Source organism: Callorhinus ursinus, unplaced genomic scaffold, assembly GCF_003265705.2.
Source record: "Callorhinus ursinus isolate GAN/ISIS: 27379988/994484 unplaced genomic scaffold, GSC_fseal_2.0 scaffold19, whole genome shotgun sequence".
NCBI classification, from domain to species: domain Eukaryota; kingdom Metazoa; phylum Chordata; class Mammalia; order Carnivora; family Otariidae; genus Callorhinus; species Callorhinus ursinus.
The window spans coordinates 26340677-26473278 of record NW_027397081.1 but is presented as its reverse complement, the minus strand read 5'-3'; the positions used below and the strand labels follow the sequence as shown (position 1 = coordinate 26473278).

The 132602-nt window shown below is 42.7% G+C and overlaps 1 protein-coding gene and 1 long non-coding RNA gene across 6 annotated transcripts; both read left to right on the top strand.

Annotated features, from left to right (window-relative positions):
- Nucleotides 1-11933: 11933 nt before the first annotated feature.
- Nucleotides 11934-72165, top strand: SNX19 (sorting nexin 19). 5 transcript variants are annotated; one of them, XR_012381558.1, is made up of 12 exons: nucleotides 11934-14104; nucleotides 16532-16670; nucleotides 17698-17798; nucleotides 17907-18026; nucleotides 19890-20020; nucleotides 21283-21376; nucleotides 21874-22054; nucleotides 24984-25113; nucleotides 49462-49646; nucleotides 50855-50942; nucleotides 52044-52335; nucleotides 70802-72165. XR_012381558.1 is itself a non-coding variant. In XM_025893475.2 (11 exons), exons 1-11 carry the CDS (start codon nucleotides 12401-12403, stop codon nucleotides 52174-52176), a joined length of 3006 nt encoding a protein of 1001 aa, XP_025749260.1. In that variant the 5' UTR covers nucleotides 11934-12400; the 3' UTR covers nucleotides 52177-58990. The 5 variants fall into 5 exon arrangements, 4 of the variants coding, with proteins under 4 accessions (XP_025749260.1, XP_025749264.1, XP_073760090.1 ...); XM_025893475.2 differs by lacking the exon at nucleotides 70802-72165 and having other exon boundaries at nucleotides 52044-58990; XM_025893479.2 differs by lacking the exons at nucleotides 49462-49646; nucleotides 70802-72165 and having other exon boundaries at nucleotides 52044-58990.
- Nucleotides 72166-122930: 50765 nt separating this feature from the next.
- LOC141374555 (uncharacterized) lies at nucleotides 122931-128568 on the top strand. The gene is made up of 3 exons (XR_012381560.1): nucleotides 122931-123154; nucleotides 125154-125332; nucleotides 127906-128568. It is a non-coding gene; the product is annotated as an uncharacterized lncRNA (long non-coding RNA).
- The last annotated feature ends 4034 nt before the right edge of the window (nucleotides 128569-132602 follow it).

The following is a 132602-nucleotide window of genomic DNA, read 5'->3' as shown; positions in this document are numbered from 1 at the left end:
TGCGCTCCTGCACCTCTCCTCCCAGGGGAGGAGGGGAGTCTCCCCGGATCTGCCGCTTGTTGTGTCCCTGCTGGAGGATCAGTGGCCCAACTGGGCCGCGGATCACAGTTTATGGCAACCCTGAGCTGAGAGCCTGTGCCTCGGCTCTGTCTCTGCAGCCGGCTTCCCTGCTCTGCTACCCAGGAGCTCTGCCGCACTCAGGCACCCCCGGTCTTTCTGTGACCCCGAGGGTCCTGAGACCACACTGTTCTGTGAGGTTTCCACCCCCCGCTTAGCCACTGGAGCGACATCCCTCAGCGGAGCCGACTTCTAAAAGTTCCGATTTTGTGCTCCGCGGCTCCATCACTTGCCAGAAGTGGCCGATGGGGACCCCCTGCCCCGCCATCTATCCTCCCTAATATCGCCTCAGATTCACTTCTCCACACGTCCTACCTTCCAGAAAGTGGTTGCTTTTCTGTTCAGAGAGTTGTTGCTATTCTTTTCTCCCATCTCCTGTTGAGTTCGTAGGGGTTCAGAATGGTTTGGTCCCTATTCAGCTGAATTCCTGAGACCAGACGAAATCCAGGTCTCCTACTCCTCCACCATCTTGCTCCGCCCCCTCCATCTGTCCCCATTCTAATTTTCAGGATCCTATTCCTTCCTAGACAATGTCGTTAGTTTAACAGACTATACCCTATGAGGTTGAGAATTCAATTTGCTTTGTAATTTAGCTACTTTGAGGTTGAGACTCTGAGTTTGGTTTTAAGAAAGTTTCCAAAAGCTTAGGAAGATTAGAATGTTACAGTGATTTTTTAGCAGGTAAGATCTGCTTGGTCTCTCTGGGAGGGTCCAAGTGACATCCCTTTCACCACAACTATGGGAAATAAATTTTGAGGTGAGCTCTAGCATTCTTATCTGTGGTCATTCTTCTCTGTAGGCCAGGAATTACAATGGGATTTGAACTGCCTCTGAACTAGGAAACTTAAATGAATGGATATAATTGGATCCCAAGGTAGCAGGGTATTCAGCAGTAGCACTTAATCATCACAGACAAGGTGGGTGAGGTTACAAATGGACAGCATGGTCAAGGCAGTAATCAGAATAATCTGACGCAGAGACCTGTGCCATTTGTTATTTGATCATTGTCCCTAGAAAAAAAATATGTGGGCAATCTACTAAATCAAGCAGAAGAATTTTAGGTCAAGTGAACAGAAGTCTAACTTGAATCACCAAAACAGAAAGTATTGCACCTTCAATCAATTTTCAGACTTGATCAAGTTTTACCAGGATGACTGTGCATTGGAGAAAACAAAAATAGACTTTTGAGGGTTATTGAAACATTGGCTCTGAACTGTCTCTGATTTTAGGAAACCCAAAATGTCACTGTGGCCCACTGGTCATAGCAGGGCCTATGCAGGTCAGATTATCAATAAGGTTCTAGTTCAAGTCTATCCAACAGTGGGTACAGAGGGTCACCAAACACAACCCATGGTTATTTTCACAGTTCCAGAATGCATAATTGGAACAGACATATTGAGCAACTGGCAGAATCCCCACCCTGCTTCCCTAAACTGTAGCGGAAGGGCTGCTATGATGGGAAAAACCAACTGAAAGCCAGTATAATGACTTCTACCTGGGAAAAGAGTAAACCAAAAGCAATGCCACATTCCTAGATGGATTTGGGAGATTGGTTCCATCACCAAAGACTTGAAGGATACAGGGGCAGTGGTAATTCCACATTTTCCCAAGCAACTCCCTAGCTGGTCTGTGCAGAAAACAGATGGCTCTTGGAGACTGACAGTGGATTATCATAAATTTAATCAGGTAATGATTCCAATTACACCTGCTGTTCCAGATGTGATTTCATTGCTTGAACAAATTAACACATCCCTGATACCTAGTATGTAGCTATTGATCTGGAAAAATGCATTTTTTTCTTGATACCTGTTAATAAAGACCACCAGAAGCAATTTACCTTCAGCTGGAAATATACCTTCACCATCCTAATTTAGAAGTATATCAATGCTCCAGCCTTATGTGATTATTCAGTCCACAGAAACTTGATTGCCTTTCCCTTCCACAAAGTATCACACTGCCCCATTACACTGATGATGCTGATGTGCTAGTAAGCCAAAACCAGCAACTATTCTAGACTTATTGGTAAGAAATTTGCATATCAGAGGTTGGGAAATAAATATAAAAAAATTCAGATGCCTTCCACCTCAATGAAATTTCTAGAAGTCCAGTGTTGTCATCCATGTCAAGATATTCCTATATCTCTTAGGTCCAATGCCTAGTGACCCTCTAGATTTTAGAGGAAACATATTCCTCATTTGAGCATGTTACTCTGGCTCATATACCAAGTGACCCAAAAAGCTGTTTTGAGTAGAGCCCAGAACAAGAACAAGCTCTGTAACATGTCCAGGCTGACATGCAAGCTACTCTGCTACCTGAGCCATATGATCCATCAGATCAATGGTACCTGAAGTATCAGTGACAGATAGGGTCGCTGTTTAGAGCCTTTGGCAGACCCTTATAGATATTTCCCCAAGAGAAATAAAAGGACATCTCCATACAAAGAATTGTACACAAAAAGTCACACCAGTTTTATTTGATATAGTCATAAACATTAAAAAATCCAATGTCCATCAACAGATGAATGAATAAACATATTATGACATATCCGTTCAATGGAACATTACTCAGCTATAAGAAGAATGGATCAATTAACAATTGATCTGTGCAACAATATGAATGAAACTCAAAACAATTATCCTGAGTAACAGAAGCCAGACACAAAAAAAGTTTATGGTGTCTGATTTCATTTAAATACAATTATGGAAAATGCAAACTAAGCTAAAGTGAAAGAAAACAAATCAGTGGTTGCCTGGGGGGGAGGGGGCAGAGCAATGCTGAGTGGGCAAGATGAAAGTTTTGAAGATGACAGATATATTAGTTATTACTGTGGTAGTGGTTTCATGCATGTATATATATGTCAAAACTTAATCAACTTGCACACTTTCAATATGTGAAATTCATTTAATGTCAACTATATATCAATCAAATTAAAAATATTTAAATATAAGAAAATAATTGCATGGGGAAAATGCCTCTCTGTTTCCCATTCAAAATAATACTGTAAATTAAATGTCCTCTTATTATAATTTGTTATGAGATATTTTGTTTTCATTTTATTTTTATCCTCTTATTAAGTGTATACAGTATTATATAAATTTGAAATGACCATATTACATTTGGATTTGATCTGGGAGAATTGGCTGGTAAAACTCTCCAGTGTTTTATTTGTGGCAAACTTTAAAAATATTATTTAATTTATTAATAGATTAGATTTATCCAGACATTCTATTTCTTCCTGAAATTATTTTTTTAATTTACATTTTTCCAAAATTTTTTCCATTTTATCTCAGAGTTTAAGTTTGCCATCACAATATTTTTATCTTTAATCTCTCCTATATCTGTAATTATGTCTCCTTTTTCTGACACAATATTGTTATTGTGTTTCTTTCTTTTTTATTCTCACTTTATTTTTTCTTCTTTCTTATTACAATCAACTTTTGACTTTCTTACAATCAACTTTTGGCTTTGTTGATTGACCTTTTATTACTAATGCTTCCTGAATCTGTGTATATGTCTTCATTCCAGTTCCAGAAAATTCCCTGCCAGTAGCTCTTTAAATGATTCCTCTTCTCCATTCTGTCTCTATATTATTATGTATCTTATCTCCTTGCTCTCTGAGAGGCAGTCTAAGTAATTTATTTAGACATATGTTCCAGGTCATTAATTTTCTCTTCAGCTATGTATAACAAACTATTAAAGACATCTATTAAGATTTTTATTTCAGTAGTGTGATGGAGGAAAATCTTTTCCTCTACCCTCCTAGGTTCTGTGGCTGATTTAAGAATTACAGTGACATTGGGGTACCTCGGTGGCTCAGTTGGTTGAGGGGTAGACTCCTGACTTTGGCTCAGGTCATGATCTCAGGGTCCAGGGATGGAGCCCCACTTCGGGGTCTGCACTCATTGGGGAGTCTGTTCAAGGATTCTCTCTCTCTCCCTCTCCCTATACCCTCCCCCTGCTTGCATGCTCTCACTCTCTCTCTCTAAAAAATAAACAAACCTTCAAAAAAATTACATTGACATAAAAGAGATTAACAGGGAAAAAACATTTTAGTTATATATGTGTGCATGGGAGTTTCATAAAAACATGAGACTCAAGAAGGCAGCCAGATGATTGAGACTTATATACCATCCTGAGCTAAGGAAGTGGGAGAGGGGTTTCAGGCTTCTGCAGACGGGGAAGCAAAGTATGGGAAGGAGAGAGGAAGAAATAGATGGTAAATCAAGGTTGCCATGTTATGCAGTTAACTGCATAACTACTCTGGGAGTAGCTCTCTTCCTGGTACAGGTACATTTACTAATGGAAATTTCATTTTTAAGTGTAAATTTTCTCTACAAAAGGGGGAAATTAAACTTTATTTTAGGCTTTTTTTTTTTCATTTAGCTCAAATAGTCCATATGCCAAAGTGACATATTTTGGGGTAGCATGTTCTGAACTCCTCCAGCTTTTTTCATTTATGGAAATTTCTCTTTGGCTATTTTTTAAAATTTATATGGCCCTATTTGATCATCTGTCATTGTTAGGTCATATTTACGCTTCATTTCATACACAGATAAGTATCAGTTAATTTGCATTTCTACAGTCCTGGTGGTCTAAATCTGATCTATTTGTTATTTCTTCTGATTCTCACTCAGGGTGTCTTGCTTTTCCTTATACTTGATGACTTTGGGATTCATATTCAGTCTATATTAAATATGAGGTAATTTGGGGGAACTTAAAATGATAATATTTTCTTCCAAAAGGATTTGCATTTATGTCTTCCAGAAGCTAGGAAAATCCACTGGCCTGGAACCTCCTCAAGCTCCCCTCAAGGACTGTGGCTAAGACAGGACTCAGGGGTTGCATTCTACCACCTTCTGGTGGAACAAGTCTCAGAACCTGGATTACAGTCCTGCTGAGGACATCTATCTTTAGGGCCACCCTGCCCACACTCCCATTCTGCTTTCATCTCAGTTTGTTTTCTGTTCTCTCTAATTTGAGGAGAGGGACATGATGGTGTACTTTGAACTCATCACCTACTTCTCCTCTGATGACCCGATCAGTTCACCAAAAAGAGTTTCCATTCAGGATCCAGTTGTTCTGCAGTGGGAGGGCCTATTAGAGCACTTAGTATCATGTATGGTCAGGTGTGAAACTTAAATCTATGTGTCTTTGACTTGTAGTTCAATGTTATTTTTATTTTTGCATGCCATGAAAGCAAATGTTGGCAACTATTAAAACTATCATCCTCCTTCTCAGTATCCTGATCATCAAAATATGACCATCCACATAACCCACAGACAGAAAGGAGCTGTTATAGACTGATTTGTGTCTCCTCAGAATTCATACAGTGAAGTCTTAACCCCAGTACACCTCATAATATGACTGTGTTTAGAAATAAAGTCTTGTTCTAAAATTCACCAGTCAGGAAACGACAGATGTTGGCGGGGATGCGGAGAAAGGGGAACCCTCCTACACTGTTGGTGGGAATGCAAGCTGGTGCAACCACTCTGGAAAACAGTATGGAGGTTCCTCAAACAGTTGAGAATAGACCTACCTTATGATCCAGCAATTGCACTACTGGGTATTTACTCCAAAGAGACAAATATGTAGGGATCCAAAGGGGTACCTGCACCCCGATGTTTATAGCAGCAATGTCCACAATAGCCAAATTATGGAAAGAGCCAAGATGTCCATGGACAGATGAATGGATAAAGAAGATGTGGCATATATATACAATGGAATATTATGCAGCCATCGAAAGGAATGAGATCTTTCCATTTACAACGACGTGGATGGAACTGGAGGGTGTTATGCTGAGCGAAATAAGCCAATCAGAGAAAGACATATATCATATGACCTCACTGATGTGAGGAATTCTTAATCTCAGGAAACAAACTGAGGGTTGCTGGAGTGGTGGGGGGTGGGAGGGATGGGGTGGCTGGGTGATAGACCTTGGGGAGGGTATATGCTATGGTGAGCGCTGTGAATTGTGCAAGACTGTTGAATCACAGATCTGTACTTCTGAAACAAATAATGCAATATATGTTAAGAAAAAAAAAAGAAGACAGCAGGAGGGGAAGAATGAAGGGGGGAAATCGGAGGGGGAGATGAATCATGAGAGACGATGGACGCTGAAAAACAAACTGAGGGTTCTAGAGGGGAGAGAGGTGGGAGGATGGGTTAACATGGGGATGGGTATTAAAGAGGGCACGTTCTGCATGGAGCACTGGGTGTTATACACAAACAATGAATCATGGAACACTACATCAAAAACTAATGATGTAATGTATGGTGATTAACATAACAATAAAAAATTAAAAAAAAATAAAGCCTTGTAGTGGCTAATTTTGCATATCAAGTTGGCAAGCCCATGTTAAACATTATGTCTGGGTGTGTCTGTGAGGGTGTTTCTGGAAGAGATTAGTATTTGAATCACTGGACTCAGTAGATTGCCTTTCCAAATGGAGGTGGTCATCCTCCAATCCACTGAGGGTCTGAATAGTACAAGACGTGAAAGAGGAAGGAATTCACCTTTTTTTTTTCCTGCCTAAAAAATTGAGCTGGGAAATGTCCACAGTAGCCAAACTGTGGAAAGAGCCAAGATGTCCATCGACAGATGAATGGATAAAGAAGATTTGGTATATATACACAATGGAATGTTATGCAGCCATCAAAAGGAATGAGATCTTGCCATTTGCAATGACGTGGATGGAACTGGAGGGTGTTATGCTGAGTGAAATAAGTCAATCAGAGAAAGACATGTATCATATGACCTCACTGATATGAGGAATTCTTAATCTCAGGAAACAAACTGAGGGTTGCTGGAGTGGTGGGGGGTGGGAGGGATTGGGTGGCTGGGTGATAGACATTGGGGAGGGTATGTGCTATGGTGAGCACTGTGAATTGTACAAGACTGATGAATCACGGATCTGTACTTCTGAAACAAATAATGCCATATATGTTAAGAAAAAAAGAAGAAGATAGCAGGAGGGGAAGAATGAAGAAGTAAGTCGGAGGGGGAGATGAACCATGAGAGACGATGGACTCTGAAAAACAAACTGAGGGTTCTAGAGGGGAGGGGGTGGGGGATGGGTTGGCCTGGTAATGGGTATTAAAGAGGGCACATTCTGCGTGGAGCACTGGGTGTTATGCACAAACAATGAATCATGGAACACTACCTCAAAAACTAATGATGTAATGTATGGTGATTAATATAACAATAAAAAATTATTAAAAAAAAATAAAGAGTAGAAAAAATTGAGCTGGGACATCTCATCTTCTCCAGCCTTTAGACTGGGATTTACATAATAAACCCCCGTTTCTCAGGCCATTAGACTTGGACTGAATGATACCACTGGCTTTCCTGGGTATCTAGCTTGCCAATGGCAGACCGTGGAACTTCTCAGCCTCACTGGCATGAGCCAGTTCCTCATAATGAATCTACATCTGCGTGTGTGTGTGTGTGTGTGTGTGTGTGTGTGTGTGTGTGTGTGTACGCACATATATACTGGTTCTGTTTCTCTGGAGAACCCTGACTAGAGAAATTTAAAGTGGTGATTAAAGTTAAGTGAGGTTATATAAGTGGGCCCTAATCCTATAGGAGCGGTGTCTTTAAAAGAGAGAGACACACCAGGGAGGCCCACACACAAGGAAAGACCATGTGAAGACACAGCAAGAAGGCAGCCATCTGCAAGCCAATGAGAGAGGCTTCAGGAGAAACCAACCCTACCAATATCTTAATCTTGGACTTTCAACCTCTAGAACTGTGAGAAAATAAATTTCTTTTGTTTAAACTACCCAGTCTGCAGTTTTATTATAAGAGTTCTAGCAAACTGATACAGAAGCTTTCTCAGTGTTCCTCATGTTTTCCTTATTCCTAGAATGACGTGTTCCTCTTGTCTTCATGAGAAATTTAACCCATCCTTTAAGGCTAACTCGATTGTCACCTCTTCTGTGAAATTTTTCCAAATTCTGTGTTCCTGTATTTGACATTTTTCTTTTATAGCACTTTTAATATTGTGTCAGTGCCTGTCTCTTGTACAAGACTGTGAATCCTTTAAGAAGATCAGCCATACAAAGTTCATATTTGAATTCCCAATACCTAGTTTAAATGCTTGTTGGATGAATGGATGAATGGGTATATGAATGGATGAATGAATGAGTACAAGAGTTGCAATTTCCCCTTAAGGCGCCCCACTCCCTGTTGCCCTCTGGTGGCTATTTATTCTACAACACTGTATCTTAGGCAGTTCATGGATTCTTCCAGGTAACTTGTTTTCCAATTTATGAAAACTTCCCCCCTCATATTTTGGTATTACCACAATCTACTCTTCTTGTTACATCATCCATCAACTTCTGATCATCCTCCTCATTTTTTGAGAACTTTTGTACCAAGACCCTAGTCTTCACTACACTAACATCAGTGACTTCCAATGACATATAGATCATCCTTCTCAAAAACAGATTCAAAATTTCTTCCTCAGCCCTAACATGTTATCTACATCTTACTTCAGGAACTCATTACTTGGCCACACCCAGACTTCATCGTCACAAAAAAGATTTTCACATCTGGATATTTTGGCTCTGTAGTAAGTTGAATAACAACCCCCAAAGATGTCCACATTCTAATCCCCAGAACCTGCGACCATGTTACCTTTTATGGCAAAAGAACCTTTGCAGATGTGATTAACTTAAGCAACTTGAGATCAGAAGACAACCTTGGGTTATCTGGGAGGGCTCAATATAATCAGAAGGGTCTTTATAAGAAACAGGCAGAAGGGTCAGAATGAGAGAAATGACAACAGAAGCAGAAGTCAATGTAATGTGAGGCCATGAGAATTAGAAGGCAGGCAGTCTCTCAAAGCTGGAAAGGGCAAGAAAGCAGGCTTTCCCTTAGAGCCTCCAGAAAGAACACATCCCCGCCAACTGGGTTTATATTTATGACTTTTAGAACTGTGAGAGAAAAAAAAAACCTATGTTGCTGTACCCACTAAGTTTATGGTAATTTGATAGAGCAGCAATAGGAAACCACCAAAGGACCAATCTCTAGCCACAGGCTTTTGTTCTTCTGGCTCACTCAGTCTCTTTCAGTACAACTAACCCTATCCTCACAATTGATGTTCTCTCTCTGGCTACATTTCCTTTCCTAGACACATAGACACAATGATTTTAAATGCTAACATCTCTCTTCTCAAGACATCAAGGTCCTAACCTGAGCTAGGTCCTCAGTCTCTCTTTATTCTTTCTATGACCTTCAGGAGCTCCTTCTTTTTCTCAAAGCAATAGTTCTAAACCAAGTCACCTGCCCCATCACTACTTCTCTCTTTAGTAAGTTACCTTGACTTCTATTTTTGAGATAAAACTGAGGTGTGCCATGAGCTGCCTCCAGCATGCCCCCTTGCTGCAGTCCCCCCAGCTCTCACTGTCCCTGCTTATTTCTCTCTGCTGCCTCTGCCTTACAGACCTTCCCTCTCTCTTCCCTTTGGTCTCTTCTATCCTCCATTCACCTAAAGTAACTTACTTACTTCTTTATCTTTTCCCAACATTTTCCAACTTTCTATGAAGACTTTGTTGACACCACCCAATTCCCTGGTTGACCACCCTTCCTTCGTGTTCCCATTTTATTATACATACTTCTACTGCAACTGTCATACCACACATGATAATGTTTTGTGTCTTTCTCCGTAACTAGACTGAGAGTCCCTGGAGGTGAATTACTGTGTATTATTTGTCTTGTTATCTCCAAGTACTTTGAGCACTTTGCCTGTAATGTTCTAAGAAATGGTAAGAAGGAAAGTAGAAAGGACCTAGTGAGATGGTGAGTGATGTGGCCAGACAGCAAGCCTCCTCCCACCACAGGTACACGCCGTCACCACCATCAAACATCAGTCGTGCCTTTCACCTCCTCCCTGTGATAAATCTGTCTCGAGACTAAGGCTGGTCCCACATCTCTAGGCAGAAACTCATTCCAGTCAAAATGACAAGTGCACTGCCATGTTCATCTGAGAGTCCTATTTCATCAAATCCGCTTCAGAATCAGGAAGGCACTCTTGGCTACCTCCGTACTCCAGACCATCTGGTCAGGTGGCACAGCGCCCACTTACAAGGTCAGTTTCTTACTGCCCTGAACACTCCAGTTTATGCTGCAGAGTAAACTTTCTCTCTGAACTATCACAGGAAAATCTTCAGAATCACATTAGTCTCTCTCTCATCCACTTCTTTTAGTTCTTGGCTGAGTGGCAGGGATATTTCTCCAGAGCATCATTGTGATCTAACTGTCCCTCTAACTGAGGACAATGAAATGGTCTGGGAGGACAAAGGGGGCAGCAACCACTTCTTATATTCCTTTTTTGTGGAATGGAGAGCAGCAGTGAAGTAGCCTCTGCCATGGAAACACTGGACCACATTCTGGGTTCTCAAGGATGTGTCCAGTCAGCTTCATGGACATTCTGATCCTAAGTCAAACTGTTTGTATTAGAATTGACAGGCATTAACTATGCTTCACATCTAAATGATGGTTCCTTTTGTGTTCGAAAGAGATCGTTGCCCCAACAGTAGAAATGAGAGAAGCCACAATATGTTTGCTTCTTGTTGGCACATTTTTGGTTGGAGTTTGCCTGCAGATTCCCCTAACATCTGGGAACTAATGCTATAATGATGCAGCCTGCTAACATCATAGAGAAAGCTGAAGATGAGCAATCGTAAATAACTATACAAATGATATACATCCTGTGCCAAAACAAAAAGGATAGCCACATTGGAGGCAGAGCTCCTAGGGACCAAGATGGGGAGGAAACCTGGCTTCACATGACACCGACACACTCTTACACATGGTCCGCTCTACTGTCAGGCATTCAATTTTCCTGTAGGTAAATCTGTCTGGGTAGATTTCAAAGCAAATATATTTGAGGATTGTCTGAAAATGCATCTATACCTCTGCCTTCTTTTCCTATATATTTGGGAAAAAGGGGGAAGACGACATGGAGCGGGTTAGGAACCAACTCTCACCCTTGAAGATCCAACATAAAGGCTACCTTCTCTGTGAGGTTCCCTCTAAACCACTGCAACCCCCAGTGATCTGTCCTTCCCCTGAATACCTATAAGATTTTGCATTTTACTCTGTACCATACTGACTTGCATTATTAGTTATCCATTCATGATTCAAGAACTTGTCTCCCCAATAGGCTGCCAGGTCCTTGAGGACAAGGACTGCTCTATTCGTCCACAGTACCTATTCACAGTGTTTGAATACAGCAGATGCTCAAAATATTTGATTGCTTGGGTAATGCCACCAGCAAATAACCCCCAAATCACAAACATGATTTTGTTGCACAGTATATGAAATTTAAGGAATAAATCTATCTCTGTATTAAGATTGTACGCCTCGTGTTCTGCAATTCCTGAGAACAAGGTACGTGAGCTATGTATTGGGGATTGCACGGGGGCGCCAGAGGAAGCGGGGTAAATTGTTAAAGTGTATCGGGCCAATGAAAAAAATGCCTACATGGGATTAAAACAAACTGGATTACTGAGAGTTTGCCTAAGCAGTAAGAAATGTTGGACGACTCCATTTAATAATTAAAGCTAGAAGTCTCAGTCTTCGAGTGTTACTGCCTACACGGCCGCTCTCTGCTCCACACCCCTGTGGGAACTTTGCCCCACCCTTCAGCACGGGTTCTGCAAACCCAGTTTCTGAGACCACTTTCCGCTGGTGCTGTCACGGCTGTTCCTCGCCACCAGGGGGAGCAGCGCGCAGCGCAGCGCCGCGCCTCTGGGCGCGCGGCCGCTCTCCCAACATGCCCCGTTCCGCCGCCGTCGACCCGGAAGTCGTCGCCGGCGGCTGCCGGCCGGCAGCCGTGACAAAAGCTGGGCTGCTGGTGGCAGTCGCCCGGGGACTCCGAGGGCGGCGGCGAAGACACCGTTGTGACCCCCGCACATCGGGACTCGGTTTGGGCGCGCCCCGCAGCGGTGTATGACCCGGTGTTCGGCGTCTGTAAGTGTTGGGTGACAGGCGCCGTAGGCCCTGCCCCGCCCTCCCCAGGCAGCGCGGAGGCTCTCCGACCTCCGTTATGAAGGCTGCGGAGTCTCGGCTGGAACGGGCTGGAGCGAGGGGGAGAAGCAGTACCGCCCCTGTCGCTTTGCAGTGCCTGTAGGACGCCGAGGGCCCAGAGCTCCGCCCGGGGCCCTGAATAGCACGCCAGATAGCCTTGTCTCCGTACACAGTTAACGTCTCATTCCCGACCTCAAGTGAAGTAGAAAGAGGGTGATCGATCGTCGGAGTAGCCATCTGCCCCTTTTAGCCATGAAGGCAGAGACAGTGTCCTCGTTACAAGAGGCTCCAGCTGAGTCCAGCTGGAGCCTCAGTAACCTGCTGAGCAGCCGGAAGCTGATGGCTGTGGGGATCGTGCTCGGCTGGCTCCTGGTCATCCACTTTCTGGTCAACGTGTGGCTCCTATGCCTTCTGTCTGCATTGCTAGCGGTGCTGGGAGGATGGCTGGGCTCAAACGCCATTGTGGGGGCTTCAGGTCGACTGCACCTGGAACGTTTCATCCCAGTGGCCACCTGCCCTCCAAACCCTGAGGCAGAGAGGCAACTGGAACTGGAGATCGACCGCACCATCCAGATGATTATTCGGGACTTTGTGTCGTCCTGGTATCGCTCAGTGAGCCAGGAGCCAGCCTTTGAGGAAGAAATGGAGGCCGCCATGAGAGGGTTGGTCCAGGAGCTCCGGAGGAGGATGGGCATGGTGGACAGTCATGCGCTGGTCCAGAGAGTTCTGACTCTCTGCGGTTGTCACCTGCAGAGCTATATTCAGGCGAAGGAAGCCCTGGCTGGGAAGCAGAGTGGTACAGTTGAGCCCTCCCAGCTCTGGGAGGCTTACTGCCGAGCTGCTGCCCCACATCCTGCTGTGCAAAGCGCCAGCACTGAGGTCGCTTATACACGTGGCATTGTAAATTTATTGCTTCAAGGACTAGTGCCAAAGCCCCACTTGGAGACCCGGACCGGTCGCCATGTAGTGGTGGAACTCATTACTTGCAATGTAATCTTACCACTGATTAGCAAGCTGTCAGATCCTGACTGGATCCACCTTGTACTTGTGGGCATCTTTTCCAAGGCTAGAAATAATCCGACAGCAGTGGTTAAACCAACTTCCCCAGCCAGTGCCCTGGAAAAGCCCTCATTGCCCACATCTCTGCCACTGATTGTTGAGGTACAGAGCCTGCCAGAAGTGAGAGCCCCTTCTCCAGCAGCAGCGCCAGTGCTACTGAACTGTAATGAGCCAGAAGGGCCTTCCCATCACTCCCCAGAAGTTGAAGAAGGCCATGAAGCAATAGAGGGAGAATTGGGTGGAGTCCCGGAAGAAAGAAAAGTAGGAAACAACTCATCTCATTTCCTACAGCCAGATATTCGAGGCCCTTTGTTCTTATGTGAAGACACAGAGCTGGAGTCTCCATTGTCTGAACTGAGCAAGGAAACCATCATGCTCATGACTCCAGGCAACTTCCTCTCTGACAGGATCCAGGATGCCCTGTGTACCCTGGAGGGTCCCCAGTCTCTGGAGTCTAAGGATGTTGAGGGATCCGAAGGAATTGAAGGAGCAGAGGCCGAGCTGGGTCCAGGAACAGAAACAGAGACAGGGCTGCTGGTCTCCATGCTGACTTCCTGCCCAGAGATCCACATTGACACAGCAGACAAGGAAGTAGAGCAACGAGATGTCACCTCTCTTACAGCTTTGCTGACAGATCCAGGAAGGACCTGCCCCCCACGACCCTCATGCTTAGAGAAGGCTCTCCCCAATGGTGTGAGCTCCGTAGATCCTAATCTGCCACAGGTTCTGCTTTCCTCCTCTCCAAGTGGTCCTCTCAGCTCAGCCACCTTCAGCTTTGGGCCCCTGACCAGTCCAGATGGCCCAGTTGTCATCCAGAACCTTCGTATCACTGGTACCATTACTGCTCGAGAGCACAGTGGCACTGGATTCCACCCATACACACTCTACACGGTGAAGGTAATAGGATTAGAATACGGTCACCCACTCTGGGCTGGGAATGGGTTTGGAAAGCAGAGTCAATGAAGCTAGTATTCTAAGGGAGAGAGGCTACTCTTCATTTACTGTATTTAATTTGACAAGAATCCATATGTGAATGGTCTGAAGATCATTTGTAAAGCAGAGTTGGCTTCTGTTTAGAATCTATGCAAACAATCCTAGAATCTCAGGGTTCTTAGGATACTGAGGGTCATATTTTTCAGTGGTTCCCAATATAGAGTCTTGTCCAGAAATTCTCTTACCAAACTTCCCTGTTAATTTCTTTCCTTTCTTAATTACTAGTGTCTTCTGTACTTTGTTTAGGAAGGAAGTTTATTTACATGTATATGTAAATATACATATTTACATATATATATATACCCCCACACACACATATATATTATATCTCAGAAGGTACCAGGTTTCTAATTCCTAGAGTTGTTTAAGCACAGAAGTTGGAACTACTTGGCAGAGACGATAAGGAGGTATCATATGTATCATCATGTATCAGATGGTGAGTTCAGTTACAGCAGCAGCTCCCTAAAACTGGCTTTAGGATAGACTGCCTCCCAAGAGGGAGGGATTTTTGTAAATTCTCACTCAGATCTATCAGAGCCTATCAGAATGTATAGAATCTATAGATTATAGAAATCTTTCTTTCCTTGATGAAATCACTGCTAAGGTGAAACTTTTTTTTTTTTTTTTTTTTTATTATGTTAAGTTGATAAACTTAAGCTTGTAATTCAGAAGAACATCTGGTTATCCTAAGGTGTATATAAAGCATGAAAATTTGAGGCATATTTGAAAATAAAATAAAAAGGTTAAATAAGCAGTGAGAATGTTCCCTTAACAGCCCAAGTGATTTTTGAGGTGCAGCCAGGTTTGGGAATGTATGAGTATTGATTAGTGTCTCTTAGGGAGCAGAATATTCCACAGAAACTCCCAGGTGCCCCAAGTTTGAGAGCCCCACCCTGAATTCTATCTGTGTCTCTTACCTAGGCCTTTCCTTCTCAGTGCTGGTCTGAGGGACTACTACTTTCCTCATGTCAGTTCATAATGAATACTTCTCTCTGGCTCTAGAAAATTTTAAGACAGCCTTAAGGCTCACCAACAAAGAGATCATTTTTTCCATCACTTGCCCCACAGTATAATACCTCCTCCAGACAATAATGGTAACCTACCCCTAATGAGAACAAGTACATACATAGTTCTTGCACATCATTTCATTATATCTTAACTACTCTGTCAAAAAGTATACCCTGTACTGAGTTGCAGCTTTCATGCTGTTCAGGGTGTTTGCTCTGCGGGAACATTCAGTACAAGTTATCTTTTCCCACATACTGGCCCTCCACGCATATGAAGACAGCAAACTTTGACCCCTTACAACATCTCCAGTCTTCATGTGACTTCCAATCATACAGATGATATGTGCTTAGAAAAAAAAATTTCAGCTTAGCTCCAAGAATAATAATTAACCTGCCCAAAGCTAAATAAAAACACATGTTCCTTTAATGCATTCCAGGCAAACATGATTTTATTCATCAGCTGTTTGGGATTATTTGATCTTCCCCCCCCAACTAACATAAATAATCACTGGTCAAGTATAATGGCAAATGGTTATCCTCTTATAACATCCAACCCATAATTTAGGAGTGAAAGAGGTGCTCTTGTGCCTTCTGTTTTATACTCTTTGGGATGTGAAAAATAGTAATATAGCCATTTTAAGATTTATTTCAGAGCGAGAGAGGGAGACAAGCGGGTGGGGCGGGGGGGAGAGAATCCCAAGCAGACCACTCCAAGTGTGGAGCCTGACACAGGGCTCAATCCCATGACCATGAGGTCACAACCTGAGCCAAAGCCAACAGTCAGACACTTAACCGACTGTGCCACCCAGGAGCCCTATAGCCATTTTTATAAGTAAAGAAAGTGTTTGCAGGAGGGAGTTTTGAGGTAGAAGGAGAGAATGGAGAACAGCAAAACTCATTGCTCTTTCTGGGCCACATATGTTGGGAAACACATCTCATTCCTTAATTCAGCAGCCCTGGGAATTTGAGTTATTCATTAACACTCAGAGCAGCAATCAGATCTACTAGGTTCGGAAATAGGGGTACCTGGGTGGCTCGGTCAGTTAAGTGTCTGCCTTTGGCTCAGGTCATGATCCCAGGGTCCTGGGATCAAGCCCCACATCGGGCTCCCTACTCAGCGGGAGCCTGCTTCTCTCTCTCTCCCTCTGCCTGCCACTCTGCCTACTTGTGCGCGCGCGCGCTCTCTCTCTCTCTCTCTCTCTGTTAAATAAGTTTAAAAAGAGAAAAGAAACAGAATAGGAACGTCTCCCTCCCTTTACCTCTACTCTGCTCCTACTGTGTGGCCATTGAGCTGATGCCCTAAACAAATGTGTTCATTCAACAGTATGAGACGGCCCTGGATGGTGAGAACAGCAGTGGCCTGCAGCAGGTGGCCTACCACACTGTGAATCGCCGCTACCGCGAGTTCCTCAATCTGCAGACGCGTCTGGAAGAGAAATCAGATCTCCGAAAGTTCATAAAAAGTCAGGAGTTTCCCCAGCCCACTTTACACGTGTATCTCCCTGATATGAGAGGCTGGAGGCCTACTATTTGTGGGGAAGGATGGAGGAGGAGAACACAGCATCAAGGGGCCCGTGTTCCCCCACTTTGCTTTCAGATGTTTTGGGTTTTAGTGCTGGCTAGCACTGATCACATTCTTTCTGAGGCACTTCTTTGCCACTTAATGCTTTGTTCTGGGGCCCATCTAGTTTAAGCTTAAGAAACTTTAAGAAACTTCACATTTCTACCTGTGTCTGTGAGGTAGCATGAGGAGTTAAATCAACTTTTCCACATACATACAGAGATGAATTGTTCTTAAAATAGTAGCCAGAAATGCTTGCTATCCTTCCTTTAACAACCAGGCTTTTTGGGTGTTTGCTATTTGATACCCATAGGGCACAGGAACAGTAAGAAAATGGAATAAAATTTAGCTCTAAAAATAAGCTAGTAAGCAGCTGCTTTGTTTAAAAAAACCAAAAAACAACAACTGATGATCACCCAAATAAACCTTTTAATGAGTTTAGGCCTAAGTTGTGGATTTCAGTTATGCATTTTCTTTCTTAATAACAATAGTTACTACTGAACCAAGCTTGAAAAGTATGCCAGGTACTCTTCTAAGTACTTTACACATATTAGCTCATTTAATTCTCCTAAGAGCTTATGAGATAGAGAACTATCATTATCCCCACTTTACAGAGAAAAAAGTCAAAGAAGAATTAGGCATTCTTATAGTAGGGATTGGAGCAAAAATTTAAATTCAGGCACCTAGACTTCAGAGCCCTCATTTGTAACTACTGTAGCATATGGCCTCCTATACCTTAGCGTGAACACTGATAATGAGAGTAGACTGCATGTACTATATCCTTGGGGTATATTTGGAACTCCTGAAATAAAAAATCTCAGGAATATATGCAACAGTTCTGTTTTCTTTACATATATGATGTATTTTATATGGAATATCTCTCAGTGAATGTTAAGTGAATGAGTTTGTGTTTTTTTTGTTTTTTTAAGATGTGAAGGGTCCTAAAAAGCTCTTTCCGGACCTTCCATTTGGAAACATGGATAGTGACAGAGTAGAAGCCCGGAAGAGCCTCCTGGAATCCTTCCTAAAGGTCAGCGTCCTTCTGTTTCGGCTGTGCTCTCATTCTAATTATCAGATACCCAAGCCAAGTTGAAGAGACTTGAATTTCTCTTTGAAATCCTTCTTGTGTCTTTTGCAGCAACTCTGTGCCATTCCGGAGATCGCCAACAGTGAGGAGATGCAGGAGTTCCTTGCTTTGAACACAGATGCTCGTATTGCCTTTGTCAAGAAACCATTCATGGTGTCCAGAATAGACAAGGTACCAGCAGGGCCACTGTGTGCACTCAGCTTTAGTTTCTCACCAGAGTGTAGGTAGTGACTGAAAAATAAAGGAGGTAGCGGGTACAGAGAGAAAGCAGAGAGGAGTCCATAGAACGTGGACTAGAATTTTTAAGACCTGTTGCAAATATTGGTTGGACCATCACCTTGCTGAATTACAGTGAGCAACTATGACGCTATATGTGTACACATATCTCCTAGGGGATATTATGACATTGTTATTCTAGCAGCGGAAGGTAAGGATAGATCTGTACCTCCATAGATCCATGGGGGCAGGAAAGTTTCTCCTGGAGATAAAGATCATTCCTGGTGCTGGTCACTTAGGAAAAAGAGCCCCAAGATAGGACATTAAGCTTGATTTAGACTGGTGTAGTGTTCTCTGCTGGAGAACAGAGCATGGAAAGAATTACACTTTTTTTGAGAGGGTATCTCAGAACCTTTGGAGATGGTAGGCGAAGGACATTTGTGCAACACATATCCTGTAAGCAGTGATTACCAGCTGATTTTAGAGTCTCCAGGGCACAAGTCTGCAGTTTATGTTTATCCAAAGATGGCATATGTTTTAAAAGGTTAGAAAACACTGACTCATTGGCAGAAGGCTGGCCTCTCTCTAGACTTCAGAGGATACAGTGAAAAAGTGGCATTTCATGTGGTAGGAATTAGGAGACATGCACTGCTGTGAGGAAAAAGCTGCAAACTGGAAAGGGATGAATGAGGTAGAATCCCCAGAATTCCATGCAGATGTGTCCATCCACACAGATGTGTTCACTTGCTGACTCACCAGCCGCTTACTGCTTGCCTGGTCAAGTATGAGCTTGACCATGAACAAGACTAGCTGCTGGTGATACAGCAGTGAACAGAGCAGATAAGGACCCTCCCCACAGACGACAATTTTGTGAGCCTTGAGGGCAAGTTATATTTTCTAAGTTGCGTTGTCTATCCGTGCGGTCCTCTGTGTTCTCTCCCTGGTTTGCTGTCCCCTCCTGTCATCTTTCTCTGACACTTCAGCCCTGTCTCAGCTGTGCCATAGCTGTACCCCTGGTGGAGGATGAATACAGGCATGAAGTAAGGAAGGCGTGATGCTACTCTGAGCCGGCACTGTTAAGTAGCAAGGAGCACCAAAAGACAAGATTTCTTTTCATTTCTTTGGTATTTTAGGGTTTCATTTGTACATTTTATATGTACATTTTATTTTATGTCTATATGCCATTTTTCCATTCTGAGAAATACAACTCTTCAGGGAGGATTGTTTTATTTGGTCTTTATGAGTAGTTTATATCAAATTCAGATTCCTAAATTTTGACATGAGTGATTTTTGTTACTCTTTCTGTAAAGAAGAGAAATTGTTTGGATTAACTGGAAAAACCAGTTCTTTACTCTGTGAATTTTCTCTGAACATGTTAATATTATATATGCTTCTAGAAGGTATTTCTGATTTGATAATCTTTACTCTTTCTCTTTGCCATATCACTTCCATTTATTCAGATCTTGGTGAAAGTATTATTGATTTGGAAATTAAAAATCCTTCTTTCATATATAAGGAAAGAAATTGAAAAATGAAAAGTATTTCACCAGCCTGCAGAACTCCCAGCTTTTTATTTATCTCACTGTTTTGGTTTCTTTTCCCATGGCATTGTTTGTCTTAACTGTGAGGAAGCAGATTTTTATGGCCATTGAGGAAAGGGGGGATAGTTGCCAGTAAATCTGCCTGGTATCTGACTATGCTGATGAAAAGGCTCCACTAGCTAGCCTAGCTATCTGCTCATCTTCATTGCATAAAGCACCGTGAGACAACTGCTCATTTGGTGGTTTCTGTCTGACCCTGCACCTCTGACCCCTGCAGATGGTGGTAAGTGCTATCGTGGACACCTTGAAGACAGCATTTCCTCGCTCCGAACCCCAGAGCCCCACAGAAGAGCTGAGTGAGGCCGAGACAGAAAGCAAGCCCCAGGCAGAAGGCAAGAAGCCTAGCAAGTGAGAAGCCCTTCAGTCACCTGGGGACCCTTTCCAGTTCTCAGGGTGATTGCCAGTCCTGAGCCAAAGCCTATCCCCACTCTCCAGCCCTAGGAGAGAGGAGATGGGTCATACATACCAGTTTTTATACAAAGCCAGACCTACACTCCTCAACCCTCAACCCAAAGGAGCCTGAGATCCAGCATAGGCCTCCCTGCTGAATGTTTGTCTTGCCATGGGAACCCAGAACTTAAACTGACCAGGGAGTTTTGACTAGAAGGAAAACTGTAGAATATGGATATTCTCCTTTTCTATTTTCCTGGAAAATTGAGGTGTTTCTTTCCTATTAAGAATTAAGGCTTATAACTGATCTCTGTTTGTCATCATTTCTGGAAATCTTAGCTCAGAAGATGCACGTACTAGCAATAAACAGGAAAAAGCCAGAATAAACATGTGTAGGGCCTATTTTAGGCTATTCTGTCCTGCACTAGAGTCCCACATACACCCTTTCAAAGCCAACATGTGGAAGGGAAGGGCACCACACTTAACCCTTACTGTAAACTTCATATCTGTATCTGGACCATTATGAAGAGAAAGAGTGAGTGAGAGAGAGTGTGTGCGTGTGCATGTGTGTGTGTGTGTGTGTATGTGTGTGGGGAGGGTGGAGAGTTTGTATGTTTGTGTCTGTATGTCTGACTGTCTTTGTCTCTGTGTTCATGTCTCATGGACCAGCAATAAAACAATTTTTAGCCTTTTTTCACTGAGCCCATATTTTGAAGGGTGACCATGATATCTGTGCTTATAAGAGCCTTGAACATGAGGTTAGCACTTGTGGTCCCTTCCCTACTTTTATTTGGAACACTAGGAGAATAAGTGGATGTATGAAAAGGGTACTAACAACAACAAAAACCTTGGTTTATGTCACTTGTCAATTTAATCTCCAACATATTTTTAATGAGTATGTAGTATATGCTCACCATTCTTCTAACTTATGGGAATACGACCATGATAGACTGGTCCCTGTTTTACATTAACAAAAGCCCTTTCTCAAATGCATCGTGGACAGAGCTTAGCGCAATGGTTGTACTATGTTTTAAGAATTGCCAGAATGTATATCGTTTTGGGAATTTCAGGGCCAGGTCTTTCCTGGCAACTCTGACCACAGTAAACTCCCAAGAATAAGTATGGGTGTTCTTGTTTTAAAGCATTAATACTTGTCAGCCCTTGTTTGGAGATCAAAACCATGAATCACGTTCTGTTTCTGCTCTTTGTGTCAATGCCAGGTCCAGATTGAGGTTCTCCAGTAAGATTGCTCCAGCACTGACTATAACTGAGGCTCCTGAGAAGATTCTCTATTGTCTCCAGGAAGGCAATGTGGTAAGAATTTCCTAGGTAACTCCTGGAATTAATAGCTGGGATGTTGATACTGCAGTTACGGACAATTGAGACATTCTCCAAAGTCAGGAGAGATGTAGGTACCTTGCTAAAGGACTTAACCAGCATCTGGATCTCTAATTTTTATTCTAAAAGTATTTTCTCTTAGTGGTTTCTAATTCCTACCCACTCTGGGCCAGCAGGTTGGCTTCTCAAGGGTCATGGCCTTGGAATAAAGGATGGCAGAATGAGAAGGAAAGCCAGTTCTTGGGAGAGAACAGATGACCCAAATGCATTTGCAGCGAGTGAGAATAAAAAAGACACTGTTTTACTTGCAATTTAGGTAGAAAGTGAAAATTTTCTGAAGGTGGTCACAGAGTCCGTTGGGTTCTATACTCATGATACTGATGCAGGGAAGGAACAGGGAAAAGCTGAAGGGCCTTGGTTAATCTCCTATTTTCTTCATTCTTTATGTGATGTGCCGCTGGCTCTTTCTTCAGGAGTCAGAGATCCTATCCACGTCTGGGATGGAATCCTTTATTGAAAAACAGACAAAGTTATTAGAAATGCAGCCAGCAGAAGCCCCAGAAAAAGATTCTGAACAAATCCCCAAAGATTGTACGGATGGTTACTTGTCAGATGAAGGTGTGCCGGCCCGAGACCTCAGCAACGGTGATCCAGGTACGTGACAAGATCTCAGCTTCCACAGAGAAGGGAGGTAGGATGTGACCGTTGGGAGTTGTTGATGTAATTTCTCTTGTGTTCAGCTAAGCAAGCCATGTGTTAAACACCAGTGTTTGAGTTGCTGTGCCAAGTCCTGGGATACAAAGAAGAATGTGACACAGTCCCCAGAGCTGAGTCAAACAGAGGAGCAGGGCACAAAAATTGGAAGTTCTGGTCCAGCAAAATAAGATCCATGCTTATCGTATCATTATCTCTTTTATGTTATTTTTGCCATGCTTTGGCATTTTTGGACTACTCCCTTTACATACTTTCGTGTCTGTGGTACCCCTTCCCTAGTTTTCTCTCCACCTTTCTTATGGTCCCTTCTCAGTCCCCTTTGTTGGTTCCCTTACTAGCCTTCCAGAACTTTATTTTTGGCTCTCTGTTCTTACTCTGCATACTACCCCTGAGTGATCTCATTTGTACTCTTGATTTTATTTTATTTTTTTTTAAGATTTTATTTATTTATTTGACAGAGACACAGTGAGAGAGGGAACACAAGCAGAGGGAGTGGGAGAGGGAGAAGCAGGCTTCCTGTGGAGCAGGGAGCCTGATGGGGGACTCGATCCCAGGACCCTGGGACTATGACCTGAGCCGAAGGCAGTTGCTTAACGACTGAGCCATCCAGGCGCCCCTGTACTCTTGATTTTAAATCTAACGTGTGCTGACGATGCCTAAATATTGGCTGTCGTATTTCCAGTTGCTTACCGGAAATCTCCACTTAGATATACCGTAGGGCAACTGAAGTACAACATGGAATTCTTCCTTTTCCCTGGATCTTTTCCTTCTGTTTTATTTACTGCCATAGCAAATGACGCCACCCAGTTACCCAACATAGAGCAGGAAGGGAGAAGAGGTGAGGACAGGGAGGTTTGCTTCCCAGAAGAAGTGCAGATGTTTTTTTTTTACAGAGGAAAAAGTGGGAGCCCTGGATATTAGTGTGCTTGTTGAGCTAGAACGTATAAAAAAGTTTTTCAGTTCCACCAAGACTGAGGCTCCCACTGAAAAGAAAAGATCACAAAACCCTGGGTTCAGAAGGGGGGAGAAAAAAAGGCTGATTTCAGCATTGTTTCTCAGGTGCCCTTGAACGACGTCACCTAACCTCTACTGTATGGACCTCAGCTTAACTGTGTGAAAAATGAAGTTCACAACCCCACCTCTTCCCACATATCTCACTGGTTAAGTAAATGAAGTATTAGGACCAAAAAGCGTCAGAGAACTGTAGGAAGTTACAAATAAGAGGAAATGGGTAAAACAGTATAATTCTAGCCAAAGTCAAGCCTGTAAATTTTGAACATCATGTCTCTAAGAGTATAGTTTATGCCTGAGCTTTTCTTCTAGCCCTGAGAAACTCAAAATGCTCACATGGCAGGAAATTTACCATTTTCTTCAGAGGACTCGGTGCCTCTTTTTGCCTTATTTTTTACTGCTATGACTAGCTGTCACCACATGGTGGCAGCTCTAGGTAAACGCTAAACCTGAGAAAATCATAAAATCCACAAGGGTGGCTGATGCTCAGGATGGTGCTGTTTCCCAAGGAATTGAATATCTTGTCTTTGAGCAAATGACTGAAAAGAAAGCATATCAGTTCCCATACCCCCTTGAAAAGCAGCACAGAAAAGATACATATATATTAGATGGGATTAAGAAAAAAGTAGGATTCGGTTCTGGAAGATTCATCTAAATCTGAAGTTACTAAATGTCCTAAAGAACTCTTTAGGGAGGAGAACTTGGGCAAGCTGACCAAGACAATACCCATTTGTCCTAGACTAACAAAATTACTGTTGATGATTAATTATATTAATCACAGCAGTAGCACCAGATTGCTGAGATTCATTCTGGAACATTATGTATTCCTGGGGACATCTCCTGGGAAGCAAATCACAGATGACAAGGGACCCCCTGAATGGGGTTAAAAGAACAGATGCTTCCATCCATAAAGTACATCTGTTCAGGAGCCTTCAGCTTAGCATGGGTGTGAAGTCACTTGTGGTCTTTCCAGTCTTTGAAAGAGGAAAGAAATCAGTCATTGTCATGGCATATTTTACCAAAGGTAGAGTGCTCTTCCTCGAACCGCATGTTCTCTCAAAACCAGACTGAAGCCTTCTGGATCCCAACCCAACAGCTCTGTGTAATGGAGATGCTTTCAAAGCAACTTGTTTACAGGAGAATGAATCCCAAAACTCTCCCCAAATCTGCTGCCCACAACATTTCCATGATGCTTTGTGGAGGCCAGTGGAATATAAAGATGGAAGAGACTGGGCCTTGCCATTTCCAGTTAGTCACTAGTTGGGAGCAGTTACTTGGAACAGAATGTATTTAGTTCCCAGGGGGAAATACAAAAGAAACAGAAACTAGATAGGTAAAATAATTATATGTAAAATCATTTAGAAAGATAAGTATTACTAAGTGACTAAGGAATATAAACAAAGAATTATAAAGAAATACAGAACCTATCACTGAACTTTTTAGATATAAATATCTCTTGATTTAAGTACAGAAGAATTACAGAAATACAAGATGATTGATATAAGGGTGAAGATCCAGTGCACTGAAATACATTCCTCCAGGGAAGAATGAAGGGGAGTAAGTCGGAGGGGGAGACGAACCATGAGAGAAGATGGACTCTGAAAAACAAACTGAGGGTTCTAGAGGGGAAGGGGGTGGGGGGATGGGTTAGCGTGGTGATGGGTATTAAAGAGGGCACATTCTGCGTGGAGCACTGGGTGTCATGTACAAACAATGAATCATGGAACACTACATCAAAAACTAATGATGTAATGTATGGTGATTAACATAACAATAAAAAAATTTAAAAAAAAAAAGAAATACATTCCTCCAGAATGGGTCTCTTCTGAGTTACTTTTGATGCCTTTTCATACCCCAGGAGCAGAGACAGAGCTCGCTGACACAGCCCTAGATCTACTCCTCTTGCTGCTGATGGAGCAGTGGAGATGGCTATGTACAGAAAACATGCAGAAAGTTCTTCATCTTGTGTTTGGGACCCTAGTTCAGAGGTAAGATGGCAGAGTTCTCCATTGTATTAGAGTCTCAAGTTGGATAGGGGTTGAATGTGATGCTGAATTCTGCACTGGAGAGGGAAAGTGTAGAATCCAGGAAACCTGCAGCCATAAGGAAAGACAGAGACTCTGTAATAGGTGCCCAGGGATGAAGACTGCCTGAAGAGTACCAAAAGGCTTGTGTTAATCACCTCATCATCTAAATGGGTCTGCTTCTGTAAGACTTCTGGCGTAATCCACTGAGTTATAGACACTGCCTGTGATCTTAAAACACTTCACCTCAACTCTTCCTGCTCGGGGATCAGTTCTCCACCCAGTTATGCTCCCAAGCCCTATACCTTTCACCTCGGTAAAACGGACATTTCTCTTCACTGACAGTATATATTTACTGTGATGATAAGCAGTGAGACAAGGAGAAAACAGGTCAGTGCTCTGAAAATAAAGATTGTTTTCTCCAAAAGGTATGTAAACATTCACGACTAAAAAAGTACTTACACAGGATGGTAAGGAATAAAAGTATTACTTACACAGGATGGTAAGGAATAAAAGTATACTTCGATATAAAATGTGGACTGTGATCCCAACACCACTTGCGTCTCCTAAAAGGTCTGCATATGGATGGAGTTTTTAGGTGCTAACTTCCTAACCATGAAACTGACACAAACTTTGCTAAATTCAGGATGGCCAGAGACATGGTCTCAGAACCAGATATAGATAGTGCTTGCTTATGTTTTGACCATTCTTGTTTTGATTTCTCTCTTTTGAGACATCCTGGCAGATCCTAAAGTAACAAGCCCAATTCTGACCTCTTCTGTTAGCGTATGTCTCATGATAATAGATCACACCAAGAAGAAAAACTATTTTTAAAAACAGAATTATGTGTCAGTTCTACAAGTAGAAAATCCATTAACAAGGAGCAAGTAAATCTTCCCTCCTACTCTCAGAGTTACTTAAGATTAGGGAAGCTTAAGGAGCTTTAATAATAAAAAGACCTAGTGAAAGAAAAGGATGCACTTTCATATTTGCTGAGCACTCATCATATGCCAGCACTGACCTCTGTGTACATACATTTTCTTGTAGCAGCCAAGTGAGGTAGGTAGCCCCATTTTATAGAAGAAAATAGAGGTTGGCAAGGTCAGCTAGCATACTCAAGGTCATAGTAAATGACACCTGCACTTTGAAGCTAGATGTATATAACTCCAAAGCCAGTGTGCTTTTTCCTACATGTTGTAGCTGACAACTGGTCTCCAACCGAAACCCACATATAAAATGCTGACTAGTCTCCATGCCATTTGACTTTCTCCTTTGTCCCTCCTCCATACTCAACTCTGCCACTAGAGTGCTTTTTCGGAAAAGCAAATATGAACATATAGTCCACACTTAATATCCTTCAGTGGTGCCCTATTGCCTACAAAAGTGATTTTTCCACTGTTTCCCAGAGTTCTAGGGTTCCACAGAGGTGCTTTAGAAGCTAAGGGGAAAACTGAGTGGACAGTGATCTAATCAAAGAAATTTCATTTTGGTCAGTGTAATAGGCTAGGGATCTGGGTAATTTTTTGTTTGAAAAAGGGCTCCACTGTGTTTAAAATACATATTTATTATATTAAAATTTCAGCTCTTTTCTTATGTGACATGGTTTGGTCCCAGCCTTATTTCTGATTCTCCCCCATGCAAACCATTCATCATGATCTGAACACTCAGTGATCTCTCTTCCTTCAGGCCTTTGTTCATTCTCTTATCTCTACCAGAATGGTCTTTCTCTGTTCATTCTTCTACTCATTCTATCTCATGTCTCTCTCGTTCTGTCTCCTTCCCTATGTCCAAAACTCTCCCTCTTCTTGTCTGCTTGGCCTACTGCTAAATATTTTTCAAAAATTAAGCATTAAATGTCATTTATTCTGAAACTTTTTTGTGGTATCCTCTCCCACCTTCCCCCAGAACTAAGGAGCCCTCTTTTCTACTCTCAAAGTTGTGATGATTATACTTATCACAGTGTATTAGAGAAATGATTTTCTTTCCCTAATCCAGTAGTCCTCAAATGGGGGGCAGTTTTCACCCAGGGATATTTGGCAATATCTGGAGATATTTTTGGTTGTCACAACTGCGAAGGGAGGCAGGAAGTTATTTCATCTAGTGGGTAGAGGCCAGGGATGCTGCTGAACATCCTACACTACACAGGACAGCATTCTCCCCACCCCCCCAAACAACAATGAATCATCCTACCCAAAATATCAGTAGTGCAGAGGTTGAGAAACTCTGCCCTAGACTATCAGTTCTTTAAGGAGTAGACCTGGCTATATATCCCCAGCAACTTACACAGGACCCAGGACATAGAAGATGCCATTAAATGTTAGATAAAAGAATAAACATTTCCTTTCTCATTACCTTCATATTTGAAGTAGAGTCTCTCTGTTTTTATTCAGTCACCTGTGAATGTTGCTAACTGAGCCTTCATTTCTTTCTTCCTCTATTAAGTTTCCCCTTGCTGATCTTCCAAATGCTTTCCCAAAACTGGAAGATTCTAAAACTAGCTAGTATGTGATAATTGATTACCCCCTGTCCTTGAAGTCATTTACATGATGAATTGGTTTCAAAACACAAGAAATTATTCAGTAGGAACAGAAAAGTATAGGTGAGTGAGGAGGAATTTTTAAAAGATTAAGATTCAGGTAGGAAGAAGTTTACCTAAAGTTTGAATAACTCAGAATATTAAAGGGCTTGAGCCAGTAGCAGGTAAGGAAAGAGAAACGTATTTGGGAATTACAGGCAGATCATTGAAGAAGTAGTATTTTACATAGTTAGGGTTCTATGGGAAATTAAATACAAGGGAATTTCTGATTGAGAATTCTAAGCCAGATTGCATTTACCTCAGTGGGCGATGATTATAAATTCTCTAGGGATAGGGAAGAGACAAAGATAAAATGGAGTGGGTGGGATGTGCAGAAGTAAATATATTGTGCCCTCTGGTGTGAGCATACTGGTAGACAGTTGTCCAGGCTGTTTGTAGCATTCATCCACTATACCTTGAAATACTCTTACCTATCTGTCCAGCTGGGAAATTGTTTTGGTCTGACTCCTTTATTCACCGGACTGGTCAGTAGGAAGGAAATAGACTCAGTCCCTACTTTTCACATTTTGTACAGTTTCATGGTGTTAAAGCTGAGGGCCTTATCCATGATCATCAAGCTAATGCGTGTTGGAGCCAGAAATCAAACCCAGGTATTCCAAAGCCCAGGTTCTTATCTACACTATATACTACTTGTCTGCTATGATTAATCTCTCTGAGCTTTGGTTTCCTCATCTGGAAAATAAGAATAATAATAGTATGGATCTGTTTAGGTTCATAAAAGGTGCCCAAGTAGATATTACGTCTTAATATTTGCACTTCAGAAAAAGGAAAGAAGGATAAAAAGTATTTTCTTTTTCTAATTGCTCCAGCTAGTGGCCCCAAATTTGCTCTACTTTTATGTCTTCAGGATGACTTTTGTGTCTTCAGGATGCCCCACTCTATATCAGTCTCCTCCCATAGCTACCACTGTCCCTACTATGCCTGTCTGAGTTACACAGAATAGAGCTCCTAAACAATAGAGACTTTGTAAGGCCTTTCAAGGTGACTTTGTGCCAATGGGCTCATTTGTTAAAGCAACAACCAGAGTGTTCCTGTGTCTTACATCGGGAAGCAGACTACCTGCGGTCTCTTTCCAGCACAGACAAGCATAGGTTAAGTACAGAGTTCAGTATTTTTCAGGATTACTGGTGCTCCTGGTTACATGGGTGGGGAGAGTGGCTGGAATCAAGTAGTGCCTTTCCTCATGAAAAGAACTTTGAATCAAGATAAGTTTTAGCCTTCATGTCCCCATCTGTTGACGCTTCCACTAGAACCACGCTTCTAGTTAGCTGGGTACATAGCTGTCAGGTGAATGAAAATGAACAAAACCCACGGGTAGCTCACACCATAAGCAAAATCAGGGAGAGGGCTTACAGCTAAATTTCCCTTGACTTTGCTTTTACTTCTTTTTTTTAATAATGAGGTGGCATCTCTTTGTTAAAGGAGGGAAATTCTGGATGTATTCAGTGAATTTGAATGAAGCTAGTATGACTCTTGTGCAAGAACAGAATACTGTGGCTCTTACTTTTGGAAAACTCTTTGTAACTGTGGTCTGTTATCATAATTTTTTCCAGGCGATGATATTTTATACTTACTCAGTTGTCTAATATCCCTTCCTGTCACAAAGTTCTTACTTATTTCTAACCAAATTTTATCCTTAAGTCCATTTTGTTTTGTGTTAGCTGCAATAGAAATAGGAACACAGCTGGCTGACACCCTTCTCACCCTGAGTCTCCACAGACTAGAACTAAGAGTCTTATCCTTCCCTGGTCAAGGCCTTTCATCTTTCCCTAGAAGTCATTCCATCTTTTTAATGATATATAAACATGACCCTCTTCTCAAATATCTTGTGCTGGGTTCACAGTGCTCTTGAAGCTTTTTTACAATAAGAGTCAAGAAGAAACCGTGGCTATCTGGAAAAAGAATCCCAGTTCCCCTTCCAGAGGCATGAAGGATCTGTGGTCTGTGGTCTTGTATCAGCAAGTTCCCCCTGTGTGTGGTAGACATGGAAAAGACAGGGCTTATTTCAGGACTCAAATTGTAGACATTGATCACCTTGTCACCTTCAGGATATTTAGTATCCAGCAAACCTTTGTTGAGAGTTTATTTTGTGCAGACACTGTGCTGAACACACAAGCGTATTGTATCACTTAATCCCCTCAAAAGCCTTGTGAAAGAGGTATCATGATCCCCATTTCAAAGATGAGGAAGCTGAGGCTTACAAAGAATTGTTATTTAGTCCAGATCACAGAGCTAATAAGTATACCACAGGCAGAATTCGAACCCATGTTTGTCTGATTTTCAGCTATAATGACTTTATCTTTCAGGGATTGCCCTGGGATTTGAAGGGATTAAAAACCAACAAATATCTTTGCCTCAGAGTAGTCTACATTCCTCAAGAAGAGATTATCAGTCACTTTGTAAACTCCAAACCACGGTTCTGGGTATGCACATTCACATGTAACACAAAGGGCCCTGCAGCATCCTGAGGTCAGCCCATGTTACTTCTCCCTGGACAGCTTACATTTCTTTTTATTTTTAAAAAGAGGTTCATACAGTGTTACATTCTTGGGCTTTACTTGCTTTGGTAAGCAAATAAGCTGAAATTTGATATCCCCCCAAAGCTACAGCACCTTCCCTGCCACTCCACTTACCATTGCTACTCTGACAAAGAGGTATGGTGTGGTCCCTGCCTGCTTCCTGCTCCGGTGTTGGCCTCTCTCAGACTGTCCCCATGAGGGCTGCCCAGGGAGCACCATGTTTGCTGTGTCTCTGAAACCACAGGGATCGGAGCTGTATCCTTTTGCAGATGACGTGGACTCTCCTTTGAGCTCTGCACTTTAAAGAGAAGGATAGTTGGTATTGGGGCCACTGATAGTTACTGCCGCTTCTCTAGTATCATGAACACACTGCAGCTGGGGCATCAGGGACTGTACAGCCATCTAGATTTGCATTCATCTCCTTAAAATGTCCTAATTTTCCAACCTCCTGCATTATCATCCCCAAAAAGATAAATTCTCCCTTCAGCTTTGTTTACTCTCCTTGCTCCCTTAAAAGACCTATATATGCGTAACTGCCTTGGATGCCAAGAACTCTTGCCAAATCATGAGTGTGCGCTCCCTCACTCTCAAGCTCACTCTCTAGCCTGCAAAAAAAAAGGAGAGTAAATTCAACCTCATGACCCCTCCTTCTAAGCCAAGGTTGGAAGAGCTCTGAGCTAAGCCAGGCTTCATAAATCTCCCTTGATTGTTGGTGTGGAGAGAGTGGGGGAAGGGAGCTCAAGAGAAGTTAGATGTCCAAAAAAGGCATTGTTAAGTCAAAGGGAAGTCTTGGACGCATGCGCGCCTGACCTTGTGTGTCAGCTTCTGTGCTGGGAACATCCAATTATGTAAGAAGGAGCCCTCCTTGTTTGGAACTAGAGACAAAGGGAGGGGCAGAGGAGTGAGGGTAGCAGGCTAAGCCACGGAGTGAATCCAGCTTGTGCAGAATGCTCATGTCTGAAAACAGAAGAAACTTAGCAGTATTCCTGCATGCATCAGAATCAGGGTTAGGAAATTGGACAAGTACTCAGACATGACTAGGTTGGAGGGAAAGAGGAGGAATGTACTGTGCTCCATTGATAGTAGAAGGTTCGGGGCAGGAAGATCCAGCCAAGGTAAGGGGTGAGATTATTATGGAGTCCTGATGGAGAGCAAAGGAATGAGAAGAAGCTGGACTGGTTCCCTGCCTGGATGCCCAGAGCAATGCCATGATAAAAATATGAAGCAGGCTAGCAGTAGAGTACACGAATGCCACGTCCCATGGCTCTGCCCTCCCCATGGCCCCGAAGATGGCATCAGGCTCTGTGTCAAAAGGGCAGCAGACACATTCCTGGCATCTACATCAGGATTTCTTAAAGAGTGAGTGAGTGAGTGTGTGTGTGTGTGTGTGTGCATATGCGTGTGTGTGGGTTGGGGGGCACGTGAGAATGGAATAGCATGGTAAAAAGAGGAAGGAAGAAAAGGTGAAGGTTCTGTAATCTGTGGACAAAGGAGAATAGAAAAGTATGTGAAGTCAGGAATTCTATAGAGATGAAGGAAAAAAGAAAGAATGTGTCAGGTTTAAGGAGTCCAATAAGCAGTGGACCCAGGAGAAAATTAAATGGCAAGCTCTGGACTTTATGCCAGGCCATGAACTCGTTTTCTTAGAAATGCAGTCCCTATAAACCATCTCCCAGGAAAGGTCAGGAGAAGAAGTGTGGCGAGAGGAGGGGACCCTTGCAGAGGGCTGTGTTGCCAGGCACGCGTGTTCGTCTTCCTGAAAGACGGTTAAAAATGGCTGACTACGTCCTCTGCACTAATTCTCCCAGGTCACGCCAGAATCAGAGGAGTTCCTTACCACTTTCTCAATGGGCATGTCTAGAAGCAGATGGATAAAGGGTCTCTCTGACCTTGGTTAGATCTTAAGGGAAACTCCAGGCCTGCCACCAAAGGATACAAGCAAGCGCCCCAGGAAAGGAGCTGACATTTAATACTAACTGTACCAGCTAAGCAGCTTTGTGCTTCATGGACCGATGTGCAGTGCAGTTCTGTGAGATAGACCTATATTTACACATCTTACAAGTGAAGAAGAGGATATTCAGATTAAGCTTCCCAGAATCATAGAGCTAGGAAGTATGAGCCCTAAGATTTCTACTTCAGTCATCCTGGCCTCAAAGCCCATGCAATTTCCTCTACTCTGTATTGCCTCCCCACTCTGCTGGCACAATGCTGGGTTTCTCACCAAGCTGTGCCCACTAGAACTGGCCTCACTTGCAAGTCCCTCTGCCTTATTTGCGTCTAGTCTTTCTTGCTTTCCATCTGACTGGACTCAAGGACACATGCACATTTAGGTAGTATATAAATTGATTTTCATCTACATATTTCTGATTTTTTTCTTAAAACACTCCTGGATCAGAGATTGCATAGTCTCCTTTAGGTATCCCTATTCTGCATCCTGTTCTCAGTGAGAAAAAGATTTTCAGAGTTAAGATTCAGAGTTTCTCAAGGAACATAGATTACAGCTTTTCTCCTTTGCTCCATAAACTTCTCTTTCTTGTAATTCAGTTCTGGCGTCTTGTGGTTTCTTATACCTGATCTCTTTCTATGCAGTTTCTGTAGGAAAATAGCATACTTTTGCAAGAGCCCCAGATACAAACTAAATCTCAAAATTCTTTCAAACCAAGTCTCCAGATTTTCCTGTCAGATTATTTTCTGGCCCTTTATTGACTTGAGTCATTATTGACTCAAGTAGTTTTTAGAGGTCCTGAAAATAATTTTTTGCACTGATGCTTTGCTCACGTTGTATTGTGCTTCCTTGGGAGAAAAGGGACACTGCTTGTCTCATGCCTCTCCCACTAGACCTTGACAAAGGGAAGTTCTCAATTTCTGTAGATTGGGCCAAGAAGGGCCCCAGGAGTGTCTCCTATTATGAGCAGTCTCCCTGTCATATTTCTTAGGTGTCACTTACTCTACACCCACCTTCGGATGAAGATACCATGTCTTTTCTATCCTATACTGACACTTACTACTTGAATACATCTTTAAGGTTGTAATAGATAGGTGGTACCTGATTGCCTGTGCCTGTGTGTTTTTGCACTTCTGCGTGTAAATTCTCATACACTCAGAGAGGCAGAATTGGTTATTGCATCAGTTAAGAATAAAACAGGATCTCATGAGGTATTTAGACCTCAGTACCTTTCTTCAGGTCAAGTTACTGGTACCTCTTGCCCATCTGTAGCTACAAATAGGAACCCAGGACAGTTCTGATTTCAGTATCCTGAGAGCGGGGACTCTGTCTTATTCATCATTCTGTCATAAGCACCTAATCATATACATGGAAGGCACTTAACAAATTTGGTCGAATGAACATCACATGCCATTCCAATCAAATCAAGTCCCTCTGTTTATCACTAGTGAAGATCTCAGAGATTCCTCAGTCATGCTGGGGGACAAGAAACACCAGTGTAAACTGAAGTCTCTGTTATATCCCTCCCGCACAGCTCTTTAAGTGAGCACCTCAAATTCCCAGAGCCATGGTTGAGCCTGAGAAGAGGTTTTTCCTTTGGGCCCTTCAGGCCCTCTCCTATCCTAGCGGCACTCTCCTTTCCAGAAGAACATAGTGTCCTCTCTGCCATGGGCCCCCACTGTGAGGCCCATCTAAGCTGGCCCTCTCTGGAAGCATGTCCCGCTGTTGTGCTTCTCAGCTTCTTTCCTTCCACGCAGGGAAATAAGAATATGGGCTTTGAAGTCAGACAGATCTGAATTCAAATCCTCCTTTGCGTCTTACTATCTGTGTGACTTAGAACAAGTCACTTAACCTCCCTCTGCCTCCATTACTCTCCAAATGGGAATAACAGTGCCCAGCTCATAAAGTTAGTTGGAAGATAAGAGATGATAATGAAAGCCTCTTGAGGCATGCCTGGCACATAGAAGCTCTCAGTAACTGTGAGTTCTCGTTCATCTTTACAAGCTCCATGTTCCACTTCCTTGGGAACTCTAAATTGCTAGGGCAGTAGCATATCTGATGTAAAGAATATGTTTACATTTTAATGTGTTTTTTTGGAAAAGTCTTTATAGTGTGCTTGCTTTGGGATCTGTTAGCAAAAGACCCTGGGAGACAGAAATTCTTTCCTGCACCCTTTAAATCCAGGTCCCTTTCTTCATATGATCTTTTATCTATGCACTCTTCCATCCTGTCTTATATACTTAAACTCTTCCCTGGTCATATCCAGAGCAGAACCTCAGAGTTTCTTCAGAACCAGGGAACTGCCTAATCCAGGTGCTCCTAACTCTCTTCATTTGCTTCCTAGGAAACTAACTTTATGTAGTTTTTGTTATGGTGACCTCTTTACAAATAATTTTTGAGAAGTCTGTGTAAGATTTGGTGCCTGTGTGTACTTACTAAGTAGCAGCTGCCGGCTAGCTCTTCAGATCTAATATATGACTGTTTGTACTTCAAGGTCCTTTCAGCCTAAGAAAAGAGAGAACCCATATGAATCAATTAGAAATACTGAACAATGTGAAGCTAAATGACGTGGTATAGACTGTAAACAGTAAAAAAAAAAATTCAGATTCTTGGGCGTAAACATTAGGGAGGCTTTATAGAGGAAAGTAAGTGTTTAGAACTAGATGTAAGATAGGTATCATTTAGACAGGTTTAATGTAAAGAATATTCCAGACACAAAGCATTTTAAAGAGAGGAGAGGGCATTATTTCTGCTTCTAAATAAAAAAGTAACCTTTAAACATATTTTTAATGTCTTCATCCAGTTACTCTCTGAGAGAGACAGAGACAGTGTGTGTATGTGAGAGAGAGTGTTCATGCGTACAGAAGACAGAGAGAAAAATCATTTTGTTAAATATGTCTTGGAAAGCACAGCAAGCTGTTGCGACTTTGGGACTTAGAACAGGAATTCTCCCTCTGGGCACCAGGTGGCACTGCAGGTTAAACTATACCCATTGGCCTTCTTTGAGGGAGTATTCATTTTGCAATCACAGGTCCTTGTCTTGGTGGTGATAGTAATGGAAACCATTCCCTGTCTTGTTCCATGATTCAGAAGCTACTTACCTGCCCTCTCCTCCGGGCCATTGACTTTTAGATGAGCCCAGTTTCTTTTATCTCTTACCCTTCTCCCCTCTCTTCTGATCAGTCTTCAGTGGACACTTGCTTCTTTGAGCAGTATGTACTGCCAGAAGTTGCCCCTTTGAGTTCATTCCACCCCTCAAGGAGTCAGTGCTAGAGCTGATTCATTTGAGATCATTTTGACTCAGAAACCCAGAGTAAACCAGAGAGTCTACGGTGATTAAACCAGCTGGACATCCGAAAAAAATCTGCTGATATTCTCTATAAGCTATTTTAAAAAAATCTGTTGGTATTTCCTGTAAGGTAGTTGGTCCTATACTCAGTGCCTTTTTGGATACCAGAATCCTAGATCTCCATCACACTGAGGTAGACATTGTCAGTGCTAGATTGCACTGATGTTGGGAATCTTATCCACCTCTTAAATGAGTAGGGTGTTTCCTGTTGCTTTCAGCCATGGATGGAGATCATTTGGCTCTTTCCTGTTAACTTGGTGTTGGAGACACAGCCATATGTTAATTCTTGAGGTTCGATCTTTACCTCTGTCTTTATTTTTTTATTATTTTTTAAAGATTTTATTTATTTGAGAGAGAGCGAACAAGCAGGGGCAGGGACAGAGGGAGAGAGAGAAGCAGACTCCCCGCTGAGCAGGGAGCCCAATGCAGGACTGGATCCCAGGACCCTGAGATCATGACCTGAGGCTAAGGCAGCCACTTAACCAACTGAGCCACCCAGGCACCCCTACCTCTTTCTTTAGATATAGATTCACCAAGTGCCCTGTGGAGGAGTAGACCTTATGGTACTAGCGCAGGGAGGGAGTAAGGGTGAACTAGTAGGAAATACACCTTAATCTAGTGCTGATGTAAGTATGGTGCCAGAGATTTTCTTGGGGGGAATTTAGCCCTTCCCCAATAAATATATAATCGGTGTAAACATGGTATGCTTGTTATATAAATGCAGCTTCAAAATAAGTCCCCTGGGGTGCCTGGGTGGCTCAGTTGGTTAAGCGACTGCCTTCAGCTCAGGTCATGATCCTGGGGTCCCGGGATCGAGTCCCATGTCGGGCTCCTTGCTCAGCAAGGAGTCTGCTTCTCTCTTTGACCCTCTTCCCTCTCGTGCTCTTTATCTCTCATTCTCTCTCTCTCTCAAACAAATAAATAAAATCTTTAAAAAAAAAAAATAAGTCCCCTGTCCACCTCCTACCCTGTCCCCCTTGTTTTCTAACCATAGGTGGTGCCCCAAAATCCCTACTAGTATGTGGAGATTGTGGAGTCATCACCACAGCTCTGTTACATACCCTTAGTATCAGGATGGATAACCATCTCTTTGGAAAGGTTTTAAAATTCAGGCTATAGACAAGAAACTGGAAACAGATACCTTTGGGTACCTCTTCTTCCCCAAGGTGCTTCTGTTCATTATAGTTCCTTTTCCCTGTGCTCCTTCCAGTATTTTCCCTATTTCCTTAACTTTGACATCTGCTTCTGTCTATCTCTTGTTCTCTTTGAGACTGGTCTTTTCCAGCTTCCTCTAACCATTTTCACAGCATGATTTGGAACCCTATCATGTCTGCTTATTTAAACCCAGCCCCTAATTCTCTTCCAGATCATGGCTGATCATAACCTGTAATCTAGTAGACGTCGGGAGCCAGTCCCATCATGCTGGAGCACACAGTTACCATCTTTCCATCCATTTTCCTCCTCCCTCCTCTCCTGCAGTGGTGGGGTTTGCCCAGAGCAGAGCCTGGATAGCTCGTTGTTAGGTAAACTCATCAGGAACAGCAGGGGTTTGGTTGTCAAGACAACAATGAAATCCCTGCCTTCTGCCCTCCTTTGTGTCTTGCCTTTCTTTCCAGTGCTCCAGTTCTAAGCATTTCTCTCCCTCTCTGCCCTTTGCCCCTCCGTGGGTTCAATATTCTTCTGAATAGGTGGCCATTTTAATCAGCCTTCCCTTCCTTCCCCCCGTCTTCCAGCCCTAGGTGCTGAGAAAGAAAGGCTCATGATAGCTGCCTGGTGACTGAGAATGACCCAAGCTTGCTGTTCACATGGGAGTGAGGAAAGAAGGGAAAAGAGAGATTTTGGATCCTGCAGTCCAGTCCTTGGCAGTGAAAGTTTCACTCTTAGAGAATATAGGGGTCTTGTTTTAGGAAGAATTCCAAAATACAATCTTCACATTACCCATAATCCCCTGGGGTTTCTCCTTAATCTTCCTAAATATACAGGACAGAAATGATTCACTGTTCTAATATGTATACTCCTGAGCCTGCCAGGAGGGGAGTCTGTTTTGCAAAAGGGACAATTGAGGCATGAAATGCAAAGCTCACTCGGGATCTTTCCATCATTTCTAGGACTGGTAGAGTTTTTTAAGAGAATCCAAAGGAGGCCCCTGGGTGGCTCAGATGGTTAAGAGGATCCAAAGGAGTCTTCAACTCATGCACAGAAACACACAGGCACTTTCAAAAATGCTTTCATTTTTCTCATTTGATCTTGATATAACTTTGTGAAGAAGGCAAGGCAAGAATTAGCCCATTTTATTAAGAAGGAAGCCAGACTTCAGTTCATTTGAGTGGTCAAGCCAGGCTCAAAACTGCGGCTTCTCGGTGTTATTTCCGCTCATTACTGCACACTGCCTGTGTGAGGCTCTCTGACCACTCAGTGTGTCTTTTCCCTAGAAGAGTATGAACTAGTTTTATACTCAGTATTGCCTCGAAAAGTGTGGTGACAGAGGAATCTCTTGGGCTTAGAGCAGAAGCGTGGACTGTTCCAGAGACTCTAAGGGGGTTTCTGGTTGTGAGGCAGATGTCCTGCTGCTTTTACATGGATCAAATGAAGAGCACAGACAGCCATCCGAGAAGCATGACTTTGTGCCTAGCTTTCAAGTCCATCAGCTGTGATGTGTCAGAGCTGGATTATGGTGCATTAGCAACATAGTAAGGGGCCGAGAAAAGTTAATCTGAAGGTCTTCAGAGATACACTAGATTTGTGTAAGAAGCTTTCAAATTGGAATCCTAAGGCTATCACAATACTTAAATCTAGAACAAATTTCTAGAGCTCTCCCTTTGCAATTAGTCTCATTTATCCCATGAACACAGAACTTCTCAAATGTGTTCCTCTCCCTCTGTATTTGTTAGAAAGGTAACTTGACCCTTGCTTTTGGTCACTTTTTACCCAAACATTCTGCTACGTTCTTTTCTTACTAGCTTCAAGTAATGGGCTGGAATCAGTTTGATGTTGTTCCATCCATCAGGGGGCACTTCCCAAAATACAAGTGTGACTCACAGTCCTCATAACCCCTTTGCTTTTGCTTGATTTTCAGTTTCTTCTATCCTTGGGGCCTATTTGCCAGGAAAAGTGACAAAAACGTAGACTGCTGGTATCTCTCTTCTCTAAGATTTATAGAAAGTGCCAGATACGAAGCATGGCTGACCCACTCCTTTCCTTCTATCTCTCTTACCTTCCAGGGGAATACATAACCAGGTGTGAATTGCATGGATTATTCATGATGAATTCTTAATTCTAGCTCAGCTGACTTACTGCCCAGGATACTTACCGCATTTACCCTACAGCTGGTTTGTTGGCACACAGTTTAATTTTAATGTTATCTGAAACAAAAGGTTATTAGGAAAGCAAATCTGTCAAATGTTTATATGAAGACATACAAAATGCCAAATAGAAAGGATTTCTAGATTGTACACTATTTTTTAATCTCTTACTGCCTTCCTCCATAAGTATGAATAATGAAGAGCTTACTATTCTTTTGCTGCTTTAAGTATTGGGATGTTTGCTTTTTTCAAAGCTTATTTTGAGCTGTGCGCCGTCCTTTAAGACCATTGTTTGTCCCATAGAGAGCATTAATTCCCTTGTAACTAATATTTGTTGATTATCCATTCTGTGCCAGACACGATGTCAAGTGATCAAAATACAGAACAAGACCCCAAATCCCTACGCTAGGAAGTTTAATATCCAGTTGGAGGGGCAATCTTATAAATAAGGAGTTAGAATATAAAGTTGGGATTTTAAAGAGGACTCTATAGGTGATGAATAGAAGGGATGAAGTAATGGACGATGAGAGGCCCAGAGAAAGCTCACAGGAGAGATGACTTCTGAGACAGGATTGAAATGGTGAAGGGAAGTTGAGAGCAGACATTGGATAACAGAGTATTGATGGCAGAGCAGTAAACAGCCTGGCAAATTTGTGATACTCAAGTCAGGTATGATTAGGAATAGAAAATGTGCAACAAGAGGAGCCATATTACCCTGAAGAGGGTGCGGACTCAGAGCGAGTCAGTGAGCCATTCAGAGATCAAGTTTGCCCCCATTTGCAGGGAAACCTTTTACACAGTGCAAACAGGTGATGACATGACCAACTTTGTAACTAAGAAAATCACTTAAATAGTTCCCTGGAGGATTAACAGAAGGAGGCAAAGTTAGAACCAAGGAGACAAATTAGGAAAGGGTTGCACCAGTAGAAATGAAAGGTGATGAGGAATTGCTATAAAAATGGGAAAGGGTAAGGAGTGCCAGAGATGGAGGAGGTAGCATCACCTAGATTTAGCGATTGTTTCAGTAATTCTGTGGTGTTGGCAGGGGGATATGTGGATTCGGAACAGGGAAAAGGAGGAACTAAGAATGATTCTGTTTTCTACCGGGTAGATTGAGACGCATAATTAAGAGGATGATATAGTATCTTTCTGCCCAGCATATTGGACATGTGATTATAAGTCCATGGCTGCTCATCAAATCAGTACATTATTATCTCTTTTTGTGTAAAAATAAATGACGACACATGAGGAAGCAGGGACTGTATTTCTAGTAATTTAGGACTTAAGGACCGGGAGCCCAGATTGTATTTTTCATCTTTTCTTCTGTCTGCAAGTTCTTTTGTCTTTGGAAGAAAAAGGAAAATGTAGAATGTGTAAGCTAGTACAAAGGGAAGGTTTCCACAGTTTCTGTTCTTTGGCACATGATACTCACAAGGCAGATTCCCAACTCAAATAGAGCATAACTCAAGGCTAGTAGAGAGAATATACATGGCAAGAAGACCTGTCAATTCAGTGAAGAGCAAGAAGCCTAAAAAAAGTTTTTTTGTTTGTTTTTGTTTTGTTTTGTTTTGTTTTGTTTGAGTTAAAGCTAACACTGGATATTATGGAAAACAGCTGACAGGAAAAGTGGAGGTGGATGAAAGGTTAATAGAATTCACAGGAGAACAGAACAGAGAATGAGATAAAAAATAATACCATTTTATAGGCCATAATAATGAGTTAACTTAAAATTCTAACACTCAAAGTTATCACTGAGAATTATGGAATAAGATTGATTCATTCAGTACTTGATGGCTTATTGTATGACTGGCACTATTATAGTAAATGCTGAGGAAGATATCAAAATGATAAGATCCCCTCCCACAAAACCTTAGATTCTTACTCTTTTGGCATTTACACGAAGCTCCACCAACATATGTGGAGTAAATGGAATAAACAAACACAGAATTCCAGTGAGGAAAGGAAAGAATCAAGATCAGATGAAACGAGGGTAGTTAACTGATTCTAGAATGCATATATTTTAAAAAGGGGCAGAGGGGAGGACACATACTGGCTAATGCAAAATAGCTATAGAACTAATAAGAATGGTGTCCAGTAAGCTTAAACTCTGAGTTGAAGTAGTGAATAAATGTTAGAAGAAAAGACTTAAAAAAAAAAAAATCAAAGAAAATACAGGTAAATCTTTTGAAACAGATGCTATAGTATTCACTAGCTATAGTGAGAAAGCATTTATTCATTTATTCAACAGTGAATTGGTCTGTTTGCTAAGCTGTTTAATTTCTGGGTTTTTTCTGTCAAGGAAAATGGTTTGACAAGAATTGGAAAGACACAATTAAACTAGAAGACTAAAATAGGAATGCAAATAAGAGAGCACTTAACCTATTTTAAGGCTCCTGTACCTGACCCAGATGAATTATATTCTATGGAACTAAAAATTTGTATTTATCATTGAAGGCCTAAGATCATTAAAAAAAAAAAATGGCATATAGGATGTGTTAAGTTGGAGATGGACAAATATCTTGCCTTTTAAAAAATGGATACAGGTCGTTAACCCTTGACAGTTATTTCTAGAAATTTCTGAAGCAGATTATTAAATAGATGTTTTGTGAACATTCTCAGAGAGGGAAATGGCAAGCCCCAGAAATTAGTATGTGTTCAGTGGGAATGCGCCCTGCCTGATTAGCATGGTTTCTTTCCTTCTTTAGCAGAATTATTAAACCATTAAATTAAAGGAATGCATTGGTTATTAAATTGTAGGTGGATTTCAACCAGCTTTTGCCATATTCTCATAACATCCATGTAGACAAAATGGACATACGTAGCCTGGACGACAGTACTTTAAAAAAAAAAAAGATTTTATTATTTAGAGAGAGAGCATTTGTGTGAGTGGAAGGAGGGGCTGAGGGAGATAGAGAAGTCCAAGCAGACTCCACACTCACGGGGCTAGCTCTCACAACACTGAGATCATTACCCTGAGATCATGACCTGCTCAGAAATCAAGAGTCCAACGTTTAAACCGAGTGAGCCACCCAGGTGCCCCAGTGGACTATATATCGTACTTTTAAGTGATCCATGGTTAGTTGAGTTTCTTTAACCCAAGAGTATTCAACAAATTTATGTCATCCTGGAGGGAAATTTCTAGTGATAGAGCATTTTTCTTGTTCTTACCCTGGTTAATTTTTTCATCATTAAATTTGCAAGTAACTCTAACATTAGAGGTATGATTAATACTCTGGATGACAAAAATCAAGATTCAAAAAGTTAGACTAATAGATCAAAACCAATAAGATGGAGTTAATAGAAATATTGTAATTAAAATTTAGGTTTTTTTTTTAAATTGCACAAGTACCGAAGGGCAAGGCCAGGCCTAACAGAATAGCATGTGATTTTTTGTTAAAGTACATATGTGGAACTAGGGTCCTAGTTGACTGCAAAAATCAGTATGAGTCAGTGCTTTGAAGTGTGTGCCCAAAAAGCCAACACAGTCTTTGACTATATTAATAGAAGTATAGTGTATGGATGAAGGAAGGCACTAATCCTCTGCATTCTTTCATTTGCTGGTCAGGGCACATCTGGAGGTTGTGTTTAGTTCTGGGTACTCCACTTTAAGAGAGAATAAAAGGCAGCACACACCCAGGGGATGGAGCCAGGATGCGGAATGGTTCATTTCTCTCCTTCATTCGTCAGGACTTTGAGTGTATTTTGTGTGCTCAACTTTGAGGTTGCCAGAATTGAGGATGTGTAGCTTATAAAAGAGATTTAGGGGAAAAATAACAGTTGAATTTAAAAATACAAAATGTTTATTCAGGAACTCTGCCCATTTTTAATTGGATTATTTAGGGTTTTTTGGTGTTGGGTTGTGTGAATTCTTTATGTATTTTGGATATTAACCCCTTATTGGATATATTATTTGCAAATACCTTCTCTTGTTCAGTAGGTAGCCTTGTCATTTTATTGATGGTTTCCATCTCTGTGCAAAAGCTTTTATTTTGGTGTGTTACTAATAGTTTAATTTGCTTTCATTTCCCTTGCTTGAGGAGACATATTTAGAAAAATATTTCTATGGCCAATGTCAAAGAAATGACTGCCTATGTTTTCTTCTAGGGTTTTATAGTTTCAGGTCTCACATTTAGGTCTTTGGTCCATTTTGAAAGAGATTTGACCTAGTAACTTTAGTACTTCCTGTTAACTCCAGAGGGTAGAAGTAAGAACAATGACTAAACATTACAACAAGGCTGATTTTGGTTGCCAGTATTTAAAGAGCATCTCTACTAAATTGCAGTTATCCTTTTCAGGAATTAAGCAACTTCCCCAGAGTCACATTCCTAATTGGTGGCAGAGCTAAGATAAAAGCCCAACTTTCTGGATTCATGGACCAGAACCCTTGGCTCTGCCATGATGTTACTCAGGAGATTTCGACTCTGGGAGGAAGTGAGGCAGGGATCACCTGTTTCCTTCCAGCTATGAAGTTGTATGTTCCCATAAGCCTTTTGCTATGCAGTGCTCCTTTTTGGCTCTCTGTTTTCATGTGTCAGTTGGTGAGATTATTGGAATATATAACCTCTAAGGTCGAACAGATGATTTCTTTAACTTCCTTCCTCGATTCAGAATGCTTCAATTCTTAATGCATATTAGTTTTGTAGCTGTAATGTGTATGTTACTAATTAAAAACAAAAACGGTGGCTAGATATAGAAGTATGGAACTCAGATTCTTAAAGCATGGTGTTTAGGCAGTATGTAGTCTTCCCTTGAGGCACATGTTTTAAAGATGTGGATCCATGATTTAAAACATGAAAGCAAAAATCAAAGAAGAAATTGTGTAGACTCTATGAGCCGTTTTAGATTTCACAGTAGTTATTGGGAAAAAGAAACAGGGGCTTCTTGCCCTTGAAGTTCATTTCCTCCCCATTCTTCTCCCCACACAGGGCAGGAAAGGATGGTGACCTAGATACATAGTCAGAGGGCAACAATGCTGAACTTTCTCAGACACAGCTGAGTAACCTGGGCCTGGCCAGTTCTAGGACTGAGAAGGCTAGAGCCGAGAGCTGACAAGGAGGAACTGTCTGTAAACATGAGAAGGGGCCATGGCAGGAAGGCAGAGGCCTGGGAAAGGAATCAGAGGGACAAGAAGTGTTACTTTTATCAGGTGTGAAATTGGCAAAAACAGCTTGTTTAATGGGAAATGCCCTGGATCCACATCATCACCCTCAAGATCTCCTTTCTCTCCACCCTATGCATTGGGGCTACCGATTTAATGAGCAAATACTTGTAGGACTGTGCTAGGACTATGGGTACAGAACACAATGTTCATGGTTTATGCCATTGTAAACATTTTACAGGGTACTTGGGGGTGGGTGGAGGTGGGGAGTGTTCCCAGGAGGCTAAAAATGTAGCTTGGGCTTTTTCCCCCTTTCTTGGAACTCCTAATTCCTTATACTATCTCACTGTTTTTCTAGCTATTTTTAAACTTCAGCCCACAGTAAGAAATACATTTACATCATGACCCACTGTGACCACACAGTACATGCACACACACACAAATACACATCCGATAGTTCCATATAGACATCCATGTATGAAACAAAAGGGTCCCAAAACATGAGATACACGTTCATGTTTTCTCATCTAATGCTGCTCAGCCCACAATTTGAGAAATAGTGTGCTACAGCCACGAGTATTGAAATGACTGGAAGTGGCCCGCCACATGGCATCCAATACCCTAGGTCTAAGGCAGTGATTCCCAACTGGGGATGATTTTGCCTCTCTGAGGACACACAGCAACGTCTGGAAACGTTTTTGATTGTCACAAAAGAGGTACCTGGGAGGGCTGGAATGCTGCTAAACACTTTACAGTGCGAAGGACAGCCCCCCACAACAAGGAATTAGCAGTCCGAAATGTCAGTAGTGCCAAGGTTGGAAAACCCTACTCTAAGGGTAATAAAATGAGTTGACACTTCTAATCTACTGTAAACCCGTTCAGAATGGTAGGAGCTGTAACCTGATCTTCTTTTACTCTCTCTTTTTCTTTGAACTGTATTTGGTACATTAAAGTGAGGTGGAAGTGTAATAGCCCTTGGGTTGCCTACAGATGTAGCCGGGTGGATAAAAAGGGTATGAGGAATAAGTCTGTTGTTTTCTTTCATCTGGACTGCACCAGGCATTTTTGTTAGAAGATTGTTACTGCTGTTAGGAATATTTTCATTTTATTTTTTTTATTTTATTTATTTATTTGAGAGACAGTGAGAGAGAGAGAAAGCACATGAAAGGGGGGAGGGTCAGAGGGAGAAGCAGACTCTCTGCTGAGCAGGGAGCCCGATGCGGGACTCGATCCCGGGACTCCAGGATCATGACCTGAGCCGAAGGCAGTCGCTTAACCAACTGAGCCACCCAGGCGCCCAGGAATATTTTCTGTGTTAGGACTTTGCTGTCCTCCCCGCGTCCTCCCCATTAGACCAACTAATTCAGGGCCCCTCCTCACTTAGCCATAGCAGCTCTTAGCAAAGACGTGAAGGGACAGTGGCTAATTAGATTAGACATGGTCCCTATAAAGCTTTCTCCCCCTACTCGTGAGATTTGGTTCTGTTGTTTTGATGGGGAATGACCTTCTGCTAACCTTGAGGTGCCATCTTAAGCCCTAGCATTAAACTGTCTCCTTTTTAGCCACTGCTTCATTCCTCTATCTTAGCTATTTCAGACCAGGCTCTTGTGAACACGGACTAGACATGCACTCCCAGTGTAGTGGAAAGCCCTCATCTCCACGTCCTCCCTCCTTCCATGCCTGGCATCAAGAGAAGCTCTTGGATATCTCAGTGTCAATCTGTTGTTGCTTTTTTCTCATTTGATTGGCTATTTCTGGGCCCACTGGTAAGGCTTCCATGTGCCCTGAATCTTCAGAGACAGCCTAACAGAACAGACCTGGTTTGGCTTTTTTCCTTCTTCTTCTAATGGGGAAAAAAGGTAGGATGGTAGAAGGAGATAGCTCTGAATCAAATATCAGAACTGGAATAGTAGTAGAAAATAAAACCAATGCTATTTGTGGCTATTCTCTACCATATTTATTTTAGCGTATTTACCTCATGAGTCTTGAGTTACATAAACAATAACATTTGTATTTGGTAAATGAATTCTTATAAATAAACCAAGGGATATGTGTGTGTTTGTGTCCACCTTGAAACTTTAGATTTCTGTGAGCATATAATAGTAAGCAGTACCAACAGATTCCAGAAACTGATAGTGGCAAAGCGCCTGTGGTACGTTGGACTTCAGACACATGCATTCCATTCCTTTTGCTTCAAGAGAGCTATAGGGACACAGATTTCTTTTTAACTTTTCCACTTGTAGGTTAAGAATAGAAAGACAACATGTGGAATAGAGAGATGAAGGGAACTAATAAGAAGCTAAGGCATCAGTCTCTTTTTTAATTTTCCAGTGTTAATCTCTTCGCCTTCTCTACTCTAACCCAATTTCAGTGAACTGAGCAGGATGAAGGGAGTTAGTAAAGCTAGATGAAGCACTGTGGTGGGATGTGTGGAGCTCCACTCTGGAGAAGGAAGATAGAAGAAGAGGAAGGGAAAATGGGGATGGAAGGGGGAGAAGAGCTCATTGGATGAAGAAATCCCTGCCCTCTTCCTTGTCATCAGTTGTTGGTTCTATGCTAGGTGTTAGGCAAGGCAAATAATATGGGAGCCCCGAATCTGGCCATTTACAACTTTAAAAAGGCATTTTGTGGAATAACAAAACATGTCTTGGAAATTGTTCTAAAGCTCACAGATTCTTTCTACTTTGTCTGAGGGGCAGGGCAGTTTGGGTGGTGGAAGTAGTTGGCCCTGGTCATTTTCTTGGTTTGGGCTGTATCATTTTTTCCTTCTGCTTTGGGATGCTCATCATTTGTGACGAGATAGCATACCTCAGAAGTTCTGTGAGCAAGAACTGCTGCCCTGCCTCTTTTCCACAGGCTGCCTGGGGATAGGAAATGAAACCTGCCTCACCCCAGATGTCCAGGGAAAGCCTCTGTGTTCGTGGAGGAGGAAGGGTGGGAGGAACCTGGGCAAGAGGAGAATCCTGTAAAGGGTGAATGTTTAAATCTGCATGGTACCAGCGTGTGTGATTGGCGTCTTTCACCTTTGGGGTATAGAGAAGAGTAAGGGTAACAGAAACCACAGCACCTCGTGGGTAGAAGCCACTTTCTACATTATGTGCCTCTTTTTAGACATGCAGTTTGTTTCATTTCCGCCAGTTTACACAAGTCTTATATTTTCTTATGTTTCTTATGTTCCTTACATTTCTGGGACATACTCTTCTAGGGCCTTCTGTTGATCAGTTCTGTGCCTCAGGATTTATAGTGCTTGACAGTTTCTTGATCAGCAGCTGACATTTACTTGGAGACATGAGTTCTCTCTGTCAGTTCTGCTTAACGCCCACAACTTGACTTGACTCAGAGTCACCCTCATCATCAAAGGGCTTATTTTTACTTTCTCTACTTTGGTTCTTCTTCCCAACATTCCCATTTTAGAGTTTAATAAGCTGTTGTCCTGGATTTGTATACATTTATACATTCATATTTTGCCACATGCTAAAATTTGTTTTGCACCCAGCTGGTGTGCTTGAGTCACCGAGTCATGATGGAAGGCAACAAAGAGGACATCCTTGGCGCGATGCAGCACGGGGGCCTATTCCTGTCCCGTGAATTAACAGTAGTTCACAGTGGTCAGTCTCCTCCTAAGACATGCCCAGAAGATGACTGAGGTACCCAGATTTTCTGGTGACTGTTCTGCTCTGAGAAGGATTGAGTGGATGCTGAGGTGCCTCTGAAGAGTGGGGTCACAGGCGTCAGTGGTCCCAGAGGACAAGAATCAGGGCACACTGGCTTATGTAGAAATGCGAATGAGAAACTGAGCTAGAACTAATTCCAGCTGAAGGTCTCTGGTGTAAGATTCTCCTGACTTTTCAGAGGAGTTCAAGATTTTGGCTTTCAGGTGTTCACCCCCTCCCTCCAGTCACTCAGATGAGACCCTGGTACACATCATTCACCTTAGCAGAAGTCACACAAGCATTTGTGGCTCGAGATGAAGAACGAGAGTTGGGTCACTTGATCCCCTGCAGAGAATCTGATGAGGGCATCACATCCACCTCCCTTTGCTGACCCTCTTCTATAAACAGGAACAGAAATTCTTGCTACTGGATCCCTTTCATCAGGCGTCTTAGGCTCGCTGAATGAAAAGCCCTATAAAAAGAAGATGCAGCCCTAATAATAACAAATACGATCGTGATGGCTATTTTGGGCAAGAGCAGCTTTGTGCCGCTCTTGATCTCCATCGGTGTCTGCCATTCCTGCCCTGCCATTACCTTTCAGACTTCCTATTCTTAGAATCATTTGTGAGCCCTCAGCTTGGGGGATTGCAGCCCCCAAGCTGGAATGCCTAGCTTGAGAGGAATGCAGACTGTCTGGCAGAGTGGAGGTTAAATAAAGTTTGCCTTGGCAGCCCCCTCTGCTCTTGGATGGGCGACAAGTAACTCGGGTATAGGAGCAATGGCATGGGCTGCCATGTGGTGCAGTACCAAACAGAGTAGATGTGGTTGATGGTCCGTTCGTTATAGGCAGAGCCCTGCCAGTCTCAGCCCTGCTATGTACTAAGGAGGCCTGGGCAGCCTTGAACCTCAGCTAGTAACTGTATCGCTCTGAAAACATGCAGGAACAAATAAAGAATGAGAGTGAAAATGCCTTGCATGAACTGCAGATTTGGTATGTTTGCCCCCTCAGAGTTACTGCCTCATTTTTTGAATGTGAGATAAAGGAGGAAATTTTCATTATAATAAGAACAATTGCTAGTCAGTCAACAAACATTTCTTGAGCACCAAGGCACTGTGGAAAACTTTAAAAGTGTAAGACCTAGAATTCTTGTGATGCTTATAATTTAGTTGGAAAAGTAGAGCGGTAAATATATGAGGAAATAATTTATATTCCAAAGTCAAATATGAGTTCCAAACCTGTGCAATAGAACTAAGTGCCAGAGGAGGTCTGAGGGGAGAAAGAGGAGTGCTTCTGGCTGGAATGATCAAGAAGCATTTTGTGGAGGAGGTGCGGCTCAACAGGTCTTGCGAGAATGGCAGACTTCTACTGGAAAGAAGAGGGCCTTGTCAGTGAGAGGACTTTTATGAGCAAAGGACAGATGAAGGGCACTCTCAGAACAGCTCATGGGGACGTGAAGAGCAGCTGGATATGGACAGGGTGGCAAAGCAGAAGGATTTGTGTAAAATCACCAAACCCTTAACTGTGAAGGCTGTGGGTGCACATTGCTGAGAGGACAGTGCTTCCCACCAGCGGATAGTTGGCAAGCTCCAGTCCCACCCAGAGATGGGGGCCCTTCTAGTGCTCTGTTCTGTGAAACCCCTGATACAACATGGAGCTCCTAGTAGACAGTAAATAACAAATTATTATTATTACTCATCTTCAAATTCTCTGGTCCCAAGTTGTTGAATTGGCTTGATGTCACTCGTGAGAGTTGGCACTCCCTTTGCTTTGCCCTATTTTGATTGCTCACCTGCCTTGCCACAGTCTTGCCTTCAGATTTATCTGACCTTTCTCCTCTCTTCCACCACAGGTGGCTAGAGGTGCAGGTGGCTAATCTAACATGTCCACAGCGCTGGGTGCAGTACCTCCGACTTCTTCAGGAGTCCATCTGGCCTGGTGGTATTTTACCGAAGTGTCCACGGCCTGTGAGGACCCAGGAGCAGAAAGTGGCCGCTGAAAAACAGGCCTTGCAGAGCCTGATGGGAATCTTGCCAGGTAATTGGACAGTGAGATTGGTTATACTGATAATTATTCCTTTCCCATCCTGCTTTGCCACCATTACCCCACACCCCTCAAAAACCTGGGCTCAAAATCCTGTCCACCCGCCATTTCTCAGGCTAATAGGTAAATGATCAGAGCTGTGATTCTTTACCCCTTATTCAAGTGATGCTGAGGGAATGGAAAGGATCACTAGGACCACACCATAAATAGTAGGTGAGAATCCTGCAGATACTTGGGGTAGTAACAGCTCTGCCTACACCACAGAGGCGGGTCTCAGAACTCTTCCCACCAGATGAAGATTTCAGGTTCTCTGCCAACTCATGGTATTTGGACCAGGGAAGAAAATGATATGTCCCACAGAAGTTCAGCCTTGATAAATTGGGGTCATTGAATAAGGTATATCATCCTTAGCAGTAGATAAAAACAAACTCTGAAGAGGATTTTTTTTTTCTTTACTTTCTATACATTTTTAGAAGGTAGGGAAGGCAGTTTGTTACCTGTGGCTGTGCTGTAGTAATGAGGGTACAGTAGTGAACTGTTAGCTCTTAGGACAATGTTATATACTCTTTGTTTTCTATTGTATTTATTTTTTTATTTAAATTCAATTAATTAACATATAGTGTATTATTAGTTTCAAAGGTGGAATTCAGTGAGTCATCAGTTGCATAGAACACCCAGTGCTCATTATATCCCGTGCCCTCCTTAATGCCCATCAGCCAGTTGCCCCATCCCCCCCACCCCCCCACCCCCAGCAACTCTCAGTTTGTTTCCTGTGATTAAGAGTCTCTAATTTCGTCTTTTGTTTTTCCCTCCCCTTCCCTATGCTCCTCCGTTTAGTTTCTTAAATTCTACATATGAGTGAGATCATATGATAATTGTTTTTTTCTGATTGACTTATTTCACCTAGCATAATACCCTCTAGTCCCTTATATACTCTTATCAACCCCTGTTCTCCACCCTAAACTGTTACAACAGATGTACCTGCAGTGACAGGTTACAGAATTATTTCTTTAGGTCCATTCTTACTAAACACTTAAGAAACATTTTTCGTAGCTGTTCCCTGTTTTAGTTTGGCTATGTGGTTCAGAAGTTTGCCAGAAATACCCAATTTGGATAAAGATAGCAGATATCACAAGATAATCTCCTTAGAATTTAAGGCTTCAGTGGTAACACTGAAACCACATCCGTTTTCTCCTCTTCAGATATTGTGGTAGAAATCCTTGGGGTGAACAGATGCCGGCTGAGCTGGAGTCTAGTCTTGGAGTCACTACAGCAACCCCTCATCAACAGGTAGGCTGAAAGGCATGTACGCAGCATCTCCACAGCTGAGCCATCTCTGGTCTCAGAGGTGTCCACGGTTTCTAAGTGAGCAGCCCACACTGAGACGAATGGAACTGCAGTCTTTCTCTGCCCTGGGCCCTCACTGCAGAGTGTGATGTCCAAGTGCGCACACACTAAGAAAAACCCACACTGCCTGGTTCTGAGCAGGTTGTCATGCAGCAGTGAGCCAGTGTTGGGCCAGCCACCGTTTGCATGTGGAAGAACTCGATGCAGGCCCCCATGTGAGCTACTGAAAACGTCCTGTCACCCTCCAGGCTTATTCAGTGCGCTTAACAGTTCTTTCAACATCTGCCAGCCCCTGTGAACACCGTATACCACCATGTATACCTGGCCTGTATACCACAGGCTGGATAATGATTTTCAGCTCAACGTTCAAGGCCTGACAGCAAAGCTGATTTAGTGTTAGAATCAGGAACTGTCTTTGCTTAATAGGAAGGAGACAAGATAATGAGGTTGAGCTCTGATAAAAGGACTGAAAATACTGAGTGAACACCGCTAGAATAATCCAGAAGAGGTAGGTATTTCCCTGGCTGGTACCTTAGGATACAATGCTTCTGAAAAGTATTCAGGACTTCCAGTCCTTTCTCAAACCCTGTCCCAAAGCAGACTGTATCTATTAACTATCACTACCCAAGAGTGCTGGCTTTTACTTCATTGCCTGTAAGGTCACCTGTGGATCTGTGATAATTAATTATGAGAAACAGCCATAGTCAGAAGCTCTGAAAATTCTTAGTAAGTTGATATCACAGGGATTTTTCCCTCCCTCACAGTTCTTCAGGACAGTGCTGATATGCTAAGGTAGCTACTTAAATGTGGAATTTCCTAAAATCTAGTCTCAAGTTCTATTTCCACCTTTATTGGGGTCATAACCTTTAGTCACCAAACTTTTATTTCATGGCAGAGCCTTCATCTGGCTATTGAAATTTAGAGTTCACTAAGGATATCAGTAATGGGCAAGGAGGGGAAGGGAAAATAAATGTCATAAACAGGATCTGGTGTCTATCGACTAAGCCAGACCCTCCTCTAAGTTGTTTTATCCATTTGTTTCAGGCACTTGATTTACTGCCTTTGGGACATCATCCTGGAATTCTTGGATCTCAGTGCCTCCGTTGAGGAGTCTACCGTAACCGCCTCTGCCTCAGATACCCCAGGCAACCCCAAGAGAATGGGTGTCTCCCCTTAGCCATAGGTTATTCATCCATTCTTTGAAGGCTGGGAAAGGAGAGTTGCTCTGCCACCCCGCGACCAGTCAGGAACCTGTGCCCTCTGCAGCTGGACTGTAGTTCAGAAGACCTGAGGTCCCAGGGGCACAGTTCTCCTCCAGCTCTACTCCACAGAGCAGGTGACCTAACAGATGATGGGGGAAATACGTACCAATCGTATGCATATCCATTTCCATACTTTTTTTGTGGTGTTTGGATTGTTGCTGGTGGGTAGATCCTGGAAAAGGAATCTATAAGGTAGAAGAATGAGCCCCTTTTGCCTCTCCTTTGCCCTCCTCCCTAAGATTGTTTGCCAGGACCCTGGTCCTGTGCATACATGTTCCTAATCCACCAACACACAAGCTGCAGATAGACCAAGTGAAAACTGATAGCCAGATTTCTTGGAGGAGCAGACAATTTTCTAGAGCTCTCTGTTCCCACCAGGAAACTGCAGATTCCTTCAGGACCACTCTTGAAAGCCAGACCCCCCACGTTCTGTCTAGTTTCCCAACAATTCCAGAAGAAGGAAGGAAAACATTTCTCAAGGGACTTTTTGCTGATTATTTTCCAACACATCAGCCCTATGGAGGATGTCACTGAAGGCTGCTTCCCTGGGTGGCTACACTTTTTTTGTTCAGAAGACTTCAAAGCAGACTGCCAAAGCTTCTTGGTAGATCCACCCCCACTCTCCACACCCTTTCCTGAAAGAGAGTTGCATCACAGATTTTATTTATTCGCTTTCCTCCTAACCCCTCTCCAAGAGCAGTTGAGTTTTGGTCTTTGTGACCTTCCCTCTGTCTCCGTTCAGCAGAATCACATGGCAGATTGCTTATTCAGCCCAGTGCTTCCAAAGGAAATGGAGACCCTTGCTCCGTGGCTGGGAATGCCTAAAGAGTAGGAAACCCAGGGGGCTGTGGGGCTTCTCTCTTCACAAGTCTCCAGCAGGGCACTTTAAACTGAACAGATAATATTAGCAAACCTGCAGGGAATTGATTACCCACAAAAAGCTTTTTACTTCCTGTTCTTTAAGGATCTAATTAGTCTTTAAGAACACTGGAAGATGAAGGCAAAGGTGCTATATCAGGCTGTAGTGTCTTAGAAGAATAGAACAATTAGGAGAACTTGTTGGTAGGAAAGGAGGCGGACAATGTGACAAGGGAAGTGCTATACATTAAATGCATGTGAGTAGCTGACAGAAAAGGTTTAAGGAGGTCATGGGAGACCCTTGCCTTGTGCCCCTCATCCCTTTAGCTTTGCACCTGCCTATTAGTGCCCTTCTGTCACTGAATTATGGATCTCCCCATTTGGAGGGGAAACTTGGAGTTAGACTGATTAGAATGGGGGCATCAAGTTCTCAGACTCTGAAGTAGATGATGTGCACACAAAGTGGTTTATGGGAGAAAGTTGTGCAGTCTTACACTTTTTTTTATTCCTCTGGAGGCTTTTACCCATAAAATGTGTTATGCTATGATTGGAAGGCTTTAGGTAGGCTATTACTGCCTAAGGACAAGATGAATGAGATCATGTCTCATGGCACCTTCTAGCCTTAAAATATGATTTTTACAGCGACTTTATGGCTCCAGAGCTTCTCCCACCCCGGACATTCACAGGCCCAAGGAGCTCAGCATTTCTAGCTTTAGTAAGTATTTGCAGGAGTGTGGGACTGCAGGGAGTCCAGCCTCACCTACTGAAGCCGATCCTTCACCTTTTTCAGCTCGGGCCAGGATGCTCTTCAGGATAGATGGAGTAGCCAGCTCATTTCCACTACCCTTCTCTCCCGATACTTTACCCTCATATGTACTTAGCCACCTACTTTGCTTTGAATCTCTGCTATTAGGGCTCAGATGTCACACAGAGCCAGTACGTAAGCTGACGCACCATAAAATCCCTGTGGCTATAAATTCTGAGCAATTTTTTGACACTTCCATCCCAAAGAAAACTTCCTTATATTTCATGTTGTGTAAGAGATGCCACCTCTGTGGTCTGTGCCCCAAAACATAAGCTGTCCTCAGGCCCTCCTTCTGTCTAGAAGGGAAATCATGGATATCGCCAAGGAAATGTCAAGTTTGGGTAGCAGGCACAGGCAACCATGGAGATCAGCACTTGGGAGAGAGCCACAGGTATTAAGAAAAGATGCCCCCAGCTGAGAAGTGAGAAAAGGCAATGAACCGGGCCTGCGCTAACCCAGAACGTTCATGATTTTTCTTTCCCCTTACCCAGCACATTCATTTCCAGTTGCTACTCTTTTCTTTACTTATAGCACCCACCAGCAGTTGTTAGATCCTGGGTGGAGTAAAAATATGTGTATATGGTTATATGAGTCAGGATGCTTTGGACTGAAGGAAAACTCGAAGGAAATTTTGTTTTCTTCCATAAAATGAGTACCTGAGTAGGGAAGCCCCAGGGGCAGATGGATTCAGCAACTCTGACCTCATAAATGGCCCAGATTCTTCCCATCTTTCCCCTCTGCTGTTGTAAACATGCTTGTGTAAACATGCTTGTCCGGTTCTCAGACTGCCTACCTGGTTGCTGCAGTTCGGAGCATCACATTCATATGTAACAATATGAAAGAACAGAATCGTCTCTTCCATGTTTTCTTTTAAAGAATGGGGAAACCTTTTTCCAGAAACCCTTCAAGAATGCTCTTCTCATGACTCATTGGCCAGAACTGTGCACCCCTAAGCCAATCCACGGCCATTAAAAATGGCATTACCTGGTTGGCTTGCAATAGTATTTACCCCCTCCGCCCCCAGAGAGGAGGTCACACTCCAGGAAAGTTAGATACCTAAAAAAAAAATCATTAGATGTTAGCAAGGAAGAAGCAGAGGATGGGTGTTAATAGACAATGTCTGTTATATCATCTGTACAACATCAACAGATCCCCCGTGGTACTCTAAAAATACCTGGAATTGGCTAAGAGAGAACATTTGCTGAGGGCACCACATGAAGCACTTCACCTGGAGTAACTCATTTAACCCATACACAACCCCGTAAGGTAGGTTCAATTATCTGTCCCCATTTCATAGATGAGGAACACAAGGCACGGAGAGATTGTGAGTTGCCCACAGTCATTTGCAAAGAAATGGCAGAGCCTGGATACAAATCTTGCAGGTCTACCCTCAAGGCTACATGCCTAATAACCATTATACTGGTCTGTGTTTCTTAAAATAAGATCATGTTCTCATTTTTAAGGAGCTCATGATCTAGTACTTTTTTGGTAAAGGGGCAGAGAATAAAAATTCCAGGCTTTGGGGCCATATGGTGGTCTCTGTTGCAACTCAGCTCTTCCATTGTAGCATGAAAGCAGTCATAGACAATACATATAGCAATAACTGTGGCTGTGTTCCAACAAAATTGTGTTTGCAGAAGCAGGCAGCTGACCAGATTTGGCCCATGAGTTGTTTGCAGGCCTCTTTTTCAGGAGTTAGAACAGTGCTTCTCAAACTTCAGTGTACATGTGATTTACCTGGGACCGTGGTCAAGAGTATGCTGCATTTCTGACAAGCTCCCAGATGTATGCCAGTGAGAATACAGATCTTCAAACACATGTTGAGTATCAAGGGGTTAAAACATAGACAACTCTCAAGTGTGATTGATACACTATTAAATGTATAGGAAGGGTACTTCATTGAGAGTAGAGGGCCATGGAAAGCCTGAGGTGATAATATGTGAATTGACTTCTGGAAGATTCATGAGAATTAACCAGTAAAATCATGGGGAGGGTGTCCAGAGGAACAATGAACAATGTGTGCAAAGACAGAGTTGCCACAGAAGGACAAATACTGTATGATTCCACATATCTGAAGTACCTAGCATGGTCAGCCTCACAGAAACAGTAGAAATGTGGTTGTTGGGAATTAGAGAGGGGAATGGGGAGCATGTAATGGGTACCGAGTTTCAATTTTGCCAAATGAAAACAGATTCTGGAGATCTGTTTTATCAACTGTGTAAGTAGACGTGACACTCCAGAGCTGTACACTGAAAATAGTTAAGATGGCAAATTGTAGATTCTGTTTATTGTACTACAATCAAGACATGTAAAATGAATAAAAGCTGTGGAAAGCTACAAGGCACAGCTTGCAGGGAAGGAGAGGCGAGGGCCGGGGGAGGGGCCTGTCTGGGGCGGTGTGCTAAGGAAGCTGGCACTGTTCTCCCTCTCCACCGTGGGGAATTGTTGAGGAATCTTCCTGAAGAGTATTTTTCATCAAAGTTCACAGTTCCTGCTTATGGGAAACATGGGAGTTTGATTGCACATGCAAACAGCCCTTGGATTTGACACCTGTCTCAGTCATTTTCTGATCCCCCCCCCTTAATTTCTTCAAGTCTGTTCCCATTATTTCTTACATATGAGATGGCTTCAGCATCTATAGAGTATAATGAGCTGGAAGCAGTAACAGCCTGATTGAAACCCTAGCTCTGCCACTTAATCAGCTGTGAGGAAGTGGTCAGGTAACTTAGCTTCGTTGGGACTTAACATTTCTCTCTCAGAAAAAGGGACAAATATATTACAAACATTTTGAGAAGTGAATTGTAAGAACAAGCTTTATAAAGTAGCAAGTGCTATGCTATAAAAATGTCCATGGCGGCATTCTCCTGCTCTTCTGGGGATGCCTTGCTTCAGGAACCATGCAGCTGAGCTGTCCTCTGGCGAGCCCCGGTTCCCCAGCCCTCTCAGAACCTGCTGTTTGTCTTGGCCTTCCTTTGCACTGGAGCAATATGTGTTCTCCCAGGAGGAGGAAAGGAAAGTTAGCCAACCCTGCTGGATACAGATGGGAATGGGAACCAACCAGGAGAGGAAAGGAAACCATGATGCTTTTGTAGCCCAAGGTCCGACTGGGCAAGCTCTTCCCTAACTTGGCATCTCTGTTTCCTTTCCACTGAGTGCGCCAGAAATCACTGGGCAGTAGCTGCTTGCACTGGCTCTGTGGGCAGGAGAATGAAGCCACTGCAGGGTGCATTTCCGCTTACAAGCCTCCATCACTCTTCTGTGGCCTAAGGCATGAGAGCGGCTGCTTCGCACAGACTTGTTTCTCAGAAAAGAGCCAGTGAGGGGAGACTACCGAATCTTACTTCCGTATCCTGACTCGCCCAGTATTTCTTACACAAGGACGTCCCCGGCTTATTTTAAAAAGAAAGACAAAACCCCAGAAGAATGTGTCAAGCAAGTGAAAATCATCAGAGCCCGTTGCCTGCTGTGACCCAACAGCAACAGGGTTTGAAGCCGAGGCAGCACTGAAGTGGCGGAGAAAATGCGGGCACCACAGCCTCCTGGGCAGATCCGCTGTGCTACCTCAGCCTTGCTGAGCCTTCTTGCCGCCTCCCTACACCTCTCACCCGTCTCTGGTCCGAAAGTACATTTGAACTCTGCTTTCTTGGAAGCGCAAACAAGCACGTGACAGAATCCCGAGAGCTCCTGTCTCTGATGTCTCTTCCACATGACAAAAACTGGTGTCTCTCCACCTCTTGACTCTTCAAACCTCACCTGCAGGTGCTTCAGTAGAAGTCACTAGCACCCTGTTGCTGAGATGTGGAAGTTTGGGAGGGAAAAAAAATGAAAGGGGAAAAAATAATAGTATCAAAGTCCAAACTTAGAAAACATTTCTTGAAGTGACATTACCTACTCCTTTCAACTCAAAATAGGCCTCTTTGTCCCCCGAGTTTTGTTTAGGAAATGCAAGCTAATTTTAATATTAGGGTGTTGTAATGATTAAGAAGGTTAAGTCCGTGTCCTATATCTAAATCCATACTTTGGTTTTTTTTCTTCCCCGTCACTGTTGCAGCCTGTTACAAGCAGTGGAGAGCTGGCTATAATTACTTTTAGACACTTGGCGTTAATCAATGAGGGAAAAGGCCAAGTTAGATAAACCGAAAGTCTGTGATTGCAGAGAAAGGCTCTAGTATATCTACAGAAGCCAAGACTTCGCTGTTCTGGGTTGAATTGGATTTAGTGACTTTCAAGCTCAGGGCATCGGCCCTTCGCCTGTGCTCATTAGAGAATCATCCTTAAATTTTTATTTATTTATTTTTTAAGATTTTATTTATTTGAGAATCATCCTGCCCCAGTAGCAATGGAAAGATTAACAAAGATTTAGCAAAATATCTGCATTTCGTATCTTGCCTTTAGGGAGGATTGACCTTACTAAGAAAAAAAAAAAGCCCTTTTGGAGTTCACATTCTTTACCTGTACTAACATGGAATCCAAATTCAAAGAATGGCAAGCCAGTTCCTTTCCAGCTTTGTGTCCTTGTGTCAAAAGTTTGCCTGTAAATGCAGATAATTCAAGAATACTGAGGGCACCTTTCATTAAGCCTTCATGTGTCTCAGGGAGAGTCACGTAGGCTTGGTGGGCAGTAGGACTTTTGCTGGGAGACAGAATGTGTTATGGAGATGGTTTGTCAGGAGGTTGGATGAGATGGTTTCCCAGAAATCTAGGGGCCTGCATCCTGCTCTTTCCTGCTTCTTTCCTTTGACCCATGTTCTTCCAGCTGTGTGTGCACACATGGGCACCCTCTGTCAGGGCCAGTTCAAGTTTCTCCGACTCCATGGAGCTTTATCTGACTGTGCCAGCCAAAATTCTCTCTCCTTCCTCTGCATGAGTTTACACGGCCTGTCAATGTGATCAAAATCCATGTGCATTTTATGGGGTCGTCAGTAAGAGATGCCAATTCTTCAAGGACAAGGAACATAGAATCCTTTTTATTCCCATTATAATTATATGCCTATTCCTCACCCTTCCCATAGACACACCTAATGCATAGTAGGTACAAAATAAATGCTGAAGTTCATTTAGTTAAAGGAGATATGCTTATTAGCTTTTAGAAGGTAAAATATGTTAATGAATTCAATGAATTTCCTGGGGGCAGAAGATGTGTGAGAGGGACAAGGGGAAAGCACATTTTTGCTTTTCTGACCTTATATCTGTTCAGCAGCAAATATCAAATGAAAGAAGTTGGTTTTTATATTTCCTGTGCCAAAATCCACACCATTTTATAACAGTACTGTTTGCAGTCTCAGTATGTGGGCCATGAGGTGCTAAAACTGTAAGCTTTTTAAAGAAAATTAGTCCTGATTTGAAGATTTTATTTTTTAAATCCTCCAGTCACAAAAATACGCAACATACCCTGTCTACTCTATAGTCCTCACCATTACCTACTGGATCAGAAAACAAAAATCTGTGGGAAATACTCTCAACTCTTTCCTGCCCCAGACACAAATTTGTAAGAAAGCAGTTACCATGAAGACTTGCTTGCTATGCAAATTCTTTAAAATTACCTTGGAAATTCTTTGGTCCCAGATTTAAGATTATTTATTTCAGACCTTCTCTAACAGCTTATCTAAGCCATGTCTAAGATTGCACAAGCAAAATTCTTCAAACACAAAGGAATAACCTTAAAGAAAAGAAAGGATAGCAGAAATTCCCCCTCGCTCTTAAAGGTGTTTGCTGTCTTCCACACATTTCCTACAACTCTTTGCCCAAACACAACAGATCAAAACTAGGCAGCTGCCATAAGAATGAAAACTAATGAACACATCTGGACTCGCTACAGGTCAACATGTTGGCCCCGGGGGGATAAAATCACCTGCTATTGTGGAGCCCCCAGAACGAGCCCCCGGGCCATGATTTGAAAGAGGGCAAGAGCAGGTAAAGGAGCACAGGAGGAAGTTCAGTCTGAGAATTAAACCAATGATGCATTTCATGAAAAGAAGGAAACTCTAGACAATATAGTGCTTGGGTCATATATTATCTTAGAGTAGGTCCACTGTGAAGGATCCCATCTGCTGTGGAATGAAGTCCATTCTGGTGCCAGTGAACATATGCACAACACATGATGTGGAATAGTCTCTGGAGCCAAGATTGGTTCTGTATCCACCCCAGGGCAGGTTGGTCAGTCTCCAGTGTAAACCTCCTTGGGATTAACCACTTATTCCAGTGTTGTGCACTGGCTAATTAATACCAGACCTGTTCCAGACAGCTTTGTACATCCTGCATATGGATGAAGATCCAAAAAGTTTTTTTTAGTGATCTGTTTGGATGGGACAGAGAAAGCCGAAGCAGAAGTCATCCCCATGTACAGGTGTGTTACCTTGCAGATGGGGGCTTGTTGGGGGGCAAATGACATTTACCAGGCAGAAAGTTTGCCTGGACACGTAAGGGGAGAAAAGGGTGCATGTGATGGATGCAGAAGTAACATCTGTGGCCTTAAGGCTTGAAGAGCAGGGCTATGCACCTTTTAGCATTCTGAAGAGGATTGAGGCAAGAGCTTGTGTTTCAGCGAGGTTTTGGATATGGAAGAATGCCCACTGTTGGGGTGGAATGACCCGAATTCTTTACCAGATTAGGGTTTCTGTGGATTTTTCCCAAGTGATAGAAATTTTCCTCTTCTAGTCTCGTTGATAGCAGGCAGTGTTGGACCAATAGTTTGCCTAAGCCAATTCTTTTTTTTTTCCAATTCCTCAATTCCTTCTCTATATTATTTCTGAAACCCCACCTTTTTAAAAAATTTATTTAAGAGAAAGCATGGGTGGAGGGAAGGGGCAGAGGGAGAGGGAGAAGCAGACTCCGCACTGAGCAGGGAGCCCGACACGGGGCTTGATCCCCGGGCCCCGGGATGATGACCTGAGCCGAAGGCAGACGCTTAACCAACTGAGCCACCCAGGCGCCCCTCTGAAACCCTTTCCTTAAACACTAAGTAAATAAAAAACAAAACAAAACAAAACAAAACCTTTTCAAAAAACTGCATATTTCTGGGTCTTTTCTCTTTTTTCTGTGTGCAGCACCAATACTGCTTTTCTTCATTCTTAAATTTTTCTCCTGTATCAGTTTACGAATCTTCATGGGTTGGCTTGGCTGCCCCACTAGTCTAATTGTCTTTTTGATAAATTAATATGGACAGTAACTTAAGGTTACATGTAAATCTTAAACATGATATTTCTTGTACTTGACTCACATTTGATGTTCTGTGAGGAAGACTGCCCTTATTGTCCCCTCCTGTGAAATCAGAATAACCACCAATCCTAAGATTAAACATTTTGATAAATTCCATGTCCCAAGCTATTCACACAATGTTATAGACTAAATGTTGTGTCTCTCCAAAATTCGTATGTTGAAGCCCTAGCCCCCAGTGTGATGGTATGTAGGAGGTGGGGCCTTTGGGAGCTACTGAGATTTAGGTGAGGTCAGGAGGGCAGTGCTCCCATGATGGGATTAGTGCCCTTAAATGAAGAAAAGACAACAGCGCTTCCTCTTTCCTCATGCATGTAAAGAACAGGTCACGTGAGCACATAGTGAGAAGATGACCACCTGCAAGCCAAGAGCAGAGGCTGTAGAAGGAAACCCACCTGCCAGCACCTTTATCTTAGACATCCAGCCTCCAGAACTGTGAGCAAGAGTTTTTGTTTAAACCACCAGTCTGTGGTATTTTGTTACAGCAGCCGGAACTAAGATACACAATTAGAAAGTTTAGCCACATAAATCTCTTGCCCTGATTTTAAGTCCAGATTCTGAGACTCAGAGAATTTAGTGACTTTCTGAGCCTTCCATGGCAAACCTGTTGTAAAAAACAGTTCAAGCACTAAAAAATATAAAACTGCCCCTAGAGATATTGCTAAAGCTTTCCTCTCCCTCAAATTACCTCTATGAGTTTACCCTCCTAGAGAAACTTTCTGAAAACTGGTGACAAAATACTGAATAATTAATGCTCAAATGGGAAGGATGATGGGTAAAAGCAAAAAATGGTTGCTAATTGCATGTTTGTAGTTCTATATGCCTTTTACCTACCCACACTGATAAACAATATATAATAAAGAAGTTCCTTTTTAAAAAATAAAATGTAATTAAAAGTTTATCTTAAATTGGCTGGACTTAACACAGCTTGCTTGAAACATACTGGCTGTATTCATTGAGAAGCACCTAGGGTAGTCCAAGTGTCCAGCCTAACCTGTGCCTTCCATGATGTCTGCCTGTCTTCCTCACTGGGCTGTAAATCCCTGGAAGCCACATTGTCTTGTTTACTGCAGTCTCTCCAGCATTAAGCATTACAACATGGCACCTCGCTATTTTCTCCTTATGCTGTCACCTCGCAAATTCTCAGAAAGCTTGTCTAGTCCCTCTCTCCTCTCCACATGGGCCTGTGACAGACTTTGCCTGGACACAGTTGTTTGATCCATAAATGAACTTGGCAGCCTTCTTGTGTCAATGAGTAACATTTTTCTTTCCTTCTGGTAGTCTTGGAATCCTCATCAACATCTGGCAATTTTCTTTCCATCTTCCTACACACACAATAGAGCCCACACCCCTCAAAACCCCCTTGACTAGCCAGATGACGAGAACACCAAGTTCCATGGAAGCAAAGGTGGAGCCCTGGCCTTGTGTCTGCCCCGCCCTCCCCTCTGCTGTGAGTATACTGACTCCTCAGTTTGATACCAGAGGAGGGTATCTGGCGTGAATTTCATAGCAGCAGCAGGCTTCATCTGAACCTTGGGCGCTCCTATGGTCCTGTTGCCATGGTAACCAGCCACCACTTGACTCTAATGCCCTTTAAGACTGTCTGGTCTGAGGTGGTAATGTCCCCAAAAGCAGACCCCGGACTGGCAGCTCTTCACTATGACCCCTCTCGTAAGCACATAGCCAACTGGAACTTCTCGGTTGCTGGGGTGAAGGGGCCGCTTTATTACCCCCGGAGGAATCAGATGAATTCTGGGCGCAAAAACTGGTGTTGCCTTTTTTTTTACCCTAAAAGACATATTCTCCAATTCCCAACCTAGCTTCTGTGACACGGTTTTCTCCCTTTCTTACTACCTCCTGTGTTCAAAATGCTGAGCTGAAGTGGGAGGGAGCAAGAGCACAAAAGAATTTGAGTTACCTTCCTGTCAGGAGGGGAAGTCTCCGCCCACAGTGTGGGAAACACGAAGACGGTGGTGGGGGGCAGAAAGTCAGTCTCCTGGGATGTGTTATTGTAATTGACTGTTTCCACTCACAGGAACACACAGCACCATAAATGGGAGCAGATTTCAGTCTTTAAAGGGAAGCATTCCTTCCCACAGCAACACAGGTGATTAATAGTATCCGTGAGACCCATATAGATGGTGCCTATTTAACGCTTTAGGTGTGTAAAGGCGGAGAAGGAAACATTTCAAATAGCTTGAAAAAATGACCACTTCATCCTTTGGAATTGTCACATGATACAGATTTTGAACAAATTCCCATTCACTCCAAACCCAGGCAGAAGGGAAGCAACAAGCGGGAGGAACATATTTGCCTGGGCATTGGAAGAACTGGCTTCTAGTCATAGGTCATAGTGATCCTGGGCAAATCTCTGCTTGCCTGGACTGAGGCTTCTTTCCGCCATACAGAGAGGCTGGCCTGAATAATAGGTAAGACCCTGTCCAGCTCTGCAACATCAGAGCTGCATCTTCCAGTTCTCCGCCAGTTTCTGGAACAGTGATAATGCTCTCTAAATGTGTGTCATGGAAATGGATGTATTATTATATTTCATCTTGACTTTTATCTCAATAGAGATTTTCTTCCACCTCATTTGGGTCTAGATTTCAGGAAGGAAAAGGGAAGCATAATGAAGGAAGGAAGGAAGGAAAGAAGCTTTGAGATATTCTTTCTGAGAGGAATGTCTTGTCTCTCTCTGGGATCCTAGTATATGAAGTTCCTAGCCTACATTTTCCCTCTTTAAGCCTGCCAAAGTCAAATGGGTTAAGTATACCATACAGGTTTAAGGAATAAACTACATCCCCAAATTTTCATGGAGTCCAAAGACCTATTCATCTCCAAACAGCCTTTCTTAGGATGATGGTGGTATTGATAATCGAAGTACACTTATTTTTCATTTTCCAAATTATTTTCCATGAATCATCTCATTTTATCTATTATTTCTCTGAGGAATGTAATACCTTACACATATATAGGACTTTCTAAGTTACAAAGTATATCATACGCAATATCCTATTTAGATTTTGACACTTTTTAAGTTAATTTGGGAAGTTATTCGCGTCCTCATTTTACTGGAGAGGAAACTGAAATACAGAGAGTTTTTCTCTTCCCAAGATCACTTGCCCATTTTCTCAAGAGGCAAAAGTACCAGGATTAAGAAATTGGCTCTGCTAATAGCTTCCTAAGCTCTCCCACTGATTAGCTCTGTGTCCTTGGGTAAATTATTTAAAATCTTTGTGCCTTAGTTTCCTCATCCATTAAACTGGAACAATAATGGCACTTTCCCCACAGAGACTGGGTAGGGGAAGGGGCTAAATGAGTTAATATGTTTAGGATCCTTAGAAAAATGTCTAGCACACATCACATCATAATTGTCATTATCATTGGCAAAGCCTAGACTAGAACCTGGATCCTCCAACTTCTAGCTCCATGATGTTTCTGCTGCCTTACACCAATATTTTCCTTACCATACGGATGAGAACCTGCAGCCTACAACGTTTAAGCACAAAGCTCATCCAAAGCCTCTCTTGAACAGAGAAGTCTAGAACTGACATCCTCTGGACTCCATTTAGTCCTTCCACCATTAAACCATGCTGTCCTCCAGTGCTCTTAAGTGGTTAAAAGTATATAAACCAAGCATTCTCATGAAATACTACTGACAGCCTAAAGGTAGACCCTCCCACTCTTCTGGGGAAAGGATCTTCTACCTTCAGTCTTAAGAGAGCAAAGGTTTTCAGGTGGCTCATTGCAATGGGCTCATGCTTACCACCACCTCCAGGCCTTTTCTTAATGCTGTCTGTCCATAGGGATAGCCTCTGTTCTTTTCCTTCCAACTGCAATTATCTTTAGTGCCAGACGATTCAATATTTGTTTATGGCTCTCTGAGTACAAGTCTTGTTTTTTGCACTTTCATTATGTACTCCTTGAGTGTACTGACTATGTTGTGTGTAGGTGTGTATTCTCCACTGCACATGGTGAAATGCTTAGTCAATAGCAGGTATATAAATAGTCCTTGATTCATGAGTCGATTAATTGCTTGATGAGCCGATAGTGCACTCTCCAAGGGGTTGACAATTGTCCTTACCTCTTAGATGCAAGTTCAGGATGATCAAAGAACTTGCCTAGATAGCATTTAACACCACAGTGACTGGGCAAGGTAGAAGTTTCAGGAATTGTCTGTGGGGGGAAGAGCCGGGGCTAGGGAGGGGAGAGAGGTCCCCCTGCTCTCACCTGGGCTGGCTGCCACAAAGCCTCAGAACCTGGCCCGTGCCACTGTCTGAGTGCACAGCGTGTGCATGGAAGACTCAGACCTGAACCAGACCTGCCCTCCCGTCCACAATCCGTACCCCTCGTAGCATACCCGGACCAGACATGACCTTGCTCTACAGTTAAAAACAAGTGAAAAGTCATCTGCCAGGGTCACTTGGCACCAAAGTCCTGTGACAGAAGGGGCTCCACTTAAAGGGCAGCACAAATCCAGGGCATTAAAATAACCTGAATGGTGTCGTTTTCTGATCAAATGCCTTTCCCTGTCGGGTTTGTGATTTTTGAGCCTGAGAATGTCCCCTCAAGGCTCAGGTTTCTCTGCTGTCACACTGGTCTCAGGCCTGGAATGTGAGCACTGGCCGTGGAGGTCTGAGGTCGCTATGTCACAATCCCAAAATGGAGAGACATTATCTCATAAGCGGTGGCAGCAGGCAAGCACCAAGGTGCTGCTGGCGGCCACGGTCGGAATCTGGCCCCGCGAGTACTTGTCTCCCGTGGCCGCTGTTGGACAGACGGTCTGAGGCCGCAGATGCCAATCTGTGCCCTAGTAAATTGGGGTCCCGCAAAGCTTCCTACCCAGGAGTAGATGCAGGGAAACAGAAGCTGAGATACAGACAGGCTCATCTTTGTAACGGGTCATATTGGGTTGCAGGAGGGTGTTCCCGGGTGCACCTGGAGGGCCTGCTCAGAACGCAGAGAGCAGCCATCCACGTGGAGAAGGACAGGGTGCTGGAGGCAGGGCAAGGCTGCCAGCCTTCCTTCCCTGTGCCCCTGAGGACAGGATTGCTTACCACAGGGCAGGTGGGGCCCGGTGGCCCATGAGGTAACCATCCCTTCCGGCACTTGGAGAGGATGAAGCCCCCAGGGGAAGCCATCAGCCCCGTCCTAGTGTGAGGGCCATCAGAGTCCTAACCACCTTGATCATGCACTATCTTTGGGTTGAAGAGAAGCATCTTCCTACCCAGCCTTAGAGAGGGGGATTCCTCTCCTCCTTGGTAGCCTGTTCACCCACTTATTTCCTATGGCTCTGCTCTGAGACACTTCTGTTACAACCAAGCTGTTTCCCAAACAGGCCCTGCCAGGCCCTGGCTCCTCCCAGCGCTCCTTCTGGGACTGAGGAGTCTTCCCCTCCTTAGTCGGCCCTTTCTTCTGGGCCCACATTTGACTCGTTCCTCCTGCCGAGGCAGGCGTCTGAGCGCTGGGCCTCCAGGCCCTGGGGCTCCTTCGGAACCAGTGTCTGCCCCTTTCATGTGACCCGTGGCACACACCTGCTTCCCGCTCCTTCGCCAGCGCACGCGCGCGGGGTGTGTGTCGGGGGTGGGGGGGCGTCCTTCCGCGCAGACGCTGCCTTCTCTCCCCCCGGAGCTCCCGGTGCCCAGCGGCGTGCGCTCAGCGCTGCCTCCGCATGCCCTCGCTCCCCAGTGCCCCCCCCCACGCCCCGCCACACTTCGCACCAAAACCTAAGCTAGAAGCCAGGGATACAGCCTCATTTCCTAACTCCCCAGTTCCCTCACCTTCCTCCCACACACCAGGCATGCTGCCTCCGGCCTCTGCACTTGCCCTTCCCCCTGCCTGGTGTGGTTTTCCCCAGACCCCACCTGGCCACCTCCCTCCCTCTGTTGTCTCTGCCCAAAGGCCACCTTCTCAGAGAGGACTCTCCTGACCACCTTTCGGAAGAACAGCGTTCCTCGTCCCATAAGCCCTATCTGGCTTGACTACTCCTTCTTTCTTCTCCTTTCTTCTGTCTTCCTCTCCGTGTCCTTCTTCTCCTTCTCCTCCTCCCTCCCTCCCTCCTCTTCTTATTACTGAGTGACACTATGTTGTTATATTACGCTGTGTTACATCACACTACGTATTTTTTAATGTTTGATTGTGTGGGACCACCATAAGAATGCAAGTTCTTTGAAGGCCAAGACCTGGCTTTGTCACAGCTTATCCTTGGTACCTACAGCTGTGTCAGGAATGTTGTAGGTTCTCAATACTCGTTAACGACATCGATGGGGAAATGAATGAGCAAACCAACATTTCTCTGTTAAATAAGGACCTTTCTGGGCAATGATGTGACATGCGGTCTGCCATGCGGCAACACAAGGCTTCCTTTCCAAAAACCAAAGAGCATTAGAACTATAAAAGGTCCTTGAAAGGAGGTCAACTCCCAGTTGTACAGAGTAGGAAACTGAGTCCCAGAGAGGGAAAAATGAATGGGATAAGCATTTGAAGAGTTAATATCTCTGACTTCTAATAGTAACTCTTCCTAGGACGTAGCCTGATGTGACAATTCATCTGAACAAATTTGAAGTTACCAATTTTCTACTGGTTTTGCATTTGAATAATTTTTATTAGAATCAAAAACAGACAAGAGAACAAAGCCAGTCGCATAAAATTTCCCCTCTTCGTGTTTCCAAGTGTTTTCAGAGGCATTACTGAAAAGGAAGCATCTACACCGATTTAGTCCAGCGTCCCTTCAGTAGCCCAGACCGGAACAAATATTGAAGCATTGTTTCTTTATTCTTCCCAACCTTTGCGTGTCAGGCAGGACCCTGCAGGACCATCTCCTTTTGGAATCAAGAGGAAATCTAGGCATAGGCTCATGGCTAAGCTGCGGCTGGGGCTCCAGGTCTTCATCTGGCCTTCTCCATAGGCACCTGTGTAATGGGGACTGCAGGTCATTGAAAATGGCCTGGAACCATTCAGCGCCATTAACGAGTGATTCAGCTGACTGTGGGCTTCAGTATTCATCAGACAACAGCCATTCTCGGCTTTCCTTTTTTTTTTTTTTCTAATTCCCCAGAGAGTTCTAAGAAAATCCCACCCAAAGTCTTCTCTCCCAGGTGGCCTTCAAGGGTGGTTGCCCTCTTGCTCTTCTTGTAAGATTATGTTTGACAGCAATGAAAACCAACATCAACAGCAATGATTTCTTGGCAGGACAGATTGGCATGAGACTTGTCCCAAAACAAAATAAGCCTTTCAAGGAAGTGTATTTCAAGTTGGACTCACGTTCCCAAGACACTGAGATTCTTATATGGCTGACACAGGAGCCGAGGCTGAGCCCCCAGCCAGGGCCATCAGTGATTGTCAATAACACGACAGAGCAGAGAGGAGACTCAGGCGCTGAGTATGTTCCTGGACAGTTCAAACAGGGGTAACTGGAAATGCCACGGAACTTGTTCTGGAGAAAGGCTTTTTCTACTCCTGCTTGATTTTCTTAAAAGGCCTTGTTGGTGACTTCAGTCCTGGAGGAGGGTGTGCGGGTCAGAGTAACATCTCCTTTCCTTTCCTTCCACTTCTTCTCACTACCCATTCCTTCCCAACATTTCCACAATTCTTTCCATGCCACCTACCACCATTTTACTGCTCTATGTGCCACTTAGAGGAGCTCTCTGGACATTATGCCACTAGTGGGCGTGCCATGTCACCTGTGTGGGGCAACTTATAGGCCTCTGGTCGTCTGCATCCTAAGTTGTTATAAAGCCTTGCTCCCTAGGCTTGGTTGCAGTGCACAGGCTCACAGAATGACTCAAACATGGTGGAAATGTCCCCAGGAGCATCATTTTTAGCTTCCGCCTGAGGATAACCAAGTTGCTTTTGCGCTGCATCCTCTGAAATACCACAAGAGGGCGCCCAAGACCTCCCAAGTCAGGTTACGCCAAGTGGCATTAAAGCCAGGAGGTGGCGCTGTTGCTTTACCATCAAGAAGGGAGCGGCTCCAGATTAGGCGGACTGTGAGCATACTAGTTGGGGGACCCACAGCACCTCTGCGGGCCGCAGGTGATCCCCAGAAGGGATGTTATGCTGTCCCAGCAAACATCGCTACCCAACCCTGAGATTAAAGCCAAGCTCCAGCCAGTTTGATTCAACAGAAAAACCCTAGAGGAGAAAGAATTCTTGGCTTCTAGTTCTGGCTGTCCTATTTTGCTGGGAGGGCTTGAAGTAAACCACTTATTCTTTTGCCCCTACAGCTTCCTTGACCTTCCATGCATTCAACCAACGCAACTTAAGATTCAGGGGTGCCAGGTGGGCTTAGGATTTGGGAATAAGAAAGACAAAGCTCGTGTCCTTGACAAATTCGTTGTCTGCAGGATAGAGAAGGGGGGTACATATCATCAGAAAGTCACAGATTGAGGAGGGAAGTGTAGGGATGGAGGCACACACAGAAGCACATGGGAAGAGGACTTCACCAGCCTAATGGGTCGGTGAAGGGTTCCTGGTGATCCTATAGAGTCCCAGACTTGAATGGGAACCTTGTTGATAAAGAAGGTTTAGAAGGACAGAGGGGCCGCCAGAGCAAAGGCAGAGGCAGGAAAGAGCCTGGTGGGTGAGTGGGGCTCTCATGTAAATGAGTAGTGTTAGCAAGTGGAGCTGGATGGGGACATAGGGGGCCAGGCAGGTGGGGTTTGGAGGCCCTGTCCAGCTGTGCCTCTAGAAGCTTTGTGGTCCACATGCTCTGAAAAAGGGACAATTACAGAGACCAATGGTGTCACTAATACATGTATTTATTTATAGGTGCATAAATCTGCACTCATTTGGAGATAAAGGAGTAATCCCCAAGGGCGAGGGAGGATCGGGAGAGACATCGGAACAATGTCCACCTTCTTCTTTTTTTTTTTTTTTAAGATTTTATTTATTTGAGAGAGGGACAGAGAGAGAGAGAGAGAGAGAGAGAGCATGAGCAGGGTGAGGGACAGAGGAAGAAGCAGACTCCTCACTGAGCAGGGGGCCAAATGTGGGGCTCGATCCCAGGCCCCTGGGATCATGACCCAAGCCGGAGGCAGATGCTTAACTGACTGAGCCACTCAGGCGCCCCCAGTGTCCACCTTCTACTGGGTTTTAGCTTGACTTGAAGTCACCATTAGGCACCATTGTTCTCTCTCTTTCCTTCCTGACCAAGGAGTACAACAAACTCATTAGGATATGAACTTGTTAAGCTGAAGAGCAGCCATACATTTACTTAACAAGATAAATATGCACATTGTTTATGCTAGGTAATAAGCCACTAATTTATAAAAGCGCATATTGTCATTTATTTATCAAAACAAAGGTATGGAGGCACCTGGGTGGCTCAGTCGGTTAAGCATTAGACTTCAGCTCAGGTCATTATCTCAGGGTTATGGGATCCAGCCCCGCATTGGGCTCCATGCTCAGCAGGGAGTCTGCTTGAAATTCCGTCTTTCTCCTTCTGCCCCTCCTGCCGCTCATATGCGCTCTCTCTCTCTCTCTCTCTCTCTCTCTCAAATAAATAATTCTAAAAAACAACAAACAAACAAAAAAAAACCCAAAGGTATGTGCTCACGTTTTACAGATGAGAAATAGGAGACCCAGGCCATACAGTTCATAGATGGTGGTGCTGGCACTCTGTCTGGGCTTTCTAATCTAACTACATGTTCTCCCCTTTTCACCAGGATGATTCACTCTGAGCGCTTTTGGGATTGACCACCTCTGGGGAAGGTAAGTCCAGCATCACTGGTACCTAGTGCATTCACTCACTCTGTGACCTTGAAGGCTACAAACAGGGGTTGAGATCTCACACAGGATGCTGTATTCACAGAAAGAGATGTTGGATTCCTGGTTTCAGTTTTCATCCTAAAACCCCGTTCTAAAATGAGCACCAGTTGCTCACCAGCACTGACAGAGCACACAGTGCACCATGAGTTCTAGAGAGAGAGGAGAGGTTTTCAAATGTACTACTGGATGGGCATTACGACTAGGGAAGTCATTAGGCTGGCTGTCCAATGCTTTGTTGGCATCTGGGACGACGCTGCAGAGAGGGCCATCCATGTGTGTCTGTGACTTGATATACCCTTAGTTCAAATGGCATCTTTCCCAGATGCTTAGTCTCCAAACAGAAAACAGCCTGAAATTTCATGTTTTAAAGTTTCTCCTCCAAAATCCTTGCCAGTGTATTGATGTTTATGGAAAGAATGTTTTTAATCAGCTAAGTGTACTGAAGTATGTAAAGTTCCCGGAAGGAATACAGCCCACAAGTGAGGCAGAGAGAAGGGAAGTCTAGCAAAGACAAGTGGAGGACCCCATACTCAACATCACTGGAAAGAAGCTAAGTCCAATAAGAGGATAATGATGGGGGCAGACTGTAAAAAAAAAAAAAAGCAATCTGTGAGAATGGAACACATGACATGCAAATAGTCCAAAGAATAACATGTAAATTAGCATCAGATTTCCAAAGAATTTTGAGCTGAGAGCCTAGAGAGACCATCTCTCCAGATGATGCTACTGAACCCCAGGGAAGGGAAGCAACTTGCTCTGGTAGAAACAGCTACCATCAAAGAGGGCTCATAGGGGGTCAGGCCCTGATTTCAATACTCCGTGTGAATTAATCCATTTCATTGTCCCAGAAAGCGCATGAAGTGTGAGGTTTCCCCTTTATTGGCAGATGGTGAAACAGATGCTTAGGGAGGTTAAGGTACTTGCCCAGCTCATCTCATTTAGTAAGGGGCAAAGCAGGGATCCAAACCAAGGCAGTCTATCTCCCAGCCCATCCCAGCGAGAAACAGGTCACTCTTGGAACTGTGGGAAATCAGCAAGACTAAAGCCCTGATGCCCCAGTCGCCTCGTCCTGTTTGTTACACCATTCAGCTCTCTCCTCAGGCCCAGAAGGTTCTCCCCTCAGAGCCACGGAGGTTGCTGGTCCCAGCATCCTTATCAGGAACGCTCTTCTCCTGTATCTTCAGGAAGCCTGCTCCCTCGATTCCTTTTCTGGCCACCCTAAATAAAATGGCAACACGCTCTGCCCTCTGCAGCTCTGGCATGAGAGGAGATCTCACTGTCTACTTGCTATATATGTGCTCATTTTGGCAGTTGGCCTTCAGTGTCTCCTACCAAATGCAAGTTCGTGAAGGCAGTGTCTATGCTTTCTTCAACGACACATCCCGGGTGCCAGGCACATATAAGCATTCCATAAACATTTGATGAGAAAGTAAATGAATAAATGAACAAATGTGCAAACGGTAAATAATTCCCTGGCCTGAGGCAGAGAACTCAGGTGCCCTGTGCCACATAATGAAAATCAACCCCAGCTGCTTGTGACTGAGATGCTCCCCAGACCTCACTCCAGTCCAGTTCCAGTCTCTCCCAGGAAACCTGGATCCTTCCACCATGAGCTCCAGGCAAGATTCATTTCTTGAATTGCACTATCATGTCTCTAAGAGTCTTCTATTAAACTGTAGTACCTCTGAAAGGAAGAACATCCTGCATTAATTAATTATCAGCCATTAACACTTGTGAATATACTAAAGTAATATAAAAACAAGATTTTATATGTAACAGATCCAAACTCATACAGCTAGCATGGATGGAGCGTTGAAACATGCCGGTCATAGTGCTAGGTACTTTACACGTAGCACTAATTGCAAATATTTCCGGCTCTCTGCCTTCCTGGCACTCGTGGGAATTGCACTTCCCAGGCCCTTTGTGGTGGGTGGCACCATGTGACTGGTTCCAGCCAATCAGATGTAAGTGCCCTGTTAACCCACTTAGAGTGCTAATGAGAGACCCCTCAGAACTCTCTTTTCCTTTCCGCTAGCGAACTGGCAGCATTCGAGGTGGTGGCTGCTTAGTCAGCCTGAACCCCTGAGTGACTGTGATGAGCCCAGGAACCCCATGTCCCCAATATCTGCACAGCAATCTTTTGAGGTAATCTGTGCTATCACTGCTTTATGGGTAAAGAACAGGCTCTATGTTATTAAAGGATTTTCACCAGGTTACAAGGGTAGTAAGTGACAAAGCCAGGAAGGGAACCAGGTGTGTTTGATGCTAGAGCCCGTAACTTTTACCTATTTTTACTTTCTCTCTCAAATCTTTATTGAATAAATAAGGATAGAGAAATGAGAATACCATCTGTTTCCTGGAAAACAGAAGCTCTGTAAGGCACCACAGCTTTGAGGAGTCAAGAAGGCACTAGGATCTTGGGGAAAATGCTTATAAAAACTGGTGATATTAGGGAGGAAACTCTATTGACAATATTCTCCCTGTTCATATTTTTGCCTGTTGGAGAGGTAGAACCCTTGGTCTTTGGTTTGATTCTTTCCCATCGTGAACTCATCAGTGAGTAGGTCAGCACATAGAGATGTCACACTGTGCACCGGCTCTGTGCTGAGGGCTCCCTGATGAGTCCAACACTCAAGCCCGTTTTCAAGGGTCTGCAGGCTGCCCAGTTGATCCCACTCCCGTTCTATGTTTCCTACAGGAAACGGTCACCACTGCTGAAATTAATTGCTCAACTGTTTGCTCTGAGAGCTATGGAGGGTCAAATCTCCACTCCTCCATGTACTCTTTATACTATTTGGCACAAACTACATGGAAGGGTTAGAAAATTCTGAGGTCTGTATCACATAAGAACAAAACAGGAATTCTTGGGAAGCAGGGACCTCCTGCATAAAATATTTCACCCCCTGCTAGCATGGCACCTCAACTTTCTGCCTTTAGAAATCTATTCCTTTGGGTTAAAGCAGATTTCTCCTCTTGCCTAGGACCTGCCCAGACTGTCATATAAAATCTTCTTTGGCCATGCATCCAAAGGACTGCCCTAACAACTCGTAACAACCACCTAAGCATTGAGGTCTTGCAGAAATAACCCAAAAACCTGGCAACATAAGAAATGTGCTTCTAGATGTTAAGTACCTCAATTCTGAGGGTTAAAATGTTCCTTAGGGTGTTCTCTCATTAAGTGGCTTTTTCCCAAAAGAACTCCAATAGAGGGTTTGTTGTTATTATTCATTGCAACTGGTGTTGAGGAGGGGCAGAAGCCCATCTTCTCATGAGAACTAAATTGACAAGAACTATCATTGTGCTGTATAGAACCCAAACTACCTGCATCAGTATCCACCACAGGCTCGGGGACCTAAGTGGATTCCCTAAGTTCGGACTGAAATTATTCTGTGAGAAGTGTGTTTCCAGGAGTCAGTGGATGGTGGAGGGATGAGAACCATGGCGGGCACCTTTATGGAGAGAGACAGCTATGGACCAACAGAAATGAAAAGATCTAGAAAATGATGTGTAGCTTGGGAAGAGAGGTTTCAAGGAGGGTCAGGGGAAATAAGGCGTCAGGACTCAAAGACACAGGTCTTGAAGACAGACATCCAGAACCTCACTTTAAAAAGACAAGGAGAGGCAATATAAAAATTTTTTGTAGACTGAACCATGACATAAAATTGTATGATTTGAAGCCTAATTTGTCTTGAATATCCCTGCTTTTCTTGATCTCTTTAGTCTATTATCCAAGACCATCTTGTGAAGTACTTTGAACCCAGATTCAAGTTGAACATGAAACACAGCCGAGTGTGTAAAAGAAAAATTGTACAAATCTAAATAAGAAATAATATAAAATCATTCAATAAATCTCAAAGTGGAGCAATATGTGAACATTCAGCCCAACTGGAAGCCTGGGGGCAGAGTGGCTGAGGGACGTGGGGGTCTGGTGCTCTGACCCTGCTGTAAAGGAGAACCCACCCCCACATGGCCTGTGTGTGCCCACCGCACTTTTCTGCAGGGGAACGGAGGTGTCCCAGAGGAGTAACAGCTTCCTACTCTTCGTGTGTTTATCGTGTGGCTGACCGAAAATGGGTGCTAGCAGAAATGCATTTGCTCTAGGTTTGCCGGAGACGTGAGGCTGACGGGGATTGATGGTTCATCAGATTGTGTGTGATGTTTTACCATAAAGAGAGGAAGATCTGGGGTCATGCAGACCTGGGCTTAATCTCAGCTTTGCCATTTGTTTACTCCTCCATGACTAGAGGCCAACCACCGAAGTTCACAGAGCCTCAGTTACCTGCGAATAAGATGAGGGCAGTTGGACTGCGCACATACGCTTTTTATAGGCACGTTAAGTGAGTGATGTAAGTAAAGTGTCCAGCTCATAGCGGGCACTCACGTAATTCCTTTCCTCTTCCGGAGGGAGAAGTGGAATTCACAAAGACACTGAATCATATGCTGGTCTCTACACCCACTCAGTCCACTGTCCCCTTACCTAGCTAACCTCCCAGCCTCTTCTCGTCTTGGGTCAGTCAGTCACTCAGCAGCCAGAGTGCTTTTACTAAATCTTAACTCTCATTTCAAAACCCTATGTGAAACTCTTCAATGGCTTCCTGTTCCCAAATCCTCAACAGGGCTTTAGGACGCCTCTCATGAATTGGTCCCACTTACCACTCCACCCTCACTGTTCACTGTCATGAACACCCTCCCTCACCTCCCCCAGGTCACACACACAGCCAGCCCTTCCTGCCCTGCAGTGCACACATTTCCCCAAAGGGCTCAGCTTTTGCACAATTTAGCCCCATTGCCTAGATGATTCCCCACATCTCTCTTCCACAGGCCCTTCTTTTATTTGGGTAACTTCTACCCAAACTCTGTGGCTTGGCTTAGATGTTACTTTCAGCTTTCTCTGATCTTCTTATGAGCTCTTCATTGCATTGTGTGCATACACCTGTCTCAACCTAATGTCCTACCAAAACTTCATGCTTACTCATCCTGTTGCGGACCAAGCTCTAAGCCTCTGAGGGCAGAGTCTGTGTCTAATTCACCACTGTCTCCCCAGCTCAGAGAATGGTACAGAGTAGATACTCAGTAAATATATTACTTAACCTTTGAGTTTGAAATGATAGACTCAAAGAAAAGTTGCAAAAATAGTACAAAGTTCCCATGTATTTTTCACCCATCTTCCTCTTATGTTAATATCTTATAACATTATAGTAAAATTGCTGAAAACAAGATATCACTGGTCCAGTACTTTTAAGTAATCTATAGATCTCATTTGAATTTTGCCAATTTTCCCACTATGAGATTGTGATTTATAATATGAAACATATACTTGGTCTTCATCCCCATCCCTGGCACAGAGCTCCTAAAATCCGTGGAATTTCCTCTGATGAAAACAATAAAAGTGTCTTTTGTTATGTTAATGAGCTGACCTTTGCAAAGGAGGAGGTCACCAAAGGATGGAGTCTGGTTGCCATATCTTTAGAGGGTTGGAAATTTCAGTCCCTGGCCCCTCAACTCCAGAGAGGGAAAAGGGGCCAGAAATTGAGTTCAGTCACCAATGGCCAATGATTTAATCAATTGTGCCTATGTAATGAAACCTCCATAAAAACCAAAAAGGTGGGTTTGGAGAGCTGTTAGGCTGGTGAACACGGAGGTGCTGGGAGAGTGGCTGCATGGAGAGAGCATGGAAGCCCTATACCCCTCCCCCATACCTTGCTCTATACATCTCTTCCATTTGGCTGTTTCTGAGTTGTATCCTTTTATAATAAACTGCTAGATGTAAGCAAATGTTTCTGTGAGTTTTGTGAACCACTCTAGCAAACTAATGGAACCCAGGAGGGGGTCCTGGGGACCTCCAAACTATTGCCTGACTGTCAGAAGTGCAGGTGACAAGTTGGACTTGTAATTGACATCTGAAGGCTTGAAGTGTGTGTAGGGGGTGGAAGGGTCTGGGTACCTTGTAAGACTGAGCCCTTAACCCATGGGATCTGATGCTCTCTCCAGGTAGATAATGTCAGAACTGAGTTAATTGCTTGGTGGTGTGGAAAACACACACTGGTATTGGTGTCAGCATCAAACCCACAGCGTCATTTTCATCACCCAGGAGCCCATCCAGGATCCCATGTTGCATTTAGCTGTAATGTCTCCTTCATCTCCTACCATCTGAGATAGTTCCTCAGTCCTGCTTTGTCTTTGATGACTTTCACACTTTTGAAGACTTCTGGTCAGTTATTTTATAGAACGTTCCTCAGTTTGGGTCTGTCTGGCATTTTCTCAAGGTTAGGTGGAGGTTACGTATTTTTGGCAAGAAGACCACAAAGTGATGCTTTGTCCTTCTCCATGCATCCTATAAGGTGGTACATGATGTTCATGTATCTTATCCCTGAAATGCTAATGGTGATCATTTGGTTAAGGTGGTGTCTGCCAGGTTTTCTACTGTAAAATTACTATTTTTCCCTTTGCAATTAACAAGTGTTGTGTGAGGAGATACTTTAAGATCAATAAACACTTTTGAATAAATCAATGAATATTAGAACAAAGGACTGAATCTGAAAGAAAATCAATTAAAAGAGTTGTAAGTTCTGCACTTGCGTTCACAAAAAATGCAGCAAGGATACAAGAGAGAAAATATGACAATAAATAAATGAGTCAAAAATCATCTAAATAATGTTGAGAAGAGAACAAGCCTAGTTATATCATCGTCATCTTTTATCTCATATCACATATTTATATTTAATAAGCAATTAAAGAGGTTTCCAAGGGTGAGGCAATTAAACACATTTTTATCTTCTGCTAGAGCCCAATTGCTGTGGAAGATGTGACTCTGCTATGCAAACAAACTGGAGCCCATTCAGAGAAGTGAGCAGACAGATGTGGCTTTTCTGGGAAAGACCTCAGGAACAGAATATGCCCAAATTAAAAAGGCAGCACTCAGGAAAGTATTATCTTAGTCTTCTTGGCCCATCCTCACAGAAAACCATCATCTGGGTACCTTCTACAATTGACATTTATTTTCTCACAGTTCTGGAGGCTAGACATCCAAGAGCATGGTGCCCGCCTGGCTGATTTGGGTCCCAGTGAGGGCTCTCTTCCTGGTTTACAGATGGCTGCCTTCTAGCTGTGTCCTCACAGGGTGGAGAGAGAGAAAGAACTCTCTACTCTCTTCTTATAAGGACACTAATCCTATTGGATCAGGTCCCCACCTTTATGATCTCATTTGACCTTAATTACCTCTATGAAAGCCCCATCTCCAAGTACAGTCTCACTGGGGGTTGAGGTTTCAGAATATGAATCTGGGGGGACACACTCAATCCCTAGCAGTAGTGATGCTCAAATGAGTCATTGCACATCACTGTGTAACAGGATGTTAAAGTGGAACATCTCTTATCATCTCAATTTCTGTCGAAGCCTCACACTACATGCAATAGGTGTCAACACCCCAAATTTAAAGCAAGTTGCTTGACCAAGATTTTTTCTGTTTCCATTAGCCCATCACCCACCTCCAGATGATAGGAAAGATTAGGAATCCATTAGGAGGAACAATAATGTGAGGTTTCTCTAGGAAAAAGCTGTGTGCTGAAGTTCTCCACAGTTCAGGCCAACCAAGAGGAGCTTCAAAGAACCTCCCAGCACGTTTGACATACGTCCCTTGGAATGAGGGAGGATTGTGGAGCTGGTATCTGACTCACATTTGGAAGAAAGTCTGGAAGAAAGAGGCTAGGGCTTAGGGTTGGGGGAGGCTATGTCAGCAGAAGGAGGAGAAAGCTCTATTGAAGTGCGCTGTGCCAAAGGCAGGACAAAAATACATGGCCCCCAAGGAAGAGTCCCGCCATGAAGCAGCTTGAAAAACTCTATCCAAGGGGCCACTGAAGTGGGGAGGGGTGCAGGGTGGGTGACCCCAACAGAAGAAGATTGAGGTGAACCACCCATCCTGGGCAGGGAGAATGTCCTAAGCAGCCAGCCAAGAGAGGCAGCACCCCCATCTGAAAACTGCTGTGGAAAGTCCCCAGTGTGAGGGGCTCAGAGGAACCTGGAAAAGTCCCCTTGAGAGAAAGAGGAAGCACTTGGGATGCTTACGCCAGGTCACGTCTGCACCCATCAAGTTAGGAGAGCCCTCCTACCCACCACCTTTCTCCCTGAAGGAACCAGTGGCAACATGAAGAACAGGAAGGATGAGTAGGCCAGAGGGGGGAAGACAAAGAGGAGAAGCGATCTTGGCAGGCTTCCCAGCCCCAAGCAGGCCTCGACAGGGGAGAACAAATGTAGTTGTCAAGAGAGTTTGGACTTTGGTAAAAGAATACACTGGCTTTTTAATATCTGAAAACGACCAGAACATTCTGTAGGATCTTCAGGAAGGAAGAAGGAATTAAGAAAGAATTTAACACAAAGTGGAGGAAAAATAAAGTTCTTTCCTGTTTGCATTCTACCAAGCGCAGCCTTTCAGAAACAAGCAGTTTCATAAAGTGTGGTTAGCTGAGCAGCCATGGGGGCCTGCACCTAGAAGGGCTGCAGACTTGTCTTAATGTGCTGCTGCTACCATCTTGAAACTCTTAATATTTGGTAACAAGGGGCCCCACATTTTCATTCTGCATAGGCCCTGCAAATCATGCAGCTGGGCCTAGTTACTACATAGGAGGGACTTGGCCATGTTCTGTGTGACCCCAAGGGACACACAGTGGAACTGATCATTGGGAGGTGGAGAGAAACAGTCCTCCCCCACCTCCCAAAATTGGGAAGAGTTTTGTTTGGCTGCCCAAATTAAAATAGACTGCAAATAGGTAGAGCTTCCAGTCACCAAGATCCTTACAGCAGAGGGTCAGCTACTTGGCAGGAACATTGGAGACACAATGCAAGCTCTGGACTCTGCAGTCTCCAAAATCCCTGCCAACCCTGGGATTATCTAATTCTTTGATTAATAAATCTCCTTCAAGATGTCTGTTTTTACCAACTTCACCAGGAAATGAATTTACTAGTGCTGAGAACAGGTAAGTATATTTTCAAGTCCAGCCTCTAACTCCTTACATGGTTGGGAGTTTCACTAACTCCCTGGGTTTCTGTCCAAATTGTGAGCTGTTGTTTTCCTTTATGAGGACATTATTGCCATTACTCACTGCATTTTTGATCATTGTAAGTTGGATCTTAGTGTGGCTGGCACACTGTGACTTCTTGCTTCTAAGAAAAAGGCCTAAAAATCTCAGAAAGTGTTTTGGGCCTAAAGCCACTTTCATTAATCATTATTTTGACAGTGAAGCATAAACAGACATGACAAATATTTATTAAGTTTAACATTAAAAATCTATAGGCATGTTTTGGTTATTGTTGTCATCATCAATATTATTATTCGTGTGGGAGAGTGTTCTAGGAGAAGAAAAGAAAGTCTATTGCTTTCTGGGATCTGCCACATATAACCTCTCAAGCTGAGAAGGGCGTCTTCTCTGCTCCACCTTTATAGAGCTAGTCTCTGAAGGCACAACTTGAGGGTCAAAGCTCCCCTACAAAGACCCACCATTGATGACAATACTGGGGCCAGGAATTGATAGGAAATGGGTATGTTTAGTCATGCTCAGTAAACCCATTTCCTTACAGACTCACTCCTCCCTCATACTGGAAAACTTTGAGCTTCTTTCATACCATATTTTGGCCTTGACCTTTAGCCTCCCTACAATGGAGTCTATGTATCTCCATACCCTCAGTGCAGGCCCCATAATTATAGCCATCCGTTAAACTGTCAGGAAGAAATCCCCAGTTCAATCACGTCTTTATCAGACTTCAGCTGCCACAGGGGTCAAGTTAGGCGTCAAGTCTGACCTGCCCAGAGGCCCTGTGATGTGCTGGTCTGCATTCTCACTGGGGCCTTTGTGAGCAGGCAGGCCAGACAGCCACCTGGTTGCCCCCAGCTAAGTTCCCCGGTCCCACTGCATTCCCCAGACAGGGTGGAGTCAAGAGAAACAATGGGACTGACTTAATGGAAGACCTTCCCTTTGGCTCTATCTTCAGGGAATTATGTGCACAGGAGTTATACGGGGTTGTCAAAGTCCTAAATTGGAAATGGAGACTCCTGAAGAGGGAGGAATCTGGTATCAGGGGGAAATAAATTCTTCAGTTTGATTCTCCTCTCAGAGATTGTAGAATCATGGAATTTTATCGCTGCCAAGGAATTTAGTGATCGTCTATCTAACCCTTTATTTTACAGATCAGTGTAAATGTGGCCAAGGGACTTGGGTTTTACTTTTATTGCCGAGTCTGGTTTTCTTGAGTTTCAGGTGAGTAATATTTTAACGTGAGCTCCATAACAATGAGAGAAACCCAGGGCTGTTCCAATGTGACCACATACTATTCTCTAGTTGTTTCATGCAAATACGTTTTATCTTTCACACCAGATCACAAAATATCTCAAGGACAGCTTATTTCTTTTCTGTTCCCCATAGAAAGGTACTAGCAAAGAAAGCACTTTAAAGTATTTGCAGAGAGTTAATGTGCGTTCTTCACTCATTTTTCTGTTTGGGTGTGTTTCTGTGTGTCTGTGTCTCCTTCAATAGATTACAAACACTATGTGCAAGTTAAAATAGAACCGCCAAATTTTATAGCTAGTCATACTATCCCATTTAAAAGGTGAGAACACTGAGATCCAGAGAAGTGAAGTTACTTGCACAAGATCACTCAGTTAGCATATGATTTAAATGCAGATCCACTTCCTGCTCATTCAAGTTACCTCCTTGTTATAGTGATAGATCAATATTGAAGGTCACAGAGGAAACAAGACATCAGAATAGGCAAGGGGAATCAGCCCTGATAATGTTATCATTGTTATTAGTAATACCCTAAATATGTAGAGCTGTTAGAGTTTACAAAGATAAATACTGAACAGTTTTTTGTATATCCTTCACTAACAAAAACCATAAACAAGTGTATGTCCCATATATGCATGTTTACTTACACAAGAGGAATTTTCCCATACACATTGCTCTACACTTTGTTTTTTTTTTTTCCACTTAATGATATTACTTAGGGATCTTCCTACGTTAACACATGTAGAGCTACCTTATGCTTTTTAAAAGGCACTTATGGTTGGATAGACCATAACTTATTTAACCATTCCCCTATTGATGGACAGTTAAGTTGTTTCCAGATTTATGCTAAGAAATGTGCATTTTTTAAAACAATCTCCCCTGGAGAATTTTAAGTAACTAACTTGATATCAGATCAGCATTTGGAATCACCAATAGGCTTATACCCTTATTTTAGTAGATGAAAAAACTGAAGTCCAGACAAATTTGGGACCTTCAACTATTCAGGGTAAAACCATAACTAGAACCTGATATTCCTGAGTTTTCTACCAACATTCATTCCACTGCATTTGGGCCACGTAAGGGCACTGGGCATGCTTGCTTTGGCTATTTGTAGAAGTCAATAGGCACCACCCAATATCTGGCCCAACAGAGTCTTTGTTAAAAGAACTGATTCATCAAAAGATTCTCATTGTGGTTTAGATTTTACTAGCCCAAAGATCACTGAGTTAAACTTCCCTTTTCAGTAGATGATCCAAAGTCCCTTGAATGAAGATGTAATTCAATAAAAACTTAATAATCTCATAAAAATGAATATTCTCTGGTTCCCCAATGAACTCCCAAACTTATTAGCTTTCTTCTGCAGATGATGTGAGATGGCTTGTTTTACCTAAACTAACCCCATTATGCCTTTAAAAATACATTATTATTTAAATGTCTACATTTCTTTGATCCTGCAAATGTACAAAAAGCAAGCATAGTGTTTCTGGGAAAGAAAGAGCTGGTGGAGGAAATTATCACGTGGGGAAATTTAGGACATTCATTCAAGAATTAGGAACAAAAAACAGATTGGAGTAGTGCACATTTTGCTCATGAATGGCCCTGGGCAGTGGCTCTTTCTACAAATTGCCACATAAGGAGCTCATCACTGAATGAGGGAAAGGGGGTGATGTGGTTATGGATTTTCCAGGGATGAGAATCTGAACGCTACACTGACTTCTCAGACTACGTGCTTTTGGTTGTTTGTTGTAAAGAAACAAAGAGAATTTCTTTATTAAACAGTAAAAACCAAAGTGTCTAGTTTGGTCTCAGTAATGAAAATAATAGCTACCATGAACTAAGCACCTGTTCTGCAGGCACTGTCCTCAAGGCTTTACATGATCACTATTATACATGGTAGAACAATCTATGACACAAAAGATAAATTCTCAGGAACTTCCGGATATCAATTTCTTACTGACTTGTTAACAACTTCCATGTGGGGGCGCCTGGGTGGCTCAGTCGTTAAGCGTCTGCCTTTGGCTCAGGTCACGATCCCAGGGTCCTGGGATCGAGCCCCGCATCGGGCTCTCTGCTCAGCAGGGAGCCTGCTTCTCCCTCTCTCTCTCTGCCTGCCGCTCTGCCTACTTGTGCTCGCTCTCTATCTCTCTGTCAAATAAATAAATAAAATCTTTAAAAAAAAAAAAAAAACAACTTCCATGTGCCCACAGGGTGTGCCCCATGGCATTCTTAGTGTTGGGGAAGATCTAGAGCTGCTGTGTACCCCCACGCCACCTCTCAGCCCCATACAGACACTGGGAACTTTCCTTTCTATACCATTTCCGATCTTGCAGTGGCCCGGGCCCCCACCCTCTGCATACGCACACACTTGGCCCTTAAATTGGGCATATGTGAGGTAGTTTGAAAATCGATGAGCAAAATTTCAGGGCACCAATGGTCACCTAACATTCCTTCCTCTAAGATAGCTTCTTAGGCTAGGAGACATGCCCTCTCATCAAAGGACAGTACGATCCTGGCTCCAGTCTTGTGTAGCCCCCCACCACTAGCAAAGGATGGTGCCGGCAGGCGGAGGCTGTGCAGTTTCTTGACGCTAACCCTAATCCCTGTCCTCATGGTCTCTCCTAGCCTGGACTCTCATTTTGAAAGAACCTTACCCTAGGCAAGGAAATTCTATTCAATACTCCACTTTTCTTTCTTAGCATTTGTTCATCTCTGTCCCTTAATATATATTGGAAATCTATGAGGAAACAAAATATTCTGTTGCCTTATGGGATCATTCATCTAGATTCTTTCCATCAAAGCTATGATTTCCTGATAATTGAAGCTCAAGAAAAGTATCAACATCTTCCTGGATTTTCTTGCTTCTCGGGCAGGGGTCAGCAAACTTTCTGCAAAGCAACAAATACTAAATATTTTGGACTTTGACAGCCATACAATCTCTGTCGTAATGACTCAGCTCTGCCCCATAATGTGAAAACTGCCACAGAAAATATGTAAACAACAGGACATGGCTGTGTTCCAATAAAACTTTATTTATAAAAACTGGCAGTAGGCCATAGTTTACCTGCCCCTGTTCTAGATGATGAGGAGGAGGAGGAAGTGGAGGATGTTGATTATTGATTATTATTATACAATTAACATTGCTTTCTCTGTACAAAAAAATCTATGCTAAGTATTCTATTAGTATTATTTCATTTAACCTCCATAATTCTATAGGTTACCTACAGTTATTATACCCATTTTATAGTTGAGGAAACTAAGCTTTAAAGAGGCTAAACAATTTCCCCACAGTCAAACAATTAGTAAATGGTGGTGCCAGGAACTCGGATCTGACACCAGAGCTCACCAGAGTTCACCAGAGCGAAATTTCTATCATTAAGCTAAACACCATGCATGTTCACTGTTTAAAGCTTTTTGGTCAACTTAGAAACTATTTCTTTTTTTTTTTTAAGATTTTTATTTATTTATTTTATTTTATAGAGAGAGAGTGGGGGTGGGGGGAGGGAGAGGGAGAGAATCTCAAGCAGATTCCATGCTGAGCATAGAGCCTGATGCAGGGGTCAGTCTCACAACCCTGAGATCATGACCTAAGCCAAAACCAAGAGTCAGACACTTAACCAACTGGGCCACCCAGGTGCCCCTCTAAGAAACTATTTATAAACACAATGAACTTGTGAATTCAACTTCAGTAGAAAAATTAAACATGATTTTAATTTGCATACCCTAAGTAGATTTAGGGCTATTGAAACATTTAGTCAAACAAACATTTATTATGCCACTACTCTAAGCCCCAAATTACTATAGTGTTTTGAGGTGGAAAATAATAGAATATGGTTGCCTTACCTCAGACACACTTTGAGTCTTTGGGGGGGAAATTTTCCTTTCCCTTCTTCTCTTACAGTGCATCTTGGTTTGAGAAAGCAGACCCACAGCTGGCATTGCTTAAGGAAGGCAACCAAAATTTATTTGCAACTGTCCCACAGACACACAAATGTGTTTGCCTTTCCATCTTTTTATGATTGATGTTTTCACATGAATTATTCTTGTTCCTTTTATTAAAGTGATATGAGCAGTTTTTAGGGAATTTCAAGTGATCTTACAAAAACAAAAATCTTCTCCTAAGATTTAAAGCCCCAAGTCCTGACAGCCTTTCCCTGAACATCTTAGCCTGACTGTTTACCTCTAACTACTCAACTCCAGCAAGCCTCTCAAACTTTCTGACTCAATGTCTCCAACTGTATTAAGAACAGAGCCTCTCCTTTCAACACCTCTCTTCCACACAGCCACACTTGCACAACATCAGGATTTTTTTGTGTTCTAGCTGGGTGGGTTATTTCAACAGTACACAATCACATAAGGCAAAGTGAAAGTTCCCACTCTCTTAAAGCTAATGATTCATAATAGTTTAAAGATCTTTCAGTTCTAGGAAAACTTCTTTCTGCTGTCATCCATAAAAGTTCTTCTCTCCTTTGCCCCCTCTCCTTACTTCAAATGAAATGCCTTTTTAATTTTGTTCCCCTCCAAACACATCTGTTTAATTGTCATTATGCCTCATTTGCACTAAATCCAAATGGAAACCAGCCTATGGTGGTGGGATTTGGTGTTGCTTTTCCCCAAAGGTCAAACCTCACACAGCTGTTCATCATGAGCTATCTCCAGCTCCCAGCAGCAGCCCAGCATTTATGTTATGTTAGTGATGTTCTCTAGTTGCAGGGTCTGGAGAGCTTGCTGTTCAGCCAAAAGAAATCCTAAGGGAAAAGAGTCAGAATGAATGGCCGTACATCACATGAAATGTTGCTGGGCACCTTCTCTGTATTGCCTTTCCCATATAGAAGCTAATGCAAGCCAGTGCAGAGTCACCAGCTTGATCCATAGCTATTCCTTAACCTACAGAAAGAGCCCAAGAATATGCTAAGGACTTTCCTCTAGGATTGAGATATCCATCTCTGATTACCTGCCACAAGAACACTAGGAAAACAAGGCACAATTTGCATGACAGGAGTGGCTTAGAAAAGCATGGGATTCACTTCTGTATTATTAGAGTTTTTTAATAAGAAAAATAAATGGAATTTGACAAGGATAAAGGAGAGAAGTGAAAGAGAAATGGGGAAGAGAAGAGATGAGATTCTACAGTTATACTGTTGAGTTTTATTTAGTAGAACATGCATATATACTAATGAGGCTATAGCATGACTGCCATTCCGTGAACACCTTTGGCCCTGCTCAAACTACATCAGCATCTCTGGTTGTCACAGAGCACCATGTTGGCCAGATCACACCTACCTTTGACTAATGGCAGAATCCACTGCTGCCTTACTTGCTGGGTAATACCTCAGAGATAAACAGGAGCCCATTGGACCTGGGATATGCAGCTCAGAGGAGGAGTTAGGGCAGAAGTTAGTGCCCCCAGGAGCAACATTTACAATTAATAAATACTATGGCTTCCCAGCCTTGCTGTGGGCAATTCTTGGAGTAGGATGATTCTGTATGCTTCTCAGGCAGTCTAAGAAAATTGAGCCCCCAGTGTTCACAGAACCAGCATTGACCCAATATTCTTATATTGACTTTTTCAACTTCCATTTATCACTCTCTACCATCCCTCATTTCTGCAACTTGAAATCACCTCCCAAATAAACCAAATGCCTAAATGCCCTTGTTTCAGGCTCTCCTTTCAGGGAAATAAGTCCCTTTAGGGCTGCCTACTCGGCAATTAAGACATTTATAAGTAGCTCTCTATATGAGGTAATTGAAAAGCCACACACAGGCCTAGGCAAAATGCACGCTTAAAAAAGACCTGAGAAGAGAGAGAGGAGCAAGATGGCAGAGGAGTAGGAGTCCTAAATTTCGTCTGGTCCCAGGAATTCAGCTAGATAGTTATCAAACCATTCTGAACATCTATGAACTCAACTGGAGATTGAAGAAAAGAATAGCAGCAACTCTACGAACAGAAAAGCAACCACTTTCTGGAAGGTAGGATATGCGGAGAAGTGAATCCAAGGTGATATTTGGGAAGATAGACTGCAGGGGGAGGGAGCCTCCCTCAGCCAGCTACCGGCAAGTGATAGAGCAACAGAGCACAAAATCAGAACTTTTAGAAGTCTGCTCTACTGAGGGATGTCACTCCAGTGGCTAAGAAGGGGGTGGAACCCTTGCTGGTACAATGTGGTCTCAGGACCCTCAGGGTCACAGAAAGACTGGGGGTGCCTGAGTGTGGCAGAGTTCCCAGGTATTGGAGCAGGGAAGCCAGCAGCAAAGACAGAGCTGAGGAGTGGGCTCTCAGCTCAGGGTTGCCATAAACCATGATCTGTGGCACAGTCAGGCCACTAGTCTTTGAGCAGGGACCCAACAAGTGGCAGATCTGGGGAGACTCCCCTTCCTCCCCCAAGAGGAGAAGCGTGGGAGCACACCGCAGGAATCTGCTGGGTTTGGAGACTTCAAATGGGGTCATTACACATTTTGACAATCAAAAATGGAGGCTCAGTCAGTTAAGCATCTGTCTTCATCTCAGGTCATGATCCCCAGGTCCTGGAATCAAGCCCCACGTCTGGCTCCCTGCTCAGTGGAGAGTCTGCTCCTCCCTCTCCGTCTGCCTGCCACTCTGCCTACTTGTGCTCTCTTTATCTTTCCATCAAATAAATTTTAAAAACCTTCAAAAAAAATGGAGGCTCTGAGTGCTAGGATAAATGAGGCAGAAGAGAGAATTAGTGATATAGAAGACCAAATGATGGAGAATAAAGAAGCTGAGAAAAAAAGAGATAAGCAACTACTGGATCATGAGGGGAGAATTCGAGAGATAGGTGATACTATAAGATGAAGCAATATTAGAATAATTGGGATCCCAGAAGAAGAAGAAAGAGGGAGAGGGGCAGAAGGTAATATTGGAACAAATTATAGTGGAGCACTTCCCTAATTTGGGGATGGAAACAGGCATCAAAATCCAGGAGGCATAGAGAACCCCCCTCAAAATCAATAAAAACAGGTCAACACCCTGACATCTAATAGTAAAACTTACAAGTCTCAGGGACAAAGAGAAAATCCTGAAAGTAGCTCAGGACAAGAGGTCTGTAACTTACAATGGTAGAAACATTAGATTGGCAGCAGACCTATTCACAGAGACGTGGCAGGCCAGAAAGACTGGCATGATATAGTCAGGGCACTAAACGAGAAAAATATGCAGCCAAGAATACTATATCCAGCTAGGCTGTCACTGAAAATAGAAGGAGAGATAAAAAGCTTCCAGGATAAATAAAAACTAAAAGAATTTGCCATCACCAAACCAGCCCTACAAGAAATATTGAAAGGGGTCCTCTAAGCAAAGAGAGAGCCTAAAAGTAACATAGACCAGAAAGGAACAGAGACAATATACAGTAACAGTCACCGTATAAGCAATACAACAGCACTAAATTCGTATCTTTTAATAGTTACCCTGAGTGTAAATGGGCTGAATGCCCCAATCAAAAGACACAAGGTATCAGATTGAATTAAAAAAAGACCCATCAATATGCTGTCTGCAAGAGACTCATTTTAGATCCAAAGACACCTCCAGATTGAAAGTGAGGGGGTGGAAAACCATTTACCATGCTAATGGACATCAAAAGAAAGCTGGGGTGGCAATCCTTAGACAAATTAGATTTTAAACCAAAGACTAATAAGAGATGAGGTAGGACACTATATCATACTTAAGGGTCTATCCAACAAGAAGATCTAACAATTTTAAATATCTATGGCCTAACATTGGAGCAGCCAATTATATAAGCCAATTAATAACAAAATCAAAGAAACACACTGACAATAATACAATAATAGTAAGGAACTTTAACACCCCCCCACACACTGAAATGGACAGATCAACTAAGCAAAAGATCAACAAGGAAATAGAGGCTTTAAATGACACACTGGACTAGATGGACTTCACAGATATATTCAGAACATTCCATCTCAAAGCAACAGAGTACACATTCTTTTCTAGTGCCCATGGAACATTCTCCAGAATAGATCACATCCTAGGTCACAAAACAGGTCTCAACCAGTACCAAAAGATTGGGATCATTCCCTGCATATTTTTGGACCACACTGCATTGAAACTACAACTCAATCACAAGAGGAAAGTTGGAAAGAACTCAAATACATGGAGGCTAAAGAGTATCCAACTAAAGCATGAATGGGTCAACCAGGAAATTAAAGAAGAATTAAAAAAAATTCATGGAAACAAATGAAAATGAAAACAAAACTGTTCAAAATCTTTGGGATGCAGCAAAGGCAGTCCTAAGAGGAAAGTATATAGCAATACAAGTCTTTCTCAAGAAACAAGAAAGGTCTCAAATACACAACCTAACCCTACACCTAAAGGAGCTGGAGAAAGAACAGTAAATAAAGCCTAAAGCCAGCAGGAGAAGAGAAATAATAAAGATCAGAGCAGAAATCAATGAAATAGAAACCAAAAGAACAGTAGAACAGTTCAACAAAACTAGGAGTTCATTCTTTGAAAGACTTAATAAGATTGGTAAACCCCTGGCCAGACTTATCAAAAAGAAAAGAGAAAGGACCCAGATAAATAAAATCATGACTGAAAAAGGAGAGATCACAACCAACACCAAAGAAATACAATTATAAAAACATATTATGAGCAACTATATGCCACATTTAAAGTCCTGAAAGCAAAACATATTGTCAAGCAAGAATTCTATATCTAGCAACACTGTCCAAAAAATGAGGGAGAAACTAGGATATTCCCAGTTAAGCAAAAATGAGGGAATTCATTACCACTAGTTGTGCCCTACAAGAAATGCTAGAGTCCTTCAAGTTGAAATGTAAGAACCTTATAAAGTAACTCAAAGGCCTATATGATATAGGTGTCTGCTGAAGGTAAATACATGGACTAATATAAAAGCCAGCATTGTTCTAATTTTGTTGTATAACTCCACTTTTTATTTTTGACAAGATTTAAAGACAAATGCATAAAAATGATTATAAATATATGCTAATGGGTACACATATATAAACATGTAATTTGGGACTTCAGTAACATTAAGTTGGGGGGATGGAGTTATATAGGAGTATAGTTTTTGTGTGTAATTAAAGATAATTTGGTATAAATTCAAAATAGATTGTTATAATTTTAGGATGGTTAAATGTAATCCTTATTATAACCACAAAGAAAATACCTATATAATATACAAAAAAGGAAATGAGGAGGGAATCAAAACATGTCACTACAAAAAAATCAACTAAGGGTGAAGAAAGACAGTAATATAGGAAATGAGGGACAAAAGAACTATAAGACATAAAGAAAACAAATAACAAATGGCGTAAGTAAGTCATTCTCTACTACCAATCACTTTAAAAAATGTAAAATACAGTAAGTCCTTCCCGACTACAAATCACTTTAAAAAATGTAAAAGGCATAGATCAGCAATATGGATAAAAAAAAAAAATCAGTGTCCAACTTTATGCTTCCTACATACAAGAAGCTCACTTTAGATCTAAGGACACAAGCAGATTGAAAGTGAGGGATGGAAGAAGATATAACATGCAAATAATAACCAAAAGAAAGCTGCGTAGCTACACTACTGCTAGACAAAATACACTGTAAGTAAAAAACTATCACAAGAGATAAAGAAGGACATTATATGTTGAAAAAGGGGTCAATTCACCAAAAAGATATGGCAAGTATAAACTTATATGTACCCAGAGTCAGAGTTCCAAAGTAAAGAAGCAAACACTGGCAGAATTGAAGTGAAAAACAGACACCTTTACAATAACAATAGAAGATTTCAATATCCTACTTTCAATAATAGATAAGACAACCATATAGAAGATCCATAAAGAAACAGAGGACTTGAACAAACCTACAAATCAATTGGACCTAATAAACACATACAGATGGGCGCCTGGGTGGCTCAGTCATTAAGTGTCTGCCTTTGGCTCAGGTCATGATCTCAGGGTCCTGGGATCGAGCCCCACATACGACTCCCTGCTCCATGGGAAGCCTGCTTCTCCCTCTCCCACTCCCCCTGCTTGTGTTCCCTCTCTTGCTATGTCTCTGTCAAATAAATAAATAAAATCTTAAAAAAAATAAAAAAGTAAAAAAATAAACACATACAGAATGCTCTACCCAAGAGCAGCACAGAACACATTTTTCTCAAGTGCACATGGAACATTGTCCAGAATAGACCATATGTTAGGCCATGAAACAAGTCTTGATGAATTTTATTTATTTTTTTAAAGATTGTATTTATTTATTTATTTATTTATTTATTTATTTATTTATTTTTAATTTATTTAGAGAGTGTGAGTGGGGGGAGGGAAAGGAGGGGAAGAGAATCTCAAGCAGACTCTATGCTGAACGCCCCTGAGATCATGACCTTGAGATCAGGACCTGAGCTGAAACCAAGAATCAGTCACTTAACCAACTTAGCTACTCAGGTGCCCCAAATCTTGATGAATTTTAAAAGACTGAAATCATACAAAGTATCTTTTCCAACCACAATGGAATGAAACTAGAAGGCAATAGCAAAAAGAAAACTGGAAAATCCACAAACATGCAGAAATCGAACAACATATTCTTAAACAACCAATGGGTCAAAGAAAAAAATCACAAGGGAAATTAGAAAATACCCTGAGACAATTGAAAATGAAAACACAACATACCAAAACTTATGAGATGCAGCAAAAGAAGTACTAAGAGGGAAATTTATAGCTGTAAATGCTTACATTTAAAAAGAGGGGCGCCTGGGTGGCTCAGTTGTTAAGCATCTGCCTTCAGCTCGGGCCATGACCCCAGGGTCCTGGGATCAAGCCCCGCATCGGGCTCCCTGCTCTGCAGGAAGCCTGCTTCTCCCTCTCCCCCTCCCCCTGCTTGTGTTCCCTCTCTTACTGTCTCTCTCTCTGTTGAAAAATAAATAAAATCTTTAAAAAAAAAAAACATTTAAAAAAAATAAAAAGAAGAAAGATCTCAAATCAACAACCTAACTTTATACTTTAAGTATCGAGAAAAAGAAAAATGATAATGGCTGACAGTTTATATTGCAAGACCTCAAGGAGACCATATTTCCTCTGATGATATGATCCACTCTGGCTTCCCCTCAGTGTTTCAACAACTGTAGCTCCAAACTTTTTCCAGCTCAAGCTTGCAACATTTTGCAGTTATTTGCTCATGAATGCTATGTTTCACATGTCCCAAAATGAATTTTTCATCTTCTCTCCAAAACTTGCTTTGCCTCTTGTAGTAGTTCAAATTCCAAGTTTTCTGTGGTTTCTTTCTATCCCTCACCATTTCCTACCCCACATCAAAATGGGGATAGTACCTCCACTGCATCACTCCCATCTGTCTCTTTTTCACAAAGCTAGATAGAGTTAACTGGACTCATCCTGAATACAGAATGAATGGGCAGCATTGCGTCCCTTTTTCTGTCTTTGTCTCCTTCTTTTAAACTACTGTTGAGCACCTCCAATGGGGAAGATTCTGTCCTGGGCTTTGGAAATACCAAGATGAATATCACTTTACTGCCCTCAATGAGATGTCAGTTTCATAAAGGGGAAGTCAGGTTATATAAGCAATGAGCCTGACCATAGAGACAGGTACAAGATGTTTTAAGGACACAAGAAACTGATGGTCTGTTCTTGGGTGGTCAAGGCTGATGGGGAGGGAAGTTCTTAGAATAGATGTTGTTTGAACTGAGTCTTGAAGGATTAACTGGAGTTAAGTGAATCAAAGATGGCATATGAAGGAAAGGATAAGAGCAATGCATGAGCTTGGCACTGTTCAAAGGAATTTCAGCTAATTCTGTGTGACTCATGTTTTTATGACAGCTTCAAATACATTTTTACTACAACAGTCTTGTGAGGTACGGAGTAATATCATCCCCATTTTACAGATGAAGGATTTAAGGAGAAAAGAGATCATGTGATTTGCCCAAGATTACATTGCTACTCAGAGATAGCACTCACTTGAGTTTCCAACCTAGCAGGAGGGGTATGGATATCTGCCCTGAATCCCATGCTCAGAGCAAAAAGAAAAATGTTTTGACACTTAAGCCAAACAGCTCTGCTTAAACACTGTATTTCCTCTGTGAACCAAAGCAAAACTCAGACCTGAAGTTACGTTTCTACCACCAGGGTCCCCATACCCTTGCTTTGAGAGCACATGGTGTCTTGTTTCTAAGGGGAAAAGAAACGCTTACAAACAAGGCTGTAAAGACATCTTAAGACAACAAAATACTCATAAAAAAGGGAACATTCTGATGAGTTAAGTGTAAATGAATCAGAAACATATGGATTTAATCTACTTTAAAAGGCCCAGTGGAGTTTTCAGTGAAGGGCAAAACCTTGGAGGAGATTATATTTGGGGATATTTCCAAACCCAGGGCCATTAGTTCTAGTCAGGCCCAGAGCTAGGCTGGTATATGGATCTCCAAGGAAACCAGCAGGATGAGAACCTCAGAAAGGTGTGAAGGCCATTTTAACCCAAATCCTCAAACCCAGACTTGAAAATTTGCAAAGCAACAAGCTTTCTAAAAACACCTTTGCTGAACATCTCATTCTGGCCTGGGGCTGGGACACCAAGTCTCACCAACAATATCTCCTTAGAAATTCTGCTTCTTCCAAAAGGGTGTAGAGGTTAAGCTGAAACCCTTCATTTCTCCCAAAGTTTCTCTCTCTTTGGATTGAACCCTTTGATATGAACAATGTCCAGACCATGGGCTTGGAATATGAAAAAGTGACCACAGTCCTCTTTGGAAGCATCAGATGGGAAATGAATATGCACAGAAATATTGAGCACAGTCTACTAAACAGGAAACAACATAAAAAAAGGAGAAATATCCAGATTCGTCAGTCTGGTTGGGTAACATCAGCCATGAAAACAAACACAGGCCAGCAGGCCTAGAGCCCAAACAGATCAGGCTGGTTTAATGGAAACCAGGCAATGAGCAGGTGTGTTTCCCTGGGTGTAATCATTTTTGGTGCTCCCTCGTGTACCATGCCTTTTCTGGGGTCCCATATGGTCAACCACCAGGGAACTGGGGGTTCAGAGCCTGGTCAGTGTTAATTCAGCCTTCATTTCTTTACCCACTCAAGTGCCCTCTTCCAGATGAAAACAGCTTGTTCTCTGTTGCTGCTTTTTCCCTCCTTCACAGTGGCGGTGCTATGGAAACAGGCATTTCTTATCCACCACTGATTGAATCAAGTTTGGGGGGTGGGGGGAACCAAAAAAATGAGCAAGTGGAACAGTATTCTCCCCAAATGCTGCCTTAAATTGAAATCATCTGTCTCACAGTCCAGCCTGCCCCACTCCCCAAGCCACACCCAGGCAGCTGTGGAGGTGGGCGGGGCGTCCCTCCCTCACTGACACGGTGGAATGGCTGCAGTAAGGTGATATGCTGAGAAGAAATTCACTTCTGGGCTGCTTTTGTACAGCTCCCCCCTGCACCCCTGTCATCAGCTTTCACACTCAGCATGAGCCTCACATGGAAACCTGTGCGTCACTTCCCTCAAGGGCTATACAGATAGCACAGGAAGTTCTGGGTGGGGCTGGTTGGAGAGTAGGGGCACTAGGTCTCACAGCATTTTCTGTGTCCCTGGAAGTCCCCATTGTTACCCCCTCCTCAAGACAGGCCTCTTCTCCCTTGTCAATGCCTGAAATCAGTCATCTTAGAGATTTATTTCTTTAGCTTAAGACTTTGATATTTAAGGCAAATAACCAAGGTGAGGTGGAATATGATGCATGTTAACATGAAGAAAGGATTGAGAAGGAGAGGGAAGCTGTGGTGATGGGGTGACAAGGTGGTGGGGTGGCATTGTGAAGCAGAGGCCCGCAGGGATGGTAGGAGGGAGGCTGAGAACGTTAGAAATACACTGTATTCACTCTCCAGGCCCCCCCACCCCCACACCGGGGCCTTTCTGGAACTGAAACAGGAGGGGCTCTGGAGCCCTAGGAACCCCACTGCTCCTCTCCAGGATGCCAGCATAGATGGGCATGTCGGTCCTCAGTCAGGATTTATCTCCTGAGAGGCTGCTGTGTGACAGGCATGGCTCTAGACACTGGGGCACACCAGTGGGAAAAACAAGGCTGGGGTTGACAGATACTTTCCAGAGGAATTCGGGAGCTGCGTGGAGCACAGAAAGCAGCAGAGACCAAAGATGTCCCTATCATCCCCTCCAGCTCCCCAGCTGGAGTGCAGAGCCCAGTGCCTCTCTAGCTCCAGATTCTTCTTCAGTAGGTCCTGCCTTGCAGGGAGGGCTCGAGCTGTCCAACAGATTCCTTCAGACGCAGTGCTGGGCTCACTGGACTCCAGAGCCTGAGGCACTGCCGGGGGGGGGTGGTGACCAAGCTGTTCACAGCCTACCTTCACTGTGCCTCAGTTTCCACATCTGTTTCCACAGCGCCAAGGGTCTGTACATAGAGCGGGGAGGACAGCTCCAGAAAAGCATGCTGTCTGGCAGGGTTATTCCTTGCACAGATGGCCAGGACTTTGGTGGAAGCTGGCCCAGCCTCTCAAGGGAGAGATGCTTCAGAATCCAGCTACCCCTTCCCCAGCACTCCAGAATCTCCAAATCCACAGGACTGAGCGGGTGCCTTTGGCACTAGTGCATTATTGGTCGGTGTTCTCAGCTGGACTATGGATGGAAAGAAAAGGTGAGTCAGAATAGGATAAAAAAGATGGGCTGAGGGTGCAGAGCAGGGGACAGGATTTGGTGGTGGGCTTCTTGCCCAGCTTCATTGTTTTCATCCTCAAAATGATTCCCAACAGCTGGGCCGGTGATCAGCCTGCTCATGGTCCCAGAGCAGCTCAGGGCTAAGTGGAGCCAAGTCACTTGGCAGAGGTGCAGCAAGGCCAGCGCCTGCACCAGCACCAGTGAGCTCGGTGCAGGGGGAAGGGGAGAGGGAAGCTGGGCACCCATTGCTTTGTTATGCTTGTTGGTGGGCGCTTTGAGGAGGGGTTGGGGACAGCCCAAGCTGAGTGTAGGCTACTCTGCCAGGCTGTCCTCTCTTCCACATGACACCCAGGATGGTCACCCTCAGGCTCCCTGGACAGCTGACCTGTGACATAGACTATGATTTCCTGTCATCTTTGACCAGCCTTCTCAGGTGGCCAACTCATTCAGCCAACAAGGCCAAGGGCTAAATACAAATTTCCAGGGAGGTAAGTGAGCCGCATTCTGTCCGAGGCCTCAGGTGCCTGCTCCAGCCATAAAAAACCGTCTGATCAGTGCCGGCCTCTGGTCACAAGAAGAGCCAAGCAGTGTAACCCAGCGCTGCCCAGGCATCTGCAGTCCATCAGTGACAGAGAACTGCACATTTCTGCTCCCCAGCATGGAGCTGTAGAAAGGACATGGCTGGTCCTTGCTAACTGCCTCAAGGTGGAAGACTTTTCAGGGCATGTGCTAGTTTCTTCAGAGCTGTCTTTGCTACGTGACTTAAATACTTTTAAAACTCCCCAATGTGTAAAATAATTGACAAACACCAGGGTAAAGTTAAGCACTAGAGAACAGGGGCTGGGAACTAAGAATTTAGCCATCCCACAGTATAATCCCATCTGAATTTCAGCTACTCATCAACTAATCCTCCCTGTATGTCTAACAGTAATAACAAATGTGCCGGACACTGTTCTAATTGCTGATCATCTCATTTAATACTTGCAACAATCTTGTAAAGCAGGTATTATTATGATCCCCATATAACAGATGAGTGCATCGAGGTACAGAAAGGGCAATTAACTTGCCCATGTCACAAGGCTGTAAATGGCAGAGCAGGGATTCAAACCCAGGCAGCCTGCATCCAGACTGCACCTTCTTGACCATAGAGCTAATCTGTCTACTCTGGGCAAAGTACCATGCTGGCTTACGTGAGGGAATTCACATAAATACATGATGTGGTCATTGCCCTTGGGGAGTTTAGCATCGCCAGGACTTAACCAGTCTTTCCAGACTGGCCTGCACAAATCTCCTGCCTGCGTGGAATTCTTCAATCTCTGTATATATCTTTGAGTCTTTGAACTTCAGTGCTGTAGCTAGACCATCATCAGCCCCCTCTCCTATCCCTGTACATCAAATCCCACAGCCACTGAAATCCTGCCTTACACGCCTCAAACTATTCTTCCAGACAAGTCAACCAGATCTCCTTCCTTCCCCGACCACTGCTCTGAAGTAACAGAAAGAATTAAGCAGTCCCTTGCCAACCTTCATGACAAAGATGTTGTGTGGGGGCCAGAGGACACAGCTGAGTCGGGCCTACTGCCTGGGCTGCAGCCCCAGCCAAATATGAACCAGGTCAAACAGCAAAGTAATGGAACACGCTGCACTCCCTGAGCCTACCCGGCCCAGCTCAACTAGTAAGGTCACCCCCGGCCGCCCACTTGCAAATAGGTCATTTGGCATTTTAGATACTTCCTGACAGCACTTGCCTGCAGGTTTGGGGGTTGCTGCTTGGCATTTGGTCCAGAACCCAGTCCATCTGGGAACCTCAGGGCTACAAGAGGTATATAGTAAGTTAGCAAAAGTCAAAAAGGGGATTTCATGAGGAGCTTGAGCATTAAGATTCCAATCAAGGTTGAACCAAACAGGTAGAAGGAGCCTGATGCCAGGGTGACCCAGACACACAAAGAAGGCCCACAAAGCACAGGATTTCTTCTGGAGCATTGAGCCTACTAATAAGGGCTATTGGAGGCCAATGTAGAATATTGACTGAGAGCCAGATCTCCTTCCTGGAAGGACCATTAAAAAACAGCTACATTTTGGCGACAAGGAGTTGGAGATGTTCTGTCAGTCTCACTGTTCACTTCTGGCTCTAGAGTCCCCGAGAGTCTTTTTAAAGGGCCAGTGCCTCTCTTTTTCCATGGGGGGCACCTACAACACAGAGATACCAGGGCATGAGAGTGAGTAGAGGGGCCCTTATGAGCATCTTGTAACAGGACCCTGGCTCTGGACTGAGGAAATGATGCTTAGAAAAACTGCAGTATTTTTAAGGCATAATGTGCATGAGAAAGAGGGGCATGATAAATCAAAGGTGACAGTAAGGACACACCTCTTTCTTTTCCTGCAATCTGGCTTGGTTTTGTAAGCCTCCAGGGGGTGCAAGTCTCTTCCAGGAGGAAAGCCAGCTGGTATCAAGGCAAGGCTGCACTGGCATGAACCCCTAGGCCACCAAGAGCTGAAACAACCTCCATTGTTGTGCTCCAGAGTGAAGAGCACTAACACCCAGTTATTCACCCCTGCCCTTCCTTGCAGTGCCCATCCCTGCCCACACAACTAAAGGTCTAGAATCTGGGGAGCTACTCGGATTCAGGCAAAATGCAGCAGGTAGCCGCCATGTATAGGATGTATAGGATATAGGATCCCCAGCATACAGGCTTGGAGGTAACCACCTTACCAAAAGGGTGCCCAGGAGAGTGGAAGACCAGATTCGCGAGCTACAGAAAATCTCAGAGAGATAGCATGCTCATGGTGCGTGAAGTGTGCCTTCTGAGGGGTTCAAAGGGTACATTCAGAAGTAACCATAAATCAGCTCAGCTGACTTCCAGAAAAGCAGGCAGGATGCAGGGGCTCGAAGAGTCAGCCCACTGCTGTTAGTATTGCCATCCCAGGTGTAGCCTGGCCTTACCCCTAGCCACCCAAAAGGGCAGCCCCAAATCATCTAAGTAGTTTCAGCTTCTCCTCTGATCCATGCATCTTTCCCAGAAGGTAGGTTATACAGTTCTTATTGCAACTCACCTATAATCATTTAACTCCTGCTTCTTCAAAATTAGAAAGGGAAAGAATTAGTTAAGACCTCAGAGTACCTTCTAAAAATGAACAATAAACCAGAACAAGAACAATATGTGCTTTCCAGGATTCAGCAGCTTGTGCAATTTCCCTATGTTTATAAAGCACTGGGCCCTGTTTTCCCAGAGTCACTAGGATGAAACTCTCAAGTAAAAAGTGGCCCTCTGATGGTTTTTTCAGAGGTAGCAAAGAAGGGAAGGACCTTGGAAATTTGTTGTTTTCATTGTTTTCCCCACCCCACAAAAACATCATATGGGAAAAGAATCCCCAATAAGTGGTTGTGATTTTTAAAATAGAGTTGCTCGTTGTTTTGTTTTGTTTTAATATTTTAGTTATGTATTTATTTATTTGAGAAAGAGAGAGATAGAGAGCAAGAGCATGGGGAGAGTGGCAGAGGGAGAAGGAGAAGCAGACTCCCTGACGAGCAGGGAGCCTGAGAGTTGCTCAGTGTTTTACAAAATCTCAAAGCATTCAAATTAGAAAGGACATTGGAAACCACGTAGGCATACCTTCCATCTGGTGTGACCATCAGTTCTGCAGCATAACCAGCAGGATGGTGCAGATGTCTACCTCCAGAGGCAGAAACTCATTCCCTCAAGGGGCAGCTCAAACATTTCTGGATAGTGCTATGTTTTAGATAGTTTTTCCTTATTTTAAGCCAAAATTAATTTTCCTATACCTTCTAGCCAGCACTGCAAACTGTGTTCTCTAGAGTCACTATAAATACCTCCACCCTTTCCCCCATGACAGCCTTCAGATCTCCGAAGATAGCTGTAGTGTACCACACCCGCCCATGCCTTCTCCAGACTAGAGTCATTGGTTTGTCAAACAACCCAACTTTATAAGCCATTAGCTGCCCAGATCTTTTCCATTGAAGGGCAGTTTTTGGCAGGGTCATAGTTGTTGTTGCTCTGCCTTCTCTGCCAGCATCCATCCCTGTGCCCCATGGGTTGTTGTACATATGGACAAGCACTCTTTCCAATTGGCAACTCAGCTCAGCCTCCATTAGACCATGGGGGTGGAGTTAGATTCAGAAGTAGAATTACTCACCTTAGAGCGCTTTTCTTCAGAAGGGCAGAGGACTGAAAGCTGTGTGAGAAGAAATATGCATGCCTTATATACTGTTGTGTCCCCAGTAGCTGGTACACGGGACTCATATTTTCTGATGTATGAATGCATAAAGGAACGACAGAAAGCAAGCTGGGATCAGAGGTAGAGATAGAGAAATATTTCCATAGATTGAAAACGTTTACCTCAAATGTCCTGAATCCCCTGCACCCACCCTGGAGCCCCTCCTAATCCAACACACGGGCCTCTGAAGCTAAGTTCTGCCCATAGCTATGAATACCACCCCACTTTGATCCTTCATCACTTTAAATTTCCATCACCTCCTCCTCTTCACACCCTCACCAACCTCTTCCCATATCCTCTTCCTTCTCTCCCCATCTCTCCCCAAGGTCACAGTCCACGACCTTCATCTGTAAAAGTCCTGTGGTGTTCCTCTGGGACACAAAATCCAAAGAGAGCCAAGCAAGAGGAATTAAACATGGCAGAAGACGTTGCATTGCTTTGGGGGCACCACTGATACCTTTTGGCCCTGGGCTCGTTTGTGAAGGATCCCAAGCCAGTGCTCATTGCCCTGGCTACATGGACAGAAATCCCTGCCATGGGAGGCTGTCTGGGTTGTATCCGTCTGCACACAGATCTCTAGTAATGAGGCCTGGCTCAAAGGCGTTCTAGGGCCATATGTTGTTGAACAGCACAATATGCAATTGATCTGTTAAGTGGGCAGTTTCATTTTTTATTTTTCCTCTCTGGAGTAAAAAGAAAAAGGAACTCTGGCCACTGGTGACATATAATCTCTGCAAGCATCAGGACTGAGTCCATCTACACATGGAAAATAACTCCCCAGGCCTCCCTTCTCCACCCCCCACCTCTGGAGATAAACTATAATAAAGTATTAACAACTGGCTCTGCTCTTCTGACAGATAAGGGATGACTTTCTTTAAAAGACCTTTGTGCTCTGTTACTGCCAAAGATATTTAAACTGCAATCATTAGTGACTTCTCTGCTTACTACACAGACCAAGGCAGATTTCTCTGGGAGAGGCTCTATCAATCACATGCTCTGGGCAGGGAGCAGCTGTCTGAAGCTGGGAAGCAGGAGTAGGACCCTGTAGGGAACATGAAGTTAGTTTTAGGCCTCAAGTGAGCCCAGCTGAGAGGTTTCTGACAGCGCAGTGGGGTGGGGGAAGCACTGGGACCCATGCCTCCCCTTTCCTAAGCAGCCTGAGGAGGATGGCAGAGGCATGTCCACAGAGAGGAAGAGAGCCGAACTGGGGCCTGAGATACTGTGATGTCCTTGGGGAAAGGGGCCAGGGAAGGGAAGTGACATTCAATGACAGCAAGTTCTCTTTTGTTCCTGTTCAAGTCTTTAAAATTCCGGGAAGCTCTTGGGATGGTGAGCCCTAAGAGGTAGGAAGCTGGAAGAAATCACGTGGAAAGGGTGGAGAAACTGAGAGTTAAGGTGAGGGGAGAAAAGAGAATGGAGAGAAGACAAGGCTGAGAAACAGGAGGAAGAGAACAAAGGAACAGAGAGAGAGGGAGAAGGAAGGAGTGCCAAGGCAAAGGACAGTGAGGCAGGACATAAAGAATGCAGTGTCATGAGGGCAGACAGCTTAAAAACAGAAATAAGTGAAGAAGAAAGAGACTGATTTCCTTTTCTTTAAGGCTGAATAATATTTCACTATATGTATATACTACATTTTTTTTTTTGTCCATTGATCTGTTGATGGCAGGGGGAGGGGAAATGGGGAGTTGTTCCATTGGCATAAAGTTACAGTTATGCAAGATGAATTAGTTCTAGAGATCTGCTGTACAGCATAAGGCCTCTGGTCAACATATTGTATTGACCACTTAAAAATTTGCAAAGGGTAGATCTCATGCTAAGTGTTCTTACTACACACACAAAACATCAAACAAATAAAATAGGTGATGGATATATCTATTATCCTCGATAATATGGTGATGGTTTCGCAAGTATATGCATATGCCCAAATGTATCAAACTGTGTACGTTAAATGCATACAGTTTACTGTATATCAATTCTACCTCAATAAAGCTGTTTTGTTTTGTTTTGTTTTTAAAGAAGAAGAAGAAAGGGACTGTGATTAGAGAAGGCTGAGTCTTTGGGGAAAGAAAGGTTAAAAATTGGCAGCCCTTTCTAAACCTGTGAAACTCAGACACATTCCTGAATGTAATTTTTCCAAGTCAGAGAACTTTCTTTTTTTTTCCTTCAGTCTTAGTTTCCAGAGTTTAAAAGTCAAATTTATTGCCTAAGTTTTGTGATCTGTTCAAATCAGGTGACTGAAACGTCCATATCTGCTTCTTTGAGAGAGTTGTGTAAAGTTTACCCCCAGATGTCTCACCTACATTGCACTTCAGACTCTCAGCCTGTTAGAAAATGAGTGGAGTACAAATCCTGAATGAAGCACAAAACATACACTGGGAGAAACAGGAAGATAAGTTCTCCCAATCCATCTTGTCTTGGGAAGAGAATAACACATGACCTATGAAAATAAGACACAGTTTGATAGTAAAAGGACTCAGGAGAAGAAGAAGACATGGGAAAGGCAGGGATTTCAATGGAGCCGTCTTGTAGACATGCAATAACTAGAAAAACCAGTCAACCAATCCAGATTGTTGCAGTTGTCTGACTACTTTGACTTGCTTTTAATTACTTAATGGATTCAGTTGGTAACACAAGAATATGGTATATATTTCCAAAGGTCCCAAAACGTCTGCAGTGAGAAGTCAGTCAATCTCCCAGCCTTGTCCTCCAACTACAGTCCCTCTTCTCCCACCCAGGCAAATGCTGAGACCAGTTCCTTATGCATAAGGCCATATTAGGATTGAGATCATTAACGATAGACCTGATTTAAGTCCTGAACATTGAGAGGATATTTGTTTTGTTTTGTTTTTATTATGTTATGTTAATCACCATACTAATCATCATTAGTTTTTGATGTACTGTTCCATGATTCATTGTTTGCGTATAACACCCAGTGCTCCATGCAGTACATGCCCTCTTTAAAACCCATCACCAGGCTAACCCATTCCCCCACCCTCTCCCCTCTAGAACCCTCGCTTTGTTTCTCAGTGTCCATAGTCTCTCATGGTTCGTCTCTCCCTCTGATATCCCCCCCCTTCATTCTTCCCTTCCTGCTATCTTCTTTTTTTTTTTTTTAACATATAGTGTATTATTTGTTTCAGAGGCACAGGTCTGTGATTCAACAGTCTTACACAATTCACAGCGCTCACCATAGCACATACCCCCTCAATGTCTATCACCCAGCTACCCCATCCCTCCCACCCCCCACCACTCCAGCAACCCTCAGTTTCTTTCCTGAGATTAAGAATTCCTCATATCAGTGAGGTCATATGATACTTGTCTTTCTCTGATTGACTTATTTCACTCAGCATAACACCCTCCAGTTCCATTCATGTGGTTGCAAATGGCAAGATTTCATTCCTTTTGATGGCTGCATAACATTCCATTGTATATAGATACCACATCTTCTTTATCCATTCATCTGTGGATGGACATCTTGGCTCTTTCCATAGTTTGGCTATTGTGGACATTGCTGCTATAAACATCAGGATGCACGTACCCCTTCGGATCCCTACATTTGTATCTTTGGGGTAAATACCCAGCAGTGCAATTGCTGGGTCATAGGATAGCTCTATTTTCAACTTTTTGAGGAATCTCCATACTGTTTTCCAGAGTGGCTGCACCAGCTTGCATTCCCACCAGCAGTGTAGGAGTGTTCCCCTTTCTCCACATCCCTGCCAACATCTGTCATTTCCTGACTTGTTAATTTTAGCCATTCTGACTGGTGTGAGGAGTTATTGAGAGGATATTTGTGACAGATCCTTTTTACATTTGAAAACACAATTGCTTAACCTGGAAGAAATGGGTGCATTCCTAAAGATGTATCAACTACCAAAATTGAACCAGGAAGAAATAGAAAACCTGAACAGACCTATAACCACTAAGGAAATTGAAACAGTCATCAAAAATCTCCCAAGAAACAAAAGCCCAGGGCCAGATGGCTTCCCAGGGGAATTCTATCAGACATTTCAAGAAGAATTAATACCTATTCTCCTGAAACTGTTCCAAAAAATAGAAATGGAAGGGAAACTTCCAAACTCATTTTATGAGGCCAGCATTACCTTGATCCCAAAACCAGACAAAGACCCCATCAAAAAAGAGAATTACAGACCAATATCCTTGATGAACATGGATGCAAAAATTCTCACCAAAATACTAGCCAATAGGATCCAACAGTACATTAAAAGGATTATTCACCATGACCAAGTGGGATTTATTCCTGGGCTGCAAGGCTGGTTCAACATCCGCAAATCAATCAACGTGATACAATACATTAACAAAAGAAAGAACAAGAATCATATGATCCTCTCAATAGATGCAGAAAAAGCATTTGACAAAGTACAGCATCCTTTCTTGATCAAAACTCTTCAGAGTATAGGGATAGAGGGTACATACCTCAATATCATAAAAGCCATCTATGAAAAACCTACAGCGAATATCATTCTCAATGGGGAAAGGCTGAGAGCCTTTCCCCTAAGGTCAGGAACGCGGCAGGGATGTCTCTCTCACCACTGCTATTCAACATAGTATTAGAAGTCCTAGCCACAGCAATCAGACAACAAAAAGAAATCAAAGGCATCCAAATCGGCAAAGAGGAAGTCAAACTCTCACTCTTTGCAGATGATATGATACTGCATGTGGAAAACCCAAAAGTCTCCACCCCAAAACTGCTAGAACTCATACAGGAATTCAGTCAAGTAGCAGGCTATAAAATCAACGCACAGAAATCAGTGGCATTCCTATACACCAACAACAAGACAGAAGAGAGACAAATCAAGGAGTCTATCCCATTTACAATTGCACCCAAAACCATTAGATACCTAGGAATAAATCTAACCAAAGAGGCAAAGGATCTGTACTCAGAAAACTATAAAATACTCATGAAAGAAATTGAAGAAGACACAAAGAAATGGAAAAACGTTCCATGCTCATGGATTGGGAGAATCAACATTGTGAAGATGGCAATGCTACCTAGAGCAATCTACACATTCAATGCAATCCCCATCAAAATACCATCCACTTTTTTCAAAGAAATGGAACAAATAATCCTAAAATTTGTATGGAACCAGAAGAGACCCAGAATAGCCAGAGGAATACTGAAAAAGAAAAGCAAAGCTGGCGGCATCACAATTCCGGACTTCCAGCTCTATTACAAAGCTGTCATCATCAAGACAGTATGGTACTGGCACAAAAACAGACACATAGATCAATGGAACAGAATCGAGAGCCCAGAAATGGACCCTCAACTCTATGGTCAACTTATTTTTGACAAAGCAGGAAAGAATGTCCAATGGCAAAAAGACAGTCTCTTCAACAAATGGTGTTGGGAAAATTGGACAGCCACATGCAGAAGAATGAAACTGGACCATTTCCTTACACCACACACAAAAATAGACTCCAAATGGTTGAAAGACCTAAACGTGAGACAGGAGTCCATCCAAATCCTAAAGGAGAACACAGGTAGCAACCTTTTCGACCTTAGCTGCAGCAACTTCTTCCTAGAAACATCGCCAAAGGCACGGGAAGCCAGGGCAAAAATGAACTATTGGGATTTCATCAAGATAAAAAGCTTTTGCACAGCAAAAGAAACAGTCCACAAAACCAAAAGACAACTGACAGAATGGGAGAAAATATTTGCAAAAGACATATCAGATAAAGGGCTAGTATCCAAAATCTATAAAGAACTTATCAAACTCAACACCCAAAGAACAAATAATCCAATCAAGAAATGGGCAGAAGACATGAACAGACATTTCTCCAAAGAAGACATCCAAATGGCCAACAGGCACATGAAAAAGTGCTCAACATCACTCAGCATCAGGGAAATCCAAATCAAAACCTCAATGATATACCACCTCACACCCGTCAGAATGGCTAAAATTAACAAGTTAGGGAACGACAGATGTTGGCGGGGATGTGGAGAAAGGGGAACCCTCCTACACTGTTGATGGGAATGCAAGCTGGTGCAACCACTCTGGAAAACAGTATGGAGGTTCCTCAAACAGTTGAAATTAGAGCTACCGTTCGATCCAGCAATTGCACTACTGGGTATTTACCACAAAGATACAAATGTAGGGACCCGAAGGGGTACGTGTACCTCAATGTTTATAGCAGCAATGTCCACAATAGCCAAACTGTGGAAAGAGCCAAGATGCCCATCGACAGATGAATGGATAAAGAAGAAGTGGTATATATACACAATGGAATATTATGGCGCCATCAAAAGGAATGAGATCTTGCCATTTGCAACGACGTGGATGGAACTGGAGGGTGTTATGCTGAGTGAAATAAGTCAATCAGAGAAAGACATGTATCACATGACCTCACTGATATGAGGAATTCTTAATCTCAGGAAACAAACTGAGTGTTACTGGAATGGTTGGGGTGGGAGGGATGGGGTGGTTGGGTGATAGACATTGGGGAGGGTATGTGCTACGGTGAGCGCTGTGAATTGTGCAAGACTGATGAATCACAGATCTGTACTTCTGAAACAAATAACACAACATATTTTAAGAAAAAAGAAAAAGAAGAAGATAACAGGAGAGGAAGAAAAGGGGAGTATGTCAGAGGGGGAGACGAACCATGAGAGATGATGGACTCTGAAAAACAAACTGAGGTTTCTAGAGGGGAGGGGGGTAGGGAGATGGGTTAGCCTGGTGATGGGTATTGAGGAGGGCACGTTCTGCATGGAGCACTGGGTGTTATGAACAAACAATGAATCATGGAACACTGCATCAAAAACTAATGATGTAATATATGGTGATTAACATAACAATAAAAAAATTAAAAAAAAAAAAGAAAACACAATTGCTGTAGCTCCTGTTTAGGGAAGAGAAAGGAACCAGCATTGATGAGGATAGAGCAGTTAGGAGGTGGTACAGGAAAACTTGGGGGCCCCGCCCCACATTTCAGCATCTCCTTTGAGTTTATCCATGGCCTTGTAGGATACTCCCACTTGGGCTCTACCTCTCCCCATACTGACAGCACCAACCTCAAGTACTTCCTTCTCCAGGGCTTTTCCAATTACACTGATGCCAGGGGAAACTACTGGTGCATGTGCAGGAATGATCTGGGAGTGCAGGGGAATTCATGCTTCCAGGAACAACCCTCAGCCTGTGGAGAAAGAAAGCTGATAGATAAATGCTCCTCCTTGGCAATCCACAGAATGCATTCCTCAGAAGATCCTGGATAGGTCCTGGTGCCCTCAGCAGTGACTTACCTTATACACTTTTATATTATCTTCCCTTCTCCCATCCTGCCTATTTCTCACTTCTGATCCCTGAGATTATCTCCTAAATAGACAATCAGAACAGAAACCTTTGTAGGCTCTGCTCTCTGAGTGTACCACAAATTAATTGCAGTTGTCCAGGTAAGAAATGATAGGAGCTTGGACTATGGTGGTAGCCATAGAAATGGATAGATTTGAAAGATATTTGGAGGGTTAAATCAAGAGCCTGATGCAGTCATGTTCTCTGGCACCACTCTCTTTTATATTCCCCTTTACGTTATTTTATAGTCATTGTAGTCAGTCCAGGCTCACAGTTTGTGGTAAATCCAAGATGGAAGAAGTCTGGTGATATGCTACAACCCTATTTTATACCTCTGCAATTAGCCACATTATACAGAGGTAAAACTCAACAACCATTGCAAAACTAGTTACAGGAGATGAAGATGGTATTTCCAGGCAGTGCTTAATTTAATTGAATTTAAAATTGGGTCTTTGGCTGATATCCATGATATGAGATAGGGAAAACCACACAGCCAGGACCATAGTAGTAGAGAAAGAAGTAGCAGTAATAATAAGGGGAGGGGGGAGAAGATGTTCTTAATTGAACCATGCACACTTATGCCCATACTTCCCCTGTGGAGGAAATATCATTACCCCTATTTTGTAGATGAAGCAATAGAGACTCAGAGAGGTATGATATCTTCCCAGCATCACCTGAGTAGTAAGTGGTAGACAAGGACTCACCTTGGTCCAAATGGCTCCAAAGGCCAGGCTTTTAACAACTATCTCCTTTTAAATTTCCTTCTGCTCTAAAGTGAGTAGAAAGCCCTGGGAGAGTCCAGCCATCTCTGCTTATGCTGGATTATTAGATTAATTGATTATCAGTTAGATTCTGTTACTTAGTAGCTGAGGCTCAAGATAATATTTGCTATGTTATGGTGGTAATCATATTGCAATACATCAACATATCAAATCAACATGTTGCACACCTTAAATATATACAATGTTATATGTCAATTATAGGTCAACAAAAATTTAGTTAATTATTTTTAAGAAGATGACATTTGGCGGGAGTGGAGAATGGAGATGACAATGAGTGGCCTTGGCATGCTGGATGCACTAGAGGCAGCCCTGAAAGCCTCTCACTTATTTATTTGACCAAAAATTTAGGTCAATTCATTTAATCTTTATAACAACTCCATGATACAGGTACTGCTATTATCCTCCTTTTGTAGATGAGGAATCTGAGGCAAAATAAAATGGCTTAATAACTTGCCCAGGGAAACATAGTTAATAAGTAGTGGAACTGTGATTTTTAGCCCAGAAATCCCAAAATCTGTGTTCTTACTCACTGTTCCATGTTGCTCCTCCTTCACTGATTCAGTCTACAGACAAACACTTCTGCGTATTTGCTCAGTATCAGAGTTTAGTTAGATGCTGTGGGAGTGAGGACGGGACAAAATATAAAATTGAGTCCAGCAAGAATTTAGTCCCCGAGTAATTTATTCTCCCATAGATGTTAAGTATTTCCATAAATGATTATAAGAAAATATAGAAAGTGACAACTGTCCAGTGAAAGATCCTGATAAAAAACCAGAGGGACTCAAAAAAGTAGAGAGATTCCAACTTAGGAGAATGTGACAGGATGGTACAAGTTTTTTTTTTAAGATTTTATTTATTTATTTGTCAGAGAGAGAGAGCAAGCATGGGGCGGGGGAGTGGTGTGGCGGGGAGGGAGAAGCGGCTGCACACTGAGCAAAAAGCCCAATGTGGGACTCAATCCCAGAACCCTGGGATCATGACCAGAGCTGAAGGCACATGCTTAACCAACTGAGCCACCCAGACATCCCAAATGTCCAACAGTTTGTTTTCTTGCATAAAAAATCACTCCAAAATTTAGTGGCTCAGAAAGCACCTATTTATTATTTCTCACAATTCTGTGGTGGGCCAGGCATTTCTTCTGTTGGGTTGGCTCCATGGTGCTGGATGATCTAGGCTGTCCTCACTTACCTGTGGAGGCTGGGGCCTCCCTACCTATGACCTCTTGTCCTGCAGATGCATAGTGCAGCCTCACTCTCCTGGTGGAAAACCCTTCTTATCAGCAAGAAGGAAAGCCCTGATGCTCAAATACTTTTCAAGCTCTACCCTATGTCACATTTGCTAATATTCCACTGGCTAAAACAAGCCACATGGCCTAGTTCAAGATTCAAAGTATGGAGAAATAGACTCCACTTTTTGGTAGGAAGAGCTGCAACATTACAGTGCAACAAGACATGCTTGGAGGGATTGGAAGGAAACATAGTCTTCTTTCTCTTCCCCCCAGTTAGTCAGGACCAGAGAAAGTGTTATAAGAAGGATGGGCCTTGAAAGGGGCTGGGAAATGTGGAAGACTTTTCATATGTGGGTACAAAACCATAGAAGCAAAAGAGCTGAGGGGTCCGCATGGACCAACAAGGGCTTCATTTGTGCTAAAGGAAGGTTGGAAGGGTAAGTTGGATTTGAATCCTAGTGGGGATGGAGTAGTGTCTATCATGGATGGATCAGATCATGGATGTTTTCCAATGACTAAGGAAGAGACTGATCTCTGCTTACAGTGCACCGCTCCTCCAAGAACCTGCTCCACCCACACACTTGGCTGCCATGGAAGCACATTTCTTATGTCCCTGCAGTGCCCTCACTCCCTGGCCTGAGTGACAGGAAAAGCACCTATGGTAGCTGGTCTATAGGCTGCCAAAGCTCTATGATGGTCTGTCCTGAAAAGGTGAGCTGCCACTGTGGTAAATGAAGGGTGGCACATCTTGGGGACTCAGGTATTAAGTGGCAGAGGTGAAATGAAGAGTGCACTGTGGTTAAGTCGAAGCTGGGTCATCAAAAGTCATGTTCAAATTGGCCATGTGGGAGCTGAGAATTAGGGAGCTAGCTGGTAGAGAGAGAAGAAGTACATACAAAGAGGGAAACTCTTTCCCACCCATGCATAGGTTTACAGGTAATTGTTTTCTCTTCAGGTTTTCAATGGTTCTGTCCCTGCATTAGATAGATGATGGATGGTCTGTCTCTGCATCAAGTGATGGGTGAGTCTCTCCCTTCCATCCCTGGCTAGAACATTGGATGGGATAAAATTTTGAAAAGAAGCAGAGAAACCTGGGATTGAAGTATGTCTTGGTCAGGTTGCAAAGTGGAATTGAACCCCAAATGGGGTGGGTATTCAGGACTCGAGTTGTTTTTAAAATGAGCTATTCTTTTTCTATCTCTCTTAACAACTAGAAATACCATAAAATGAAAACTGAAGCCATCATATTTTCAGGCAAATCCTGTGATTAGGTGAAGTCTTGAAAGCTTAGAGTATTAGTTTGAAGTCTCTTTCTTTCTTTCTCTCTTTCTCTTTCTTTCTTTCTTTCTTTCTTTCTTTCTTTCTTTCTTTCTTTCTTTCTTTCTTTCTTTCTTTCTTTCTTTCTTTCTTTTCTTTCTTTCTTTTCTTTCTTTCTTTCTTCTTTCTTTCTTGCTTATTCTTTCTTCTTTTCTTTCTTATTTCTTTCAAATATTTTATCAGTTCTCACTCAAGTTGTTAAGGAAGCCAGACACCATTCCATTATGCATTTTTCCTTTTGGAAAATGGTACTTGGTACTTGGTACATTTACCAAGTACATCTCAGCAGTGGCACAGGAAAATATATTTCCCTGGAAACCATAAGTCACACAATAGTCCTCACCCTCAAAAGCCCCATGGGGCGGGGAAATCCCCATTATAATTAAAATCTGATTATTCTGCTTTTATGTCACCTTTTTTTGCTGTAAATGAGGGTCAGTCCGGCTGTCGGAGCACAGAAAGACACAGACACAATGTGGTGTGTCAACCACTTATGTTTCTTCTTTATGAGATCAACTTTTATAACTTTGCAGTCAGCCCACTGACAGACTATAAAACTTGGCTTATTGAAAACAGATACATCAACCATGAGACATCACTTGTCAGAGACTGATCCAGTCCATCCTTAGAGAGAACACCACTGGGAATGAGAGCCAGAGTTCCATCTAAAAATGTGTAGACACCTGTCCTGAGTCACCCCGGCCATCACACCTTGTGGAAAACACCCATGCTGAGCCCTCTTAGAATTTGTGAGATATTTATGGGTTATGCACCAAGGTTGACTGCTTATGAATCTTATTCCAGTAGAATTCATAGTCCACAAATCCAGCCAAATATTGCTCTCAAAAGCATTTCTAGCCTATTCGTGGCAACAGAAATGTCTCCTCTTTTGGGAACCCAGAATGTTGGCAACAGGGGCCAGCTTCCACTTCAAAGGAAGAGTGTTCAAAGCAGATGCCCCTTTGGACTTGAGTAACAGTAGGAGGGGTCTGACATGTCCAGTTTTCATGCATATTCAACTACTCACGCTTTGTCTTACCTTCACTGCATGCTCAGAAACAACCTCTGACCCCAAATTGGTCTCATTCTGCACAAATGGGACCTTGGGTCCACAGACAGAAAGAGCTTGAAGAGTCTCCCTGTTGCCACAGCTTTGCTCTCTTTTAGGGTATGACTTAATTTTGTGCATGACTCTCTTCCCTCAATATCCAGGCATTCAGCTGCAGATGAGAAGCAATGCAGTGAAGTTTCATGATGCAGACACCACTGGAAAACACGTCTCCATGGCAACCCCGGGGTTACCTCACCCAACAGTGTTCAGATGTTATTGACCACAGAAGCATTTTTTTTAAATGTAGAGCAAGCATCAGCTATGTCTACGTAGCCAAGAGGTTTTTATGTTTTGTTTTGTTTCTTTTCGGTTTATTTTTGATGTTATATCACTCCATTCAGAGCTCTTGGGATAACATCATATGTTTGAGGAGAATTTTCTATGTAGACAGCATTTTCCCCTGTGCCTCTGTCTCAGCACATGGACATTTCTTTCCTACAAAAATAAGAGCGGTTCTTCTAAATAGACAGTGTCATTATTCATCTCTGCTCTAGTTGCTGCCTGTTGCCAAAGAGTTTTTTTTTTTTTATGTTTTGAATCCAGAATTTATATTTTCTCACAGGTTCAGCAGGATCCAGCCCACTCAACATGTGATCAGGGTTGTTCACTGAAAACCCGGGTGCTTGGGTCAGAGTGGGAGTCACTGCTGCCATGATGACCCTTCACCCTCCAGACTGGAATCATTAACTCAGGCATACACGTGGTTAGCACTTCTCCACTTTCCTCAGCCTGATGGTGGTTAGCATTATTGTGAATGACGTCTCTTGTCCCCAAAGAGCTAGCTTAATTGTTGTGAAACATTAGAGAAAAAAGATGTTGTTCCTCTACACCAGTGGTTCTCAATATGGTGGAGAGAAGGGACTTTATCCCCCAGTAACATTTGGCAATTTCTGGAAACCTTTTTCATTGCCACAAGTGGGAGATGGTATCTCATGGGTAGAAGCTGGGATGCTGCTAAACATCCTCCAATGCAAATAACCAGCCACACTCCCCAACACTAAATGATCCAACTCAGAATGTCATTAGTGCTAAGACTGAGTAACTGTGCTCTACATAGTCAAACTGGAAACCCAGCAAGGTGTGGATTCATAGCACTTCAGATCTCTATTATTATCAATGAGAGACAAACAATGGATTATTTATTAACTGCAAGTACATTCACTAGAGAACTGCAGTACTTAGAAGTACTTTCCTGTGACTGGGAGAGTTTGTAGTGTATGTTAATCCCTTCTGGAAAGACTTTTCTTCTCTGAATTATGATCTCAGTCTACATTGTCTCACACTGCTTATTGTTAACATTCCTTTCTGCACAATTCATATGCACATAAATCCTTCCTTTAAGGTGTAACCAATTAGACTTTATTTAAAGAAAAGTAGATTCTTTATTTAAAAGCAATATGTTTACTCCAATCTCTCTCTCTCTCTCTCTCTCTCTCTCTCTCTCTCTGGAAATCTCAGGATAGGTGGAGCCAGGAGAATGGATGGAGTGACCTTCAGGAACCCATCTCATGGCCACATCTGTAATCTACTGTTCATCCTTAATTGCCATTTCTTTGCTATTACTAGTCTTCCAGTCATATGTCCTAGAATTATTACCTAAATGTGATTCATATGCTGTATAAATATGGCCAAATTTTTTGTTTTCCTCTGACGGAAATAGGAGGAAGCATGAGAGAAGCTTAGCTCCTGGGATCCACCAGCATATAAGCCAGCAACAGAGATCACGCTTAAGACAAGTTCTCAGAGTAAATCACTTCAATTTCCACCGCTGGCCTTCTCACCAGGAATACTTTTCTTCCATAGCACGAGTGGCTAAGTCATATCAAGGCAAACTTAGGTCAAGATTACAAATATATAGGCCCTCTGAATGTCACACCCACTTGCTCACTGTCATGGAGGTAGATGATGTAAGGCTAAGGGAAGAAACTTGCTTAGTGGGCTCTCACTCAGGACAGAGTGGGCTGAGCCAAGCTACCTGGTTGAGGGTTCCATGCCAACAAGATGACGATTCTCTGAAAAGTACTACTGATTGGAGAGAACCATATAGAGTGTTCTGCAGAGTTTCTGCTCCAATTCCTCATAGTTGTTACATTTAAGAAAGTGCTTAAGGTGTTAAAACAAAGAAAGCATTTTAGAAGTTGATATAGATACATTGATAGGCATATAAACAGAGGAAGATGAGCCAAAGAAGCTTCAGTAGCTTAATGCTACCTCACAGTGGAAATTTAAGAAAAAGAAGAAGAAAGAAGAAAAGATCATATTAGTGTATCTTAAATAGTAAGGATGCTCAAGTTACCTTTGGGAATGCTACTACATAGAAAGATGTATAGCATACAACTCGAGAATTCAGCAGTATCACCTGTAAGCAGGTTCCATGGATTGCTGGCAGCATAGACTACTGACATTTGGGACAGAGTCTGGGCCTGACAGACCCACCCTCTCTGGATGCACCACAGTTCTCAAGGCAGAATTTGATTGGTTTATTTCATCCCTTGAACAGAATTTATTTCTTGTTCCCACCATGACCCAGGCAGTAGGATGGGTCTCACCCAGGCCCCCTTAGCCTCTTCATGCAGAAAGAATCTCCTGGGCCACTTTCCTTTGCAGGGAGCAAAAAGTGAGACAGGCCCTGGGTGCTTCACCAACTTCTCTCCAGGGCAGGGTCCAGTTTAAGGTCTTCATCACTCAAGCTCCTCACTTCTAACCCAAACTGCTATTACTCCCATCAGTTGCTCTGCAGCCTAGGTCCAGAAGAATAGAGCCCCTTTTTAGCAGAGAAAGAACCATCTTTGCATTTGCTTGCACAGCCTGTCAGCAACTTTGCTGCACAAGGCCCTGGAGGAGCTGAGCTGGCCTTTCTGTTAAGGGAAAGCCAGAAAATCCATACAGATGTTTTTCTGAAAGTTGTTCTGACCAGGGCTCAGGGATTTAGCCCTGCCTGGTATCACATAGCATGGGGGATGTAGGGAATTCTCTTTGGGGATCAGGAAGTATATTACATGAAATCAAAATGTAAGTGTGTTCTTTTTGGATTAGGCAATGTTTTTCCCTTCTGTTTTTCTTTATACAACCTTATCACTTAGCTCCTTTATTTCTTTCTCCTATGCCTTCCTTGGCTCCCAAGCCAGCTCTGGCTCTCAGGATAAACTCAGCTCACTGGGCAGCCCTGAATGGCATGGTTTGTAGCCACTCTGTACTTCAACCTCATCTAAGTCTCACTAGGGCCTTTCTGATCTCATTTTCTTATCCTACTCCATCTGGATTATCAGCTCTTAAAAGACCTCTGACTTACAACCCAGAGGCCACTAGGGTAGGATGCATGACTTTGTTTGCTACTTGACTCCCTGTTCCTGTGATGGTCCACATTAGCCTCCCTCTCACACTCTCCCGCTTCCATACCAGTACCTGTCTGCAGACAAGCACGTGAAATAGACTCCCCACACCTAGTGTTCATTTATGAGCATAGAAGACATTTCATTTTATAATTTGAAATGAACTTTAAATGTATGTACCCCCAAGAGAGGAATACTGAACTAAACTCATAGTAAGGCATGAATGGTGCACAGTCTCACCTCAAAGCAGAGATTTCATTTGTGTTTGTTTGCATGCCTGCTGGGTTTAGCATTGGATTTCCTTTGGGACTGGGGCTGATGGGAAGGGGTACAGAAAGAGCAGAGAAGCACTGGACAGCAATAGGAAGCCAAACCTCATTTTCTTCACCATTTTGATTGTCTCCTCTGCTTAAGTATCTTCCTTCCTCACTTTTTCCTGGGTCATCTCATGAGTCAGCCAGACCTGAGCTGATGTTGCTTGGCACGGGTGAACACAGGCTCTAGGAGGTGGAGGCGGCTCTCACCTTTGTGCCTTTCATGTATTCCCTATCCATTCTTAGGTTCAAAGTAGCTTTCCCCAGAAATTGAGAAATGAACCTGTCTGCCAGAAAACAAGGGTTTGACTTCTTTATTGATCAAGAAATTTTGAAAAGAACAGAAGTAGAAGGAAAACAAGGCCAAGAAGGGATGAGCCCTAGGATGGAAGAAATGAAAGGCAGAGTAAGAATCTGTTAAAAACTCACAGTAGTTAAGCTATCCTAAATGAAATTAAATAATGACACCATGTGTCTTTGTGCCAGTCCTGGGCCTGTTTGTCAACTCATTCATCCTCTTCTTTCCCCATCTGCTCTATATCACAGGGGCCGACCACTGCAGGCTGTTTCTCAAAGTCCTGTGGTAGCAGGGTCCTGGCTGGATTCGGCCATGGGGACATCAGCGGGAGACAGGAGGGCAGGAGGAGAGAAAAAGTAGGTGTCTGTCCCTCCCTGTCTGCCTTACAGAATTTGTATGTCAGTATTTCTTAGTGTTGTCACACACACACACACACACACACAAAAAGACTCTACAGGGAACTCAGAGACTTTAATTACCTGAATATCAAGGGAGAAATAGAGAGGCATCCAGAGAGAGAGAATGACCTCTTTGCTCTCATCTTCCTCAAACATTGATTAGAGAGGAGGCTCTATCCAGCTGTTTCTCATTCACCTTTTTTGGGGGGAAAGGAAGTTGGTACCCCCTCATATGGGCAGGTGGCTGAGGGCCTCCACACTAGTTGTGGTGAAATCAACCTTCAACCTCACTTCACACAGGTCACTATGAATGACACATTTGTTCTAAGACAAACTGCATGAGTGAGTGGTCACTTCTTGCTTTAGAGAATTTAGCATTTTGATTTCTTTGCTTATTCCTATGATGCTGCTAGACCTTGTGTATAGAACATTCAAACCGTTTAAAAATATGGCCCAGACTCTGGACCATGTTGTCTTTCTTTTATACTTCTATTAGCTAGTTTATACTCATCAACCCACCTGTTCCAAAGAGGTCATTTTACTATTCCCTAAAGAAAAAAGGTATGATTTCCAAATTTGCTTCACTGTTAAACACTATTCAGAAACTAAGCAATGGAGTGACTCTCATTAGTATGGTTAGCTCCTAGGGGCCTGGACTCTGGCTTGGATGTTGTAAGAAATGTGGTAAGGAATTTGGGATACAAATCTCAATTCCCAACTCCCCCACCCTAAACTCTCAAGCCAAAATTTTATTCTATCTTATTTTATTTTCAAACATTAAAGTAGTTTTGTACTCTAAATCGCTGTCTCGCTGTATGTTATGTTAAGGGTAATTTTTCAGAGCAAGTATTCTGGAGAGAAGGAGAGAGGAAGTATGAGAATGCAGAATGCTGTTCCATCCACTCCTCCGACTGCTGTCTTTTCTGTATCTCTGATCCCATTTTGGCTAGGAGTTGTCCAAGGGCCAGATGGTAACCTAGAGAATCAGATTTGGGAAAATTCACAATGTCTCTCCAACCCTCCAATTGTATCTTCCAGCCTTAGCTTTTTCATGAAAACTAAGGAGTGGCCAATGAGATAAGAGGAAAACTAGGAGAGATGTTGGCTCAGAGATCAACTGTCTTTCAAGGAGTGCCCAAGCAAACAACAACAAAATACTATTCCTAAAAGCTTTTCCCTCTAGTGACAGCTCTCCCCATCCCATTACCACCAAGTTCCTAGATGGAGTACCCATCTTCGAGCCTTCATGACTCCCACTCACCTCCTGGAATTGCTCTTCAAATGTCACCTTCGACATTCTGATAATTAAATTCAGGAACATCTTGGTCTTCATCTGCGAGATGCAACTGCAGGACTTGATGAGGTTGTTTGGTCCTTCTTTTCTCCATTCTGTCACTCTCTTCATCCAGTCATGGGCCAAACACTGTCTCTCCTCCTTCCTTTTTCCATTGGCCCCTTGGAAAGCAGGCATCAGGAGATTTGAGCCAAATTACTACATTAGCCTATTTGCAACTTCATGACAACAGGGAAGCCCTCCTTTTGCACACACCAGCTTGCACCATCTGGCAATATGGCCTCCCACTTGGTGTTCTCATCCAGGGAAGCCCTAGTCACTGCCCTTCAGTCTTTAAACCTGGCTCAGCATCTTGCCCACTTCATTGCTATCCTCATTCTGTGATCTAAACATCCCTGAGAACCACCAATCCAACACTCTGGCCTTTCTGATTTTTCATGGTCTTCTATCCACTGATATTTCTTCCATTTCACTTCAACCACACACAGTGGTCACATTCTGGACCTTGCTGTCAACAGAACAACCACCTTCAAAATCATGAATACAAACACCCTATTCTGGGACACCATCTTCCAGCCTTCCATTCATTTGATCACATACCCCCAGTGGCAAATACCCTTTGACCTCACTGAAACCTCTAACCTGTGGACCCTACCACTCTCTGATTTTCCCCTTTCACCTTTGGTCTTCATTTCTCCTCAATTAGATGTTCCATAATGGCAACCATTCTGATTTTTGAGCTCACAGTCTGACTCTACAAGTGCAGAACCTTCTGCTGTCAACATTAACCTCCTCTCCGTATCTCCCCTCTGTATACCTAACCCCATACTTGCACACTCCATCTATCTTGAAACACTTTACATTAGGCATTTATGACACCGCCCATTTTTCTGACTACCCTTTCTATGGATTCCTTTTGGGAATCTCTCTTTTTCTACACAATCTTTAAATCTGACATTCCAAGGACTCAGACCTGGGATTTCTTCTCTATTCACACCCTTTTCCTAGATGATGGCATCCATCCTCAAGTCTTCAAATGTCATCTATATAGTTTTGATATCAAAGTTCATATCTACAGCCCAGAGTTTCTTGCACTCCAGGACCCAGGTGTATATATACAGCTGTTCATTTGATATTACCATTATTTCTTACAGTTATCACAAGCTTAACATGTCCAAAACTGAACTCTTGATTCCATATCATTCTCGTCTTAATGAAAGACACTAATCTCTATCCAGTTGCTCAAGCCAGAAGCCTGAGAGTTATTCTTGATTTTTCCTTCTCTTTCATATATACAATACCACCAATTCTTAACAGTTCTACTTCCAAAAAACATCTTAATTATGTTGACTTTTCTCCATTTCCATGCCAAGTCTCTAGTCCAAGCCATAATTATTACTCAACTGGACTATTTCAAAGCCTCCTAATTGGTTTCCTTATATGCACTCTTGCTTTCCTATAATCAATTCTCTTTATAGAAGTCAGGATTGTAGAGATTATTGTGAAATAATTTATATATATATATATATATATATATATAAATTATTTCACTTGTATTCTTGCCCCCAGTTCCTAACACAGAGCTTCTAAAATCCTTGTAATCCCAAGTTTTAGGGATGCTAGGAACATCTTTTGTTCTAATATTTGTTTTCTTTGACCCTGATTTCTGACACAGAGCTCCTGAAACTCTTGTAGTTTCCTGAGTGACAGGGCATATTACACACAGCTCCTAAGTCCCTTGGAATTTCCTAGGTGGTAGGAGCATCTTTTTTTCTAATGAGGCAATTCTTAGTGAGCTCCTGAATAGAGGCTTGTCACCAGAAAGTCTAAACCTGATTAGAAGTTTGGAATCTTCAGCCTCACACTCCATCATCTAGGTAGGGGAGAGGAGATCAAGATTGAGTTAATAATCATGCCTACATGGTGAAGCCTCCATAAAAACCCCTCAAGTATAGGTTCAGAGTTTTTGAGTTGGTGAACCCATGGAGATGCTAGGAGGTTGGCATGCCCAGAGAGGCCATGGAAACTCCTTGCCCCTTCCCCATCCCTCACCTCATCCCCCTACCTCTTCATCTGTATTCTTTATCATATTCTCTATTTAAAAAACTAATAAACATAGATGCTCCCTGAGTTCTGTGAGATTTTTCAGCAGATTAGGAGAGGGTTGTGGGAACCCCCAATTTGTAGGCAAATCAAACAGAAGTGAGGATAATCTTGGGACCTACTACTTTTGATGGGCATCTGAAATGGGGGCAGTCTTGTGGGACAAGCCTTTAGCCTGGGGGGAGGGTCTGCACAAAATCGGGTTAGTGTCATATTGAGTTAAATTGTAAGACACCCAGTTAGTATCTGGAGAGTTAGAGAATTGGTTGGTGTGGGACCTCTGCACGCCAATCTGGTGTCAAAGAGCTGAAGAGTAGAGTGTAAAAGAAAAGAAATGTTTTTCCTTTTAATTATAAATCAGATTATGTCACTCATCTGCTTAAAATCTTATCATGGCCCCTAAGGTCCTGCATGATTAAGCCCCAGTTCACACTTAATCTTATCCTAGGCTACTCTCTCCTTTAATTACCGTGCTCAACTCTGTTGGCCTTCCTCCCACTCCTTAAATATTCCATGTTCCTTCTTGGCATGGGGCCTTGGCACATGATGCCTCTCCCCCTTCTCTAGTGCCTCTCATCCTTCATTTCTCAGCCCAAATATAATTTCATCAGAGAAGACTTCTGGTCAGATCTTCCTAGTGGTAAATAATCTTATATCAGCATATAGAATTAATGACAATTTTACCATAAATTACTTAATGGCAAGAACTCTATTTCTTGTTCTCCCCTGTTCTCCCTTGTTTCTGCTCTTAGCAGATGCTCAACAATTTATTGAATAAATGCATAAAGTACTTTATAATTAGATATATTTGTTTACTTATTTAATGTCCGTCTCTTTCTACACTGTTAGATCATGCAGTCAAGAACCATGAGTATTTTATTCACCACTATATTCCCTAGAAGTTACTACAATATCCAGAACATAATAGAATCTCCATATTCATTAAATGAATGAATGGGTGAATATTCCATAATAATAAAAGAACTCTGAAAAATACATATGAGGGGCACTTGGGTGGCTCAGATGGTTGAGCGGCCGACTCTTGGTTTCAGCTCAGGTCATGATCTTGGAGTGTTGAAGTCCAGCCCCATGCCAGGCTCCGTGTTCAGTGTGGAGTCTGCTTAGGATTCTCTCCCTTCCCTTCTGCCCCTCCCCCCAATCAGGTGCCCACACAGGCGTGTGCTCTCTCTCGCTCAAATAAATAAATAAAATCTTTAGAAAATACATATGATAAGGAGAGAAAACCCAATAAAAATATAAGCAAATTGTATAAACAGGGAATTCAGAAAAGTACAAATATACAAAAAGATATTTATTTTCATAATAATAAATAGGAATTTTAAAACATTCTACCTTTTGCCTATCATATTGACAAAGGATTACAAGGTTGAATAGCAGTCAATGCTGGTGACAAGTGAGGAAACAGGAATTCAGTGAGAGTGTGACATGGTGCAACAATTTTGCCAGATATTTTGTAGCATATATTAAAATTTAAAGGTGCAAACTTGTTAACCCAAAAATGCCATTTTCTCTCTAGAATACTTCATGAATGAATAAGTGAAAATATATTTAGTACAAGATTATGTCTGATATAAATATTCAGTAGGAATGAATGGGATATAAAATTATGGTATTGACACAAGGAAATACTGTGCAACCACTAATAAAATGAAGTAGATCCGTTGGCATTGATGTGAAAACGTCTAAGATACATCACTCAGTTTTAAAAATTTGTGTTGCAGAACAGAATGAATTATAAATATAAATGTAAATGTATGTAACCAACAGTTCATGGCGATTTTTAGAAGTAGTTTCATAGGGATAGAATTATGGGGGAATTTCAACCTTTAAAATATCTATGTTTGTATTCTTGTATGTGTCTAGTATATATCCCCTTTATAGTCAGTAAAGATATAAATAATTTTTAAAAAGATCATGTAATAATTTCTCAGCTAAAATACAAGATCAAGAGAATCTTTTAATAAATGCCTTAATATAGGGTTCCGGTAGAAGCTAATACATGAGTTTCATGATTTACAAATTGTATAGTGGGGAATTATCCTACATAACAAAACACACTTAATTGGTATAAACTGCCTTTTCAGTCAACCTTCAAGTCAGAGTACCTTTTTTCCCATGAGATTCAAAATACAACTTTCTCCCCAGGAAAATCCCTGGGAAAAATCCAACCATTTAATACCACCTGCAGTGACAATGTTCACAAAGGTGTGACTGTTGCTAAGACAACAGCAGGATGCCATGAGTCCTGATAACAATAAACTGCAAAGAAGCAGTGGCTTCCTATGGACAAAAGGGTGCCCAAGAAAATATCTGTGTGTGCCTAGGAGGGATGGACCCATGTTCTGTTTGCCAAGAGGATATTATCTGAAAAGGCAAATTGTTGATGCTTCAGCATCCTTTCATTCCATTCTAGCTCTGCTTGGCCCCTAATTCTTGGCTTTGTCTCCCAAATTCTCCCACAAGATACACACACACACACACACACACACACACTTTTGGGACTGATTTCCAATATTTGGATTTATCAACTAATCTGGGTTTCCCCAGTGTGGCCCTTGGGACTCTATAAGGACTGTTGACTCAGACTTACCATTTGGCTCTTTCTGTTCTTAATCACTTAAGGAAAATCCTCAGTTCTAGTTCAAGGAGCCTGAATCCTGCCATTTCCCAGCTTGCCCAACTCCAGGTGCCCACCCTATTTCCCCGTTGGGGTTCAGAGAGAGAAGATAGGCATTTCTTCAAAAATACCTGCCCAGGGGCACCTGAGTGTCTCAGTTGGTAAAGTGTCTGCCTTCAGCTCAGGTCATGATCCTAGGGTCCTGGGATTGGAGCCTGAATTGGGCTCCCTGCTCAGCAGGGAGTCTGCTTCTCCCTCTCCCCACCCTCTGCTCCTGTGTGCTCTCTGGCTCTCTCTCAAATAAATAAATAAAATCTTAAAAAAAAAAATACCTGCCCTGTAATCAGAGGAACAGCCAAGAATCATAATGAACTTGCAATACAAATCAGTTCTGCTATAGGGTATATGCACTGTGTATAGTTTTTATACAAATCTATATAAAATAGCCATTATGTGAGTCATACATGATATAAATATAAAACATGACATAAATATAAACAATAGTATTAGTTGTAAACAATAGTATTAGTTCTTGTAACACAAGAACTCCCCTTGGGTAGAGAATTGTCTTTATTTGAGAGGAAAAAAACTTACCTTTTTTAAAAAGTTTATTTATTTTTATTTATTTATTTATTTATTTATTTATTTATTATTTATTTAAGTAATCTCTATACCCAACTCAGGGCTCAAACTCACGACTGCAAGATCAAGAGTTGCACACTCCTCCGATGGATCCAGCCAGACACCCTGAGAGGGACAAAACCTTTCTAAGTTTCCTTGAGTTAAGTGCTAACATACCAGAGAAAGATGAAAGATGCTCCATGTGAAATGAGAAGAATTTATAGTTTTTGTTCTCAAATGGAAAGGAAAGAAAGGAGCCAAGAAGATGGCAAAAGTTTGTGCTGGGATGAAAACCAGTGAAATTTTCTGCGGACAGTATGGCTAAAGCACATTTTAAGAATGGTGAGCTCCACTCTTCTGCTTGGGGTTGTGTTTCTATACTATGCACCCAATTTGGTAGCCTTTCTCCTTACCCTTCAAAATGTCCAGAAATGTCTTCCCTGCTTACTTTTATTCTTTATAAGTGGGGGTTTTCTGGTCTATTTGATCACAGAATAAATAGAGTTTTGCGGGCTATAAATGAAGACAAAGTTATAAGCAGGAAAGATTTCACCCAGGAAGCAGAAGAGACCTTAAGAATACAAACTCCACTCGGCTCCCTCCCTAGAAATTCAGAGAAATATTGGGGAGAACTTTGGAAATCCACAGACAGTGGAATTGGGAAGTTCCTGTTAATTTTGCCCAATCTCAAGAGAGGTAGGGAGGCCTCAGCTGATCCCTAGAAAATAAAAAGCAGAATGCAAAATCAAATATGTACACAGTGTATCCATGTGACATATTACAGCTTTCATATACATAGATATAGATAAAGAATATAAATATACATATCAAAGGGGGCATGGAGTGTGTCCTGAAGAATAAGTGTCCTGAAAAATAAGTGCCCATGATTGGATAATTATGGCTGAACAAGCACCTTCAACCTCCCTTTCCAGCCCCACCAAAATGTATGCTCTTTTAGTATAGAACAATACTGGGGGAAATGAAGAAAGAAAAAAGAAGAACATAAAGGAATAAAGGAATTTTGTAAATAGCAACTAACCATAAACTAGAGTAGATAGGATCCAATGCTATGAAGATAGCCAAATCCAATTAATAGGAGGGAGAAAGATACACCAATTTTAAGGCAGTTAATTTGAAAGAATATATTAGTAATAAGGTATTCTAATAATACTTAGAAAAAATATATTTATTATACTACAGTATTTAATGACTTTGTTTTAAGGTAAAGAAAAGTTATAGCATCTGTGTGTTGTTGTACAAAGTTGTAATAGTGCGTGAATTAACTGGTTGACCCCTGCTTCTGTCACTCAGCCCCCAGTAGAAATTCCAGAAGGATAAACCTCACCAGTCATCTCCATGCTTTGCCAATTAATATTCTCCCCTCAGTCAGATCATCTTAATTCTGATATAAAACAAAAAAAGAGAAAACTGAGAAAGGCCAAAATAAATATCCATTGTAAGCAAGATTTCTGGAAATTTGGAGTATAAGATAGAAGGCTCCATAGCTTCTTTTTTTTAAAATCATCACCTATCTTTACCACCTTCCTCCAAATTCTCCTTCCAGAAAGACCCTGATATGTGTTTCAAGTATGTCCTATACCCCTAGGCCAATACCTCTCTAATCAGGCCTCATGACGGTGTGAAAGCAGTTTGCCAACCAATATGAAGAGAGAGAGGCTCTGGTGGAAACCAAAGCTTCCATAGGACTCATTCAGCAACCTCAAGCAATTTTTAGTGACAGACGTGTGCCAGAAGTCTTTGAGAAAGTTTCTTCTCCCTCAGCATCTGCTAGAGTTTGAGGAAGTTGAGCCAAAATGTGCTGGTTTAGCCTGGCTGGGCATTGGAAGCACAAGAAGTAGAAAGGATTCTATTCTGGGTGTCAGTCTAAAGGACATGGGTCTGTTCACTGGCAGCTTTCTGACCAGATATAAATCAGCTTCATCTATAAGATGATGGCACTGAATTCAAGGAAATAATAGTGTGTATGCATGGCTCTAAGTGCTTCACATTCAGTACATTTCCTCTGCACCGCAATCCCATGTGGTAGGCATACTATCTCTATTTTATAGATGAGTCCTAAAATCCCTACTCATACTAATATTTTTAGACTCTAGATATTGTTTCATATCCATCTGGATTCTTATTTTCTTTTGCAAAGTTACTTGAATTTATTTTTGAAAGGGTTTATTATTGGCATTTCTAAAATTAAAAGAAGTAATTACCCCCATGGATTCAGGAAATAAGATTGCTAATTTGGGTATTTAAATGGTTTCTGATTACACTGATGAACCCTGTACTCTTCCTAAATTCACTAGTAATTCATTTCTCTGCTTTTCTCTAGTTGTAGAGACTTGATTCATCAGCATCCTTCACAGAGACCATTTTAGATGTGTTGTTATACTAAATTCCACAGATGCATCTCAGGATCATTTCAGATAGGGGAGTGGGGCAGTGATGACATCCAAGCTGGAAGTGATGGGAAGGTGCTTCTCCCCACCTCTGGAATCCCACTCAACACAGGTATTTATGTTGGCCTCTCCCAGAATTATGGAAGGCTTACTTCTGAATCAAGTGCAGCTGACTGGAGTCTTTAAATGGGAGTTGGTCTTGGCTGGCCTGCTCTGAAATTTCTAACAGGTGTGAAGTGGGGAATAAGCAGTCAAATTTGAATGAAATGAGAAAAACCCAGGGATGAAATTATCTTTGCTCAAGGTTTAAGAGAAATTTATTTTGAAGTACCTGCAATTTAGAATAATGAGAAGCACTTCACCTTCAGACCCCTGTCCAGCCCAAGTCCAGTAGAAATTCTGGATATTCTGAGGCCACTTGGAAGGTGACAAGGATTCTGAGAAACTTATTCTTGGGAAAGTCATAGTAAAAACAACAACAAACCTTCCAGTCATCTCTATCTGTGATTCCTCTGAAAACCCCAGGTAAGTATATGACCATTTGGCTTCCCAGACAAAAAAAAAAAAAAAAAACTACAGCAAGGTAAAAGGTGAAAAATATGGCGAGCCAACCCTTTTGTTTTGTCCATGTGATGCTAATCAATGCTTCATTTATCCAGGGGTTGCCTTTGTTTTAGGAATTGAGAGCCTTGACTTCCATCCCCAGCTCTGCCACTTACTAGCTGTCAGATTGGGGGACTATCAATCATCCATCTCTCTAGCTTCAGTTTCTATACCTATAAAATAAGTGTTCAATAGGTTGAAATTCTAACAGCTGTAGGAAAACCGATTCTATAAAATACACAATTTGTTTGGTTGTCATGGAGACAGCCTGCTGCTCAATTTCCCTCACCAACTTCCCCTAAGGACTTACCCTGAGGGCCAGTTCCCCTTCTTCAGTTGTTCTGGGAAGGGAATCTGTGTGGGAAATTACAATGCAATCTGTGAGCTTCAGGTCATCTTCACCTTGGGACATTCTTGGAGCTAAAAAGTGCAGGTTCTGTAAGCTTGGAGGAGAGCTGGATGAATTACAAACAAGAGTTGTTTTTAAATTGGTATTCTTTGAACAGGGATACATGAAAAGATTTCCAGGGGCTATTCAGGCATTGACAGTTTTAAAGGAAATTAATTTTCAGATTCTCAAGTTACAGATGAATACATCTGTATTATTTCTGCCTACAAATATAATTCCCTACCTTCTATAATTCCCATTTCTCAATTCTTTATTTTTCCCAGCCACCCTTTTCATGCTTTTAGAAAATCTGTGTGCCTCTCACCCATCCTGAAGCTTCCTAGGGTGTGTTGCTTACTAGGTGTGAAAATCTTCCAGGCACCACACAGAGACAGTTCTAGAATACATGTCTCCAGGAGAGTCCCCCAACTCAGACATAAAGGAAATGTCTTTACACAGTCCTGGAGGTGGAGGTACCTTATTTCATCTAGGCAAAAAGTTCAGACAAAAGCTATTTATGCCTATGTAAGAACCAGGACTCAGAAGTGAGATGATTGTCACACTGTTGCAAGGAAACTTACTTGAGTTCAAAAATGAAGTCAGAATTTAGCTATTGGTCTGAGGAGGGTTGGCCACAAGGCTGTGTGCTGGATATTGTCCACAAGGAGCTAAAGCTGCACAGATAGGAAATTTTGACAAACATATATTAGAGCACATGATAAAATAACAGCCTATATTTAAAAAATTTGTATTTGCAAAGGTCTATTGAAATTAATAATATTTCCTCTTTCCAATCCTTTCCAGAACATATCTCGGTAAACAAGAAGCCAAAGGAAAGAGGAACATGAATAATTAATTGACATCATAATTAGCCTTGATAAAAACATTTCTGGTATTGTTCCCCCAAATTAAGAGGACGCTAAGACTGGAAAACAAATCCTCTGTAAAGGCAATCAGCTTCCACTGTCATCAACATAACAGCAAAAACTTTGATTATAGATCAACATTATTTTTGCAAACAATTCAGATGGAATTCCCAGAATTGAGGGACACTGCCACCCAAAACTCTTTCCATCCCTATCTATGCATTTATATGAACAAGAGTTCTCAAAACTTACACCTATAATGAAAAATGGCAATGCATAATTTAAGTACTTTTTTAAAAATATAGGAATAGGAACATCTTTAACACTAAATAATCCATTTCCATTAAATTTTACTGTAATATATAATAGCAGTAGTAGTACTACTACTACTGCTAACTATAATTATTCAGAAGTTTTTAAACATTGAGCCTGACTGGCTCAAAAAACCTTAAAAACAAATTTTCAATTCATATACTTGTTTTTGCTGTAGAGATGTATGATAGGATGATTATAAAAGACTTTTAGGCCAAAAAATATATTTGAATAAAACTACATTGGGAAGTGGAATAGAAACACAAGTTCAAGGAGAAAATGGAAGTTTGTAAAATTCCCAACTGTTAAAGAAGATTTTGTGGCATCATGATAAATCTTAAATGTGAACTTAAAAATGTGTGGGATATTTAAAAATTTTACGGATTATGAATGATCTTTAAAAAAATGATCTTAAGACGTATATGAACTGAGATATTTGAAGATCACTCTATTGCTCATCTATTACTGAGTGTTTGGCCAGTCTGAGACTGTAAACCTGTTATCCAAACTTTTAAGTTCCAGATAGAAAAGCTGAATCCTAGAGAAGTGACGTGACTTGCCTAAGGACACACAGCAACAGAGCAACACCAGCAGGACCCATCAGGACACTCTTCAGACATACCATCTCTAACCCCAAGGTCTTGAAACACACTATCCCCACGGCACTACTCAGCCTTCAGTTCACGTCTTAGACCCACGCCATCCCCATCAGCCCCCAAGATTGGGTTAAATGCTGTTCCAACAAGTTCTTCTGTCTGTGCTGCTCCTTAGCAAACTCCTCCAACTACCCTGTCATGACATATTTACTTGTTTGCAGCCCCCTAGACTGTAAGCCTTATGAGGCAAGAACTACTTGCATGCTTCTCACCACTGTGTTTCTGTGCCTGGTGCAGAGCTGACCTCTTGAGGTACTCAAAATATTTGTTAAATGAATGAACCAATCAAATCATGGATTTTTTTTGTCCCACTGAAGATCTTACTTAAGGTAAGCACCTAAGCCTCCTATGGAGGAAAACTGTCTTGGGACTTGAAAGACTCATTTCCATTATCCAGAGAGGGTAACTACCTTATCCTGTGATGGCTTCAGACCCTTTTGTGAATACTTCATGCTGGACATGAAGAACAGGCAAGAAAGGCCAAGAAAAATGCACAGAGGCTTTCAGGAGGCAACCCATCACCTCTCCCAGCAACCCAGGCATGTCTCTGCTTTGTCCTCAGCTGGCCAGACCCTGAGGGCTCTCCCTCCACACAGAGTCTGCTGGTAAAGCCCATGCCTGAGCACTGGGCCTTCCGGAAGTGATCCACATGTGTCCAAATGGGCCGGTGTCCACAACAGTGGGGAACCCTAACACTCTTTCAGGTAAAAGCTCCTAACAAGTTTTAAGCCTATTTCCTCTGAGGCTTATTGGGCTTATGGCCTAAGGAGAATCAGTAAGAATCTGAAAAGGAGACTGAAAACTCCAGAATTGGAAAAAAAAATCAATATCCTTACTTATTTGTTTTGCTTTCATCTTCATTCCACTTTTTATTTTATTAATTAATTTTCCTTCCACACAGGCTCCTAGCTTAAATATCTTCACCCAAGTCACCTCATTAGTGATTTGGCTACGTCTTAGAACCCAAGTGTCTTTGTGTGTAATTAGCTAGTATCAGAGACCCTGGAAATGTAATCACATCAGAGAGAAGTATACACTTTAGTGTTAAGAATTTAGTATTAAGATTTAGTATTAAGAACACTAAAATCTCAGAGAGACAGAATCTGCTCCCTTGGCCTGCTGCAGGGCCTTTGCACATATGAATTCTTCTGTTCTGAATGCTCTCCACAACCCATGACTTATTCTGGTCTCATCTTGGAGAATTCAGCTCAAGCTTATTTTGGGCCCACAGACCAAGTCAGTCCCCATTACTTTCTCTCAGAACAGATTTTACTTCTTCCTCACACCCATCAGGATTGTAATTAAATAGTTAATTAGGTATTTATTCTTGAGGATCTGCCTCCCTCTTTGGAATGTAAATTCCAGAAAGACAGAGACGATCAATTCTACAGTCTGACCATTGCATCTCAAGCATATTACTAGATTCTATACATAGTAGTGCTCAAAAAATATTTACAGCATAAATGCAATTTAATTCCTTTTCACTTCACCTTTTAAAATATTCTCAAAATCTTATTCTCCCTTCAAGGCCAAAGTCAAATATCATCTCCTCACTAAAGCCTTTTTGACAACTGTCCAACATTTAAATTAATCACTTGCTCCTTTCTATTCCTATAGCATGTTATATTTAAGACATAATAGCATCTGATTGACCCATATGAAATTACTGTTTTTTAATAGATCAAAACTGTTGAATATCTGCAATTTCATGTGATTAAGTCTGTTTGTGCTTTCATCTCTCTTGCTAATATGTAAATCCCTTGAAAACAAGAACTGTAGTTGCTCACCTCCAATATCTGAAACATCTAACATAGGGACCAGTACACAGCAGATGCTTAATAAATGTTGGTTATAAGAATGTCTGAGTGACTGACTAATCATTCCTCTGGTTCCATGCTGATTTCTAAAGTGACCTTTATCCACTGGACTCTTCCAAATATTGGGCACTCCCTGATGACAAAATGTCTTTATGAACTTTTATTAATTTTTATGAAAAAATTCTTTTTTAATGTTTCCAATTGGACACCTTCACTCAGAGTCAAGGAATTCATTCCCAGCTTACAGAAACCACAAGCCATGGAAAGCTGAGATTATTGCTTGTTGAGAGAAATAACATCAAGATGGATGAGATCAGTCTAATGACTCAGGTTGTGCCTGCCAAGGGTACTGTGAAATTCCATGAAACACCCCCACCTTCCTCCACCCACCCAGACAGCCAGACCCCTCTAGTGTCCATCCATCCCTTCCATGGACATGTGTTCAAAGGGGAGCTAGAATAATTACACACACTAATGATTTTGCACTGCCTAATTAGTGGTCTTGCCCACCTACCTGTGATGACAGTTAAGGTCTCAACACCTGTTGCTGGCACAGGCTCACTGCAAACAGCTCTAAATCACAGAAGAGATGACAGGTGTTGCTGAACTAGCCCTAGTGTTTTAGTTCTTCAAGAACTTAAAACTAGTTGTCTGGCAACTAAACTTGCCCTAAGGCACTTAACATATTAACCACTCGTTGTTGCTTCAAAGCCCCAGGAGCCTCTTCCAATCAGCCTCAACTTTAGGAAAATTTATTCTTAAAGTTAAGTAATTGCATAAAACTTGCAGATAGATGAGGACCACAGAATAGGAAACTGAAATTGTTCTTTTTGTCAATGCTTTAGGCCAAGAAAACAACCAACAACAAAAAGAAGGGAAGTCTGATTGATTCCCTAAGAACCAAAAGAGGTTCAAGGCATTCAAGTTCAACCCTTCATTTTTCAACTGGGTACAATAAAAATCACACACTATGTTAGTTGGAGGGTCAAAACTAGTACACTGATCTCTTCGTTGTCACTTTGTCTCCTCTGAAGCTTGGCTGTGATGTTTGAAGATGATTCCATTTCAGAATTAATTGTGCTAGTCCCATGTCTTGGTCTGCTTGAGCTGCTATAACAAAATACCACAGATTGGGTGGCCTTCTCACAGTTCTGGAGGCTTAAAGTCCAAGATCAAGGAGCTGATTCAGGTCTTGGTGAGAGCTCTATTCCTGGCTTGCAGATGACTGCCTTCTTGCTGTGTCCTCACATGGCAGAGAGAGAACGGAAGCTCTCTGGTGTCTCTTCTTACAAGGGCACTAATCCCATCATAAGGGCCCCACCCTCATGACCTAATTGCCCCCTAAATGTTTCACCTCTAAAACCAGCACACTGGGAATTAAGGCTTCAACATATTAAGGAATTAAGGGGGTACACAAATATCTACTTATGTGTTATAATTGAGATACTGAGGTATTCTGTCTGTGTTGTCCCAAAGTGAGTAATTTCATCCTAAGTCTTTGGAATTACCCATGGTGGGTAAGCATTCCTAATCTGAGTGGTAATTACCTTATGATCTCAGTCTCCACAAAATTTTCTTCCTAAGGTATCATTTAGCATTTTCAGGGAAATTCCAAGGAACATTGATTGAAACTTCTTCCATCCTCCCACTCTATCTCCATCATCACACATAATAGAAACCATCTCTGACTCAGTGTATACTTAGAGTGAAATTCCCCAACTGGTCCAGACACAGATACTGAAGACGACAAATCACTAAGCAGGAGTAAGTGAGAATGAGACCCACAACCAACCCTTCCCGAGTCAGCCTCATCCATCAAGGCCATAGGCCTTGAGGTTATTATATCTCTGCCTACTTCTGCCCAGCCCTACCAGAATTATGCATTTTTATGCTTAAATTATCATTTTATCATTTAGAATCCTTGAGAACATAACCTGGCTTGCCCCTTCCTTCCATCCTTCCTTCCTTCCTTCCTTCCTTCCTTCCTTCCTTCCTTCCTTCCTTCCTTCCATCCTTCCTTCCTTCCATCCTTCCTTCCATCCTTCCTTCCATCCTTCCATCCTTCCTTCTTCCACCCTTCCTTCCATCCTTCCATCCTTCCTTCCTTCCTTCCTTCCATCCTTCCTTCCATCCTTCCATCTTTCCTTCCATCCTTCCTTCCTTCCTTCTTCCTTCCTTCCTTCCATCCTTCCATCCTTCCTTCCTTCCTTCCATCCTTCCTTCCTTCCATCCTTCCATCCTTCCATCCTTCCTTCCATCCTTCCTTCCATCCTTCCATCCTTCCTTCCATCCTTCCATCCTTCCTTCCTTCCATCCTTCCATCCTTCCTTCCTTCCATCCTTCCATCCTTCCATCCTTCCATCCTTCCTTCCTTCCATCCTTCCATCTTTCCTTCCTTCCATCCTTCCATCCTTCCTTCCTTCCATCCTTCCATCCTTCCTTCCATCATTTTCTTATCCCCATCCTTTTATCCTTCCTTTCATTTTGATCCATTTTTGCTGATTCTACCCCTGTCCATCTGACTGATGGGCAGCAACTCTTGACAAATGCATATACTTGCAAGATAAAGTTAGGCTCCTGAGCTTGACATTCAAGGCTCTGCTTCTGTCCCCAAGCTCATTTATGTTCCTGTCTGTCCTCATACTTTGCTCTCCCTTATACTAAGCCCTATAGCAAAATGGCTAAGGACTCAAAGTTCTGGTTAGAGAGATTACAGCAAATAATTTAACCTCTCTAACTT

Excerpts from the sequence above, each read along its gene's own strand:
- SNX19 (XM_025893475.2), top strand. The coding sequence starts at position 12,401 with ATGAAGGCAGAGACAGTGTCCTCGTTACAAGAGGCTCCAGCTGAGTCC. Across the intron at positions 16,671-17,697 it reads TCTCCGAAAGTTCATAAAAA|ATGTGAAGGGTCCTAAAAAG; the intron begins GTCAGGAGTTTC and ends TGTTTTTTTAAG. Across the intron at positions 22,055-24,983 it reads CCTCAGCAACGGTGATCCAG|GAGCAGAGACAGAGCTCGCT; the intron begins GTACGTGACAAG and ends TTCATACCCCAG.